This window comes from Myxocyprinus asiaticus, chromosome 2 (genome assembly GCF_019703515.2).
Source record: "Myxocyprinus asiaticus isolate MX2 ecotype Aquarium Trade chromosome 2, UBuf_Myxa_2, whole genome shotgun sequence".
Taxonomy (NCBI): domain Eukaryota; kingdom Metazoa; phylum Chordata; class Actinopteri; order Cypriniformes; family Catostomidae; genus Myxocyprinus; species Myxocyprinus asiaticus.
This window is the reverse complement of record NC_059345.1, coordinates 37,677,119-37,821,297: the sequence shown is the minus strand read 5'-3', so window position 1 is coordinate 37,821,297 and position 144,179 is coordinate 37,677,119. Positions and strand designations below refer to the sequence as shown.

The window sequence follows — 144,179 nt, the reverse complement described above, 5'->3', positions numbered from 1 at the left end:
CATCAGCCCAAACTTTTTATTAAAGAAACAAATAAATATCTTTCACTGTTGTTGATGGGTCTGATAATCTCTTTGGGACCTAAAGTAAAGGGTAGGCCTACTTTATTTGTCCACAATTATTTTGTATTTCAAGGTATTACAGTATTTAGTCTTTCAATGAGACTCTGACATTCAAATCAGCTTAGTGTCTCATCACTTACATTCGAGTATGGATGTGTTTGTAATGGGATACTACCATACTCAGTGGCGTAACTTGGCTCTTATGGGCCCCAGTGCAATCGTTTTCACCGTCACTTCAATGCCTGTGGTTACACCACTGACCATACTACTCTTACTATTTCTGCCATATGTAGATATGCCAGAAATAGTACAAGTAGTATAGTAGTATGCGGTTCCAAATTTTATTGATAACAGAGTGCCTTACCACATTAACCCTGTATGGTATGGTGTAGTCATATGGAAACTATTATTTATTTTGTTTTACTTTCTCACTTTTCAGAAAAAGCTAAAACATACAGTAATGTATTGTTGGAAATACAAGGGCATTTTCTTCTTTTCAGACAAAAAATGAACTCGGCAATGTTTTATGGAAAGGGCAAGAAGAGTGCACAGTTAGTTCTTCCGATTCTCAACAGTGTTGATAAGATACACTGTAGTGGCAGTGAAAATTGCATTGATAGACTGCAGTATTGAAGAATACATGATAATGATTCAATCAATTTTATTTTTTAGGAGTTCCAAGTGTATAAATACATACTGTAGATTAAATAATGTATTTTTAATTAAATTCAAGGAGAAATTGTTGTAAAAAAAAACGAGCTATTGTTTTGAGGGAATAACCATATATGACACACCCAATGATACCGACACACATGTATGTAGTATAATTCTAGGCAATTCTGCACAAATGCATGAATAAGGATTTATTACCAAGAATCAAATCCCAACATGCATAATTTCTTACCAAGAACATTACCAAAATAATAAAATAATATTATTAATAATAAGGTAAAATGACAGTGACAATAAAAAAAAGAGACAATTAATAAAGTTAATTTAACAGAATCATAATAAGGAAGACTCTTGAATTGCAGTCAGCATCCCATTGTCTGTTTGAAAGAGATGCATACTTAATCCGACTTTAGTTCTATAACCACATGGAGTAGTGTGTGTGTGTGTGTGTGTGTGTGTGTGTGTACATGTTTATTCTACAAGGATAGTAAAACCTGAGATCGCCTACCTTGTGGGGCCCAGCCAGCGGTCCCCACAAGGGAAATGGCTCAGTAAACATACTAAACTATGTTTTTTTGAAAATGTAAAAATGCAAAAAGGTTTCTGTGAGGGTTAGGTTTAGGGGTAGGGTTAGGAATAGGGGACAGAAATTATCGTTAGATCTGTATAAAATCCATAAAATGCATGGAAGTCTATGGAGAGTCCCCACAATGATATAAAATCAAGTTTGTGTGTGTGTACTGTACATGTTTATACTACATTGTGGGTACCAAATGTCCCCTCAAGGATAGTAAAACCTGAGATCACCTACCTTGTGGGGCTCAGTAAGCAGTTCTCACGAGGGAAATGGCTTATTACACATACTAAACAATGTTTTTTTGAAAATGTAAAAATGCAAAAAGGTTTCTGTGAGGGTTAGGTTTAGGTTTAGGGGATAGAAATTATCGTTAGATCTGTATAAAATCCATAAAATGCATGGAAGTCTATGGATAGTCCCCACAATGATATAAAAACAAGTTTGTGTGTGTGTGTGTGTGTGTGTGTGTGTGTGTGTGTGTGTGTGTGTTTGAAAGAGAAGTGGGAGAAGAAAGGGAAGGTCTGTTCTGCTATAGGTCAATATGTCCCTTCTTAGCCAGACAGAAATGTGAGATCCAAGGTTAATATAAGCTAACTTGTCTACTGTTGCCTGCTTCTGATGACTGATTTTAGTGAATTTAATACTCCAAAACAACATAAACACTTCTAGTGACAGATAACAGTACACTTCTAGTGGCAGATAACAGTAAGATGGACTTTGTTTGAATGTTTTACACAGTGTCCATGAATTGTCACTGCCAACGCTAGTAAAAAGCCACAATAGTGGAATTGTGGCTTTCATGATGAATAATAAATAAAATAAACATCAATGGTCATACCATAAAGCACACCTCTGTGGTATGAAATTTCTTTTTTACTTATTCTAATACAGATCAGATCAAAGTTAATGCATTTCAGGAGCAAGTGTAATTTATTTTGTTTCCCCCCTCTTGAGCATCTCTCTTTACTTTCCCTTTAGTCCCTTTTTAGATGGTTCCTCGTTTTCCTCTCCCAAGGCCGATGGGCTCTGTCATTGGCAGAGACATGAGAAAGCAGCTGGGTCTTTGTGTTTGGAGGAGCTTCAAGTAATCAACAATGCAACCACTTACCCATAGCTCCCTGTGAAGAGACTGCCATCAACATGGCCAGGTAATTGAATGCATTAGCTCTGAATGAAGGAATGTTGTTTATTCCTCCATCACAAACATCTCTTTCTATACCATTATCTCCCTGTGTAGCTAGCTACCTTCCAAAGGCAGCCATTTACGAAATGCACATTTGCAGAAATATACATCTTTACAGCAAGGCAGTATTTAACGGTGAAATGAGGTCTTTCTTTGTATGTCTGCCCTTATGCTGTTTACTGCTTTAATGTAAGCTAACTATCCTGCTGTAAAATTGAATTTTATTGGACAACTGAATGTAGCAGAGCGAATAATTTTAAGACTAAAAGGAAAAACTGTAGGCCTACCTTTAACCTTTCTAATAAGGAAAGAGTAATTCAAACCCCTACACAAGTACAGCCATGTGTATGGGAAAATTACAATTAAATTTCTTCCCCCTTAGAAACTGATAACATTTTTTTGTTTTTTTTACAGTTTTCATAATGATGATGCAAAAAAACACAAAATGGTTCATAGCTGGTCGACCAGCTACCATGTTAAAAATACAGCTTGACCAACTTGAGCTGGTATGACCAGCTGGTAGCTGGTCCAAGATGGTCTCCCAGCTTGGTCCAACTAAAGACTGGCTTAGACCTGTTAAAGACCCGTTTGGGCCAGCTAATGAGCAGCTTGGACCAGCTAGAAACTAGCTACCATATTCCAAAAACCAGCTTGACCAACTTGAGCTGGTATGACCAGCTGGTAGCTGGTCCAAGATGGTCTCCCAGCTTGGTCCAGCTAAAGACCGGCTTAGACCAGTTAAAGACCCGTTTGGGCCAGCTAATGAGCAGCTTGGACCAGCTAGAAACTAGCTACCATGTTCCAAAAACCAGCTTGACCAACTTAAGCTGGTATGACCAGCTGGTAGCTGGTCCAAGATGGTCTCCCAGGTTGGACCAGCTAAAGACCAGCTTGGACCAGCTAAAGACCAGCTTGGACCAGCTAATGAGCAGCTTGTACCAGCTAGAAACCAGCTACCATGTTCCAAAACACAGCTACCAGCTTAGCTGGATTTTTCAGCATGTTAATATACCTGAGCAACTAGTCATCACACACATTTCCCTACATTCGAATAAACAGAACTAAAATGTACTAACTGAAATGTATTTATATGGCTACATGTGATTTTCAGCATTATTTATACATAATTTAGTTTAATGGCCTTTGCCTTGCCATTTCCATCTGCACTCCATTTCCACACATAAAAATAACTGTGGGGTATATTCAGGGAGAAGGTCTTCTCTCAAATGTGTAAGAAAGCCCCTTTCCCCTTTATATCAACCATGTACTGTATATTATACAGCTGATGAATAATTTGTCAGGAGGGCAAAGGCGCATTGTTAGTTCAGACCTGCTAAGACAGAACATCACAGCTGTGCCTCATTCAGTTTTCCTCAGACACTCTAGTCTGGCAGTGGCAATTTATTTGATAACACTCCAAAGCTAAAAGCCAGTATACAATATTTGTGCACCAACATGATCACACGGGAAGTCTGCATATTGTTTCAGAGAGTTCCAGTGCCCTTGGATTGTCTCATTGACAAGTGTCATTTCCCATAAGACATTTTTGCATGGGCACAATTGTGTTTACCTTCCCTTGTGGCACAGAAACCAATGAAAACTGGGTTCTGATCCCATGTTGAAACCAGGAAATAATCACATTCACACAATAAGTGACGACTGCAGTTCAGAAGTTGCATTTTCACCCCAAACATAAAATTTTTACTCCACAAATGGTTAGTTTTAGAACTGGTGTTTGGGTTGGGCAGTTTCATTTTTTTCATTTGCATTACTGTTCACTGAATTACATCCTGTACAGCTGAAAACAACTCGCTTCACATCTCGCTTTTGGCACCTCTCTGTGGAAATTACACCCAGAAAATTGAGCTCAAATGTGGTCATACGCACAACAACACTTACTGCTTTGGACACTGGGGGCAGTTTTTCGAATTTCAGTAAGCACAGACTGATTTACAGTCAACATTCCGATTTCACTGTGAGATCTGGATGAACTCACATCACAATCACTTTTCATCATAATTATTTTTAAACCCAGTCAACTTGAATTTTATATTATTGCAATAATAATAATAATGCTAAGTTAAAAAGTTGTTATAGAAATATATTATTGTATAATAATTATCATTATTGCTATAATAATGTATTATTATTATTATTTAATAGTAATTTATTTATTTCATAATTTCTTAACTTACTTTGCAGTCCCGGTAAACCCTCAAACCTTTATTTTGGTGGAAGCTTTTATTTTGAAAACTGAAGGGATGGAAATTTATGTTGTTTGAAGTTGAGTTGACAACAGCCTTTTAATGCAGTGAAATGATCTCATCTGTCTTTTCTGTCAACAAAAAACAGCTCTCATGGTGTTATTTTAAATGTTTAAATTAAATTGTAGTGGCCAAACATAGAGGTATGTGAAATTAAGCAAATGAGCAATTAAAAAGTAAACCTAGGGTGCTTTAAATAATGCGCTCAGTGCACCTTAGCACACCTAACCGAACTCAGAGCACATCTGTCACTCGGCACCAGATAGATACAGTTTGTGTGTATGGAGCACAGAACCACTCTGAAACCACATGTGTAATACAATGATCCCATTTACATGTATTTAAGAAAGCACTACACACTACAGACAAAACAGCCGTGCCAGTGGGCAGCGCATTGAGACTATGTATTTATTTAGTTCAATCGCAGCCCTCGCGGTTTGAAAATTGAAAGCGATTTCAATTTTATTTTGGTTAATCGTTCAGCCATAACACTTCTTATAGCGCCATCTAGTTTTCTGCACATGCGTCAAGCACTAGGAAGTGTAATCGAGCTTGAAATCATGATCGTGCCTAGAGACTGCACCTGAGTCTGAAGTCATATGGATTACATTTATGTGGCCTTTATGTGAATTTTGGAAAGGTCTGATCCCCATTCACTTGAATTGTATGGACCTACAGAACTGAGAATTTTTCTTCTACAAATATTCATTTGTTTTCAGCAGAAGAAAAAAAGTCATACACATATGGGATGGCATGAGGGTGATTAAATTATGAGATAATTTTCATTTTTGGGTGAAATATCCCTTTAAGGTTTAAAATTATGAAATAATACGTATTCTGAACCCGGAAGTTTCTCCTTGTTTCGTCGTACACAAAAGGGCTTTTTACAGTTCTTTCATGGCTAGGTTTAGAGTCTGGGTAAAATGTTACACCTCTTTGTTAGGTTTGTTGAACAAGGAAGCAATGAAATATCAGGTTCTACAAGGACAAGTGGGAAGCGTATGTGATGGGTTGCAGTATAAGTTGTACATTTTCGTACAAAACAAAGTTGTATGAATTATTTAGATTTCTCCATCTTGTACTATTATTACAAATTCTCATGATATTGGGTTGGTCAATTTAGTCACAATAACTTGATTTACATTACAGTATTACAGTATATAGATATTTTTAAGGAACCCAACCCCATCCTTACACCTAAACCTAACCAATTCTCAACAATATAAAAGATGTACCAAGCATATACAATTCCAGTCACAATAAGTTACTTAAAAAATAAAATGACACAAAACCACTGTATTAGTATTCCAAACCATGCAATAGCTTTGTGTGAGGAAAGTGAAACTGAAGCTTTTAATAGCTGAAAATCTTCCCTCTCAGTAAAGCCAGTGACTTCCAAGGAGCTTTGAAATACTGGTCACATCTCACTTAAAAGATACATCCCAAGTTCGTGGTTGTAAGTGAAAACTTGTAATACACCCGGAACAAAACATGTCACTTCAGCAGAGCAGAATGAAAAATCATTAAACACTGCAAAATATAAAATAAAATAAAATATTGCTGATTAACATTAACCACTATGGATAAATGTTGTTGATTCCAAATCAAATGAAAATCATGCCACAACATATCATGTCACAATGACCAAATTGTACTCCATCATATAATTTCACATGATAAAATTACAATGCTCTTTGTGTTTGTGCTCTTTGCTATTGATGCCAAAGGATTCTAATTTAAAGCAATGGGGGAGAAAAAAAAAGGAAACAGTTGCTAGTGGCTACTTTTGGCATCTATAGATTGATGTGCAGGTCTCTTGCACAAGTGGAAGAATTTGAAGCCTTGAGAATGAGAAAAGGTTGAATGAATGTGAATGGTGACTTACAGTCCCTTATTTCCTAATGACAAACAACAGATGATCCACCTCTAAAAAAAATCTCTAATCCCTTAATACATCTGCCACCAAGCTTCTGTTTTTAACTTTCCTTGTTGTAAGGACAACTGAATTGAGACAGCAGATAGCATAGCAACATAGTCAGAGAAACAGAGGCAAGTCTGCCTTGAGTCACCCATGTTGAGTTTGTCCAGAGGCTACAGTACACCTTTATCTCTCTCTGCCTTGTCAGGAACCCTCAGCATCACCAGCTTATAAACAAACTCAGACTGTTTACTCAGACTGTTTACATACATGTAAACAAAGACAATGAATGACTCTAGTCCAGAGATCTTGAAATATTGGCGATGTCTAAGGCTTTTGATTCTGTTTAAAATATTATAAAATGAGTAGACCAGCTTGATTTAGTTCAATTGGAAGGATTTATACAATTTATCCAGCTACTAAACAATTACAGAGGTGGGGTTGCATAGGAACTTTAACAAGACTGTAAACAGCCAAACATGTTCCTATGATTAGCGTAAATACTTGTGCAAAAATATCCAATGGATATGATCTTATTTGACCAGAGAGGAAACTGAACAAACTGAGGTTTAAAAAAATCTAAATATGACATAATATCAACATAATATATTATGTATACACACTTTATTTTTTCAAGAACAACAACAGTCTAATTAGACTGATGTGACAAAAATTCTTCTCATTATAATATTCAATGCTGTCTACACTTGAAGCACTCAATACAGTTGATGAACACCCAGGGGCGGACTGGCCATCGGGAGAACCGGGACTTTACCCAATGGGCTGGCCGCGATAAGCTGAAATGGGCTACCGCGTTATGCAAAACGGGCCAAAAAAAGGTGCCGCGATATGCACAGTCCGCCCCTGTGAACACCCATTTCTTTTGACATGCTGCACAGCTACTCAGCCACTTTATTTGCACCATCTGTCCTAATTAACATGATATCATTTAAAAATATCATGTTTAAATTGTTTGACAAATATGACAGGGAAAACCATTCAGCCTCTGGGGGAGGGGAGAGAAACCTAAATCATTAGAATCCCATTCCCATTTGTGTCATGACATGTTGCTATAAGACAGATGTGGAGTGAGAGAGACGGGCTTCTTTTGTGTTTCATAATGGTATAGTTGGTGGTTTACTGGGCTGCACATGGCCTAAAAACACTCGGATTGAGTCGAATGTCATATGCCTCTATCCTCTCAATTTGAAAACAAGTCATCTTTGTATGAGTCTGACCTTCAGAGTTTCTCTAAAGAACCAGGAACAGGTATTTACATGAATGGCTTAGCTGCACATAATAGTAGGAGCTCAAACAGCTCTATATAAAAAAAAAATAAAAAACAAATAAAAAAAACTACCAATCCATCCCATAAAATGAAAATGAGCTCTTAAAATCCTTGGTGGAGAAGGAGTTGTCATGTTCTGACATTGTAGAGAATTTCATGATAGAAGTCTATATGACATTGTTATGGCATTTTCCATCAAAATTTTACAACACTGGAATGTTTTCTCAATCAAATCACTTTATAATCAATAAATAACCATGAGTGTATACATGGTGTAAATCGTAGTAGATGCTTCGCAACAATGCAGTGTAATTCGACATGCATATGTAGAATTCACATAATACAAAACACAGATAGGCTCAATATACAGATAAACAATACAATATACAATACGATATACAATATAATACAATATACAGTGCACGAGGACTACAGAGTGAGGTCAAGAGTGTCAATAAATACTCAATACATAATACACATATGCAATATTGATACATATGTGCATGTTGAGCAATGCAGTATGCAGTAGTGCAAATGAAATGAATTCTATAATTTGAATGTTAAATTTGTGATGACCTAATTTCATTATGAGGCAACTTTGACTTAGAACAATTATAATACAAACCAAGCAATGCATGACTCATGTCACTTTATCAAATGAGAGCAAGATAGTAATGAGTTCATTTGCCATTATTACACACTCTAATCTCTCATGAAAACACAGCCATTGCAGTAAGCTAATTTCTTGTCCTAGCTTTAAAAAACAACCTTGAGTGGTTAAAATACTCAACTCCAGGCAAAGCAGTACAGACAAAGCTACTGCCCCAACTTTCCCAGACAGCACTAAGAAATCTGTGCAGCTTGCCCTGGCCATAAAACAACAATAACCTCTTTATGATAAAATCCACCGTGCTGCCAGCGAAGACTCTGCTTTCCCTTTCAGGCAGAATAAAAGTAGGAACAAGTGAGGGTCCTAAAGCACAGAAAATGGAGACTTGGATGTGTGTGAATCAGATAAGAGATTGAGCAGGATAATTAATCTCATGCTGAGGGGGAGTGAAGGGAAAGAGCTAAGAGAGGACGAGAGAACAACCGTAGCTTTCCCCTTGTATAAACTCAGACTTTAAACATACTATCCACTACTAAGTGTAAAAGAAAGAATGAAAGTAAGAAAGAAAGAGAGACAATGGCAGGGTAAAGGAATATTCCAGGTTCAATCAAAGTTAAGATCAATTGACAGCATTTGTGGCATAACATTTATTACCACAAAAATACATTTTGACATCCCTCCTTTTCTTTAAAAAAAAAAAAAAAAAAAAAGAAGAAGAAGAAGAAGTTCCAGTGAGGCACTTGCAGTGGAAGTGAACGGGGCCAATTTCTGGAGGGTTTAAAGGCAGAAATGTGAAGCTTATAATTTTATAAGAGCACTTTATTACACATTAATTATTCTGTTAAAACTCATGTATTATTTGAGCTGTAAAGTTGTTAAAATATTAATTTTTTACAGTTGTTTTAGGGTTTGTTGACATTACATCATCATGACAATGAAGTTTTAAAATTGGCTATAACTTTACACAAAAGGTTAGTAAGCGATTTTATCACACTAAAATCATGTTAACATGCATTGTTTACATCTTGTAGCTATACTTTTGAAAAAGTTAGTATTTTAACGTTTACGGATGGGCCCCATTCACTTCCAATGTAAGTGCCTCACTGGAATACAGATTTGTACTTTTTTTAAAAATTGTATCCCCTTTTCTCCCAATTTGGAATACCCAGTTCCCACTTCTTAGTAGGTCCTCGTGGTGGCGCGGTTACTCACCTCACTCTGCATCCACGCACAACTTACCACGTGCCCCATTGAGAGCGAGAATCCCTAAAAACGACCACTAGAAGGTTACTTCATGTGACTTTACCCTCCCTAGCAACCAGGCCAATTTGCTTGCTTAGGAGACTTGGCTGGAGTCACTCAGCACACCCTGGATTTGAACTTGCGACTCCAGGTGTGGTAGTCAGCTTCAATACTCACTGAGATACCCAGGCCCCTATTTGTACTTTTTTTTAAAGAAATTGAGGGACAAAATACATTTTTGTGGTAATCAATATTATGCCACAAATGCTGTCAAATGAGCTTAACTTGTATTGAACTTGGAATATTCCTTTAAAATCTCTTTGCAAGCCTTTCGTTCTGCTAAATGTTCACAAGTCCTTCTGTTCACAATGTTTTTAGAAGAATTAGGACAGTTTGGAGAGCAAGCATTTTCACAAGGCCATACCTGAAGAGAGTAAAACACTATGAGATGTTATTAGTAGTTTAACCTGAAAACATTAAAAGTACATTTTACTGTTTAACAGAATGAGAGTATAGTACTTGTACAGCATTCAAAGTACAATATAAAATAAGTTTGTCTGGCGAATGTGCAACCATAATAATATACTGTAAGTGTTAGCATCATTTGAAGGTCTGCTTTTTTTAAATATCTCAACATGCAATGAAAAAACGTCATGGTTACTTTCGTAACCTCCATTCCCTGAATGAGGGAACGAGACGTTGTGTCAATGTAGTGACACTAGGGGTCACTCTTGGGAGCCCGAAACACCTCTGATCTTTTGAAAAAAGGCCAATGAGAATTGGTGAGTGGAATTTGCATGCTACTCCCCCGGACATACGGGTATAAAAGGAGCTGGTATGCAACCACTCATTCAGGTTTTGTGCTGAGGAGCCAAGACAAGGTCCCGGCCATTTCAGCAGATAGTCCAATAAGGAACGGAGGTTACGAAAGTAACCATGACGTTCCCTATCTGTCACTCACTCGACGTTGTGTCGATGTAGTGACACTAGGGGTCCCTATACAAAACGGCACAACTAGCTGAACTGTGTTACATGAACTGGCGGTGTGTGACGGGTAGACTGCTGTGTGCCTCGTAGCCAGCACACCAGGCCGTCACATAACCTCCCCCAACGCTCTTATGGGCGTCGAATGATCCATCAGGAACAAGTCAATTGCCCAACTATAGGGACAGGCTAGCCCAGCCGAGGCCTCTTTCCCTCTTTTTTCTCCCCAAAAACAGTTGAATTTTGTTAACGGACTGGGATCCGCGAGTGTCCACGTGGGGGGGGGGGTGTCACTCCCAAGGGGAAGACACCGTGGAGACCACACCCCACCCTGGGGGGGGGGGTGTTCTTCAAGCGGAAATACATCACATGGTCTTACCGAGTCTTGTCAGAAGTATGTCATGTGGAGAGTCGCATGGTAGGTCCTACCCAAGGGGGTAGGAGTTTATACAAGCATGGCGACCGGAGCAGAGGGCCCTCTGCTCAAGGAAGACGTAGTTTACCAAGAGGGAAACAAATTTACAGAAGATATAACACATGGGGTTACCTATGCGGAACCACCGCATGCGGAGCACCTACCTCAGTACAGGGCCTTACCAGCGCACTTACTGAGCCGGCAGCAAGTTTCTCTGCAAACTCAACTGCCACAGGGCTAAGGAGGAAGTCATCCAGGGATCACAGTCTGTGAACACTACTGGAAGTCAAGAGCACATGTCTTCCCCTCAAGGGAGGGGAAAGGCACTATGCACAAGCGGTACACCCGTCCAGCTGTCCTGGTACTTACCTGCTTGTGCCTGCCACTACACGGGACGAAACCGACTCAATCTGGAGACTGTTGAACCTCACAAAGGTGTTGGGTGTTGCCCAGCCCGCTGCTCTGCAGATGTCTGCCAAAGAGGTGCCACTGGCCAGGGCCCAGGAGGCCACCACATTCCTGGTAGAGCGGGCTTGTAACCCCGCAGGGGGTGGCACGTCCTGAGCTTGATATGCCATAGCGATGGCTTCAATGACCAGGTGGACGATCCTCTGTTTGGAGACAGTGCTTCCTTTCCGCTGTCCACCAAAGCAGACAAACAGCTGCTCAGAGCTTCTAAAGCTCTGCGTGCGATCCAAATAGATGCGTAAAGCTCGCACCGGACACAGCAACGCCAAGGCTAGGTCTACCTGCTCCTGGGGCAGCGCTTGCAGGTTCACCACCTGATCCCTAAAAGGGGTCGTGGGAACCTTGGGCACATAGCTCAGTCAGGGTCTCAGGATCACGTGAGAGTAACCCGGACCGAACTCCAGGCACGTTTCGCTGACAGAGAACGATTGCAGGTCCCCTACCCTCTTGATGGAAGTGAGAGCAGTCAGGAGGGCAGTCTTGAAAGAGAGTGCCTTAAGCTCAGCTGACTCCAAGGACTCAAAGGGAGCTCCCCGTAGACCCTGAAGGACTCAAGGCGTGGTCCAGAGGGGTTCAACCTCCTAGCACCTCTCAGGAACATGATGATCAATTCGTGCTTCCCCAAGTACTTACCATCTACTGCATCGTGATGAGCCGAAATAGTGGCTACATACTCCTTCAAGGTGGAGGGGGACAGCCGTCCCTCCAACCTCTCCTGCAGGAAGGAAAGCACCGATCCGACTGCGCATGTCTGGGGGTCTTCGCTTCGGGAAGAACACTACTTAGCGAACAGACGCCACTTCAAGGGATACAGGCGCCTCGTAGAGGGAGTCCTAGCCTCAGTGATCGTGTCTACCACCATGGGCAGTAGGGAAATTAAGTCCTTCACGTCCCGTCCAAGGGCCAGATGTGGAGATTCCAGAGGTCTGGTCACGGGTGCCAGATGGTGCCCCGTCCCTGGGAAAGAAGGTCCTACCTCAGGGGAATTCACCGGGGGGGGGGCTGTCGTGAGGAGCGTGAGATCCGAGAACCATGTCTGGGTGGGCCAGAAGGGTGCTACTAGGATGACTTGCTCCCCATCCTTCCTGACTCACTGTAGGCTCACTGGGGGAAATGCATACTTGCATAGCCCAGGGGGCCAGCTGTGTGCTAACATGTCTATACCGAGAGGTGCCTTGGTCAGGGCGTACCAAAGCGGGCAGTGGGAGGATTCCCGGGAAGCAACAGGTCTAACTGTGCTTGATCGAATAGACACCAGATCAGCTGGACAACCTGAGGGTGGAGTCCCCACTCTCCCCTGAGGGTAACCTGATGTGACAGCGCATCCGCTGCATGTTGAGGTCACCCAGGATGTGAGTGGCTCATAGCGACTTGAGGCACTGCTGACTCCAGAGGAGGAGACGGCGGGCGAGATGCAAGGGGAGCGTTGGCCGCCTTGGCGGTTGATGTAAGCTACCATCGCTGTGTTGTCCGTCCGGACCAACACGTGCTTGCCCTGGATCAACGGTCGAAACCTCCACAAGGTGAGCAGTACTGCCAACAACTAGGCAGTTGGTGTGCCAACGCAGCCACGGGCCAGTCCAAGAACCAGCGGCTGTGTGCCTGTTGCATACGGCGCCCCAGCCCGTCTTGGAGGCGTCTGTTGTAACCACGACACGTCTGGAGACCTGCTCTAGGGGAACCCCTGCCGGTAGAAATGCCAGGTCAGTCCAAGGGCTGAAGAGGCGGCGACAAATCGGTGTGATGGCCACACGATGTGTCCCGCAGCACCATGCCCATCTCGGGACTCGAGTCTGAAGCCAGTGCTGAAGCGGTCTCATATGCATCAACCCGTGCGGTGTAGCCGCCGCTGAGGATGCCATATGCCCCAGGAGCCTCTGAAAATGTTTCAGTGGAACCGCTGTCCTCTGTCTGAACACCTTCAGACAGTTCAGCACCGACTGAGCATGTTCGTTCGTGAGACGCGCTGTCATCGAGACCAAGTCCAACTCCAGACTGAGAAAAGAGATGCTCTGAACTGGGGAGAGCTTGCTCTTTTCCCAGTTGACCCGAAGCCCCAGTTGGCTGAGGTGTCAAAGCACGAGGTCCCTGTGTGCGTATAGCTACTATCGAGAGTGAGCTAATATCAGCTAGTCATCGAGATAGTTGAGAATGCAGATACCCACTTCCCTTAGCAGGGCAAGGGCTGCCTCCATGACCTTTGTGAAGATGCGAGGGGACAAGGACAGGCCGAAGGAGAGGACTTTGTACTGGTACGCCTGGCCCTCGAAGGCAAACTGCAGGAAGGGTATGTGTCGAGGTAGGACCGATACGTGGAAGTACGCGTCCTTCAGGTCTACCGCCGCGAACCAATCTAGATGTCGGACTCTCGCTAGAATGCGTTTTTGCGTCAGCATCTTGAACGGGAGTCTGTGCAAGGCCCGGATCAGTACTCGCAGTTCCAAGATTGGTCGCAACCCACCGGCATTCTTTGGTATGATGAAGTAAAGGCTGTAAAACCCTTTCATCATCTTGGCTGGAGGGACAGGCTCTATCACGCCCTTGCTTAGGAGGGTCGCAATCTCTGCACGCAAGGTAGCGGCATTCTCGCCCTTCACCGAGGTGAAGCAGATGCCACTGATTCTGGGCGGGCGCCTGGCGAACTGAATCGTGTAGCCGAGTCGGATGGTCCGGGTCAGCCATCGCGATGGGTTGGAAAGTGCGAGCCACGCGTCCAAACTCCGGGCGAGGGAGACCAAGGGGATAATCGTGTCAGACATACCGGCGGGTGGGGCCTCGCGGCAGGGCGGAGCTCGAGGTGCCACTTCAAGGGGACTCGAGCCCCAGGGCTGTGCTGAGTCGAGGGACATCGCAGCACTTATCTGGCTCCTGTCGCCCACCATGAGATTGGCCGAGGAGGGGGAAGGAGAAGTCTCGTCCCCGAGGTCAATTGGCACTAATCCCGTGTGGGGGTATTCGTGCCACAGCTGGGCGCCCAGGGGCGGGGGGTCCGCCGCTGGAGCACCAACCCTGCCAAAAAGGAACGGTGGACAGCGGTCACGACGACGGCCGTGCACACCGGACATGTGACCCAGGAAACAAGGAAACTGCTCTTTTGCTGAACCTTTGGGTACCGCAGTCTCTGGGGCATGCGGTGAAAAAAGAAACAAAAGATTCTCCTCTCGGCCCTCCACCGAGGGATGGAGTGGTCTGTGCACCAGCTCCAGAGAGATGGGTCTCCTTGCCCCGGGTCGCCCATCTCAGGGGCGCTTCGAAGCCTTCATCGGGTTCTTGGCAGCTGGCCGTGAGACGGGGGGCGTCTGCTTCCTGCGATGGGCTGCACGCCGGGGCCGGGCCATGGGGGCGGGCTGTGGCTGAGCTGGAGATGTTGCTTTAGGGGGACGCCCTTGGCGACGAGCAGACGGGCCGGGGCAGGATGTGCTTTATAGCCTCCGTCTGCTTCTTCACCGTCGAGAACTGCTAGGCAAAGTCCTCGACGGTGTCGCCAAACAGGCCAACCTGGGAGATGGGGGAGTCAAGGAACCATGCCATGTCAGCCTCTCGCATCTATAACAAGTTGAGCCAGAGGTGGCGCTCCTGGACCACGAGAGTGGGCATCGCCTGCTGTGACCTTCGTCACCCGGAGAGCGAGGTCGGTCACCGAGCACAGTTTCTGCATCAATCCCAGGTCAGAACTACCCTCGTGCAGTTCTTTTAGCGCCTTGGCTTAGTGTACTTGCAGGAGAGCCATGGCGTGCAGGGCGGAGGCAGCTTGTCCAGCGGCACCGTAGGCCTTAGCCATCAGAGACGACGTAAACCTACAGGCCTTGGACAGGAGCTTCGGGTGCCCGCGCCAGGTGGCGGCACTCTGCGGACACAAGTGCACCGTGAGTGCCTTTTTCACCTGGGGGATCACCGAATACCCCCTGGCCGCTCCACCATCGAGGGTAGCTAGAGCGGGGGGGCTGAAGGAACGGGGGCGGGGCGCGGCTGTGAGAGGCGTCCTGAGCCCAGGAACCAATCGTCGTGCCGCGAGGGTTCAGGGTAGAGTGGAGGGTTCCACTCTAGTCCGACGCTCGTGGCCGCCTGGGAAAGCATGTCCGTCATTTCCACATCGGCCTGAGACTGGACGACCGTTCCCGAAGGAGGAAGCCCAGCCAAAGCCTCAGTGTCAGACCGGACGAGCCCGCTCTTCGATGCTGCGCTTGATAACTCATCATCTTCCGGGGTGCCAAACGAGATGTCGAACCCACCCTGAGACGAGCCAGCGATCTCGTCCGAGCACGCGACTGGGGCAAGCGAGCGTGCTGGGGAATGGGAGGTCTGTGGGGGGATACCTGGAGGAGGTGGTCCCATTGAGGTCCCCAAATCGCCCCCAGTGCTAACCAGCACGACCTCATACCCGTAGGTAGAAGGACCGAGGCGGGGAGCCGCTGGGGTGGCTTGCTTTCTTGTGAATGCAAGCCGCGACCGCAACGTTGCCATGGTCATGTTCTCGCAATGAGGACATGATCCATCCACGAACGATGTCTCCACGTGGGCAGCACCCAGACATGTAAGACAGCGATCGTGGCCGTCGGAAGCGGAGAGATAACGACCGCAACCAGGAATAACACTCAAACGGAAAGGCATCTTTAAAAAGACGCATCTTTATAAAGACGTTCCGTGTGTGCCGGTCTTTCAGAAAGAAAATATACTCTTTTAGAATATACTCTTTTAAATGTTCTGCCGAAGCACCCAGGGGCGTTCTCTGCAAATCACAGATGCAGAGGGGGAGAAGCCGCTGAAATGCGCCGTAAGATCCAGCAGAGAGAGGTGAATGAACTCGGGGATGAATTCAGCTCAATGAATAGAACCGCTCGGCTCCGAAGAGAAAATCTGAATGAGTGGTTGCATACCAGCTCCTTTTATACCCGTATGTCTGGGGGAGTGGCATGCAAATTCCACTCTGCAATGCTCATTGGCCTTTTTTCAAAAGATCAGAGGTGTTTCGGGCTCCAAAGAGTGACCCCTAGTGTCACTACATCGACACAACATCGAGTGAGTGACAGATAGGGAACTTGATCCCTCTTTTTTTCTAAGAGTGAACACTCACATAGTTCCATTTTGTATTATGTTTACGTACACACACGATAAATACAAATTGAAATAAAAATGTCAATGTCAGCATGAACAAAGAGCTCCTTCTCTTGATAATACAGGGTATCAGACCAATGACAAAAAGTCTCTCATATGTTTATATATCTTAATAAACATTCCTTAAACTTAAACACCCTTTGAGAGGAAGTTAACCAAAGCACCAAGTGCAGACATCAGAGATAAAGAAGGTATGGTTTAACTAATTGGTATGTAAATTGGCACTGGGGGAAATAATTGGATGATCTGAGGCTGTTGTCTGATGGCAGGAGAGGAGAGAGAGCTATCTGAAAGGACAGCTTTTTGCAGCTGTGGGGAATTATCTATAAAGCGTTTATATTTATTCTCCTTTTCTTTCTCTGAGCACAGATAAACAGAGTTTTCTGTGAATCGTGTGTCAAGGCTGTGAAAGAGAGCCATGATTAATGTTGTCTGCTCCTTTTTCAGGCACTATTATACCTCCCCTCCCCATCGCCCTAACACAAACACACACACACACACACACACACACACACACACACACACACACACACACACACACACACACACACACATACACACATGTTGGTGCAGCAATCCTTATGAGGACTCTCCATAGACATAATGATTTTTATACTGTAAGAACTATAAATTCTATCCCCTAACCCTACCCCTAAACCTAACCCACACAAAACACTTTCTGCATTTTTACATTTTCAAAAAAACATAATTTAGTATGTTGTTATAAGCAATTTGAATTATGAGGACACTAGAAATGTCCTCATAAACCACATTTATAGCATAATACCCTTGTAATTACCAGTTTGTAACCTAAAAAATGTCCTCGTAAACCACCCAAACCCACCCACACATGCACACACACACTGACACACACACACACACACATATCCTCAAAATCCTTTCTTTACAGCCCACGTAGAGAACACTGATTCTGTTTAGCATGCTATATTTCTTTTTGCTTAATATAGGCACAATATTAGATGTCTGTAGCTCACTGTGGTATAGGTAAAATTGTGAATGTAGAAATTACCAGCAAGCAATAATGCCTGGAATGTGCAGAATACAGTTAGCTTTATTATTGGAAAGAGTTCACTAGAACTGGTGTGGCAATGTTACAATAAAATGATGGTCTGGTTTCAAATACATATAAGACTGTACTATAAACAAAGATAGTGAACTATTTCCAAAGAGTGGACTGGATCAATACCTACTGTTGAAGTGAGAATTTGAATTTATTTCTCTTATTTCTAATTTTGCTTATTTGAAACAATAGCAAAATGAAAGAAGTAAACTGTTATCAATGCAAATATAAAAATAATAGCTAATGCTCCAGTCTTTAAAATCAGTTGTGTCATCCAGTTGTACAACAGGCTTTAAAGGGCTAGGCAGTTCTTTTCTGTGAATAAAAGATTCAGTAATTGAGTCTTTATCAAACACATGCCACAAAAACATTGACCTTACATTCAAACTACCTCTATTTCATGCCACATTGCACCTTATCAGTTCAGTTCTGATATAAGAAAGATCTTATCAGCTGAATAACACCTGTTCTGAGCTGCTATCTAGGACTTACCAACAGCACGTCTGATTAAATCATTATTTGAATGCTACCCTTCTGCTGCAGTTAGTATAAAACTACATTTGCACACAGTTACCAGGAAGTTCCTTTTTTTATTAATTTTTTTGCCTCATAACATTATATAAGTGGTGCCATATCAAATATAGTACACAAAGATATCAAGCTTAAGTTTAGGAGAAAAAAAAGAAAAAAGATTTTGAATGAGAAACAGACCCAAGACAGAAAATCTATAATAAAAGTGTTTCATATTGTTCTCGCCTGCAGCAACATTAAAGGTATGGAGGTACTGTAGAGCAGTTTCGTTTGCTGCTATGCACAGGATTTTATTGTTGTGCAAGACCTAAATCATGTTGTGCCAACACTTCATGTTGTTGCATAGCAACAGCAGGATGAAATAACCCTAACACTGTGCAAACGGGGCAGTGTTTCACAGTGCATTTCTCTCCTCTGGATAAAACGGCCCTGACGTCCCCCAAGAGGGAAAAAAAAGGTAAAATCATGAGTAATGATCTAACGGCAAACAAAGACGGCTTTACAGCTAGAGCCAGATGGAAAATTCAATTTGGAGCAGATAAATAAATAACAGAATGCAATAATGTAAAATAAATAAATAAAGCATGTGCACCTGGCACTGAGGAGAGCAGTCATTTGGGTAAAATCAATTGTAGTTGATATAAAAATATTAGTTTTGTGCTGCTCACTACATAATATTCAACGTGCTCAGTATTTGTTTGCATTAGAATTAAAGTCAGAGGATAGACAGACATAATCGCTTACTGAACATTCCTTTTCAATTTGAAATTCTGGCACTTAAATGAATATTAATATAAGCACAACAAAACCATAATATGTGATTCTATATTAATCTTGTGAAATGGACAACAGAATCATAAATTAAACTGTCAAATACAGCAAAATTTTAATAAAAGACTACAAAGAAACATTTTAGCGAAGTATTCTAACCAAAGGTAGCCAAGGATATGACTTGTAAAACAAATAAAATCACACCATGTTGCTTGAAGTACATGATTGGATTAAACAATCTTATCACAATCCCCTATCAATAGATGTCCAGTTAGTGAACTGATAGAAGAGTCAGTTTGAAAGCGCACACAGATGAAATTGCGGCTGGAAAAATGTAAAGGAAGCATATATTTACATTTAATGAGGATCTTTAAAAAAGTTAAAAAAAATAATTAAAAAAAAGGAGTCACAGACAGATCCTAGTAAAGTAAGGTGAGAGATTTGTGGAGCTTGCTTTTCCATCGCCCATGAAGGCCACACTGTCATGTATTTTATTTACACAAAAAAGTGGAGGCTGCTAAATGTAAGTGTCAGCCATTTTTTGTTAAGCAAAGTTACGAATCTGACAAGGTGCACACATGTGAATGACTTTTTGCTTATCATTCTGTTATACATGGCCGTAGTTTTCAGTCGGCTGACTGCTCTGCGAAATTGATCAAGAAATTGTATTATCCGAAATTTTCTTCTGCCTGCACCAAATCTGAAGCTGTCATGTGCAACATACTCGCTTTTGTGCAGCTGGACAATCAGAAATTACTGCGGCATGGCAACACACATTTCCTCTCTCTTGGTCCAGCTTCTGAAAGAATACTACACATTTTCAATGGTTTGTGTACATACTGTCTTTCTCAAGAAAAATGTCCAAAGTTTCTAAGAGACATTTTCAGTATCCTTGCACTAAACTTTGGATTGGCTTCGCACTCAAGCAAACATCCACTTTTAACCGTGCACTGGAGATGGTAGAGCAAGACCACATATAAGCCACAGAAGTGGTTTTGCACATTCATGACCTGAGAAAAGACTTGCAGGCCAGACTGGAGGAATCATTCATACCCTCTGGCATTAAAAAGCAGTTTGATGCCCTGGTTGAAGCTGGTGACATGTGAGTGGATGATTGTTTTTTGTGCAGTGAGAAAATTGTATTCAGCATCGGTGGATTACCTCCAAAATTGGAGCCGCTCATTGGAGAACACAGAAAAACTTGAATGAGCCATACTGAGAGACCTCCCAGAGTGGAAAGATATTCATAGCAGCCTAGAACACTTCTACTCCAGAATCCCCGCTCTCAGTTTGATTGAAGAAACTACACTCTTTGATGAGTGGGCTTGCACAAAAAAACATTGTCACTTGTCACATCACTGAGTGGAACATGAACAAGATGTCCATGTCTGAGAGATGGACAGACGTTTTTCATGAGCTGGAGTGCAAGACCATCAACTTCGGAGTCTTAGCCAAGGTCATGGAGTTTGTTTTATGCCTGCCTGGGACATCTGCATCTGTGGAGCATGTGTTCTCATTAATGAACGCAGCATGGACACCGGATGAATCTTGACTCAGTGTAACAGTCATGAAGGCAACGCTTTTCGTTCGTCTTAATTTTTGGACTGGACTGCTCTGCATTTTATGATAAACTCTTGAAAGACAAGTGCACACTGATAAAAAATTGCTGCCAGCGAAAAGTACAAGGTGACAACAGTTACAAATGTGGATGCACCCTCTACTTTGATTGATCGGAGCCTAGATAAGGATACGTCAATTTCATTTTTGCTGGGAGGGGGCTGTCCCATTTTCCACAAGCAGGAATCTGGTCACCCTACCTAAATACCTCATTGTAGACAATACTTGATGCAGGATTGCATGTATCCTTCCTGAATACAGCAATCCTTCAAAGCATTCCAATGAGCACATTGTTTTCATCCAGTATATGATGAATGGAGATAAGGGAGATGATGTCTAGATTTATGTAAGTATGTATATACATGTTGAAAAGTGAAGTTAGGAAGTGTTTCCATCTAGTAAAGAAGTATTATTTCGCCCACTACTCATGTCTGAAACTTTTTAGAGTATCGAGTTCTTAGTTTAGGTAGCTACATGCTAATGTGAAAATTAGCTTGAGAAAAAAATCACTTTCTAGCAAGTGACTGTCCACTCGGCAGCCATCTTTGGAACGCTCTCAGATGGGCTGGGCAGCTATTTTTCTATGTAAACAACCTGCAAACAAGTCCAGCTCCTATATACTTGAATGGGGAAAGACTGAAGTCTGCAAAAACGGTGGGTCAAGATTATGATCAAAGAACATATTTCAAATCAGCAGTAACATCTGACAACACTGGAATCATAAATTGTGCTTCTTTACCTCAGATTACATTAAAAACAAAAATTTTCTGGCTTATATAGCTAATGTGTGTTTGTATTCTCTAGTTGATTGACAGGTGATGTCTGTCTCTAAAAGCTGACTGGCTCTTTTACCTGTAAGGCGGGACTTCTTTTCTACATCCGTTGACTATTGGCCACTCCAATTTCTCCACTTCATTTAAATAGAAGTGTCCCATCTCTGCTAAATAGACTCTGGCTGAGCTGAGGTTTTGTGGAGTGAAGTTGCTATTAGTTTATTGTTTTAGCCTTATTTGTCTCCGACTTTGCTTCCAATTATTGTAAAAAAAAAAAAAAAGAAATTAAAAAAAATGTCTACACTGTCTTATTTATGTCAGAGACAGTTTATCTGGCCACTTGTAATAAAATGAATAGGAAAAAAACCCACGAAACATCTTTGTCATGCCATTCTTAGCTCAGTTCAGATGATTCTGTCACAGGCTCGGCAATCTTCGGATTTATTGCGCATGTTTAATAAGTTTAGTTACATTATACAATCATATTCATATTTTAGATCTGCTAACCCAACCCCATCATGAAACTTAACCACTAATATAACAAGAATATAACCAACCAACGAAAAATACAGTATAAAAGACCAAGCAGATACAAGTGCACTCACAATAACTTACCAAAAGACTCATGCTGCATTTAAAGTCTTCTGAAACCATATGATAGCTCTGTGTGAGGAACAGATTGAATCTGAAGGTTTTAATCACTGAAAATTTTCCTCTCAGTGAAAATAAATCCAAACAGATTGTCACAATCTGTCACATGACAAGATCGGTCACATAAAAGCAAGAGAGTGTGTAGTGAATGCGCATTAACTGGACCAGCCTGAAAAATATAATTTTTTGCAAGATCTGAGCTAAAGAAGCACAATTTGTGATACCATCGTTGTCAGACTTCACTGTTAATTTGAAACATATTATTTGATCTTAATCTTGACCAACCATTTTGGAGATTTCAGTCTTTCCCCATTCAAGTAGATATATAGAAGCTGTACCTGTAAATCACTTGTATCCATAGAAAATAACTGCCTGGGAGCATTCCCAAGATTTTTAATTTTCTGAAGAAAATGTGAGTGGTAGTGCAAAACACGTTGCCACAAAGTTAGGATTAAAATGAGACGTTGTTATGCAGTTGTTTCCTATCTGTCACTCACTCGACGTTGTGTTGATGTAGTGACACTAGGGGTCGCTCTTGGGAGCCCCAAACGCCTCTGATCTTTGAGAAAAGGCCAATGGGAATCGGCGAGTGGAATTTGCATGCCACTCCCCCGGACATACGGTTATAAAAGGAGCTGGCTCACAACCACCCATTCAGATTTTTTCTTCAAAGCCGAGCGGTGTTCATTCATTGAATTCATTCATTGAATTCCACTGCTGTTCCATTCACCTCTGCATATGCTGTTGGATATATGGCACATTTCAGTGGTTTCTCCCCCTTGTGCACGAATATGTGCAGAGAACGCCCCTGGGCGCTTCGACAGCTAAGAGAGAGTATATATTCTAATAATAATAGAGTATATTTTCCTCTAAAAGAGCGGTACTGACGGAGAGCGTCTTTTTAAAGGAATTTCCATCTGTGTATATTTCCTGGTTGCTGTCATTACCTCTCCGCCTCTGACGGCCACGATCGCTGCCTCACGTGTCTGGGCTACAGCCACGCTGAGACAGCGTTCACAGATGGCTCATGCTCTCACTGCGAGAGCGTGACCATGGCAATGTTGTGGTCACGGCTTTCCTTCTTAAAGGGGAAAGCCACTACAGCCGCTCCCCGCCCCAGTCCTTCTACCTATGAGTACAAGGCTGCGTATGTTAGCGCTGGGGGCGATTTGGGGACCCCAATGGGAGTGGTTCTGCCGGGTAATCCCCCACGGACCTCCCATTCCCCAGTACGCTTGTTTGCCCCATTCGAGTTCTGGGATGAGACAGGCGGCTCGCCCCAGGGCGAGTTTTGATGTCTCATTCAGGGCTCGAGAGCAGGATGAGCTCTCGATCACAGCATCGGTGATCCAGTCGGACACGGAGGACTCGACTAGGCTCCCACCTTCGGGTGTGGTCGCCCAGTCTGAGGCCGATGTGGAGCTGGCGGCCATGCTTGCCCGGGCTTCCGCGAGCGTCGGCCTTGAGTGGAACCCTCCACCCTGCCCTGAGCCCTTGCGGCTTGATGATTGGTTCCTGGGCTCAGAGCGCCGCGCCCCGCCCTGGTTCTGTTCTTCCCGGATGAGCACGAGGAGCTCACGAAGTCGTGGCAGGCACCTTTTACCTCCTGGACCCAACCTCTGAGCCTCTCCACTCTCACTACCCTCGACGGTGGGGCAGCCAGGGGGTACACGGTGATTACCCAGGTGGACAAGGCAGTTGCGGTGCACCTGTGCCCGCAAAGCGCCACCACCTGCCGGAATTGCCCGAGACTCCCGTCCAAGGCCTGTAAGTCCACATCATTCTTGGCGACCAAGGCTTGCAGTGCTGCTGGACAGGCCACCTCCGCCCTGCATGCCATGGCCCTCCTGCAAGTGCACCAGGCCAAGGCACTGAAAGAGCTGCATGAGGGTTGTCCCGACTCGGGAGTGATGGAGGAGCTGCGCTCAGCGATTGATTTCACCCTCCGGGCAACGAAGGTCATGGCGCAGGCTCTCGGGCAGGCGATGTCCACCTTGGTGGACCAGGAGCACCACCTGTGGCTTAACTTGGTCGAGATGAAGGATGCCGACAAAGTACACTTCCTTGATGCCCCCATCTCCCAGGCTGGCCTGTTCGGCGACACCGTCGAGGACTTTGCCCAGCAGTTCTCAGCGGTCAAGAAGCAGATGGAGGCTATCCAACATATCCTGCCCCGGCATGGCTCAAGGTCCCGCACCCCGTCTGCTCATTGCCAAGGACGTCCCCCTGCAGTGACGACACCGGCTCCGCCGCAGCTCTGGCTGACTGCCCGGCCCCGGCGTAGAGCCCCCCGCAGGAAGCTGACGCCCCCGTCTCACAGCCCGGCGCTAAGAGCCCCAGGAAGGCCTCCAAGTGCCCCTGAGACGGACGACCCAGGGAGGAAGAGGCCCGCTGGAATCCCGGAGCTGGTATACACACCACTCCGTCTCCTGGTGGAGGACCGGGAGGAGGATATTTTGTTTCCTTTGAATTTAATTTTGCCGCATGCCCGAGGGGCTGCGGCACCCACATTTTCAAAGAAAGAACAGTTTCCTCATTTCCTGGGTCACACAGCCAGTGTTTATGGCCGTCCTTGTTACGATCGCCGGACACTGCACATTCACCGAGATGAAGAAAGGGTTCTACAGCCCCTACTTCATCGGGCCAAAGAAAGGCGGTGGGTGGTGGCCAATCTTGGACCTGCGAGTACTGAACGGCGGTCCCACTGAAACAATTTCAGAGGCTCCTGGGACATATGGCATCAAAAAAAGGAGATGGTGGGGGATATACATCATGCCGGGGGTTCCCCGGCCTGAGGCAAAGGAGGGAGGAGTGTGACGAGGAGGAGGGCGGGGCCGGGCCTTGACTATGCACGCCCGGCCCCTAATGCCGGATGTGGAAGTTCCGGAGAGAGAGAGCCACAAACAGCTGCCGTGTGTGCGTTTGTGTTTTGTGTCTTTTTGTTTAAGTTTACATTAAATATTACTGTGACTATTCAGCCGGTTCCTGCCTCCTCCTTTCCCATTTTAAACCCTGTTACACTGAGGTTCTAACCACGCCGCTGTCATAGAAATATGCCTGACATTCACGAAGGACGCAGTTAATGCACAAAAGAACGTAATTTTCAATTCTTCTAATTTATTGCATGCAGTCCATTTACACTACCAACTTCTTATGAATGTGCTGTCTTATTTTAAATTGTTGGTGCTTGAGGAAATAGACTATATTATAGGATGCAGATGCTGGAATAACCAGAGAAGAACCTCAGAATTAAATTGCGCTTGGTTCAACCTTTTTGCGCATTGCACGTGCGATTTCGCCAAACCCAGCTGCGCCTAGACTTAGCCAATCAGATTGATTTATTTGTTCTTGGGGGGTGTGGTCTTTAGAATATGTCCCAGTCCAGGCCTTCTAGCTGGCCTTGAGTGACGCAATCACACTTTAAGTGATGTACGTAATTTGAAAGCGAAGAGCGCGAGATCTTGCTGACGAGTCGGCTGTCATCACTGCCACTATCGACATTGAGGAAGAGATCCTTATGGATTTAAAAAACTGAGATGTTCTCAGTTATAGGAGGACTGATTTTCACTTCAAGCAAATTGGTAAGTGCTTTTTGCATTGTTATAGCAACATCAGGAGTTTTCTAAGTGTAAATTAGGCTGCTTGAGCATTCAGTGTCATATCAAGTTTTGAAAAGTAACCGTGTATCCTGATGAAACAAAATTTATTGCAAGCAAAATTTAAATTGCAAATATTATTAGAGAGATTTTTCTTGGTGTTAGACCTCCTTGGTTCTGGCTTTCCTGCATGAATGTGTTTTTAAAATGTCAATTGGTATTATTAGTTGACTGCCACATAATGTATGATAGGCATACGGTGTCTTATTCATTGTGAAACTGTGTTTTCTTAATGACATGAATCGTACTGAAGGTCTAGACTTAAAAATTCACAGGCCATGGCAAAATGTATATATATATATATATATATATATATATATATATATATATATATATATATATATATATATATATATATATATATATACTTATCTGTCTCTTTCGTCTGCGCTAGTACCTATACCACTCCAGCCACCTTGAGAGTTTGGCAGAACAACACTGTAGATGTTGTTGAACTTTGTATGACAAATTGCTTGCTATGTTCCTCATTTGTAAGTCACTTTGGATAAAATCGCCTGCTAAATGACTAAATGTAAATGTAAATGCTGCACCTCAGCCTGTTTTTTCACTAGCACTAATTAAAAGCCTCAAGGGCAAGCAAACTTGTTGCAAGTTTATATCAAACAAAAATGATCACAGCAGGTACACCACTCTCTCTAAGCAATGCTACAGAGGAAACTGAACCAGTGGCAATAAACAAGTTGCTGTTTTTTATTTTGCATCAGCTGAGTGACAGATGTAAAGTGGTAGCAGGGGAGAGGTGCTGTGGGTTTCTCAGTGTAAGCACGCCAGCTCTCTCATCAGATAAATGCTTTGAACTCAGCGGGCAATGAAAATGACACTAATGAATGTGATTCCCCAACAATGGCTGCCAACAGCAGGAATAGATCTAATAAAGCATGTTCCGTTCAAAGGTAGACAGCTCAATATGGACGGAATGATCGAGAGACTTGGCTCACTGTAGTCTGGACTGTACATGAATGAGTAAAAATGAAACTTATGTGGATGGTAGCCCAGCAAGGACTCTGGGGTGAGCACATTTACTCATAATTGACTGTATACAGTATCCCTCCTCTAGTTTCACTCATGTCCAATGAATGTTTCCTGCTAGAAAATAAAGCAGACCTTTTTAAAATCTTGCAATTTTCTGGCATATAATTCCAGAACAATTCCTCAAATAAAATTGTTTGAAAGTACTTTATACACCAGGGCAGTACAGGGGCAAAGAGGCCCTCTCTTATTGACCAGTTCTTGCATCAGCCATTGTGCATCTGCAAGCTATTGAAACATTTCTGTATGACTCAAGACCTGTGCCACCACAGCAAATATACACCTGGAGTGCATATTTATAGGGATCTGAGGTCAGACAGTTTGTAAATGGAATAAATGTTGTGTTAGAGAGGTAATTGGGCCACCCCTTTTACTTCAAACCTACAATAAAGATAAATTATAGAAACGACAATGTTAGTTTGCATCCTTCAACAGGAAGCAAAGTCAAAATAGTAATTTATGCACTCATTGGAGTCAGTGGACTATGAAAATCTATAAATGTCATATCTGTGGGCAAATACACAACCAGTTCTACTAAATGTTTTTGTTCAATGTTTTTTTTTTTTTTTTTAAACCAGAGAGGTACATAACATATGGAGGCACACAAAAGACATGCTAGCATTCATAAACAGAGAGATCTCACACTCAAATAAATGCTTGATTATTATGTGCAAAATGTTGCTGATCAGTCAGCTGAAAAACTAATTTCATTTTCTCATTAGGAGCCTGAGCCTGAGGCACATTCTCATGTCAATGTTTATTACTCTGAAAACAGAAAATTAAAATCATCAGCTTGTTTAGCTCTAGAGCAGTGAATCACCACATTTACAAGAGCATGAGGGGGAAAAAGCAGAGGGGGAGAGAGGGAGAGAATAAAGGTACTGCAGAATGGAGATGATAATAGGAAACCGCCTCATTCTAACCGAAGCAATGAATTTATAGCCACTATGACCTTTTCTTTCCCTGGAGATTTGTTGCCATGCCAACTTAGATCACATTTTTTGACATGGTATGAAGTACAGACTGTGTATTTTGTCAATGCAATTTCTTTTTTATGGTATGAAGAAGAATGGGCTGTATGTCTGGGAACACAGTCGACCCTCATAGGTTTTGTTTTAAATCTGACGACTAGTCGGCACTTGAAACACAAAATTCCTCTTAATATTTACTGTTCACTTCCATAGAGGTCTAGAAGTCCAAGGCTAGATATATTATTTATTACACTGAAAAATTCTTCAAACCATCTGGAAATGCCAGGGAACTTTATTAAATGTGACAGCAACACAAATGGTTATCTTACTTTATGGCTGATTTATGCTGTCAGGATAGCATTATTTCTGCAACAATCTCCCAGCTTCTCTCTGGCTCTGAAGCAAAAATTTGACTCATCTCACTCACCCAACAGAGCAAAAAGTATTCAACAAAGTATCTCATAAACCATGAATGGTGACTGAATTAAAGGTGCACACATTTTTTTAATATGTAATCTTGATCTAACACTGACACCTAGCAGCGTGGATGTAGCACAGGGATGTGCCGTCCATATAAGCAAGGTAAGCAGTGCTTACCTAACAGAAGGATGAAAAGAAAAATTACACTATGAAATATTTAAATATAATTGTTAATATAAACTACTGTTTTCGTTCAAATGCGTCATCTTTCATCTCAGTTGAGAAGGACAGACAGTTATTCATTTATTCGCTTTGGCACCACCCTCAGGCAGTGTTGTATAAAGTATCCATTTGTCATACTTGTGTAAAAGTAAAGTTACCTTCATGGAAACTGACTCAAGTAAAAGTTAAAGTAGCTCATGAGAAAACAACTTAAGTAAAAGTATTAAAGTAACTGATATTAAATTTACTTAAGTATCAAAAGTGAAGGTAAATTGCATAAATTATGGAACAGTTCATTAAACCCATGGCAACTTATTTGATTGTTGGTGCTCATCATTTACTCACCCTCATGCCATCCCAGATGTGTATGACTTTCTTTCATCTGCAGAAAGCAAACAAAGATTTTAGAAGAATATTTCAGTTCTATAGGTCAATTCAATGCAAGTGAATGTTGGCCAGACATTTCAAGCTAAAAAAGCACATTAAGGGAGCATAAAGATATCCATACTACTGCAGTGGTTAAATCCATGTCTTCTGAAGCAATTCAGTTGGTTTTTGGTGAAAACAAACCAAACTGTAACTCATTTTCACTGTATATTTTGCCATTGCAATCTCTAGGCACGATTATGATTTCAAGCTTGATTTCACTTTCTAGTGCTTGATGCATGCGCAGAGCCCTAGGTGGCGCTATAGGAAGTGTAATTGAACTTGAAATCCTGATCGCCAAGAAGACTGCTAATGTCAAAATGTATAGTCGAAAAAGGAGTTATATTTTCATCTGTCCTCACCAAAAAACAGTTTGATCCATTCAGAAGACATTGATGAAACCACTGGAGTCTTATGGATTACTCTTTTGCTGCATTTATGTGCTTTTTGGAGCTTTAAAGGTCTGGCCACTATTCACTTACATTGAACTGACCAACATAGCAGCAATATTCTTCTGAAAATCTTTGTGTGTGTGTGTGTGTGTGTGTGTGTGTGTGTGTGTTCTGCAGAACAAATAAAATAAAATAAAGTCATACACATCTTGGATCGAATGAGGGTGAGAAAATTATGAGAGAATTTTCATGTTTAAACGAAGCATAACATAAATATATATAAATAAATAAAAATGTCCAACTTTCTTTTGAATGTCCATGTACTAAAATAAAATATTTGATGCCATGAGTGTACCTTCATTTACTATTATTTTGAAGGCCATGGAAAATGAAGCAATGTGATAACAATTGTATCTGGTCGCAAAAAGTAGTCCGTTAATTTACCTGATGAACTTTCACCTTTTGCTGAACCTGTATGCTTCGCAGAGCTAATGTGTGCTTCTAAATCACTTGCACCTTTATTAGCAACTGACACATAAGTGCCAGCTTTACATGTCATACATTCTGCTTCCCACGGATCTCGACCTGGACGAAAGCATAGGAATTTTTTGTGCAAATCTTCTGTAAATTTGCACTTTCGTTTAGGCATCGTTTCCACTCAGCTGTTATTTGCCAGATGTCAGATGCCGAACACAGCAGCGCTTCGCTCGTTCGCAGAGAGATTGACAGGCAGGAATTTGGCCAATAGTTGCTGCAAGTTTCTTATAATTGACCAATTGGTGTGCGAGAAGGCGGGACTTACAAAGAGGGGTTAAATCAATGCAAATATGCGCGCGCACACAATGAAGCATTAGACCAGATGCACATCATAATGCAACTAAAGCCAAATCCCGGACATTTTCGCAAATGTAGAAATCCCGGCCGGACTCTTTTTTAAGGTCCGAAAAGAGGACATGTCCGGGAAAAAGAGGACGTATGGTCACCCTAGCAGCCACCAGAAAACTATATTTGCTTCGGCAAAGACCATTCACATCTTCATAAAATATAAAAATAAATATTGTTGGATATTTTCATGAGTGCTTGTAATTATTCATACACATCATATCTTGTTTAAATGTAAAATGTAAACGCATGTGATTGACTTTTATATGAACAGGTCTCCTGGAAAGGCAGGAGACTGATCGTACATAACTTCATTATTTCACAGCTTTAATAATGTTTAAGCCTAAACGTATAAATTTAATTAGTCTAAAAAAATGTTTTAATCACATGAGCAGTTTCGTGTCTTCCCCAATGGAGACAGACGACGGAACACGTAATCTGGCGCGCGCTTCGTTTGTGATTTTGATTCAGATTCGTGATTCTTAAAACGAATCATTCAGACCACTTTTTGAATCTTTTTGCTCAGTTCAAAGGAATCAAATTTAAAAGATTCGACTCAAATGATTCTTTCAACGAATCACACATCACTATCGCCAATCTGCATGCATTTTTGCACATACTGCTGTTATCATCATTTATTTTTTTAGGTGTTCAGTCGCAAAAGTAACGAAAGGGTCTGGAGAAATTTATCGGAGTAAAAGTATAAATTTTCTCTTCAAAATGTAGAAAAGTGAAAGTAAAAGTCCAAAGAAATATTTATACTCAATAAAGTTCAAATATTAAAAAAACTGTACTTAAGTACAGTAACGAAGTATTTGTACTTCGTTACTATACACCTCTGCCCTCAGGTATAAGCACTTTATATTATGCTTTCTCTGATTCAAAGCATAGTTTACCACCTTTTCATTCAACAATGTACGTTCATTCAAATTGAATCACGCTCGCTACTACAAATGGCCAAGGTAAGCATGCTTATCAAAATGAGTAAGCCAATCAGAAGCTCCTTCCTTGAGTCACGCTATCTAAAAGGCTAGATTTTAGTTTTGTGCCAACACGTTCAAGTTCATGTAACTAATGCGTTATTAAGCACTAAAGTGGATATCTGCAGTGTAAGCATCGATGACCTACATGGATCTGGCAAAGTTAATTTCAATTAAAACTCAAGAAAGAGAGGCTATCCAAACTTCAACAAGTGGGCATCTTTTACAACAAAGTGACTGAGATGTTCATTTGCAATTAAGTAAGTTAATGTATTTATTAAAAATCTGTGTTATTGATACTAGGTCATAGGTACTAGGTCATTGTTTCTGGTCAGTCTGAGGCTATGACGTGGTGATCTGGCAATCATGTCCTTCTTGTGTTATGTTTGTTTTAGAGTTCTAACGTTAGGTCACAGTGTCTGTTTAAATATATATATATATATATATATATATATATATATATATATATATATATATATATATATATATATATTAAGGAATGTAGACTGATGTAGCATCATTCAAATGCAATAGAATTTATATGATTTTGCCATTGAAGAAATTCACTATTCACAGTCAGCCATGATTAATTTCATTAATGAGTTAAAGTGTCCAATAACAGGGTGGTTACTAAGATTAAGAGAGTTGTATTCGGCTGGTCACGTGATTCTAACGTGGCAGCCTCCATGAGGGGACCCTCTCCATGTAGAATAAAACAGCTTTTATAAGGTTACTGATATGATATTGTGTCTTCATGGTTTCATACATATGTTTCAAAATGACTGCACTAAGTGTAAATAACAACAAAATAATCTTCTTTGCACTGAGTTGAAATAATTTAGATGCTATTTGCACTCCTAATTAAATATTAACATACAGTATAGGGGCATCACTGCAGTGGGTTTATTGTGTTTATTAGTCTCACAGACACCCTAAACCATCCCTTACCCTTAAACCTAACCCTAACCCTAACCTTACCTTACAAAAATGTACCATGGTTTTACTACAGAACACTATGGTTAATTGCATTAAAACTATGGCCAAAAAGCATGGATATTACGATATTACAATAGTAAAAGCATGGTTAATTTTGCCACGCATCAAACCTTTATCTCAACTCCCCACCATGTCCAAAAGAGAAAAAAAAAATAAAAAATCAACCTTTATATTATTTTTAGTTATTATTTTAAGTATTATTAAAGGAAATATTAAGAGAGGAGACAGGATGGGGGAAAAGTAAGTAAACGGGGAATCAAACCCAGGACATCCGCTTGATAAAGACAGTCTTTACAAACTACACTATTGCAACAAAACTTGAAGGTGCAGTTTGACTTTAATTGCTGTGTTTCCACCAGACTACTGGAGTGCAAATAGTCCCGATGTGTGGCAGGTGCTATTTACACCTAGTGCACATAGTCATTCCGATAAATATTCCGTGAAGTTTGATGGATTTTCACTGCAGTTTTACATCATTTTAAAGACTTGAATGGTATTTAATGTATGCAGTTCCACTGATTTAAAATATTTCAGAGAATTGTTGAATTGAGAAATATTAAAATCTGTTAAAATCTGATGAAAATTAACTTTGACACACTGACATGCAGAAGGTGCTCAATCTTCAGAGATGTGCAGTCTTTTTTCTTTTTTTTTAAGATATTAAAGAATATTAAGGTCTCAGCTAAACAGATGCTGTTTATCAACACAAATCAGTGTACACAATCATCATCTTGCACTCTCAGCATTACATAATCAACATGGATGTAAGGTTGATTCAGTGCAGTCCCAGTTGTGTTTGTGCACTCTGATGTGTCTAATGAATTACAAGATATGACAACAGCACTGCCCACACAAAAGCCAACCGAACATCACTTCCAGTGAAGCCTAATGATTTGAGTTTGCCAATCCAATGAGGGGGGGAAAAGATGGCAGAACCAGAGAACAATAGGGAAAAGTTCATCAGGGCTTGGTCACTTCATTTGGCAGGCTGAGAAAGGGGCAGCTGTTGAAGAGTCTATTGTATTATGTCTGTGGTCCTCAATAGACCTTCATCCCCCTAAAACCAGGCCACTGACCCAGAAACACACAACACAAGCCCAACATCAAACATGTTTCTCAGAGCTCTCAGTAAGGCACAGAGAGAGGAGAGAGGCAGCTCAGACTGTGTAACTGTGAATTGTAATGTGATCCAGGCATGAGCTATTTACAGTAAGCTTTTATTTCAAGGACAAATGGGTAATTGAGAAATGATGGATGGATGGATATTTACAAATTAGAGATTATACTTTTCAGAGTCATCTTTGTGTGTAAATGTACAGTATATCTCAGCTACTAGTAGTGTAAGGGGCCTTTCACACATAACATATTCAGGCGTTTAAAAAAGCTAGAGTTTTTAACTTGAAACAGTGTATTGAATACGTGACATTCATTTTGTGAAATGCTGAAAAAACACTGAAACACATCACAGCTCAGCTACTTTTAAATTGAAAAATACTATTTTGTTAAGGGATAGTTCAATCAAAAATTAAATTTCTCTCATTATTTACTCGCCCTCATGCCAACCCAGATGTGCATGACTTTCTTTCTTCTGCTGAACACAAGCAAAGATTTTTAGAAGAATATTTCAGCTCTGTAGGCCCATACAATGAATGTGAATGGTGGCCAGGATTATCAGAATAGATACTGTAGGATTCATCATAGGTGGAAGAACACAAACATTTGAGAGCTATTAACAGAACCAATTGTCCTGAAAAAAAAAAAAAAAAATTCTGATTCCAGTGTTTAAAAATAAATAAAATAAATAACAGAACAATGTCTTAAAAAGAACCGCCAATTTTCTATTCACAACCCTACACTGCCACACATGTTAACCTGCAATTGTTACCTCAAGGAGCTATTTCTGCTTGATCTTAATTAGTTTTGTTGGTGTAACCTAATGTATTCATGTTGATTCAGTTCTGTTAAATATAATTTTACTAGGATAAAATAAGCTAATTTAGTTACCACAAAAAGCTAAGGTTTAGGGTTAACATTTTATTCGGTGTAGTCAGAAGGATGGATGTGAATTCAGGCCTAGTCACACTCATCCGCAACCACTTGGGGCAGGTAAGCACATTGCAAGGGGTCTAGCAACAAGCCAAAGTAGGGGTCTCAAATATGCCAAAGACTGACCTCTCTAGGGTATTTGAGTGGTTAGTGCTATGGACTACACTCTGAAAAGACCAGCATTGTTAGTCACCAGCTTATGTTGTGTTTTTGGTGCTGGTCCCCCAGCATGGGATACTGGTGTGCTGGTGTCCCCACCAGGCTTTTAAACTAGCTTAACCTAGCTTCATCAGAAAGACCATGCTGATCAACAAGCTTCACCGACAAGGTTTATCTGGTGAAAAGCATGGCTATGCTGGTCAACCAGCTAGATCAGCACCAAATCAGCACTAACCAGCATAAACCAGCCTAGAGCAGCATGGGAATTGCATGATAGTTAAGCTGGTCTTTTCAGCAGGGCTGTATGTTATCAGGACCAGACATTATGTTTTCCTGAACACAGGGACACTCTCCAGTCAGAGAGTAAGTGTTCGAGAGAAAAGTGAAAACCAAGAAAAGAATGATGGTTTCTCTGCCAGCGGTTACACTTTTCCTGTCCTATACACAGATGAGGCCAACACACGCAGACAGCCGGATCAAAATCCTTCTTAACAAATTCAACCACTGATGGATTCACTAGTAAAGTTGTAAATCAGCAAGACTATGTTTTGCTTCATGAGACTTGGCTTAGTTAAGAGTGTAACCTGAATTCTGGCTGAAGCCACAGACAGCAAGTCGGCTTTTTATAATGTTATTCTAATCCTCTGTTTCATACCAGCAAGGATCTGTATTTATGTAAGTTAGATGCTACTGAACCTGCCATGAAATATCATCTGGAATTTTACATTTTGCAAAAATGAGGAAAATAGGCCTTAAAGGTGTGTCTTAAGTTGTGTGAGCCATCATTTCTGTATCTTCAGGAATGTCATGCATTTTTGAGGGAGAACAAGTTGCAGTCCTGGCCCACTTTGTACCCAAGGAGAGATAAGACATGACATGTTAGATATACAGTATATACATGTTAGATACATTTTTCATTCATCAAGCTTGGAGACCCCCTTTCAAATCGCTATATAATTCTTTTAATAAACTAAGCACAATTGCAACTGAACTTTTGTTTTCATGCAAGTTTCGAGCAATATTAAGGTGGTTAAATTATGACATAAATTGCAGTTTAAAGCAAATCTAAGCAAGGTGTGATTAGATTTGAATAGTCTAATTTAGACCCACACAAAGGGGTATTTTCTCCCACAGTCATTTTAGACTAACACTGTTTTTTACCTACATTAATCTTGCAACTTAATTATCCATGACATATATATATATATATATATATATATATATATATATATATATATATATATATATATATATATATATATATACAATGTTGGGGAGTAATGAAATACATGTAACTGGATTACATATTTAAAACACAAAATATAAGTAACTGTATTCCACTACAGTTACAATTTAAATCATTGGTAATTAGAATACAGTTACATTCAAAAAGTATTTTGATTACTGAAGAGATTGCTTTGCATTTTACTGTCATTTGTTTCATTTAATATTTTGTCCTTTCAGATGGAAAACATTTATACATATAAATTATGTGATCCAAAGTGCATTTGAACAGCAGTGAAACACTTTCTTATGATGTGTTACATTCATACGAGCAGACAGAGAAGTAAGTTTGAAGTAAGTTTGGAGCAGAAGAAATAGAAATAAACCTTGTGTAAATTGTCAGCTTTACGCTAAGCTAAAATGCTGTTTCTAACCATTTTACAAGCACATGTTACCAGGCACGATCATATTTTTTTATCAAGAAAATTCATGTTGGATCATAATTTCTTCTTTTCTAGTAAGACCTTTGATATTAGGGCAAAAATCGTATTCTTGATAATAATTTTTGTATTGTTTTCCTGTAAAAAATATCTAAAAATCCTTAAAACAAGATCAGTTTGATTTATCTTGTTTTAGAAACAACACTGCATAATATATTTAAGTTTTTCAGAGAATGTATTTTTAACATGTGTATTTTGTCTTACTGTACTGGCAGAGTTTTTATAGTCAAAACAAGTGAAAAAATCTACCAGTGTTGAAGAAGTAATCCAAAGTATTTAGAATATGTTACTTACCTTGAGTAATCTAACAGAATATTTTAAAAACTGCATTTTACAGCATGTATTCTGTAATCTGTAGTGGAATACATTTCAAAAGTAACCCTCCCAACCCTGTATATATATATATATATATATATATATATCAGTGGCGAATTCCCAGGGCCAGCAGAGCCTTCTCTGCTGGCCTAACATGCAAATAAATAAATATTTTTCATCCTTTCATTCTCAATCAGCTTTTTGCCTATGCATTTTTAATCGCTTTCCACTCTTAATTAATCTACAAACAAATAGAGAAAAACGAAAAGTTTATCCAGTCTGAATGTATTCCTTGATGCTTACAAGCAAAGTGTGACAACTGTTTCACAAATCGCATGCCCGAAGCAGCGCGTGAGTTTGAGCTCCACCCCGTCAGGCCTTCAGAATTTCATCAGAATCCCTCAACAGTGCAAATTAATGGGCAACTAAAGTCAGATTGTCAGATTCATCAGCCAATCAGATTGATTTATTTGTTCTTGGTGGGTGTGATCTTTAGGATATATCCAAGTGGAGGCCTTTTAGCTGGCCTTGAGTAACGCAATCACGATTTAAGTCATGTACATAATTCAAGAGCGAAAAGCGTAAGATCAAGCTGTCTGAGACGGCAGTCATCACTTCTGGTATTGCCATTGAGAAAGAGATCATTATGGATTTAAAAACATGAGATGTTCTGCTTGACCATGTGATTGCTTAATTTATTAAACAGGAAAGGACTGATTTTCACTTCAAGTAAATTGGTAAGTGCTTTTTGCATTGTTATAGCAACATGAGGAGTTTTCTAAGTGTAAATTAGGCTGCTTGAGCATTCAGTGTCGGATCAAGTTTTGAAAAGTACTGCATTCCATTCAACTCGGAAAGTCGGATTTTCCAACTTCCTACTAGGAAAAGTGCAATGGAATGCATCTTTAAGTCAGAATTACAACTTGTAGGCTCGTGCAGAAATTCTCAACTCCGATTTCATCGAGATGCAGGTGTATGATGTCACACAAACATGTCGACACTCAGGGAGATATACAAAGTGATAAACATTCACTTTATTAAGTAATATCGATAAATGAGTTAATTTCCACATTACGTGATATTAAAGCTTGTTTAACAAATGCCTGCAGAAACAGGTGTATAAAACATGGTAAATTTAATCTCTTTTGGTAATCGTACACCTGAAGAACAAATGCTAGCGCTGCAGCATTGATTATCAGTTGGGTTGCTAGGAGACATTTCTAATGAGAGACAAACCCCTGCTAAGCTAACGGGAGCATTGCAGTTTTGTTTCCTTAAACGTCATCTTCCGAATATCGGGGAAGGGAATGCTTTTATGGTCGGAGATATCAAGTAGGAATATCCCTCATCCAACTTGAAATTGTCAAAAAACTGAAGATTTCATACAAAGGTGTACACTACAGTCTTCAAAGACAAAGGACAACTGGCTCTAACAAGGACAGAAAGAGATATGGAAGGCCAGATGTACAACTAAACAAGAGGATAAGTACATCAGAGTCTCTAGTTTGAGAAATAGACGCCTCACATGTTCTCAGCTGACAGCTTCATTGAATTCTACCCACTCAACACCAGTTTCATGTACAACAGTAAAGGTGCAGGCCTTATGGGAAGAATTGCAAAGAAAAAGCCACTTTTGAAATAGAAAAACAAAAAGAAAAGTTAGAGTGGGCAAAGAAACACAGACATTGGACAACAGATAATTGGAAAAGAGTGTTAAGGATCTGAACCCCATTGAGCTTTTGTGGGATCAGCTAGACTGTAAGGTGTGTGAGAAGTGCCCGACAAGACAGCCACATCTATGGCAAGTGCTACAGGAAGCGTGGGGTGAAATGTCACCTGAGTATCTGGACAAACTGACAGCTAGAATGCAAAGCTCTCATTGCTGCACGTGGAGGATTTTTTTATGAGAACTCTTCAGAAGTTCTGAAATGTTTTTTTCAAATTGTAATAGTAACTTTTCACGTTATTAATGTCCTGACTATACATTGTGATCAGTTGAATGCCACTTTGGTGAATAAAAGTACCAATTTCTTTCCATAAGAGCAAAATCTGTACATTATTCCAAAAATTTGGCTGCCAGTGTGTGTGTATGTATGTATGTATGTATATATATATATATATTATGATGATGATGATGATTATTGTCATATTCATGTAATAGACCAGACCAAGATAAGACCCCTCTCTATATTAAATGAGTTCTAAATAAAAGGGGTTCTACAATGCTTCGACCACCCCAGTGATGTGATTGTGTAAGTGTGTGAATATGTGTTTATGTAGCTTGCCCCAGCTCTGAGACTCAGAGCTCTTTTTTATTATGTTCATGGTTTCATTCAATTTGTCATGTGTTTGAATGTGTGTTGAAGCTGTGGAAGTGCTCAGGCTATTTATCACACAGCTCCTAATGCACTAATTATGTGTTCATGATCTTCAGAGGGTTCATCCATCAACATCAGCTTGACAGAACCCTTCCCCCACCCTGTGTCTGTAACCCCGCCTCCCCAAAAACCATCTGTAAACATGTGGCCTCATTTCTTCAGCAGTGTCCTAAATTTCACACAATCGCTCCATCTTCTGAATCCAAACAAGCTGGATAGGATGTTTGATAAATGGCACAATAGCATGTACCAGACTATACAGACTAAATGCCTTTAGTGATTAAATAAATACGTTTTTAAATTATTGATGACCATGTTAGCACTGAAAACATAACACATGCACACTAGCCAAACAAAGCCAAGAAACACATAACCAGTCAGATTATCCTGTAAAAGCTGTTACCCATTTTGTTGTACAATAAATTTCATAAATTGGCCAACTGTAAGCATTGACATATTAACCTTATTAGGTTTATGTTTGGGGTAAGGGATTAAACTTCAGAAAAATCATAATAGCATTGTTCGTTGGTTCATTTATTTTTCTCTATGGGAGTGAAAGTCATAAATATTTGTATGAGGCAACTTGTATGATTTCTTATGATTTCACCATCTTGTACCATTATTACGACTTGTCATGAGAGTGGATTGAATATTGTCATCATCCAAGAACACCAGTTACATCTATATCTACAATCCTTACAAGCATTAATCTGTACACAGGCATCCTATGTAAATATTTTATAATGTTTCTATAGTGTACTAACAGGAATTCTCATTCTCACACCTATTGCTGCATATTACAGTTTATTACAGCTCTTGCTGTCATTAGTCTGACTCATCAGTAACTTTAAAAGACTAAGCATGAATACTGTTTCCTTATTCTCTATTTGACAGACAATGGAGTCCACCAAGTTCATACAGACAAGAGGAAAGGTTTACCATCTCATATGTAACTGTTTCTACTGCAGCCTTTGAAAAGAGCATTCCTCCTCATAATCTGCAAAAGATTTGTTTCTAACTCCCCTTTCGTTTAAGCAATGTGTTATTCCCCCCTCCCGTCTCTCGATCACCCTCTTTCTCTCTTTTTCAAACTTGTGTGTAACCTTTCTCTGCCCCCATTGTTTGGCTTTTGTTTGGCAACAGCTGTTGAGGTGGTTTTTCTGGTCAGCTGTGAGAGCTCCAGGCATAACAGGAGCAGATGGCGTTTGCCCTGCATGAATGGAGAAATGGAGGAGAGGAGCTGAATAGAGTCTCCCTGAATGGTGTCTGTACAGCACCTGCCCCTTGTAGCTCCTCACAGGCTTCATAGAAACATGGCCTGATCTGCTATGGCTTCCTTACTGTTGTACAGAATTAGACATATAGGAGAGAGAGAGAGAGAGAGAGAGAGAGAGAGAGAGAGAGAGAGAGAGAGAGAGAGAGAGATGGAGCATGGCTTGTTGGGTTGTGTCTACATTTATTGATTTCTCTTAGACTGCTGGAATAATGTGTTGTATAGTAAGTTTGAGTTATTGGATATGACACAGCATGCACATGTAATCTATCACTTTGGTCCCCCAGTCCACTTTATCAGCTTTGTTGCTATAGTAACATGTGAGCTTAGTAATAGCTTACATTAACAACCTAAGTAAGTCACAATAAAAAGCAATTTCAGAGAGTCAGGCTTCTCTGAAGAACACAAAGTCCATAGAATACTGAAGAGGAATTGGAAAGAGGCAACTCAGGGGGAAACAAGATATGGTTATATATTCTGCTTACTGAAGGAGACAGAATGAAGTGAAACAACTCTCTCTCCCTCTCTCCCACAGACATCTGTTGGCTACAGAGTTTAGTTCTCTATCACAACAAAGAAAATGTTCCTCAATCAACAACAGCTTGCGATGCAATTTCTAAAATGAATCTCTGACTGAACAATAAATAAATGTAACTGTAAAATTAGCACAGAAAAAATGGCTGCTATGTGCAAACAGTTTCTGAATACCAGAGTCAACCAAATTAAATTGGTTGTATTAGCCTCAAAAACACTGACTGTAAAACAAACTATGTTTGGAGATTTCCTGTTGAGACTATAAACCACTGTTTAGAAAACTGCTGGCCTTTAACTGCCTCTGGGGTGAAATGGAGTCCTAATTCTGGTCCTGTCCACCCCAGTGATCTTGAACCAGGATTGTTTGTTGACCTTTATAAATTTATGTTTGACTCTGAGTGAGTGGGAGAAAGTTGAGAGAGGTGGTTGTTTGTGCACCTCACAGCATTTTTTGAATATGTTTTTCTTCTTTCAGGAATGAATGAATAATTACTATGAAATTCAGCCTTTATACCTATCCTTTATGTCAGTCCATGTGACACAAATGAGTTGAACAAAACAAAACAAACAAAACAAAACCAAAACAGATTCTAGAGTTGTGGAGTGAGTCAGAACTGTTGTACACATCAACTACCATTACTACCAAAACCTCATTAAACTCTAAAACCTTATTACACTTATTACAAGATAGTACATGTAACAGTCTATGGATGGGCAATGAGGAGGCGGGAACCGGCTGAACAATAAACATAAACTTTAATGATATAAATGAACTTAAAATAACATAAAACATAGGGACACAGACACACATGCAACGCAGCCGTGTGTGTCTCTCTCTCTCGAACCAGCATCTCCGGCTGCCCCTTATCTCTCTCTCCTGCTGATCAGCTGATTCAGTGCCGGCCATGCTCCATCATAGTACATTAAAAAAAATATATATATATATTTTTTTAATCTGTGGAGAACAATGAATATATCTTAAAATTAGACTGGCCTCAATCCAGATAGTTCATAATAATATTTTTGAGCCAAGTAAAGTTGAAATATTATGGGCTTCATTGCGTTCATGATTGCAGTGGGTGCGTGAAATTTAGCTTCACAAAATAATCTCACTTGACATTAAGTGCGCATAAGTATCCCGTGTTAGCCAAAACCATTTTCTGTGAATTTAAACTTCAATTTAGTCTAGTTCTGCTCTAACTGCCAGAGCTGAGTGGGCTGCTGGGAACAGCTAGAAGTCCATTTGATCTGCACTTGGGAGGAACTGGGCTCTGCATTGCTGAAGCATTGCCTTGATAAAGTACAAGAAGTGGAAAATTAAAGGCTAGGGGTAACTGCACTGCACTGAGTAGAGATAATGCTTACCTTCCTTTCAACGCTATCTACAGTGCGATCTATCGAAACAATTAATTGTGGATTTTAAAAAAAAAACATTTATTGAAAAGAATACTGTAACAAAAGTATCACAAATAATAAATTATATTCATTACATTTTCCCCACATTAACTCAAATATCTAATATTAGTGTACACAGTCTAATCACTATACTATTAGATATTGATGATTAGAAACAATTTTACATCTGACCATGAAATATGGCAATGGAGATTAGTTAAACCCTTAAACTGATGCATTTTTGGACTGCTGCCTGCAATTTTTCAGACTCAAATTTAAAAGCTCACCATTCACACATACTGTGGGCTAATTGCAAAAAATTGGTCTCATTTTTCAGAAAAAAAGAGACTCCAATTATTTATAAATAATATAGTATATGTTTAAAATCTTATGATAAAAATAACGTTTTTAATATATATATATATATATATATATATATATATAACTTTAGCTAACTTTGTAAGCATGTAATTCTGGTTCTGGTTGCTCTATCTCCAAGCAAAAAGTCTTAGTTTATTCCACTAGATGGCAGCAAGTATAAGAAAATGTATTTATTTATTTATTTATTTGTCTATCACCTTCCATCACAATATGCAGATCCGAAATGTAGGTGGCACTCTAACGCATGTCAGCCCTCACAGATGTGCTCGTCCATATATATTTAGTCTAATTTTCAGTTCATGCACCACCCCAATTTTTTCATAGAATATCTCAGCCTCTGAGTGGACTAGACGCTCAGTAGGTGTCATCAGAAAGCCTAGATCCTCCCCTTTGTGATGATATATAACATTTTATCGCCAATTGTCGATAACATATTTTTCCGATGATTTGTTTAGCATGCTTGTCCTGCTGGACTGCATATTTTGTTCTGGACATCTGAGATATAACATCGGATTATTCACCCAAGTAAGCTCAAAGACAAGTAAATAATGGCTAATTTTTTTTAGAAAACTGCCTAAGGTAAGAGCAGATACAAGGTTTGTGGCAACTTGGGGCTTACAGCAGCAGTGATTGGTGCATTAAAAGAGACATTTGTATTTGATATCTTACAGAAATCATATTTCACTTTGTGATTCTTTTGAAAATCGTACAAACTGTGGAATTAGGGCAACAAAATAGTTTAAGGGGTTTTAACTGAACTAATATTGGTAATTGTCATTTTGCATATTCACTGCTATGATTCAAACAAAGTATTATTGTAGCAGAGCACTACCTGTGCATAGTTAATGCAATAAAAATGAGTATTTCATTTACAATTTTGAATGAAATTATGTATAATCAAAATATTCAATACTTAGCCCTTTGTAGTCTATGATTCTACCTGCAGTAAAAACATAATTGTAAAACACAAGAAAATAGCAAATCATCACAATACATTCATTAAACAACCAGTATGCACACATCATACTGTTCTGAGATTATGCCTTAAAGTTTTGTGTATAAATAACTAAATAAATACAACACAACCAGTGATGTAGTAGTGCCTGAAGAGGTGGGCATACTGTGAAAAAAATTTAATAAAATAAAACATGCATCCGGTCTCTAAAATTCATACATTTACATGTATATACAGTACAAAAGTAAAAAAGGCACCACTGACAGCAGTAAAAGGCAAAAATACAAAAACAAACAACAAAAAAAACATTTTCTATGATGAAGTGACACAGTTGTCCAGCATCTGCGAAGAGCATAAAATCTAGCACTTGTGCAAAATCATGCAGTATTTTCAATTTCAAGTTTAATTGTATAAATTCAATTAAAATATATACATTTACATTTAGCAGGGAAATAAATTTACAGTGCAAATTATGGTTACTCAAGGGTTGTGTATCAGCATTAGATGCTGGAAATGTCCCGCCCCTTACCAAAACTGAAAATACAGGTGCATCTCAATAAATTAGAATGTCATGGAAAAGTTCATTTATTTCAGTAATTCAACTCAAATTGTGAAACTCGTGTATTAAATAAATTCAATGCACACAGACTGAAGTAGTTTAAGTCTTTGGTTCTTTTAATTGTGATGATTTTGGCTCACATTTAACAAAAACCCACCAATTCAGATGCACCTGTATGTTTGGTTAGCAAATATCCAAATAAATTTGAAAAGAACGTTCTGATTGGTGGATCAGCTTTGTTGGACTGCCTTACCAGTGCCATCAGTTGCGCTCTCACCTCCTGCTGCTCCATGCGTTTAAAGAGAAGCTCTGAACACTTTTTAAAATAAAATAAAAAATACTATTCACTCACCAGTGCTGCGGCATCGTGTTAGTAGATTGAATAAGTTCCGGGTCAAAAGACTAATCATTGTTCTGGCGGCTATATGTATTATCACTTATTTTAGGTGGGCATATGCTAAATCCTAAGAAAGTTAGGTGGGCATACAGCATATGCCTGTGTATGCCCTAGACTACACTACTGAAGACAACGTAATGGTCCTCATTCAGTCTTGAAAGTCAAGTTCTTTGCTCAGACTCAGAGCCAGCTGTTTGCCTTTATCATTCAGTCAGAGGAGTCTTTCACACAACTGTTCACTGCAGCACCAGCAGGTCAACAGCACCTAAACAAAGTTGTGTCTCTGACTGAGAGGTCAAAATTGTGCAAACAAAGGCTGCCATCCTTCCAAGGGTTCAACAGGATCTTGCCCAAAGGTAGTCAGTGAACCACTCCACACTCTACAAGGCCAGGTGTCTCAAGTAACTTCAAAGGTCACATGTGTTCTTTGGGAGCTGGGAGGGAAGGGGTTAGTTTTGTTAATGGAGGGCAGACGGCATGGCTGATTGGACAGGTTACAGATGTTCCCTTTGCTCTACTCAAGCTCTACCCTATTAGGTTATTGTTGCACAAAGTTACACATACAGTGTCTGAAATTTTCCATCTGTCATGTAGCTGTTTGATCAGTGAATACTTGATCAGTACTCAGAGAATATCTTATAACTTAAAGAGAACTTAAAAAAGAAAATTCTGTCATAATTTACTCACCCTCATGTTGTTCCAAACCCCTTTGACTTTTTTTTTGATGTTTAGATGTTAGATGTTTTAATGAATATCTAAGTACTTTATATCATTTTGATACAATGGCAGTGGATAACGCGTCACTTTAAAGCTTAAAAAAGGAACCAAAAGTATCGTAAAAGTAGCCCATGTAATTTGTGCATCATATTCCAAGTCTTCTGAAGACATATGATATGTTTCGGTGAGAAATAACCTGAAATTTAGATAAATTTCAGTGACAATCTTGACACTATAAAAGAAGCTCGTTCACAGCGGCACACTTGTCCACGCAAAAACTTGTGTTGTGTTTAGCGCTTAACATTGCAGGTTCTCTCATGAACATGCAAACCACTGTGAACAAGCTTCTCTCATAGCACTCATGATTACACAACATTCAGCTATTCCATAAACCAAGAAACTGTATCAGTGGTAACTAGGGACTAAAAATGAAATGTTTTTCTTTTTGGTTTGTTCTGAGCAGAAATTGTACTTATTCATTCCGGTTCCAGTATCCCGCTGCCTCCTTTCCAATTAGTAACTGTTATAAAGAAATTATAGAATGGTTAATTGTGTTCTTTTTTTATTTAAATGACAGTACTCTGCACTAAGAGTGGGCGATGTACCAGTTGCAGTGTTACCAGATATCTCAAGAAAAAAAGGGACCTTGTCTTATGTATCTAACGTCTTTTCAATAAATGTATTCTTATTATTAAATATATCCCCAAACATATTTAAAATATTTCATACATCTGGCCATCTAAAATCAATTAATAGCAAAAATCTCTCTCTCGCTGCTTGGGCATGTTTGGACCAAACATCATCTTATGCAGGACAATTTATTGTATTTTTTAAACGTGTAATAATTATTTAATTATTTTGTTTTATTTATTTGTTTTAATTACAGATCTGCTTCTCATACAGAACCCTTATATCTAACAATAATTCAATGAAGACTTGGAAACAATTGACAAATGTACTTTTTACCTCAGTATTTTTCCTTGAATCTGGAATACCTGTGCATGTATTATATATAGTTGTCTCAAAGGTCCTCAGCATGTCACAGAAGGCTACATCCACAACGTTTATTAAGGAAGCACAATGAAATGTGTGATGAAGCAGTTTCTTTCAGAATCAAAGCACATGCTTGTCATGTTCAACTAAAAAGAGAGAAGCCTAATTTTTTGGGAAACAGAAAGTAGTGTATTTCCGAAAATTTACTGTAATAAAAAATCATTTTTGTTTAAAAAAAAATCAAATTAAAAATAAAATATCGGAACGAAATTAAATGTTTATTAACTGGTTACCAAAAATTGAAAAAAATAATGCTGTTACTCCAGAACAATTAAAAAGGACTTCGTTCCAATTTTCGGTTACGTTCTGTGCAAAAATTTTGTTAGTTTTCAGTTTTTGTTCCTTGGAACATTTTCAGTCCCTGACGGTAACCTTAAATAACTGATCACAAAACTCACTAAATTTATATTTGCATTAAGCAGTAATAAGATTCAATGAGGTGGCTAAGGTTTGAAAGCCAACTATGGAAATAAATCCTTTTCACAACACGATAAATTGATTAATCTAAATGAATCTGATATAATTGTGTTTGTGTAAAATAGTGAGCTTTAAATTATGCACGTGTATCTAATCATTTATCTTCACGCACTAATGAAACTGGCCACAGAGACCACAGGCTACTGAGGTCACAGTCTCAGCCTCAGGCCACAGACCTTTTGTCACACAATTCACATTGTATCTGCGTAGACAGCAGGGTAATGAAAGATACCAATCAATCATTGATTGATGTTACAAAAATGGGGCATTCACATTGCAAATGATCTTTTCTCTGTCTTGAACATAGCCTATATGAAGATGCATGTGTTTGCACACACGCACACACACACACAGAGTGATGAATTACAGTTGACTCGCATAGAAAATGAGGCTATATGCAATAAACTGTTTTGTCAGATCAGTTGACTGCAGTTGGAACTAGATTCTGTAATATGATCGCTCTAATGGAGGGTTATTCAAGCATGATGTTGAGGTGGAATTAATGTTTTGGTGAATTTATTATGCTGTTTTTAAAAATGTGTGGAGGTGAGGGCGTGGTCAAGCGCACGTCTGGGGAGAGAGAAAGTGGTAAAGACATCCACCTGAGATGAACTGTGACTAATTATCATTTGCATATTCACAGTGAGAGTCGTGGGAGATTAAGACGGCCCAGTCCACCGAAAGACAGAGAGCTGCACGGAGCAGAGTGTTCCCGAGTGCATTTTGTATTGTGCTGAAAAGCATTCATTTGAGTGTGACCACTGAAAAGTGGAATATATATATAGACTGTGAAGCTGTGGGAAATAAAGCCCTTTTAAGTTGAATCTCGCCGTGTCCCACTTCCTCCTTTTGATCCAAATACGAACATCTGTTACACTGGTGCCAAAACCCAGGATAAGGAGGAAGGTATGCTGCTATGGAGTCGTCTTCACTACTAGAGGAAGTGTTCCGGTCCCTCGCCAGCATCCACCAAGCTCATGCCGCGACCCTGGCAGAAGATGGGGGCGCAAGATGAGCCGGAGGCCTTTCTGGAACTCTTCGAGCGCACAGCCCAAGCTCTGGAATGGCCACGGGCGCAATAGGCAGTCCACCTCCTACCGCTGCTGACCAGGGAGGCCCAACTCGTGGCCCAACAACTCCTGGTCGACAACCTTCTGAAGTACCGAGCTGAAGAAAGCCATCCTGCAGTGGATCAGCCACAGTCCGGAAGAGTATCGCCAGCGGTTCCGAACCCTGCCACTGAGCGAAGTCAGCTGCCCGTTTGCCTTCGCTCAACAGCTCCGCGATGCCTGCCGGTGGTGGGTGCTGGCCGAGGAGCCCAGTGACATCGGGGAAGCCATTGATCTTGTGGTACTGGAACAATTTATCTCCAAACTACTGAAAGGAACTGCAGAGTGGGTCCAGTGCCACCGACCGGCATCGCAGGATGAAGCAGTGCAGTTGGTGGAGGACCATTTAGCACCCGGGGGCCGGTGAGCACCCCTCTCTCTCTCTCTGTGGTCCCTCCCCCTTCTTTCCTTCTTTCCGACCTATCCCGTTTCCCCGAAAACATTGGAACAATCTACTACCACTCCTGTCTCTCTCTCCCCCGGCTCTACCCATTCTTCCTCTCAGGTGGGGGAAGCTGCCACCACTGGTGTGGGCATGAGGTTTGGGCCGGTCTGTTGGAGTTGTGGGAAGCCGGGACATGTCTGCGAACAGTGCCCAGTGATGGAGGTGGGGACGTTGATCTGGGTCCCTAACACTCCACAGGTCACCCCTGATCAAGCCGGGACATACCAAATACCCGAGAGTATTAGGGGGGTACATACCAAGCCTTGGTGGATTCAGGTTGTAACCAAACCTCCATTCATCAGTGCTTGGTTCAAAATGGGGCATTGGATACAAATAATCGGGTGAAGGTGAGGTAAGTGCACAGGGAAATTTACAGTTATCCTGCAGTGATCGTCACGATTCTATTTCAGGGTCAAAAGCATGACATTGAGGCTGTGGTTAGTTCCCGCCTCACCCATCCACTAATTTTGGGTACTAATTGGCCAGCTTTTCCCGAATTGTTAAAGGGGTTGTGTGTGAATGGATCCTGTAATACAGTGGTATGGTCTGGAGTGTGCAGTGCGCTGATGGGGAGGTGGAGCCAGGGCCGTCTACTTCAGCTCCGCGTCAGGATGCCTCAGCTTCCCCAGCCCTTAGGGGAATTCCTGCTGGAGCAGATGCCAGACATGACACTTAAGCACATGTTTGACCAAGTGAAAGTAATTGATGGTCAACCCCTTCAGCCATGCATTGCACTCACATATCTGTATTTCTCAATTATAAACGATCAGTTGTATCGAGTGATGCAGGACGCTGAGACAAAAGAAGATACACCCATTTGTTAGTACCAAGGAGCCGTCGGGAAATGTTGTTACAGGCAGCTCATCATAGTCCAATGGCAGATCACTTGGGACAGGGGAAAACACTAAGCTGTCTCATGGCCCATTTCTATTGGCCGGGCATTCGTGGGGATGTTAGCCAGTGGTGTGCGACATGCCGTGAATGTCAGCTGGTGAATCCACCGGCCACTCCAAAAGCGCCATTGCGCCCTCTTCCACTGATCGAGGTTCCCTTTGACAGAGTTGGCATGGACCTCTTCAGGCCATAAGAATGGTCAGGATGCAGGCATTGCTTTGTGTTGGTTGTGGTGAACTACGTAACGCGATACCCGAAAGAAGTGCCTCTTTGCAACATCTCAGCATGTAGTTTTGCACAGGCACTCTTCAGAATAATCTCCCGAGTGGGGATTCCAAAAGAAATCCTCACTGGCCAGGGCAATACTTTCATGTCACATACACTACGCGATCTGTATGAATTATTGGGTATTAAATCTATTCATACAAGCGTGTACCATCCACAAATGGAAGGCTTGGTCAAATGATTTAATAAGACCTTAAAAAGTATGATTCATAAGTTCGTGCACAAAGATTCTCAAAATTGGGATAAGTGGCTCAGTCTGGTTCTGTGTGGATTATAGAAGGGTCAACGCCGTGTCTAAATTTTATGCTAATCCAATGTCGATCGGTTGGGCTCGGCTCTCTTTTATTCGACACTGGATTTGACAAAGGGATATTGGCTACTTTCAGCGTCTTATGGACCAAGTCCTCAGACCGCACGCTGCGTATGCCGCTGCTTATTTGGATGATATCATTATTTACAGTAATGATTGGCAACGGCATATGCAGCATCTGAGGGTGGGTCTGACGTCGCTGCGACGAGCGGGGCATACAGCAAACCCGAAGAAGTGTGCAATTGGGTAGGTGGAGCTACGGTATCTGGGGGTCCACCGCATGAAGGATGCCAATGCCCGGATCACCCGTTGACAGTTTCCATGTTCACAGTGAGAGTCGGGGGAGATAAAAGACAGCTCAGTCCACCGAAAGAGAGAGCTGCACGGAGCAGAGTGTTCCTGAGTGTGATTTGTATTGTGCTGAAAAGCACTAATTTGAGTGTGACCACTGAAAAGTGGAATATATATATAGACTGTGAAGCTGTGGGAAATAAAGCCCTTTTGAGTTGGATCTCGCCACGTCCCGCTTCCTCCTTTTGATCCAAATACGAACATCTGTTACAAAATGCTAGTGCACACATTTACTGAAATAAGCCTTTTGGGTAGACTATTTGGAGAAACAGTTAACAGTTCCTGGTACATTTCAAAACATTCACATTTTTCACCTCATTATGATGCAATGATTGAATTTAAATTAGATCCAATGGATGTTCAGTTTTCATTCTCTCCCTGAAACAGCACACAACGATTCAATTCATAATCGTTTATGTGCTAACATCATCAGCACTGTGAGGACATGCAATCAGTTATGAAAATACCTTTTTTATTTATCACTGGGGTGTTTCAACCCTTGTTGTGAGATATTTATCCTTACTGAGACCGTGTGGATAACAAGGTTTACCAAATAACAATGCACTGCATGCATTATTGATGGTGCCCTCCATAAGACTGTTCGGAATAATAACCGCTATTTCCCAGTCCCTCATTACTGGCTGTTTTTAAAGATGTGTTTGGTCGCCATGGACACCACTCTTACATTCTATGCTTTGCAATCTTCACCCTCTCCCTCCTTCTCTCTCCCCACTTCTTGCTATTGAAATTCAGGGCATGTAGGGTAGTCGCTGTTTTTAATTTTCATTTCATCATAGGCGCTTTAAGACTGTTGCCAGCACTTATTTGCAGTTTTCCTGCAGACCTCTCCACTACACCCTCTGACAGAACAGATGCTGCAATTAATCACGGAGCGTGGGCTTCTCTGTGACACAAAACCAGACTCGAGAGCCAATCACTGCAGCCTCTCTCTGACAAACTGCACAAGCATTCTTGAAATTAACTAATTGGGGACAAAATACAGTTTGAGAATTATATTAATGTGGAACAAAAAGGCACAAATTCCTAGTGTGTAAAATACCCCAGATAAAGACACATCACTGTCCTCACATGCTTATTGTGTTTATGATAATTAGCCTTTTCGATCCTACCTTCCCCCACCAATATTGTAGGATGGGGGCTCAGAGGTCATATTTAAAATGTAGTGACAGAGTGAGACACTGGAGAGGCGTGAACACTAATCTTAATGACACTGCTTTCAAATGCATACAACATAATACAAATTAAAAATACACTTAAACATATTTTCTAATATATCTGATGGAATAATAAATAAAATCCCTGTTCCTATTGAAATGTATGTATGAGTTGAGTGCACACAAATACAATTATATTCCCAAATAAACTGAATACTTTAAGTACTGATGTCTTTATTTTAAATCTTTCATAACTAACAAGGACACATTGAGGAAATATTTTATACAAAAGTATGGCTAATATAATCTTTGAAATGAATCAGTTCCTTGAAATAAATATTTTTGATTGTTATTTTAAATGCAAACAGTGAGACAGAGAAATATAATACAAAAGTATAGCTAGTATTATATTGATGACCTAATGCCCCTTTTTAATGTGCTTTTTGGATGGCGACAAAACTTGTAACTTAATAAATGACATGTAAAAGTTTAAAACAGATGGAGTTTCCAACCGATATGAACTGTATTTATTTTACCGTCATGTTTTAAAAGCAATTAATTTTGAATAGTATGAAAAATATAAAAAAATGAATTGCTGCTACTGTAACTCATAAAAAGTAGAAAAGAGCACTATGAGATAAAGCATGACACAGGTCAGCTTGCCAACTTCTGCTTTTGAAGCCTCACATATTAAAACTTTACAACAAGAGGTATGAAATATGTACAACTTAATTTTCTTTTATATTTACCACTGATTCATGTACAGCTGGCACAAAATACTTCCATGTCCTTTCCATGGTAGTAAAAAAAAAAAAAAAAAACTGATAAGATTCCTGTCTAACTGTCCCCATTGTGAATGTGTGGGGTATCATGGAATAAAAATGGCTCAATCAGTAAACCATTGGACTAAATTCAGTAATTTAGTCTTTTTCATGAAATATGTCTTCATTAAGAAAAAAAAAAAGAAAATGAACAAAAACATTTTTATTCAATAAAACTTCTGAGGTAAAGACAATTTATAGTGGAGTGCCGTTACTACAAGCTGGAGTGAATGAGCTTTTGAGGTTTTGTCCAGAGGAGAAGGACCTCCAAGAAATTCTTCAGCTCTTTCCTCAGAATACATACAGCAGGTCACATAGTGTTTGGAGACATGATGACTGAAATGATCTATGGAAGTGTGTCAGATAGTCCATTGTTCTATCCAGCAAAACCCAGAGTGTTATACATATTTTTATTAAATGTCACTCATGATTTCCTGTTTGATAACACGACAAAAAGAAGTATGCTTTGACTGAGGGTTTTCCCAAAAGTGACTGTTAAACAGTTCCATCTGGGAGAATAACAAGCAGGATGAGGAAAAAGGGAAGGAAACATGGTAGACTTCTGGTTGGAGAGTGCAAGAGCCATTAAAGCATGTCTCTGATGACCAGTTTAGTACTTCTGTATTGTTCAGTTTAGTTTTTTCCCTTTTGTTGAAAAGTGCCTTCTTTCTGAATTCACCATTCACAGAAATCCGCTCTTTTCATTTTATCCGGTGTTCGGATAAAACACCGATCTCATAAATAAAGCTGTTAAATAAAACCATCAGGTGTCCCTGTGATCGTGCCAAAGTGTTTTGCCCATGTAATCATGCTCCGACAGATATTAAACTCCAAAACAGAGAGAACAAAAATCAAATGAACTAAATGTACAAACAAATGACTACTGGGCACTCAAGTCTATGAACAGACCTCCCTGTAGCTCAGCCTATCTTATAGACAAAAACTCCATCCAAGACGCTTTGTTCTTTTAACACATATCATATATCCATCTAAAACAAAGGACAGTTCTTTGTAAAACATTCATATTTCTTACACACTTCTTAAGTGCAACTTAAAAAAGCAACCTTGTAATGATGCTTTTCAATAACAACTTCCTTCTGCTGATCACATGGAGTTGGGACTTTGGGTTTTGGTTCAGTAGATGCTCACTTGTGACAGGACCTGGGCGTGGGCCTGTACCTGGGAGGGGTGTGGCTGGGGAGGAGGAGGGGGTGGTGGGCTGCCGAGAGAGGTGGAGTGAGGCGTGCTAGGCGAGTGCTGCACAGGCGAACACTGAGATTGCTGCTGCGACTGCTGGAGATGCTGCTGCATTTGATGCTGCTGCATCTGCTGCATCTGCTGCATGTGCTGCATTTGCTGCTGTTGCATTTGCTGATGCTGCTGCTGCATGTGATGTTGCTGAAGCTGCTGCTGCAGGTGATGCTGGAAATGCTGCTGCTGCATTTGCTGCTGAATCTGCTGGTGGTGCATTTGCTGCTGCTGCATTTGATGGTGTTGCAAGTGCTGTTGCATTTGCTGCTGCTGTTGCATCTGCTGCATGGCGGCGTGCCGCGGCTGCATTGGTGGACTCATTTGCGATGACACGCCCATCTGCCCCAGCAGCTGTGACTGAACACTACCAGGTGTCATGTTCTGGTGAGCTACCGTGACGGAGGTGACGATCTGGTTGTTGCCAACACGCATTTGCAGAGGTTTGGGAGCGATGGCTCGAGGCAGGGCCTGCTGGAGCGCCTGTGCAGCAGCAGACATTGAAGGGTGCTGAGACAGAGGGGAAGGCATCACAAGTGCTGGGGAGAGGCTGGTGGAGGCGAGGGTCTGCTGCACCGAACGAATAGTCTGGGCCTCAGCTGACTCTGCGGCAGCCTGAGACAGAAATAGAGAGCAGTTACATGAATGTCTACACTGCTCAAATGAGCAGGCAGATGACTTCTAGTACTCAACAGATTCTTTCTTTTGTAGTGTTCTCTCTTTTATTAGTGCTGATCTGGTGACTGACTCAACAGAAAAGAGTGGCTCAGAGAAAATTGCTGCTGTTGCTACTTGCCATGGGAGGAATTTATTTTATTTAGTAGCCTAGGAAAATATCTGACATATGACTTTAAATCTTGCATATTGAAAATAATAAACTTCAAGGTTTTATGATTCAGAAAAAAGGTTAAATTTGTTTACTTATCAGCTGAACTGGGACCAATGTGAAGATGATATAAAAATTACATAAATGTAGCATGAATTACATTCTCCAGTAGCTTAGAATTTAACATTCATTAATAACAGTAGTGCTAAACAGTGTGTAAGACGATCTGCTGCTAAAATATCAGCATATAATTTAGCACAAAGTAACAAATATGCAAATGCTCCTGGCTGCCTGGCTGATACAGGGAGTTAATGAGGCATGATGGATCATATGAATCTCATATCTCATTCTAATTCATTAGCTGTATTTACTGCTATTTTTACACCTGTGCTGTGAGGGAAGAAACACATTCACTGTCACACTTTTAAGTATATAGGAGAATTCTGTTATTGAAAGACCTAATGTATTTAAACCCAAAGTCTTTCCAACTGGTTTTTAAAAATTCAATTTGAGGATATCAGTATATGTTAACCAATGCACACAGACAAATTAAGTTACAGGGAGATAAAACTGCTCTTCAATCCCTTTTCAGCTCTACATTTGTTGCTTTAATTGTAAACTTTACTTTGCAGAAGGTCTTATCTTTTAAAAATGGTAAAAATATGGCAAACAGAAATATAATAGAAAACAGGATGAAGGGAGAGAAGAAGAAAATAGAGAGGTAGACTGAAAGGAGGAAAGAATGAGAGAGGAAGGTGCTAGAAACAGAGAGATGGAGAGATATAGAAAGAAAAATTCACCTTTGACACAAGACTTGCACGGTATGCTGCAAGAGCTTTCAGGTACTCCTTCTTTGCTGCTTCTGTTTTGCTTTTGTAAACCTGCAGAGAACAGAATACTTGATGTGTGATAAACAGGTAATTAGCGGAATGTTGACTGCCAAGCATGCTTCTCACAACAGGGAGACTAAAGGCTTCATCTTAGCCGGTAATAACAAAACGAAAGAAGAGTGAAAATATCAAGCAGTCTGTCACAACATCTGACATGAAACATTTGGAGCAAATTTGAAAGTAGAAATTAAGAACACTTGTTATACTAGCTCAAGCAAGAAGACTATTGATGCTCCATAACAGACAACTCTAAACCAGAAATTCTGGACACACTGGGCCGAAAATCTAAAATTATCATTTTAATTTAGACTTTTTTAAGAATAATTGAACAAATTTTAAATGTTATTATTATAGGTGAAACCACTTTTTCTATGACAACACATTTTTATAATTAAATAGACAGAGAAGAAAAATGTGTAGACTATTAAGAAAACCTTTGTTAATTACTCTACTGGATAATGCAGCAGGAAAGTTAACAGTAATTCCAGTGACAATCTTCAGTGAACATGAAGCCAGTTCCCTATCTGTCACTCACTCGACGTTGTGTCGATGTAGTGACACAAGAGGTCACTCTTGGGAGTCCGAGACACCTCTGGTCTTTGATAAATGCCAATGAAAATTGGCCAGTGGTATTTGCATGCCACTCCCCCGGACATACGGGTATACAAGGAGCTGGTTTGCAACCACTCATTCAGATTTTCTCTTCGGAGCTGAACGGTCATGCTTATTGAGCTGAATTCTACTGTTCATTCACCTCTGCTGGATCTGACGGCGCATTTCAGCGGCTTCTCCCTCCTCTGCACTGGTGCACTGCAGAGAACGCCCATGGGCGCTTCGGCAGAAAACAAAGAGAGTATATTTTCTGAAAGAGCTTTTTCCTCTAAAAGAATATATTTCTCTAAAAGAGCGGCACACACGGAAGGTCTTTTTAAAGATGCGTCTTTTTAAAGATGCCTTTCTGGTTGTGTGTTATTCCTGGTTGCGGTCGTTATCTCTCAACTTCGGATGGTCATGATCGCTGTCTTTCATGTCTGGGCGCGACCCACACGGAGGCAGAGTTTGTGGATGGTTCATGTTCTCATTGCGAGAACATGACCATGGCAACTTTGCGGTCGCGGCTTGTTTTCATAAGAAAGCAAGCCACCCCAGTGGCTCCCCGCCTCGGTCCTTCTACCTATGGGTATGGGCTATACGGCGATTTCCCCAGTGGATAAGGCGCTCGCGGTGCACCTATGCCCGCAGAGCGCCGCCACCTGGCGCGGAAGTCCTAGGCTCCTGTCAAAGCCCTGTAGGCTCACGTCACACCTGACGGCTACAGCCTACAGTGCTGCTGGACAAGCCGCCTCTGCCCTGCATGCCATGTCTCTCCTGCAGGTCCACCAAGCCAAGGCGTTGAAAGAACTGCACGAGGGTAGTTCCGCCCCAGATTTGATGCAGGAACTGCGCTCGGCAATCGACCTCGCTCTCCGAGCGACGAAGGTCACGGCGCGGTCTCTCGGGCAGACGATGGCCACATTAGTGGTCCAGGAGCACCACCTTTGGCTCAACCTGGTCGAGATGGGTGAGGCCGACAAGACACACGGTTTCTTGCTGCCCCCATTTCCCAGGCTGGCCTATTCGGCGACACCATCGAGGACTTTGCCCAGCAGTTCTCGGCGGTGAAGCAGCAGACGGAGGCTATCTGGAACATCCTGCCCCTGTGCGGCTCAAGATCCCAAACCATGTCTGCTCGTCGCCAAGGGTGTCCCCCTGAGGTGACTGCACCGGCTCCAACGCAGCCTGCCCCTTCGGCCCGGCCCCGGCGTGGAGCCCACCGCAGGAAGCAGATGCCACCCATCTCACAGTCGGCGCCTAAGAACCCACAGAGGTTGTCAAAGTGCCCCTGAGACGGGCGACCCAAGGAAGAAGGAACCCACTCACCTGGAGCTGGTAAGAAGACCACTCCATCCCCCGGTGGAGGGCTGGGTGGAAAATCTTTTGTTGCCTTTTTGTTTGATTTTGCCGCATGCCCAAGTGGCTGCAGTACCCAACAGTTCAGCAAAAGAGAGGTTTCCTTCCTCCCTGGGTCACATACCCGGTGTGCACGGTCGTCATCACGACCACCGTCCACAGGTTTTTCCTTGCAGGATTGACGCTCCAGTGGTGGTCTTTCCGCCCCTGAGCGCCCAGCTGTGGCACATAGCCGCCCCCGATGTGGCAGTCTCCATGGGTTACGAGGACAGGCCTCTTCCTCCCCGTCCCAGGCTGTTCCGGGGGTGGTCACAAGGAGCCAGGTAAGTGCTTCGATGTCACTAGACTCAGCAAGGCCACGACGTGGTGTGGCACCTCAAGCTCCGTCCCGCCGCGAGGCCCCACCTGCCGGTACGTCCGACAACGTTGTCCCCTTGGTCCCCCTTGTGCGGAACTTGGATGCGTGGCTTGCGCCAAGATGAAGAAGGGGTTTTACAGCCCCTACTTCATCGTACTGAAAAAAGGCGGTGGGTTGCAGCCAATCTTGGACCTGCGACTACTGAACCGGGCCTTACACAGACTCCCGTTCAAGATGCTGATCCAAAAATGCATTCTGGCGAGCATCCGGCATCAAGATTGGTTCACACCTGAAGGACGCGTACTTCCACGTCTCGATCATTCCTCGACAAAGACCCTTCCTGCGGTTTGCATTCGAGGGTCAGGCGTATTAGTACAAAAGTCCTCCCTTTCGGCCTGTCCCTGTCTCCTCACATCTTCACGGAAGTCGCAGAGGCTGCCCTTGCCCCGTTAAGGGAGGTGGGCATTCGCATTCTCAACTATCTCGATGACTGGCTAATCCTAGCTCACTCTCGAGACATATTGTGCGCACACAGGGACTTGGTGCTCTCACACCACAGCGACTAGGGCTTCGGGTCAACTGGGAAAAGAGCAAGCTCCTCCCGGTTCAGAGCATCTCTTTTCTTGGTTTGGAGCTGGACTCAGTCTCTTTGACGGCACACCTTATGAACGAGCGTGCCCAGTCGGTGCTGGCCTGTTTGAAGGCGTTCAAACAGAAAACAGCGGTTCCACTGAAACTTTTTCAGAGGCTCCTGGGGCATATGGTATCCTCGGTGGTAGCCACCCCGCTCGGGTTGATGCATATGAGACCGCTTCAGCACTGGCTTCAGACTCGAGTCCCGAGATGGGCATGGTGCCACGGGACATATCTCGTGGTCATCACGCCGGTCTGTCACCGTCTTTTCAGCCGTTGGACCGACCTCTCGTTTCAACGGACAGGTGTTCCTCTAGAACTGGTCTCCAGGCACGTCGTGGTCACGACAGACAACTCCAAAATGGGCTGGGGTGCTGTTTGCAACGGGCGCGCAGCCGCCGGCCTATGGATGGGCCCGCGACTGCATTGCCACATCAACTGCCTCGAGTTGTTGGCAATTCTGCTCGCCCTATGGAGGTTTCGGCCGTTTATCCAGGGCAAGCACGTGTTAGTTCGGACAGACAACACGGCAACGGTAGCATATGTCAACCACCAAGGCGGTCTGCGCTCTCGTTGTATGTCACAACTCGCCCGCCGTCTCCTCCTCTGGAGTCAGCAGCACTTCAAGTTGCTGCGAGCCACTCACATCCCAGGTAACCTCAACACTACAGCGGATGCGCTGTCACGGCAGGTTACGCTCAGGGGAGAGTGGAGACTCCACCCTCAGGTGGTCCAGCTGATTTGGAGTCGATTCGGAAGGGCAAGGTGGACCTAGAATCCTCCCACTGCCCGCTCTGGTACACCCTCACCGAGGCTCCCGTCGGCATAGACGCGCTGGCACACAGCTGGCCCCCTGGCCTGCACAAATATGTGTTTCCCCCAGTGAGCCTACTTGCACAGACCCTGAGCAAGGTCAGGGAGGACGAGGGGCAGGTCGTCCTGGTAGCACCCTACCTGCGGTGGTAGACACGATCACTCAGGCTAGGGCCCCCTCTACAAGGCACCTGTATGCCTTTAAGTGGCGTCTGTTTGCTAAGTGGTGTTCTTCCCAATGGGAAGACCCCCAGAGATGCGCAGTCAGATCAGTGCTTTCCTTCCTGCAGGAGAGGTCGCCATAGCAGCACACCACGACGCAGTCGACGGTAAGTCCTTAGGGAAGCACAACCTGATCATCAGGTTCCCTCGTTCCCTCATGGGACCTCTCTGTAGTTCTTCAGGGTCTACAGAGAGCCCCATTTGAGCCTTTGGAGTCAGCCGAGCTTAAGGCACTCTCCTTGAAGACTGCCCTCCTGACTGCGCTCACTTCCATCAAGAGGGTAGGAGACCTGCAAGCATTCTCTGTCAGCAAAACGTGCCTGGAGTTCGGTCTGGGCTACTCTCACGTGATCCTGAGACCCTGACCGGGCTATGTGCCCAAGGTTCCCACGACCCCTTTTAGGGACCAGGTGGTGAACCTGCAAGTGCTGCCCCAGCCCTGTCATTGCTGTGTCCGGTGTGCGCTTTACGCATCTATTTGGATCGCACGCAGAGCTTTAGGATCTCTGAGCAGCTCTTTGTCTGCTTTGGTGAACAGTGGAAAGGAAGCGCTGTCTCCAAAGAGGGGTGCCTCTCTAACAGACATTTGCAGAGCAGCAGGCTGGGCAACACCCAACACCTTTGCAAGGTTCTACAACCTCCGGGTGAAACCGGTTTCGTCCCAGGTAGTGGCACGTAATACAAGCGGATAAGCCCGGGATAGCCGGCCGGGTGTATCGCTTGCACATAGCGCCTTCTACCTCCTTTTGAGCTGAAGACGTGCACCATTAATTCCCAGTAGTGTTCACAAACTTTGTTCCCTGGTTGACTTCCTCCGAGCCCTGTGGCAGTCGAGTTTTCGGAGAGACTCGCTGCTGGCCCAGTACACGTGCTAACTAAGAGTCCTGTTCTGGGGTAGGTGCTCCGCATGTGGTGGTTCCCTGTAAGGCTAACCCCATGCGATATATATCTTCCGCTAATTCGTTTCCCTGTTGGCAAACTGCGTCTTCCTTGGGCAGAGCCCCTCTGCCCCAGTCTCCATGTTTGTAGTAACTCCTCCCCCGTTGGAGACTCTCCACATGGTCGGAAAGACCATGTGACAAATTTTTCCACTTAAATACCCCCCCTCTCTTTGGGCGAGGTGTGGTCTCCGCGGTGTCTTCCCCTTGGGAGGGACACCCCCCGACTAGACCTGGCGGCCCAGTCGGATAAACCCCCTTCTTTTTTAGGGAGTGGAAAAAGAGAAGGGGAAAAGAGGCCACGACTGGGTTAAGCCTGTCTCTATCTCTTGAGTAGACGACTTGTCCCCAAAGGGCCGTTCGACACTCATAACTATGTTGGGGAGGTTACGTGTCGACCTGGTGTGCTGGCTATGAGGCACACAGTAGTCTGCCCACCACACACCGCCAGTTCACGTAACACAGTTCAGCCAATTGTGGCGTTTCGTATAGGGACCCCTAGTGTCACTACATCGACACAACGTCGAGTGAGTGACAGATAGGGAATGTCATGGTTACTTGTGTAACCTCCATTCCCTGATGGAGGGAACAAGACGTTGTGTCCCTCCTGCCACAACGCTGAACTACCCGCTGAAATGGCCGGACCTTATATCGGCTCCTCAGCATAAAACCTGAATGAGTGGTTGCATACCAGCTCCTTTTACCACTCGCCAATTTTCATTGGCCTTTTATCAAAGACCAGAGGTGTCTCGGGCTCCCACATCGACACAACGTCTCATTCCCTCCATCAGGGAACGGAGGTTACACAAGTAACCATGATGTTCTATTGGCATATTTTGTTTTTTTCACATTGTATATGGACCTGGAATGTAGAATGGATTCTTTAGTGTATCTCTTTTGTGTTCACTTTAGTTGTGATTGGATATCACATTACTCAGTCAATTTAAAGATGATTTTAATTTGTAATATATTATTTTTGTTATAATAATAATAATAATAATAATATGTGTTTCAGTCATAATTTTTTAACATTAAAACACACTTGCTTTTATTTTGACAGAACACTCCAGGAAGCCCTGCGCGTGCTATGTTTGTTTCAACAACAGAGCAATACTCATTCACTGAAGCACGCTGTGTATGCAGAGGATATACATATTTATTTAAAACTATTGTATGGCTTCAAGAGACTTTGAATATAATGAACGAGTCATATGGACTACTTTAAGGGTCACTTTATGCATCTTAATGTCATATTGGAGCTTCACAGTAATGGCTATGACACACAATAACACACATGATCAGAGCACTGGAAAATGCTCTTTATTAAAGAGCACCTATTATGGTTTTTAAACGTGCCTAATTTTGTTTTAAAGGTCTCATACAATAGATTTATGTGCATCCAAGGTCAAAAAACACTTAAATTTGCTCATAATTTAAATTGCAGCATTACCTTTTTTTCCCAGAGTCAAAAACGACTCGTTCAATGATCCGTTCTAAAGGATTCATTCTAAACTCCTCCTTTCAGAGAGCCTACTCTGCTCTGATTGGTCAGATGTCCCAGTCTGTTGTGATTGGTCTACTGCTTAGTGTAGTGTTTGAGGGCGGGTCAAAGCTGTTCGCGAGCAGCCAATGAAGACCAGAGGCAGGTTTTTTGTTACCAAATTACGTAGGTTAGTACACAAAGTAAGTCTGGAATTATTAACGACTCATTTCAGGTGTTCAGAATCGGTTCTTTCTTTTGGGAGTCAATGGCTGTGTCTCGTTTGGAAGGCTGCATGTTAGGTAGGACGCGTCCTTTGAAGGCTGCAATATACCGAGTGTCCTCCTTTAAACAAATCTAGTTAATAACGAGACGGCCTTGATAGGACGAACGGAAACGGAACGTAACATGGTTGCTATGACAACACACCACTCTTTAACAAGCATGAGCGCTTTGAGTGAGAAGGGAATAAAGTCCCTCTGGAAGGGAATGCATGAGGTACAGTTTAGGAGAGTTATAATGATGTAAAGAGAAAAGAAAATCGATTTTACAGGTGTACTTTTAGTCTAATACTTTATTTTAATTGTTTATTAATATAATAATACATATTATATACTCTGCACCCATCTACTGAGGTACTTCAACTTGGGAATTAACATTCCTTGCATTTGAACATCATATTTATGGGCAAATTGGCATCATTTTTTTTTAGACATTTCCACTGAAGCAAAGATTGTGGGTTGTGAGTGCCCATGAAGTATACACCTCATGCATCCTCCGAATTCCCGTGAAAGAAGGTCGCATTCGAAGGCTGCATTTGAAGTGTCCTACTCACTTTTCTGAAACGAGACAGCCTCGATGACGTATGCGGCCGACAAATGCGACCTCCGGAGGAGGTATCCTTCCAAATGAGACATAGCCAATAAGACATGACGTGCACTTTGATTTTTGACTTTTTTTCATTCACAAACAGCTATATAACACACTATTTGAAAGGTAATATTTGAAATACCATAATAGGTGCTCTTTAAATGTGCTAATATCCAAGAGAGCACTTTAGCGTGCAAAAACGCTTTTTCTTCATGTTAGTGTTTCTGTACCGGATTTTAAAATGACGGTTTCTATTCAATTTTTCAGAAATAGCATTTTTGTCTACTTATCGGTGCATCCCTACTCTATTTACAGAACACTCACTGCATTCAAACAAAAACTCGTGGTTGGAAGGTCCTATTATTAAACAGAACAGCAGTATGTTACCTGTTTCTGCTCCTCTCCCAGTCCATCCCACATAGAAGCTACAATCTTGGACACCTCTCCAAATGTGGCATTAGGGTTCTGGCCTTTAATGGCTGCCTGGGTGTCTCTAAAGAACAAGGCATATGCAGACACTGGCTTCTGGGGCTCATTGGGATCCTTTTTCTTCTTTTTCTTGGGTGTCTTTGGCTTCTTACCTGCGTCGGGGGCGGGGCGCTTTTCACCAATCACCTGGCCGGAAGAAAGTAGCTTATTATTAAAACTACTGTACAATTATACTTGTGTCTAATATCACTCACAAATGGGATGTTCATTTGATTTTCATTCAAAAATTATGATGAAATGCAAACTTTGAACAAAACACTTTAGTAAATTATAATGCCACTCACCCTGTTTCCTTCCTCTTGATCATCGTCATTAATAGAGCTGGAGGGAGAGGGCGTGGCCGATTTGCTGGCAGGTGGAGACGGGGATGTGTGAGCTATGTTTGATCCAGTCATATTCAGCCCCAACTGTGTGTTGATCTGTGATTTGTTGATGGTGTTAAGCTGGTTTTGAGACATTATGCCATTGGGGTTGTGCATACTAATGATGGAGCGCATCACCATGGTGGGGTTTGGAGGGTACTGACGCAGGTGGTTCTGACCAACACCCTGCAGAACAAACAGATACATACTTATTAGTCAATCATAACTCTTACATTTTTTAATTTACTGTATATTATAGTACTAGATTCAGAAACAGTTGTCATTCATACAAACTGCCTTTTTTGAGGTACATGGTTATTGTCATGACAACGATTAAAACGTTTGGTGAGTTCCATTTGTGAATATTTCGGTAATCCTCTAATTTGAGAAAAGATTTGAGGTTGACCGATATTGGATTTTGCCAATAACTACGATGTTGGAAGTACGCTGATAACCAATTAAAATCAGTAATATACTCCAATGCAAAATACACAAAGAACCCTCCAATGCTGCCTATTAAAAAAAAACAAAAACAACAAAAAAAAAACACTATTGCCAAACTATCGTCGTTGATTATTGCAGATAACCGATAATTCCAAAAGCAACTATCGGTGCTGATTAATCGGCAAAAACGGTAACTCTGTCGACCTCTAGTAAAAATGCTGAAACTTATCAGAAACTGCAGTGAGACTGACCCTTTTAAACCAAAATACTGAAGAGGCAAGATGCAGAAGCCACAAAAATCACATGCACATTTCACAATAATGTTCCATTAAGTCCACATTTCCATGGTGACCAAATAAAAATCCCATTAATTTCAGTACTCACTCTTAGGGTTGTAGCAGCCTGCACTAAACTTGTGATGTAGGCACAAACTGATACTGCTCATGTTTGGTGAAGGAAATCTATCAGAGATGACAAGCTTCATATGTCACTTCCAAATAGCAAAGAGAGTGAATATATATGAATCACTGATACAGGGTGAGATTTGAATCCTGTTAAGCTCTTTTTCACTATCGACTTCTGAATATTAGATCATGCCATCTTTATATGGGTTTGCATACCTTGCATGATGTTTAGACATGATGATGTGTTTTTTTTTTTTTGTTTTTTTTTTATCGCCTTTGTTCATTTTTCAGTTAAGTTCATACTATATACTAACTTTCTCTCTCCATCTGGTATTCAGAGACTCACACTCAATATCTGTATGTGTCAACACATCATAAAGCTGTGCACCTGGGCTTATTGGCCAGCCATGCTGAACCCTCTCTCTTAGTGCAATATTCTAACACCTTCCCTCAAAAAAAGATTACATCATCTCTTTTTTAATTCCCTGGGTGCATACAGCTTTATATTGAATCCATGCCTTATCAAAAACACAATCTGCAAAACAATAGCTGTTTTCAACATCTGTTAGGGTGAATATATTTTTTTAAGAAACATAACACTGCATAAACATAAACTAGAAACAAAAAAACAAAAAAGAGATTGAAAAAATCAAACAAATGAACAAGTTAATGACTGACAACATAAATATATTTGCATTTGTGCTAAGTTAATTCTACTTTTAGTTCCATCATTAGAACACGAGGGCACTAAAAGAGATGTACAGTAGTCTTTGTATTAGACCTGTCTGCGGTGTTCATTAGCCAAGACCATCTGTGTTTATCTCTTCAACACAGTCCCTGCAGGACTACTCAACTAACAGCTACCAATGCCTCACTAAAATCACTACAACATTTTCAATCCATCCCTAATGTAAAGAGCGGAGAACCACAGAGATGTAACACTGCCTTTTAGAGCTCATATTTATCATAAAAGTCTTTGGCAGTCTCTGTGTTCCGGGTCTTTCCCATGCGAATACATTGACATGATCAATGATTTGAACATGCTACATTCGTCAGCCGACCATATGCCCACTTACTCTTTTGATTTTTTTTTTTTTTTTTTTGTCTGCCAAAATATGTCTTCTCGAACCGACTGCTTTGGAGAATGAGGTCCTGCAAGTGGACAGAAATGGTCTTTAGTTTCAGCACTTTGATCCCTATGCACAAAGCAGAACAGATGTAGAAATAATTCCCAGACTAAGATTATGAAAAAGAGGCTGCGATTTATCTTGAAGCATGATTTGACCACATTATCTTCCCAATTCCAGACATGAAAACGAGCAATCAAACACCACAAAATGAAAACATGATGATGATTGTATATAAAATAGATATGTATGCTTAGCGCAAAAATCAGAGCATTGAAAAGAAAGAGAAGTGAATGGAACATTCAGTCTAAACCAGCACAAATGGCAAGCAGCTTTTGCTAATAGCAGCCTTTGTAGGCAATGAAAGAAATTTGATTTGTGCTGTCAAGAGTAGTTTAGCTGGTAGACTGTGTGAGTCAGTATCCGATCTGTTTATTTACGTCCCTGCTGCACACCCCTCCATTTGCATTTTGATTGGAACATTGTCTGCTGACACACAGCTCACATCTACACAGATGCTTTTGATAGTCTTCATAAATCTGTAAATAACTTCTTCTCTGAAGAGCAAAGAGGCCAGATGTGCCCTATCCTCTCCTCTGTGTGTCTGAATGTGCTTGAGCAAATGTTGCAATTATTCATACAATCAGTCTATCTCCATCTATCTCTCTGTATTCCTGCAAAAAATAATATTTTTCCCTCATATCTTTATTTCCCAACAGGCTTTAAAAGGTTTAGATTCTAGACTTTACTTTGGGCACAAAAAGCCTCCAACATTCAAGGCACCTAAAGGACATTCTGACCAAAAAAGCTCCTTGTCCAACACACTGAAACGTTTGATGACAGATGACAGTTTAGTTCTGCCTCAAATAGTATAGTCAATTCTTTCATCAAAAGCAGGAATCACAACTAAACAGTCAACAAAATATCCTTGAAAAACCTACCAGGATGTGTTCATAACCATAACATACCCAATAATGCTTTCAGATGATCAGTGATAAGAATCTGAAGATGCTGTATCAATGGCTGAGAGTCTCGGTCTGCTCTTTAAGATACCAGCCTCGGGATTTGGTGGGGGGTGGAATTGTAATTGGCGAGTTTATTAAAAGCAGATTGGTATTAGCTGTTCCAAGCTGAAAAGAATGTTAACAAGTTCAATTTCCATTCAGTCTTTCCCTAGAGCTCTTGGAAATGTTCCATAACAGAAAAAGGAGTAAAATCATCTATATGGTAATTATGAGGATGAATCTTACAACTTTGGCCAGTGTGAAAAGGTCAGCTCTATTATGGATAGTTTATCAGCCCCCCCGCACATATTCACAGCTGCACTGGAACCCTGACCAATATATTGCTTTATTTTTCAACCATTTATGGGTACCTGCATAACTTGTTCCTCATGAAAAAAAAAATAAATAAATAAATAATAATAATAATAATAATAATAATAATATATATATATATATATATATATATGAAAAATTGAATTTTGAATGCTTGCAGAGACCATGGTAGCGTGAAGATAAATTGTTTTCTACTTCTATTTCACCTCCACCTACTCACTCTCCTCTATCTATCTTTATTTATAAAACACACACACATTTTCCTGTTTCATGCAGCTCATATACTGTTCATGCTTAGTGCATCCCAAACTATTTGCACCCTTTGAAAAAATGTCCAATACATCCATCCAATGTCTTAAAAGGATAAGAATTATGTCATCATTTACTCACCTTCATGTTGTTCCAAACCCATAGTCACTAGTGACTTTCATTGCACTTTTCCCCTATACAATAAAAGTGAATGGCAACTGAGGCTAAAACATCTCCTTTTGTGTTCTATGGAAGAAAGAAAGTCATATGGGTTTGGAACATCATGAGGGTGAGTAAATTATGTTCCTTTAAAAAAGATAAGTCTACAGCCTTCCCCTCTTCTTTTCTCTGCTCCAGTTCGTTCTCATCTCATCTCTTCTCCTTTCCTCTTCCCTCTCTCCGAACTCTCCCGTTGCACTATGGGTATTTAAAACTTGTTCAACATGATTTCATTTCATTTCAAGTACTGGCTGAGAAAACCAAATTGCAGAATCAATCACGCAGAAGGTCAGGCTGAGACTTCATTACAAGTATTGCATGCCTGCATGAATATCTTTCATTTCTTACTGGCCCAATATGTCACAATGGCTGTCTGGCAGAAAAAAGCAGACGAAGAAAGAAACATGAAGGTGGAGGGGGGTGGGAGGGGGATCCACTTTCAGAGATTGATGTACAACTGATGTCACAACTACTCAGCTTGGAGATAAGATAACAGAAAGGTGTAAAGAGAAAGCATGGGGGAAAGTATGTGTGTATATATGTGTGTGTGTGTGTGTGTGTGTGTGTGTGTGTGTGTGTGTGAGTGTGTGTTTGGTTTTGGGAGGAAGAAAAATATAGTTTCTGCAACACTGATCATATTTTCCATTTTATTCACAGACACAGCAGTCAGAGTTTGTCGGTTTGTGAGGGATCACATTTAAAAGACAAGCTGAACCATTGCAGTGTGCTCTGCAATCCCACCAACATCTTCTCTGTACAAATAGGAAATCTTTGTAAAGAGACAGAGGCTAGTAGCCATTCAATGAGCCACAATTCTATTTTTTTTAAACTACCTGATAAAATTATCTGTCAACTCCATTTATCTATTTATTTGTTCAATCTTTCATTCATTCCTAACTTAAAAAAATTATAATAATGCATCACATGCATGCATAACAAAGAAATGTCAGCAGAAAAATTAACAGTCTTTGGATTGTTGTTGTGACTTTTCCATCCATGCCCACGGTCTCAAGAAAGATCCTATAATAAAAAATGGGAAGGGTCAGAGGTCAACTTGGCCCCAAAAGGTCTGGAATGTTGTTAAGGCACCTTCGATTAAAATAAAGAAAGAGCATGTACATACTGTGTATGTTAGACAGATGTATTTTGCTGTTGCATTGCATCTTGTTGTTGTTCCAGTATCTTGCATATTCATTATTATTGGCTGTTATAACATACTGTTACAAAAAGTACAACAGATGGCATAGTCAAAATATAATGCCTCATATTTTGTAATTATGTGAAGACTCGCTGGCCAACTCGAAAGAATGCTCAGAAAGCGCATCTCTATGGCCTTCCTTCAGGTTACTGTAATTATCTTAATAAGTGCCCACTACTGTTTTCATCATTGCTGGCTGAACCGTGTTTTCTCAAACAGCAGTTGGCTTGACCAGAGATGCCATATCCGTCGTGTTTTTAATACATCGTGTTAAGTTGAAAATAGTTCTGAAGACCCTGCGCTCCATCTAGCTGTTTGAAAGGAAGAACTCGCCTGGTATGTGTGCGATTCTCCAGAGTGTTGAGCACGGTCTCTTCTCTGGACAGAAAGTCACAGTGCAATGTGTTGGAGTTTGTTGCTGTGATGATTCAGACCACAAACTACCACTGAAAATCATGACATAATCTCAAAATTAAAAACAAGGCTCCTCTTTGACACTTTTGGGTATAGTTGTCACTAAATTTCGAATTTAGTGAAAAGTAACATCACGCACAATCATTATCAATCATCGTTTTCATGATCGAGCATTGCTGTCACTTCCGAGTACTCGAATATTCGTGCCCATCCCTAGTCAGTTGCTGACCCTGGTTGAAGCAACATAATCGAGAAGGCACTGTTTTCTTGAGCAGCACGAGACAGCATACAGACATGCATTTCACTTCTCTACCGCCCCGCCTCTGTGTTCCGTTCGCTGTTACATAGAAATCGCAAGATTTATTAAAAAGTTATATAAATATGTTTGAATCCGGGACCACTAGCATCAAAACCAAAGATCATACCGGACTGACACTGAAAAGGTTTATTTGTTATTTGGGTAAAACTTTACACTAAGATTCCATTCATTAACGTTAGTTAATACATTAGGTATCATAAAGTAACAATGAACAATATACTGTACTCTGTACAGCATTTATTAGGCCTAATCTTTGTTAATGTTAGTTAATAAAAATACAATTGTTAATTGTTAGTTCAGGTTAGTTCATAGTGCATTAACTAATGTTAACATATACAACTTCTAATTTTAAAAATCATTTAAAAAATACACTAACAATGAACAATACTTTTACAGCATTTACAAATCTTGTTTAATGTTAGTTTCAACATATAGTAATAGATTTTTAAAATCAAAAGTTCTTTTAATTTACATTATTTAATGCACTATGAACTAACATGAACTAACAATGAACAGTTGTATTTTTATTCACTAACATGAACTAAGATTAATAAATGCTGCAAAAAATACTTGTAACACATAAAATACGGTCAAGGAGGAGGTGGGAACCGGCTGAACAGTAAACATAAAATTTAATGGTAAACTTAAAACCAACATAAACAAATGTGCAGCGCGGCCGCGTGCATCTCTCTCTCTCGAACCGGCGCCTCCGGCCACCCCTATATCTCGCTCTCCCGCTGATCAGCTGATTCAGTGCCGGCCATGCTCCATCACGGCCTGGCCACGCCCTCCTCCTCATCACACTCCTCTCCTGCCTGATTCAGGCCGGGGTGCCACCAGTCTGACTAACTCCCCCCCATCTCAGGGGAGACGCTGCCCTTCCGGCCATTCTGTCAGCCAGTGGCCCACCCCGCCTCCTGTGAACCTGGGGGAAGAGACGAGGGGAGGCATGGGGAGAGGGAAAGGGTGAGCGGAGACTCACAGAGAGAGAGAGGAGAGAGAGAGAAGAACTTGCTCGCCGGCTCCCAGACGCGCTGTCGCCCGGTCCTCAACCACTCCTCCATCCTCTGGCGGATGCCAGCTCATGCCTCCCCCGGTGGACCGCAGTGAGTCCTCCCTCCACGACAGCGCATCCCTCCTCCCTCCCAGATTTCAGCACCACTGTAACAGTCTGAGGATGGGAAAGGAGGAGGCGGGAACTGGCTGAACAGTAAACATAAAATTTCATGGTATACATAAAACCAACATAAACAAACGTGCAGCGCAGCCGTGGGCGTCTCTCTCTCTCTCTCGAACTGGCGCCTCCGGCCGCCCCTTTATCTCGCTCTCTTGCTGATCAGCTGATTCAGCGCTGGCTGTGCTTCATCACGGCCCGGCAACTCCCTCCTCCTCGTCACAATACTGTATATTGTTCATTGTTTGTTCATGATACCAAATGCATTAAATAATTTTAATGAACGGAACCTTATTGTAAAGTGTTACCATTATTTGTATAGTAATCTTTGTGTATGACTGGGGCGGGGGTTCGCCAAATCTTTGGTTCCTCATCAGCTCCTCGTCAGTTCTGAGAGCCAGTAAGAACTAGACTCCAACGAGAAAGAGGCACAGGAGCTTGTTAAGAGAACAGATTAAATAAATAATGACTTCACATTCAAGATCCTGCCAGACTTCTTCACAGCTGAAAAATTGATTTTACCAAGTTGGCTTTGGCCAGCAGCATCTGCGGCTAATTATGCCTTACATGCATGCAGCATTAGAGAGAAGAAATTAGAGCAATAGCTGGCAAAAATGTAGAAACATGAAGGGCAGTTGAAACTAGCACAGGTACGCTGTTCTGTTTTATCTCTAACAGGAGGCTCATAGAATGATCTGATTTAGTTCCTCAACCACAGCACATAATGCTGTTGCTTCTATCATTTTTTGAGGAGACATAAATATTTGGTTTATGCCCTTGCCGGCCATCTATCTGAAATATTACATCAATTTGATCCTGTATTGTCCTTCTTGGTCTGTCAGACTGCATTAGATATAAAAATACATCACTGAAGGACAATGTTAGGGGTTACAGTGCCAACTTCTGCTAGCCCTTACCAAGTCCTTCATAAATGTGAAGCATTGACTCAAATGCACAGCACTGTCTGTACCAATCCCAGAGAGCAGGTCAAACTGAGATCAATTCTATTAAGAGAATAGAGACAAAGAGTCCTTCAGGAGGACCATGAGTGATAAGTGATAGTGAAGAATCAGAGTCACAATGCCACCAGAAACAGAGCAGGGTGCCCTCATTCTCCCCAAACCCTGCTAATACAGTCTCCACACAATCAGAAGCGCTGTCCACAGAAATAGCCGCTAAAGAGGAATAATGTTGGAGAATCAAATCTAATCCCTTCACAGTGCAGTGAGAACCATATGTGTTGTAATTGTGTCAAGGTTCCGTTTTTCTTCCAGATGCATACGAGCTTAACTGACCATGAAATGAAAATTCTTTAGGCAAAAAGCCTTCCGGCGGTCACTTATGCAGCACAGATATTTTAAAAGCTGCAATTATTTTACTTGCTAGCAACATGGATGGCCAGGAAAGGAGAAGTAAAATTTGATGGTGCATGTTCATATTGGAATGTAAATAAAGATATATAATTCTATATATACGTATATTGCTGTACATGTTGGGAAAAAGGAACTATTTTGTATTAAAATAAAAGACTGCTGCAATGAAATGTTGCAATGTCAAACTCTGCAATATTCATGAAAACTCCTGGAGGGAACAAAAGAACATTAAATCCCTGCTGCACATCATCTGCTGGCTAATGTCACTTTGTATCCTTTTATGTATTCAAATTTCTTTGACAGCGATTTCATTTCTATAATAGCAGTTTTTAATATAGTCTGGCCATGGCATTTTCAATACTTTCTCTTCAGTGAATCCATGTCGGTGGCATTTAAGAGCCATTTCTCTATCTGAATTAACAGCGATAAAAGCTTGATCGTAAATCATGATTGTTATGGAGTGAATGATTGCCTAGACCTTTATTTTATCTTATATATTAGTCATCACAGTGAAACAAGTTTAAAGAATAAATACATTCAGCTAAATCTGAGTGTATTTTACTGGCCACATTGTCTGTTAGCAAGACTGTTGTCTCTTAAGTCTCTGTTCTCAGTCAGTACGTTTACATGCACAGTTATAATCAAGCTACAGTGGGGTTTTTTCGGTTTTTGCGTAGCCCAGCAACAGTCTTCCTTTGACTGTCCAAGTAAACATGATGCAGTGCATAATCAAACATTTGAAGGACGGACATCAGCTGAGGAACTGTTAAATTCACGTTGTGTACCAGCCTTTGACAAGGCCAATTGTGGTCTGATTAACATGTCTACTAATGGAGGAAGCTGAGTTACAATCGCATTATCTAGGTCTGTTAGTCTGACTTTTCAAAAATCAGACTGGTACAATTACAAGACATTTAAAAAAGTCTGACTGAAACCAAACTTCTATGGTGCATGTAAATGTACTAAGTGTCTACAAGTACTAATCCAGGTTTATAACAGCAAATGTAACACCAAGGTTTAACCACATTCTTGATTTGTTTTGCAAAAACACCTTTGGCAAACTTATTTGCATTTAGAGGAGGAAAATAACTGAATTTAAAACTATCCTTAAATTCAGATGGTGCTGTAAGCTAAACGTATTGTAAACTGCAGAAACCATTTTTTCCTTCGCATAACAACTCCCTTCAACATTTGCAAACAATAAAATCTTCAAAATGTCTCATGCAAATATAAAAATAACCTGATATTTACCCTGGGGTGTCCATTGTTAATTCCTTCCTGCTCCATCATATTTCTGGAGATGGTGATTGAGGGGAGCTCCAGGCTCTGAGGTGGGAACTGTGGGGTGAACAACCCCCGCTGAGAGTTGGGGTGGTCAGGTAGCCCGGGGTAAGGCGAGTTCACCTCCTGGAGGCCCATACCAGGCTCTATCTCAGGAGGAGGCGTGATGGGGGGAATTTCAAACTCCTCATCACCAAAACTTGGAGTATGGAATGTCTAAGAAAAAAGGGGAGAAGATGAAAATCTGAAATGCAAGGACTGATTTTTGCCAAAAATTTTGACGCAGGTTCATCAACAAGGCCATGAAGTTGATGATTAAATGGACGGAGAATTCTACAACATGTGCACTACAGCCTGTGATTGAGACAAATTCCTACCACCCACACTAATTATCACTGTGTATGTTCTTAATAATATGTTACAAGGACAATAGCTGCAAAAACTAATCACAGCCTACTGATTTCTTATAAACTAGAAACACATTTAATCTGAGCTGTGTTGAGAAAACTTATTTAACTCTAGTAAAAGAAAATGTTTATCCTAACTCAAAACATTACAATCTCCATGAAACAGGGTGAGTAAAACAAGACATGTCACTCTGAAATGAAATATTGTGCTGCCATAACACTAGCAGGAGGACATGATAAAAGCTACTTAATCTGAGCTGGATGATGTTGGTTGGAGGAGAAAAGGGAGTGCTGGGTGTGATGGGTTTACAGAACATTCACACAGATTCTTTTGGCTGTCAAGAAGTGTCGCACTTTGTTCTTCTCAGTTGCACCTCCAAATCTGCTCATCATATGACCAAATCCCTCTGCTGGTGAATTACAGCCCATCGTCACACTTAATTTACTTATGTTTGACTTCTTGGAGATGCGATTGCACACCTGCTCTGGGCTCCTCCTCCTGACCAAGGAATTCTCTGTCCTCCTCTTCTCTATATCTTATCTTTCATGTTCCCACTTCAGTTGCTCACCACTTCTTCATTCGCAACCTCTTTTTTTTCTTTTTTTCCCTTTTAAATGCAGTATGTGCACAGGGAATATGCCAACACAATCTTTGATTAGAACATATTAATGTTCCTCTTACTTTAGTGCAAACACACACACATACACAAACACACACACACACACACACACACACACACACGTATACACTTGAAATTTATTCATTGCATGCATGAAAACATCCAGCCGAAGGGAAAGGCTAATAATTAGCTCTTATTCCTCACCTCTCCCTATTTCTCACATTCTCTCTCTTATTTTACTTTTGTTATGGCTCCATTCGAGCATTTAACTTTCAACCCTTTTTCCACAGCTGTGAGGCGCAGATCTTGTAAAGGCAGTGGTGTGTTTATCATAGTGAGAGCCAGAGGCTTGCAGTGCCTAACAAATGTTCACATTACCTCCAACTAAAGCCATTAGTGGCCAGCTCAGCTCTGTCTCCCAGTTCTCCATTAACACACAGCTACAAACTCATGTTCCCTCCCTGTGGCATTACAGCAGTTAATAGTGTGTTAATCAAAACATCAGCGCTGATGCATTAATAATAAAAATTGTGTCACGAAAGAGGAACGCTCCAGATATCATAAACATGGAAGTAATCATGGGATAATACCATATTGGAATTACTCTTAAAGGGATAGTTCACCCCAAAATTAAAAATCTGTCAGTAGAATTTCAAAAAAGAAATAAAGAAAACGGAAAAGACAGAGAGAGAGAGAAAGAGAGAGAGAGAGAGAGAGAGAGAGAGGAGAGGTGCTCTTTTCATTTACTTTACTTCATGACCTTTCTCTATGAATCAGACCTGCAGTGCCAGCATGTTTTCACAGTACAATACACAGAGAGAAAGAGTGAGAGAGAGTGTGTGTGAGAAAGAGAGAGACAGAGCAATACACCGACCTTAATGTCTCAACAACGACATTCAAAGATCAAATATAAGGTACATATAGTCTCTTTTTTCATCTTTTTCACATCAGAGAATAACTAAAATGACACTGACCTTTACAAATAACAAAACAAAACACTGAACACCTGACTGAACAAAATCAGAGAAGAGAGACGGCAGAGATTAAGTAACATCTTCTCTGGGAGACATTGAGTATGTTGGTATGTGTTTGTGTGTAATTGAGAATTGAGATGTGGTTGTGGCTTGTCTGGTATACAGAAGCTGACAGTTGTCAGTGTAAAGCTGGTTGTAAGGAGGTTCAAGGAATGAGGAAGCGGGAGACGGTGATTCCAACTCAGGAATGTCACTTTTATTGACAACAAAAACACGTTCGCATAAATGTGCAACGGTATAGCTTCACATAAAACTCAAGTTGCAAAACGGCAGCAACCAACACACACGCAGCTTCACAGCTGGGCTCTCTCTTGACTGCCACCGTCTCCTCTCCTTAAAAGCCCCAATCACACCTCACTGAAACACAAGACAGGTGTTAAGCACAGGTGGCAATCATTCAGCATTCATCTCCCCTGCTTCACTCTCCACAGCACGGCGCTCGGCCACGCCTCCACCTCCACACTGGTGTTGTGGGATGGCATGGGAAAATTAACTGTATGGTAACATAAAGGTAGCTGATATGGGAGAATGTGTGTGTATGTCGTCGATAGATGGTAAAGTACATGTATATGTAAAGTTGACTGAATCCTGGTCAGATTCAGATCCGGTGGAGGAAAGCATATTTCCCTTTCGATTTTGGCCACTTACATCGCGTCGCTGACACTTATGGGAAAAACTCCTTTTCTCAGATTTCTGAACTCCTATTGGATCACGGCAATTCAGATGCAACTGAATTGAGCCAATGGCGTTCGCGTCCACTCAGCCAATGACATTGAGCATGCAGCGCTCAGCTTTCTACCCACACTGTGAGGCAATGTGCCTTAAAACGCTCCACACTCGGATAGCGCTATATAAGCGCAATGACCCGACCACTCTTATTCCGTTGCCTCCCCTGTCCCTCAAGGACCTGGGAAATGACGATGCTCAATGCGAGGATATGGAGCAAACGGATTGTGAGGCTGTACTGCCGGCTCAGGTCCCACATGCACCTACACCCCCACACTCTTCTTCCCCCGTCCTGTTCACTAAAAGTGTTCGCCCGCCCGACGGTGCTTCCGCCGTCATGCAGTTCGGCAGCAGTGAACACGGAGAGGAGGACAATGACGACGCCGTTTCTCTCACAGCTTCAGACACTGTCACCTCGTCCGCGTCATTAGAGGACGCTGCTTCTCACTAAGGCTATAGACAAGCTGGAGCTCGAATGGTCACCTCCGTTAGAGCCAACTCGGTCTTGGCTGGATGAGTAGTTTTTGCTGGGCCGCCAAACTAAGACCACCCCGCACAGACCTGGCCCATTTTTCCTCGAGGTCCATGCTCTCCAAATTGTGGAGTTCATACTTGGCGAGTCTGCACCTCTCCAATACAGCAGCTTTCACATCCGTCGACCGCGGAGACCAAATGGGATATGGCTTGCTTCCCCCCATTGAACAGGCGGTAGCAGACCACTTATGTCCCTCGACTCAAGCTGGCTTGAGATCCTGCCCACCATGCCGGCTTAATTTGACACTAGCGGGATGCACCTATAATACAGCTGGGCAAGCTGGTGCCGCCTTGCTCACGATGGCAGTGCTCCAAGTCTACCAGGCCAAAATTCTTTAAAAAAATTGATGAATCTGGTCCCGACCAGACCATGTTCAAAGAACTTCGCGTCGCGACCAATTTGGAACTAAGAGCAACAAAGTCCACCGCCAGAGCGATTGGGCGCTCCATGGGAAATCTGGTCATCCTAGACCGTCACCTTTGGCTGACACTGACCAACATGCACGATGGGGACAATCGGCCCTCCTTGATGCACCGGTATCCCCCGCTGGTCTCTTTGGCAACGCAGTGGAAGCCCTATCGGAGCACTTCCAGACAGCCCAAAAACAGCAGCAGGCTATGAAGCATTTCATGCCTAAACAAGGCAGTATCGCTGCTCAACCCAGCCGTTCACGCTCTGCTTCAATGCAGTGCCCCCCGAAACAGCAGCACTCTACTCCCCAGGCCCCTCAGGGTCCATCTGAGCCGGCCGTTCACACAAAAAAGCCTTGGCTGAAGCGCTGCTATCCACAGCCACAGCCACCGTGCCAAGGGCCCCGCCCATCAGTGTTCCTGACAGAGTCCGTGTTGTTCACCGTGGGGAAGCCACGCCCCCAATAAAGCCTGCTTCTGCTAGCTATTTGGTGACTTTTTAAAAAAGTTTGCTGTTCCTTCATTTTCATCCATATTTAAGAATGTTCATCTGTGTTGCTTATCACCTCTGTTTTTGGGAGTACATGCTGGACAAAGCCGAGCTAAAATTGCATTATCTATGTCTGTTTGCATTATTTATGTCTACGTATGTCTGCTTTTATTATTGTTTTAGGCCCACTGAAATCGAACTTTTAAAGTGCATGTAAACGTACTGAGTGTGAAAGCAAAGCAGACTATCCGTTTTGAGTCCATTTTCTAGGTCAGTGACAGTGTAAACGCAAAAGAACTGGGTTCTTTTTTACTCTGTTCACTTTTTGGTAAGGGATCAAAGTTAGATTTTTTCTCAAGTGTGAAAATACTCTATAGTAGTTTGCATACTGGGCACATTTGCTGCGGTTCAAATCTGAGTGTGATTTAATCCGGCGGCCCCCGCAAAGTTGGTCTGTTTCAGACTTTCAGATTCTTTTGAAACACGGTGCTTTTCTGTCATCACAAATGTGCTTATGATGGAGAATACAACACGGGTGATCAAAATCAAAATCACTTTTATTGTCACACAACCATATACACAAGTGCAATAGTGGGTGAAAGTCTTGGGTGCAGTTCCGAGCAACATAGCAGTCATGACAGTGATGAGACATATACCAATTTACAATAAACATCAGGTTTACACAACACAATCTACTATTCTAATATACACATAATTACACAACACAATATGCAAATAATTATATACAATGTACAGTATACAATACACACAATATAGAATACACATACACACAATATATAATACACATTATACAATAAAAATAGTATATATAGTATATATAAAATATTCAGAAGGTTGTATTGTACTGTATTGACATTCAGGCTGTCGGTTGATAGTCAGTTGCCAATGTGTTGTTAAGAGAGAATATAATTTATGACAGTCCAGTGTGAGATAATAAGATTAATAAAGTGAAGTGCTGATGTATATTGATTGTGAGAGATCAAGAGTTCAAAAGTCTGATTGCTTGGGGGAAGAAGCTGCCATGAAGTCGGTTGGTGCGGGTCCTGATGCTGCGATACTGCCTGCCTGATGGTAGCAGTGAGAGCAGCCCATGGCTCGGGCTGGAGTCTCTGATGATCCTCCGAGCTTTTTTCACACAACGCCTGGAATATATGTCCTGGAGGGAGGGAAGCTCACATCCGATGATGTGTCTGGCAGATCGCACCACCCTTTGCAGGGCTTTGCGGTTGTGGGCGGTGCTATTGCCGTACCAGGCAGTGATGCAGCTTGGTTCAGGTTCATTCCAAACTTCCTCAGGAAGAAGAGGTGCTGATGAGCCTTCTTCACAATGGCCTCAGTGTGGACGGACCATGTGAGTTCCTCAGTGATGTGGACACCAAGGAACTTGAAGCTGCTGACTCTCTCCACCGGTGCTCCATTGATGGTGATGGGACTGTGTTCTCTGTCTTTTCTCCTGAAGTCCACCACAAGCTCCTTTATCTTGCTGATGTTGAGGGAGAGATTGTGCTCCTGACACCAGCGTGTCAGAGTGTGCACCTCCTCTCTGTAGGCCATTTCATCATTGTCAGTGATCAGACCTACCACCATCGTATCATCAGCAAACTTAATGATGGCATTGGAGCTGTGTGTTGCCACACAGTCATGTGTGTACAGCGAATACAGGAGTGGGCTGAGAACACAGCCCTGTGGGGCTCCAGTGTTGAGGGTCAGTGATGAGGAGATGTTGCTGCCCATTCTAACCACCTGGCGTCTGCTTGACAGGAAGTCCAGGATCCAGCTGCACAGCGAGCTGTTTAAGCCTAGTGCCCGGAGTTTCACATCAAGCTTGGAGGGCGCTACGGTGTTGAATGCTGAGCTGTAGTCTACAAACAGCATTCTCACATAAGTGTTCCTTTTTTCCAGGTGGGAGAGAGCAGTGTGTAGTGTAGATGCAATAGCATCATCAGTGGAGCGGTTGTTGCAGTAAGCAAACTGCAATGGGTCCAGTGTGGGAGGCAGCACAGAGTAGATGTAATCTCTGATTAGTCTCTCAAAGCATTTGCTGATGATGGGGGTCAGAGCAACAGGACGCCAATCATTTAAGCAAGCGATTTTGGATTGCTTTGGTACAGGCACAAAGGTGGACATTTTAAAGCATGTGGGGACCACAGACAAGGAGAGGGAAAGGTTGAAAATGTCCATAAAAACACCAGCCAGTTGGTTCGTGCATGCTCTGATGACGCAGCCCGGAATGCCATCTGGACCCGTGGCTTTACAGATATTCACCCGTCGGAAGGATCGGGTTACATCCGCTAACCTCTGTAGCTTCGGCCGCGAGAGCTCTCTTAGCGAGGGTGGTATTATTTCCCTTGAAATGAGCATAAAAAGTATTTAAAAAGAGAGAGGCAGTGGTGTGCATGGCGGAGTTTTTATTTCCTTTAAAGTCCGTGATGATGTTAATTCCCTCCCACATGCTTCTAGAGTTGGTGGTGTTAAACTGTCCTTCAATCTTGTCCCTGTACTGGCGTTTGGCTGCTCTGATAGTTTTGCAGAGTGCATAACTGGCTTGTTTATGCTCCTCCGCGTTCCCGGAATTAAAAGCGGAGGTCCGCGCATCAAGTGCCGCGTGAACATCGCTATTTATCCATGGCTTCTGGTTGGGGTAGATCCGTATTGTTTTGGTCGGAACAACATCCTCTACACACTTTCTGATGAAACACGTTAGGCTATCAGCGTAAACCTCGATGTCATCATCAGAGTACTATTTTAGATGATATATGTGGCAAGGAGGAGGGCGGGGCTGGGCCATGCTGAAAACGCTTACGTCCCTGTACTGCGCATGAGTAAAACGTAAGACGCTTCGACATGCGTCATTTCCGTCAGGCGTTTATTTACTTTCCGCCTCTTTGAAACGTTGCGGCAATGTTGAGGAAAAGCACCGAGTTTTTTTAAATGGACGGACATACATACTCGGGACCCAGGTGTAATGTAATAGCTCTGCATACTTCTCTGATTATTTTACACACAGTTTGTCGGGCTAATCCTAACGCATTCGCCGTTTTTCGGAGTCTACCTTTGTTGCTTAAGTAGTATAGAGTACATGCAACCTTTGTAACAACATCCACCGGTGATCTCAGTCATGTTGTCTGGCCTTGAATATGAGCTTGTAGAAGTTCACTCAGATGATATAGAGAGTCCCTAGACATCCTAAATTTCTCACGCCACTCCTCGGACACGATAATTTCGTGTACAAAATTATCCCACCACGCACGGGTGCGTCCAGGTCTCTCCCAAAATCTCCACTCCATGTACGGTCTGAAAAAGCAACTGTCCTCGCGTTTCGCCACTGAACAACAACTGCGAGTAAACATCCCATCTCCTTTGAAAAAATGTAAGCTGAAGTATGTACAAACTGACATTAATCTTTAACAACACAATCAAACTGGAGAGTAGCCAAACACAACTGTGATACAACGTCGTCCACCATCTTGTTTTGGACTGAATGGGTCACATGACTGCGTCACATGACTAAAAGTGCGTCATCATTTTCAAAAGCCTCCGTTTTCACAGTCCACACTACAATGTGAAAACGGCATTTTCAAATTTATCCACTTTGGAGTGCGTTTTCAAAAAGCTCAGTTTTCGCTGACAAAAACGCCATCTCAGTGTGGACCAAAGGCCAAAACGGAGAGAAAAAGATGCGTTTTCAAACGAAAACGTATTAGTGTGGACAAGGCCTCAGATAACCATGGTAAACCAATAGCACAGATTATGAAGCAATAACCCCTTTCACATTTAGTAAACTGATTCAGCATTGTCATCAGTAGCACTTGTTAAAAGGCAGTTCATCACAATTACCAAGCATGATGGTTAAAGGAATCGATAGTGCAGAGCTCCTAATATCAGCCGAGCAGAAAGACAACCACTACTCAGATGACAGTGGCTTAGACTCTATGAGCCAACCCTCTCGGAATACCAGCCATTCCAAATCCATTTCTACATATACAGTAGTGATTACATGTGTGTAATAAGATTGTGTGTGATAAGGGATATTGCTGAGGGGAACTGAATATGATGGTATCAGTTACAGTTCTACAGCAGGAAGGGAGAGGTCACCTCATCAAACAATATACTGTTTCCATATGAATCATGTTTCATTGCGGTGGTCAAGATAATGTGGTATATATACATTGCTGGCCAAAAGTTTGGAATAATGTACAGATTTCGCATTTATGGAAAGAAATTGGTACTATTATTCACCAAAGCAGCATTCAATTGATCACAATGTATAGTCAGGACATTAATAATGTGAAAAATTACTATTACAATTTGAAAAAAAAAAAAAAAAAAATGAAAAATGTTCAGAACTTAAACTACTTCAAAGAGTTCTCATAACAAATCATCCACATGCAGCAATGAAAGCTTTGCAGATTATTGGCATTCTAGCTGTCAGTTTGTCCAGATACTCAGGTGACATTTCACCCCACGCTTCCTGTAGCATTTGCAATAGATGTGGCTGTCTTGTCGGGCACTTCACACACACGTTACAATCTAGCTGATCCCACAAAAGCTCAATGGGGTTAAGATCCATAACACTCTTATCGGTTGCTTATCTGTTGTCCAATGTCTGTGTTTCTTTGCCCATTCTAACCTTTTCTTTTTGTTTTTATGTTTCAAAAGTGGCTTTTTCTTTGTAATTCTTCCCATTAGGTCTGCACCCCTGAGTCTTCTCTTTACTGTTGTACATGAAACTGGTGTTAAGCGGGTAGAATTCAATGAAGCTGTCAGCTGAGGACATGTGAGGCGTCTATTTCTCAATCTAGAGACTCTGATGTAATTGTCCTCTTGTTTAGTTGTACATCTGGCCTTCCACATCTCTTTCTGTCCTTGTTAGAGCCAGTTGTCCTTTGTCTTTGAAGACTGTAGTGTACACCTTTGCATAAAATCTTCAGTTTTTGGCAATTTCAAGCATTGTATAGCCTTCATTCCTCAAAACAATTATTAACTGACGAGTTTCCAGAGAAAGCTGTTTCTTTTTTGCCATTTTTGACCTAATATTGACCTTAAGATATGCGAGTCTATTGCATACTCTGGCAACTCAAAAACAAAGACAATGTTAAGATTAATTTAACGAACCAAATAGCTTTCAACTGTGCTTGATATAATGGCAGGTGATTTTCTAGTACCAAATTAGCAATTAAGAATGATTACTCAAGGATAAGGTGTTAGAGTGATGGCTGCTGGAAATGGGGCCTGTCTAGATTTGATCAAAAATGACTTTTTTTCAAATAGTGATGGTGTTGTTTTTTACATCAGTAATGTCCTGACTATACTTTGTGATCAGTTGAATGCCACTTTGGTGAATTAAAGTACCAATTTCCTTCCAAAACAGCTAAATCTGTACATTATTCCAAACTTTTGGCTGCCAGTGTATATGTATATTATAATATGTGAAATCTATTCATCTCTCTTGATCAGTGTTTTAACATGTATGAATTTAGGATTCGCGAAACTGTAAGGATAATATGTGTATGGAGGCCTGGTTTACAGTTAAATAAAGTATGTTATATACTGTATATTCAGGTCTATACACAAAGTGCAGAATGTCAGACTCAGAGTTGCTTAGCTTCCCTCACCTACTCTATCTTTCTCTCCCTTAGCCTAAAGATGACACATTAAGCAGATTTATGAAAGAGCTAAAGCTCATGGAAAAGCCATCACACTGTGAAATTACAGCACTCACTAGGGTAAAGTCCCTTTAATTTCTCTTCAGCTTGATTTACAAGAAACAATATTCCACCACCCACCCACACAGACACTTCAGGTGTGGTTATTAAAAAAAAAAATTCAATGTTAATGCTTTTTATTTCATTGTGTCATGTATAATAATACCATCTGCAGTATGGAGGAAGAAACATTCTTCATTACTTTGGAACAAATTCGAATGAGGGAAACACTCAACAGCTCAGTTCACTATGGCTATATACAGCTTCTGTCCGAACAGAGCCGAGCCGAATTCGGCTCCGCAAGCAGCGGGTCACGCCCCGCGTCACAACTCGTTTGTGAATTATTCCGCAAAGGTGTCTCACCTCCTCGCAGCACAGCTCCGATAACTATGAAGCAAGTGTGTCTACAAACTTCTATTCATCTCTAGACAATAACATGACTTTCTTTCCTCCCGCCCAGGACAAACATTTCACGCAGGTGAAATCAATCCATCATTTTAATTTTACAGACAAGTATTCTCTAATTTTGCCCGAATCATTGGATTACAAATTCTTGACCACAGAACATAATTGCTGCATGACTTTAAAGTGTTTCAACAATCTGTTATAATCTTGCCTCCACTCAAGCTTAAAGTAATGGGTTGAAATCAGCGCCGGATAATTCGGCTTTGCATTTTGCTTCATCCTCACAATATTTCAGTCTTTCTGTAGAATTTATTAAAGGTTATTAATATAAATAAGTTGTATTTATTCATCACACTACTGCAAAAGGCGCCCATATAGTATCTATTAAATCCAATTCTCAGGCACAAACTCCAAATGATTTTGTACGTCCTTGTCAAAATGAGACGAGTCACCCTGTGCCAATAATACAGAATTCATTGAATTGCATTATGTTGGAGAACAATCTACAAAGCTTCAAACCATACACTTAAGTTAACTAAATATCAGACTACGGTTTTCATCTTGGTACTTAGTTTCAGGTGCCTTCTAATTTAATGACAAATCACAACTTTAAATGACATTGTACGTATGCACATGCAAGCATGTCTCCAGACATTGCTTCTCAAATGTTCCAGATATTTAATCTAGCAAACAATTAAGTTTAAGGTGTCCACAGACGCTACGTTTTATTATGTCTCCAACAAGCATTTGGACAAGTGTGTTCGCAGGTATCTTGCAACACCTAATCGAGAAAAAACAAACCAAAAAAAAAAAAAACTTAAAGTTCGAAATATCTTCCTAGAAATGCTTTTACAGGGGATCCCTTTTACAATCCTGACTATTCGTCTGTTACCCCAAACGCCAGCGCCATTTAATGCAAGGCATTTCTGCAAATGCATGTTTAACATATTACTGTTTATATTATCCATAAATTTTATATTATCCATAAACCTGTCCCTCTAGGAAGCAGCAAGTAGTGATAGCCCTGCTTCCAATGTTTCCAACAATGTACACCCACTATCAGAGTGCTGGGCCAGGCCGTTATCTCAGCAGAACGCAGAACCTTGAACCCCAGCTAGCTGCAACGTTAGCTGCGGACCAATGCAATCTATGTCCGACCGCTTCATACTCCTTCGGCCACACATATTGGCTCTAATACCAACCCACTACAGCCTCAGCATTTTACCATGCTTCCGCCGTAACAATCCCCGACTTTGCAACTGCAAGTCCCTTTCTTCTCTAACTCATACTTACCACCCCAGTATCTCACCGCAAATCCTCTCCTCGTGCAGTGCGATCAACCATGACATGTTTTTTCTGCTTAATCATCCCATATTATGCCACTCATACCAAACGAACCATTACCCACCTAGTGATTGACAACAATCAGGCTGTTTTAGATCTTCCCTAAACAGTTCACCATAAGCCTGCATCTCTGCATCAATCAATTTAATTCAATTATATCCTATTATATGCCCTCCCGTTGCTTGACGACTCAGCCCATTCATATCGCAGAGTGAGTTATCGTTTATATGCAGCGTAAAATTTTCACACGAAAATACTGGTTCTTCCTGTTAAACTCTGTGTGGTCCTGTGTTCGAGGATTCAGCCAGTTTGTTTCACATAGAGAGTTCTTTTAAAATGCACCATACCACGGTTTTTGGTCACGTGATGCCATGCGAGGAGCGGACATGTGAGTGGCGAGCTCTGCGCACTTTGCTAATTTTATTACTATTTGTGTCATAAAAAGGTGAGATTCAATACACCCTGATACATAACTGTTCTAGGAAGACAATATGTCAAAACATTCAAAATCCTCGAGCTCTGGAGATATTAAAGGACACTTACGTGCTCGGGCTGATTCCCCGGAGCAACAGACCGAAAGCCCCGGACTCAATTCGGACGGTGAACTGAAAGAAATCCGGCGTGAATTGATGAATGTGTCGGCAATGCTGACGAAAGTCATCGCAGATTTGGAAGATCTTGCTGCAATATGTCGATCGATTACTTCCATGGAGATTAAATTCTCTGAGTTGGTTACAAGATTGTCGGATGTCGAGAGACGGATCGATTATCTGGAGTCATCGGAGAGGGAATTAGCTGCTAATCCGCTAGCGGCCAAGGTGGATTTGGAACACATTTGGGAAAAACGTCCAACGACAAAACAACGTCCGAATTGTTGGAATTCCTGAGCATGAGGAAGGTTGAGATATGGTGAAATTCCTAGACGAGCTCTTCCCGAGTCTGCTCAACATAACAGGCCATAAGCTGGAAATCGATCGAGCTCACAGAGTCCCGGTTCAGAGATCCACTGAGGGAGACAGGCCCCAATCAATTCTGGCCAAATTTCTGAGATCATCTGATAAAGATCTTGTGTTACGCAAGGCGAGAATTAAAGGAAGGCTTTCTTGGAAGAACCACATCATTTTCTTGTTCCCAGACCTTGCAAATTCAAAAAGAGAGAAACATGATCGATTCAAGGAATGCAAGAATCTCTTACATCAACAGAAGATCGCTTTTGAATGGGTTGGGGCACCCCATAAAAAGAAGGAAGGTTTATTTCTTTTCTTAAACGTAAGAAATATGATATAGTGTTTCTTCAAGAAACGCATCTTTCCCCACAAGAAGCTGAAATATTTGGGAAGATATGGGGTGGACATGTTTTCTTTAGTGCAGGCTCAATTAAGAGCAGGGGAGTCATTACATTGATAAGTAAACATCTACAATTCAAATGTCTCAAACAGATTAATGATAAATTAGGAAGAGTCATTATTGTTTTAGCAGGAATTCAGGGGCAAAGGTTGATTTTGGCTAATATTTATGCACCTAACGCTGATGATCAGGGCTTTTTTATAGATCTTGAAGGGATGTTGCAAGCCACTGGCACCTCTAATGATATAATATTGGGAGGAGACTTTAATCTTTTGATGCATTCAAAAAGTGTATAAGCCCTCTAGAGCATCATTGACGCTTCACAGGACATGTAAAAATCTTGGTCTTATAGATATTTGGAGACTTTTGAACCCATCTGGTAGGGACTATACATTGTTTTCATCAGTACATAAGATTTATTCTAGAACAGATTTTTTTATTGTTTTATATATAAGTCCCTCATTTCATCTGTTGTTGATTGTTCAATTGGAAACATCTTAGTCTCAGATCACGCCCTGGTGAGTTTAGAGGTGTTGCCATATACAGAGAAAAAGAAATCATATAGTTGCCACCTTAATGTATCCCTTTTGCAAAATCCTGATTTTCAACAAATGTTAAAGGCTGAAATCATTGTTTATTTGGAGACCAACTGATCCTCAGTTTCCTCTATGGGCGTAGCTTGGGAGGCACTTAAGGCAGTTCTTAGGGGTCGGATCATACAGTGTGCCTCATTCATCAATAAATCCAAAGCACGAGAACTTGTGGAGTCGGAAGGGAATATTAAAAGTGTCGAGGCAGAGCTGAAGTGGCGAATGTCGTCTGATGGCCTCAGAGAATTGACCTGATTGAAATATAGATATAATACTATCTTGTCACGGAAGGTGGAGTTTTGGCTATTCAGGGCAAGACAGTCATACTTTGAGTCAGGGGACAAAGCAGGGAAGCTTCTGGCTAGATACATAAAGCAGAGAGAGTCTTTCTACCATTCCCTCAGTGAAATCTGCTGGTGGTGAAATATTTACCTCGGCCATTGATATTAATAATGCTTTTAAAGAATTCTATCTTGATCTCTATAGTTCCACATCTTCTACTGATGAAGATATTAGAAACTTTGTGGAACCATTAGAACTACCTAAACTGACGACTGAGCAAAAAAATGCTCTTGATTCTGAGATAACCTCGGAGGAGCTTGGCGAGGTAATTAAGGCCTTGCCTACACGCAAGGCTCCAGGGCCAGATGGTTTTGCCGCTGAATTTTTTAGATCTTATGCTACAGAATTGGCTCCACTTTTGTTAGAAGTTTATACAGAATCATTAAAGAATGGAAAGATTCCGCCAACCATGACATAAGCCCGGATCAGTTTGATTCTTAAAAAGCACAAACTTCAACCGAGTGTAAGAGTTACCGTCCAATTTCCCTGAACCAGCTAGACATAAAAATATTGTCAAAAATTTTGGCAAACCGATTAAGTAAAGTTATGACATCTCTTATACAAACATATCAGGTGGGGTTTATTTGGGGCCACAACTCTTCTGATAACCTTAGGCGTTTCATCAATATTATGTGGTCAGTGGCGAATGATCAGATTCCGGTCGCTGCCATCTCACTTGATGCCGAAAATGCATTTGATATGGTAAAATGGGATTATCTTTTTAAGATTTTGGAAATATACGGGTTCGGGAATACTTTTATTAGATGGATCAAGTTACTTTATAGACACCCGGTAGCGGCAGTACAAACAAATTGATTAATTTCAGATTATTTTACTCTGGATAGGGGCACCCGGCAGGGTTGGCCTCTTTCCCCAATATTGTTCTGTCTTGCCCTGGAACCATTAGCAGCCGCGATAAGACAGGAGGATGATTTTCCAGGGGTGGTGGCGGGAGGTGTGGTGCATAAGCTTTTGCTTTACACAGATGATATTTTATTATTCGTCTCCAATCCTTCTAGATCTATGCCTTGCCTCCACAGAATTATTAATTCCTTTTCTTGGGAAAGGAAAAGGATAAAGTTATTGGGATACAGAGTCAATTGGTCTAAATCCGAAGCTTTGGCTCTGACAGCATACTGCCCAGTAACGGCTTTCCAGCCGGGCGCCTTCCAGTGGCCCAAACAGGGCATTAAGTATTTGGGCATTTTATTCCCAGCAAATTTGTCTGATTTAGTTAGAGTTAATTTTGACCCCTTAATTAAAAGGTTTATGAGCTAGGTGGGCTTCATTACATTTATCTATGATTGGGTTAATGTTATTAAAATTAATTGTATTCCAAAATGTAACTTCCTATTACAATCTCTCCCTATAGATGTCCCCCTCTCTTACTTCAAGCAATTTGAAAGCATAGCGAAGTCCTTCATTTGGACTGGTAAGCGTCCTAGATTAAATTTGTATAAGTTACATAGACCGACTGACAACGGTGGGCTAGGCCTACCCAAGATTTTGTTTTATTATTATGTATTCGGTCTCAGACATTTGGCTCACTGGTCGCTTCCACCTGAGAGAGCCCCTCCTTGGTTTTGTATTAAATAGGAAGTTCTTGCCCCTATTTTGCCATTGCAAAGCCTGTCTATCAAACTAGTTGGAAAAGTTAAATTACAAACCGTTATCTCGCATTTGCACTCGGTATGGACAAAAGTGTCCAGAGTGTTTAATTCGGACATTTATTTAAATGTTGCCTCGAGCATATGGCTGAACCCACAATTACGCATTAATAAATCCCATTTCTGCTGGTCAGACTGGATTGTGAGGGGGGTTATTACACTCGGTGACCTATATGAGAGTGGAGTGTTGAGGTCTTTTGAAAATTTGGTTCAACATTTTGGGATTCCCAGATCTCAGTTCTATAGGTATTTACAGCTGCGCCACCTGCTCTGTATTGTTTTTGGGAGTGGCACACACCCCCCTAAAGCGGCAGATACTCTGGGAGAGGTGATTACGGCTTTTGGAAAAGGTCATGAGGCATCAGTTTATTACTCCCTGCTAATTCAGAGTCTGGGAGATGGAGCTTTAACTTCTCTCAAGAGATTATGGGAGAAAGATTTAAACTTGGTATTGGAGGAGGGAGTGTGGGCTAGGATTCTAAAAAAATGCCAAGTCTGCATCTAGAGATGCAAGGGTGCACCTTATGCAATTTAAGATTTTACATAGATTATATTGGACCCTCTCTAGATTGTATAGGCTATAACTGGTCTTAAAGACACACCTACTTGCTGGCAATGCCAATCAGAAGATGGAGACACAACCCATGCTTTTTGGGGGTGTGTTAAAATCCAGGAATTTTGGTTGAAAGTTCAGAGTTTTTTGTGTGACGTTTTAGGCACTCGAATTTCACTCTGCCCCAGGCGATGGGGTGGTCATAAATTTTGGAGATAAACACATAAAAAACTGTGTTCTGACCAGCATTATGGTGGGCAGGCAAATTATTTTAAGGGGATGGAAGTCGGATAGGGCGCCCTCATTTCCAGAGTGGTGTACGGAGATGGGGAGAGTGGCTGCTTTTGACGGGATGGCAAGCAGAAGGCCGGTGGTTCAGAACTTGTTCGACGGGAAGTGGGGTAATTACTTAGTGTTTTTGGGGGACTCTCGGGGAGGGGCTGGGGAGAGAGTTGTTTTGTTTTAATTATATATTATTATTATGTTTGTTTGTTTGTGTGTGTATCTATTTGTGACCACAGGGGTGTTTGTTGGGGGTTAGGGTGGGTTTGGTGATTGGGGAGGGGTATTGGGGGGGGTTAAATGTTAAATGTTGATTCAGTGTATATATGTTGTGTTTTTTTGTTATATATTTATGAATCAATAAAATGTTAATAAAAAAAAAAAAAGCACCATATCACTTTTACAAGAATCAAGTGTTCTACCGTCGAATGCTGTGCGGGCCTACACCAGCAGGTTCAGCCACTTGCAGCACTGACCGAGCTCAGTAAAATACAGCATAAACCATTCTCACATGAATCGTATGTTCTCCCATTGAACGCAGTGCGGTCCCGCGCTCGAGGATCCAGCCTTTTCATATCGCAAAAAGGGGGAGGGCTCTCATTTTACAGCAAATTTAATCACTTCATTTCAATGCAGCTTGGACTCTCCCGTTCGAATGCAGCGAGAGTCACCACGTCCAGGCTGTGGGCTCTCCCGTTCAAATCGCAGTACGGCTCTCTCATTCAAAGCAGCACAGGCTCTCCCATTCGAATCGCAGTATGACTCTCTCATTCAAATGCAGTACGACTCTCCCTTTCAAATGAAGTATGGCTCTCCCATTCAAACGCAGCACAGGCTCTCCCGTTTGTATACAGGAAGAGCTCTCCCATTTGAATGCAGTGAGAGTCACCACGTGCAGGCCGTGGGCTCACCCATTCGAATCGCAGTATGGCTCTCCCGTTCAAACGCAGTATAGCTCTCCAGTTCAAATGCAGTACAGCTCTCCCGTTCAAACACAGTACGGCTCTCCCATTTAAACGCAGTACGGCTCTCCCATTCAAACGCAGCATGGGCTCTCCCATTCGAATTGCAGTAAGGGTCCTCCCGTTTGAATGCAGCGAGAGTCACCATGTCCAGGCCGTGGGCTCTCCTGTTCGAATGTCACTGGGTGGTGTCTCCCCACCATCCACATTGCCCCAAATGCTGTCGATTGACCTTAACCTTTATTCAACCCGGAACTATCCCTTTAACTCTAAATCAGAACATGAAACTGTTGCAAGCCATCCCACGTAAACCCATCATCACAAACATACACAATACAAACATGTGCAATAAAGGCACTTCACGTGCACAAACTCACACACAAACTGTCTTTGCTTAGCCAGCATGAGTCTATCAATTCCGTTGAAATGTTGAGATTTGCATTGGAAATGTGATGGAAATCAGGCAGTGGCAACAGTGAGTGTAACAGTGAGTGAGAACATGCACTGTATAAGACAAGCAGAATATATATATTGTCAGACTCAGTGACGGAGGATAATGATAGACAGAAAGAGAGAGAGAGTGAGTGACTTTTGTGAGGGGTGACATTTTTTTTTTTCTTTTACTCACTTGATCGTATCTTTAAATGAGTATGGGGACAGGTGTTTACATGCACACTACTTCAGCCGTCATCCGAGCCTGGCAGACACTTTCACCTAGAGCACATCATCAGAATTCTATTGCACCTGTGGTATATTCCCCCACAAAATCAACACTAATCCCACCTCGACGCTGGGCCCTGTGCTACACAACCTCTGGTCAGTACTGAGCCTCTCTGACCCAGGTGTTAGCACTGGTAAATAATGATACATAAACATAGTAGCTCCACTGGAGGAATCATTATGTCAGATTATAACATTGGGAGTGCATAACAAGCTTTAAGCTTTAAGGTTGTGGGCTGTGGAAAATCCCACTGCAGTTCAGGCAGGCGTGTAGGAAACAAATAATGTTTTATGTAAATGTAGCAGCTGCACACCTGCCACTGAAATTAATCATTTCATTTCAACTTATGGAGGCATGCAAGCACAATTAATTGACTTTGTTTTAAACAATAAATAGTTATGCATGGAAATGACTGCTTAGCAATCATAGTGCATGGCTTTAGCTCACAATGGTTTACCATCCATGGAAATGTAAAAGTTATTAGTAGGGATATACTCACATCTGCCCCTGCTAACAGAGCTCCATTGGCATCAGCCATGTTCATGTAGTTGTTGTTATTCCCAAACTGCAAAAGAAACAAGAAAACATTAGTTATTATTTCATGTACAATTTTCTAATCTACTGATTCACCATACAGGAATGAAATTTGCTTTATTCACCAAATAATTCACCAAGACATAACTACGTCTGTACAAAAATTATATCTAAAATGTTTCTAGTCACACTTTACAATACATTTGTGTTTGTAACAGTACAAAATGCAATAGGTATCATGGACTAACAATGAACACAATATTTTAACAGTATCTTAGTTTATGCTAATTTATACATTTACAATTGTTCATTGTTAGTTCATAATGCACTAACTAATGTTTATATTTAATGTAAAAAATTAAAAATAACATTAACCAATATTAATAAATGCTGTAAAAGCATTGTTCATTGTTAGTTCATGTTAACTAATGTTAACTAATACAACCTTATTGTCACATATTCCCTGTTGTTTGTTTTGACTTTTATGTTGAAATTCTGGTTTAGTTCCCTGTTCCTGTTTCCTGTTAGTTAGTAGTCCTTTGTAGTTTCTTTTCATGATTGGTTTTCCCCTGATTGTTTCCCTAGGTGTTCCTCGTTCCCTTGTTTTCCCCTGTTTTTTTTTTTGTCAGTCTTCATCTGTATTATGCAGTGCTTTGCTCCCTGTGTTTTTTTTTTTTTTTCATTATGTTTTGAGTTACCTGGTTTACTTTTGTTTTATTAAAAAAGGTTGCATTTAGATCCTCATTTCTCTCCTGTCTTGTCACACTTATTGTTAAGTATTACCATATTACTAAGTACCAGAACTTAAAATGCATTCATTCATCAGTTCACCCCTAATGTACATAGGTAAAACTAACACTACAAAGTAACCCAATTGCTAATTCACCTGACATCTTAATATAATGCATCAGAGAGACACACAGGTGCGTGCTTATGATGGACATGCTAACTTTGCATTACAAAAGTGGGGAAGAGACACACAGACATATTACTAATGGTAAATGACCATGCAGGCTGATGAAGTATCACTGTGTTCATTAAGTGAACACAGAGCAGATTGTAGGTGGGTAGGGTGGGTTGACTTTCTCCAATGAAAAAAAAATAAAGGGGAGGGGGTTGAATAAAACCATAAATTCAGATGTTACCACATGAAGTACATTTTACGTAAAAAAAAATAAATAAATAAAAAATTCAGAGTAGCATTTCTAAGCTTTCTTACAAAATGGAGCTTTTCTTTTTTCAAATTCTTTATTCTATCTGTATCCCTCTGAATCAAATGTGATGGAGAATTGTTGAAATGGCAACCATCCTATCTTTTCTTCTGAGACACAAACACACTGATAGGTAGGAACAATGGAACAGCAAAATGAGGAATTATGGGTTAGCAGCTGGAGGGCCAGCACAGAGGGCCCTCTATAACCAGACAAATCACACACACACACACACACACACACACACACATCCATGCAAGAACACAAGCACAGACACAAACATCAACCAGAACAGCCATAAAAAGCCTCAAGGCCTGATTCAATGCCTTATCCAACAGCAAGCTTTTGTCTGTTTATAACAAAGTGATTCCTTCAGATGCTACACACAACCAAAAGAGTCGAAATAAGAGGGAAAAACCACTTTCTTATCTTATTGTGGAGGGCAAACAATAGCAGAAACAAATTAAGATCAGAGCAAAATGAGAAGAGCATTAATTTATTTTCCCCTCGCTTTGTTTTCTCTCTCTCCTCCTCATCTTTTTGTCTGAGTGGTTAGTATGCGAATGTAATTACCGAAGGAACTGTAGCTAATCAACTGCGAATGGTATCCATTAATTAGTCTATGCCCTGGAGAGAGAGTGAGCAAGAAAAAGAATGGGGGAGATGGAAAAAGAATGAGCTGATATGTTAAAAGTCTAACCAGCACACATACACATCGACCCATGCGCAACACAAACACACACATGCAGGGCTCATGGCAGCTGCAGGACTTGAAGAGCAGGTGTTTTGGGCTGAAGAGGCCTTTCGGAGCTCTCACCTGGTGCTATCTACACTAAAGAGGAACACACACTTCTTCATACAATACAGCACCATAATGTCAGTGGCAGAATGACTCTCTGAAAATAGAAACAATGAAAAATGACCGACTCTCCACGCAGTTTGTTTCACTGTTGTCTCTCTCACTTTAATACACGGTTTGCTACTAAGCATTCTGATCATATCATTTAAAGAGTCTTCTGTACACTGAAAAAGTGGTAACCTGCAAGAATCTATTTCTACTTGATCTATAGAAATAGATTTGTCATGTAAATTTGGTCAGATTAAATAACATTTTTGAATTGAATAAAACCAGGTAGGTTAGATGTTACCACATGAAGCATATTGTTTACATTAGGTTACCTCAAAAATCTTTTCTTAAAAAGTTTTTAAAAAGTTTTAAAAAATCAGTGAGCCACTTACTGTACAATGGAAGTAAATTGGAGGGTTTAAAGGCATGTGAAAATGTGAAGCTTATAATTTTATAAAAGCACTAACACTAATTTGTCTGTTAAAACTCATGTATTATTTGAGCCGTAAAGTTGTTTAAATCGTTATTTTTACAGTCATTTTAGGGTTTTTAGGCAGTGGTGTAGTAATGTCTGAAGAGGTGGGCATACTGTGAATTTATGAAAGACCCTGCTTTTCTGTGTTGATTTGAAATGATTTGATACCATGAGAAAAAGGCACCACAGACAGCAGTAAAAAGGCAAATAAAATAAAAAAAAAAAACACAAAAAAAAAGAGCATCAAAAACTTGCAGGGGTGCAATAACATGCAGTATTTTCACAAAGTTTAATTGCATAAGTTACATTTAAATGTGTATATATGAAAATATTTACATTTAGCAGGGAAATAAATTTACAATGCAAATGATGGTTACTCTAGAGATGCTTGTGCATCAGATGCTGGAAATGTCCCACCCCTTACTGAAACGGAAAATATTATTGGTTAGCAAATATCCAATCACATCTGAAATTAACATTCTGATTGGTGTATCAGCTTAGTCTATCTGTCTTGCCTGTGCCATCAGTTGCGCTCCCGCAGTTCTGTGTGCATTTAGAAAGAATCTCTGTACACTTATATATACACACAATTCACTCAACGGTGCTGTGACATCGCGTTCCGGGTCAAAAGACTACTCGTTGTTCTGGCGGCCATAAGTATCAATCATCAAAAGTATCAAAAGTATCAATTATTTCAGGTGGGCATATGCAAAATCCTAAGAAAGAAAGGTGGGCATACGGCGTATGCCTGCGTATGCCCTAGACTACACTACTGGTTTTAGGGTTTGTTAACAGCACATCGTCATGGCAACAATGTTGTAAAATTGGCTATAACTTTACACAGAAAAGGTTAATAAGCGATTTTATCACACTAAAATCATGTTAACACATACTGTTTACGTCTTGTGGCTATACTTTTGAAACAGTGAGTATTTTAACATTTACGGATTGGTCCCATTCACTTCCACTGTAAGTGCCTCACTGAAACCCAGATTTGTGCTTTTTTTTTAAAGAAAAGGAGCGACGAGTCAAAATTAATTCTGTGGTAATCAATATTATGCTACAGTTGCTGTTTATTGAGCTTAAATTGAACTAAACTCAGAATATTCCTTTAAGTGTTTGTCTCTGTGTATGAAAGTGAGTTTTTGGAGCAACATAGACAGATGGGGAGAGAGACAGAACAATTTATGAAAAATTTCTGGAAAAAAATCAAGTCTATTTTTTTAGGGTTCTATATGGACCACATTCACCTCATTAAAGAAAAAATTACCCTACCCACCCTCCAAAAGTGGAGAATAATTTTAAAAGGAAAGCAATTACAAAACTAAAATATAATAAATTGGATGGACCGAACAGTGCAGCACTGTTCAACAGTGAACTTGCAAAGAAAGTCCATCTCTTGAAAAAGTAAAAGATGAAGACAGAGAGAGAGAGAGCAACAAATGATAACTAAAGAGAGAGAGAGAGAGAGAGAGAGAGAGAGAGGTCACAAGGTGGATTCTCAGAAAATGGAAAAAGTTCATGCCTCATTTCATCACTAATATTGGTCTACATAATACAAAACCGCAAGGAAAGAGAGACGTGTGTGTAAGTGTGTGTGGACTAGCACTGCTCCAGGATTTAAGTTATTCATTCACACCAACAGCATTCACCCTGTTTTAAATCCCATTACCTGCCTCTCTGCCTCACGTTACTGACACATGCAGATCCACAACTCATGAATATTAATTGAACAAACACTGCTCTCAAACGAATAACATACAGGACAAGAACTGCCGGGTTAAATCACTTTGCTCTTGTCAGCTGTACATTTATTAACAGACACCGGTAAACAGAAATATAATATACAAGAGAGCTTTTAGGAAATAGAAGTAGCATAAATGTGAATGGGTTGTTCTTGGCTCTGTTCAGTGAGAAAGCAGACCCTCTCATGTTCATGGCAGGACAGGATTGAGCCAGATGCCAGATGAGATTAGTCGTGATGGGAGGATGAGACAAACTGAAAGAATGAAAGTGGGAATGCTGTAAAATAGGTCAGATCAGACAATGGAGCCTCTGTAATTAAGTTGAGAGAAGCAATACAAATGTTAACTCTGCCTCATTAGTGGACGATAACGTGCTCAAGACGCACCCCTAAACTCACTAATAAATGCTCCAATCAGTCAGTCTTACATGGATGTTATTGTACTTGTGGGCATAACACAAATATGTGACGCTTATATATTATACTTCAGGATGCAAGCTCCTGACTGGTTTGGGACACAAGCATCCATACTGAGCCGGGTTTCATAACCTTAGTGTTTGTATATGCATATGCAAGTGTTTCCAGAGGGAAATAAGCTATTATTACAACAGAGTGATCACCCTGGGGAAAAAAAACGATATTACAGAACTGAGACCTGACACAACCCATACACTAAATCTCTACACCAAGAAAGTGACCATGACTAACAGCCTGTTTGAAGGTGATATAATCATTAATATCTAGAGCTGTCAGAATTAATGCATTAACATATGCGATTAAATAAAAAAGTTTAGCACGTATATTTTTCTTAATCGCGATTAACGCATTGACCGTTAATACAGCATAAACACATAAGGGCGAAACCTTTGCAACGTTTCCGCCCGGAGTCATTACACTTATGCACGCGTCACAGCATCAGAGCCCTTCTACCAAGAAAGCTTCCAAGCTTAGCAGAAAACAGCATAACGCGGCGGTCCCATAGACATTCAACATGCTAGTTGACCATTACGCTCTCTCCTATAATAGAGCCGTGGAGGTTGTTATCTCAATAAATAAAAGAATACTGAAGCTTCCTTGTCAGTGATAAAATGATGGAGAAAGGAGCTCTTAGCACTATTTGATTTAGGCTACAAAACAAGCCCAGATGGGACTTGTAATAGAAATCAAGTATTTTTCAGCCTTGGTAAGTGCGTTTGACGCTGGCGTTGCCGCCCTGATGCAAATCATGAACGCAGCTTCACGATTGCTGTAACAAAGCGGATAGCCACAGTCCACTGGTAGATTAACATTGTGGAGTTTGAGAGTTTAAGGGATTTAATGCCCACTGCAATGAAAATGCAACCTATGTGGGGTTCTTTCAGTTAGTCAAATCAAACTGGGAAACGTTTAATGTTACTTGAATTGGTGCTATATTAGTGCATTACTTTTTATATTGTGGAAGGTTTTGCTTGGAAAATTTTAATAAAGCATTATATTGCTACATATTGTTTTGTTTTCTTTCAGAAAAACTTTGACAAGAAACGAAGTATATCAAGTTTCAAATTTAAGCACTTTTAAAATCTGCGATTAATTGTGATTATAATTTTAATGGACTGACAGCACTATTAATTTCATTTTTTCCCAAATTCCGTGTTTTCCATTTATTTTCTCTGCATTCTGGGTTTAAAGTTTCATTACATTTTATCATTTAAAAAAAGGTCTAATCAAATGAATTCAGAATTTTAATAAAATGAAAACAGAACAATTACTTTTCAACATACCATTGAATTATTTTTTATTAAATGAAGAGCGTCTATACTGATACAGTTTTTGGTAAAATACAGTACTGAACAGTAGAGCATCACAGTTATAAAAGCAGTGATGAAACTCCTGCTTGAGATATTGCTTAAATATAAATGTAATTATTGATATAATATTATTATCATTATTATTACTACTACTACTACAGTTAATATTACATTTACTATAAAGAAGTAATATATTTCTGTCTAATTTTTTCAATTTCATGCATCTAGTTATATGGAGCTTTTATTTTGCCGTTTTGGCGGAAAAACTGATGTTTTTGACGGCTTAATTTCTCACCTCTGGAAAAGCAGTTTTCTATATGGGCTAATGTGCTTATTAAACTGCAAAATGCTATGACTTAATTATATAAATATACTATATAGTCTGCATGTGCTACATGCTTCACATTGAATAAAGTGATCTGCAATTTGTCATTAATACACACCCAGGGCACACATGATGTTAATGATGCAGTTAGTGTATATGCAGTGGCTTCTCACATCCACAAACTGTTGAAACACGTAGTTCATGTAGGCTATTTGTATAATAAAATCTCAGCCTTTTGTTGTTTAATCATCACACTATGACATATCACAATTTTAATTTGATTAATTGTGTCACAGTCTGGCCTGGCTGTGCCTCCCCTGACTGTCTGTGTGTCATGTCTGTGTGTGCCAAGTCTGTGTGTGTCATTGTTTTCCCTCTCGTTTCTCACAGGTGCTGCCCAGCAGCAATCAGCGTTGCTATAGCAGTGCAGCAGTGCTTCTGACCATCAGGAAGAGGAGGAGGAGAAGAAGGGTTCCTTCTCCCCAGTCGCTGTCAGCGCTCACGGCCACGGAGGCCGTTCCCCTGCCACTGCCAGCGCTCACGGCCACGGAGGCCGTTCCCTTGCCGCTGACAATGTCCACGGCCACGGAGGCTGTTCCCCTGTCCCTGTCAGCATCCACGGAGGCCATTACCCTGCTGCTGCCAGCATTCACGGCCACGGAGGCCGTTCCACTGCCGCTGTCAGGGTCCACGGCCACAGAGGCCGTTCACCTGCCGCTGCCAGCGTTCCCGGCCACAGATGCTGTTTCCCAGTCGCTGCCAGCGCTCCTGGCCTCGGAGGCCGTCCCCAGTCACTACCAGCACTCCTGACCACGGCAGTCACCACACAGCCTGTCCAGTTTCCTGTGGTCATCAAGTCTGTCCAGTTCCCTGAAGCCGTTATCGGGCCTGTTCTGTTCCCTGTGGCCATCAATGAGCCTGTCCAGTTCTCTGTGGTTATCAAGTCTGTCTAGTTCCCTTATGCCATTGACGAGCCTGTCTAATTCCCTATAGTCATCAAGTCTGTCCAGTTCCCCGAGGCTGGTAACGAGCCTGTCCTATTCCCTGTGGTCATCGGCGAGTTCGTCCAGTTCCCTGAGGCCGTCAACGAGCCAGTCCAGTTCCCTATGGCCATTGACAAGTCTGTCCAGTTCCCTGTGCTCATCAAGTCTGTCCAGTTCCCCATGGCTGCCGTCCAGTCTGTTCAGTCTCAAGTGGCCACAGCCCAGTCACCTTAATCCTGTCCAGTCTGCTGTCCTTCCTGTCCTTGCCACCCTCCTCTCCTCCCTCGTTCCCTACCTAAAACCTCCTCCCAGGCTGCCGGACCACGGCCCTTTCCTGAGGCCCTCTCCCTGGCCGCCGGACTCCACTCCCTTCCTCAAACCTCCTCCCTAGTCCCTCCCACCGGTTCCTTCTTGGACTGCTCTGCCAGTTCCTCCCTGGTTTCCCTCCCTTCCCTCCCCTTCTTTTGTCCTTTCTGTTCTGTGTTAGTTCCTGTTCTGTTTGTCTTGTCTGTTGTGTGATGTTCCCCTTTTTGGGATGCCAGGAGGCATCCCTTAGAGAGGGGGTAGAGTCAGGATCCTGTCACTTTGTCAGTCTGGGTTTTTGTGGTGACAGGATCCTGGCACTCTTGTTCTGTCTGTGTTGTGTTTCGTTTTTTTGTCTCTGTGTGAGTGCACGGCTTTGGGTTGTGGTTTGCCTGCCGTGCGCTCTTCGGGTGGTTTGGTGTGTCATGTTTGGAGCGTGGTGTCTGGATCCTGACTCTCCAGTCTAGTTTGGTTTCGGTTCTGGTGTTGGGATCTGGACACTCATGCTCCATGTCTTGTCTTTCTCCCCACCCTCCGTGGTTGGTCCCTCTTGAGTTGGTGTGCCTGTTGTTGACACCAGGAGGCATCCATCAGGGGAAGGTTACTGTCACAGTCTGGCCTGACTGTGCCTCCCCTGACTGCCTGTGTGTCATGTCTGTGTGTGTCTGTGTTTTCCCTCTCATTTCTCACAGGTGCTGCACAGCAGCAATCAGCATTGCTATTGAAATGCTGGTTGCACAGCTATGCTGGTTGCATAGCTCGTTTAACAGATCTGCAACACCTGTGTCCCTTTATTTTCTCCTTTATTTAAACTCTCCTCTGCCTCGTGTTCCCTGCTCATTTGTTTTGTGAGTTTGTGTGTCGGCTCTCCAGCCTGTCGATTCGAATTTCATAGCCCTCGGTCTGTACTGTTTACAAGTCAGTTATTGACTTGGTTTTGCTTTTCATTTTGTCTCCATTGTGAGAGTTTTGGTTTGTATTTAGTTTTTCTGTTAATAAAAGTTTATTTTGCCTCCATCCCTGCGATTGGGTCCTTAGTCTCATCTCTGCAATTGTGCAAATTGTGCATTTATACATTAATTTCATCCCAAATATGTCAAATTCTGTGACATTCCACGTTTTATGGTTTGAAACTATATACCGCATTTTAAACTACATAAGTACACACATCTTCACACAGTTCAGGGGTGGAAATTTGTAAAGCAACTTCTTTGCCCAATAGGCCCACACAAAGAGCCTAAAGCATAGCTGTTTGATCCGCAGGAGCAATCGATCACTAAAAGTCAGTTTAAAGTTAAAATCATTACATGAAAGCACTGCACACAGAGAGAATACAATCACACTAACAGAATCACCCCTTCCTCTCATCTCGCTCTTTCTTTCACTACTCTCCTATACTTTTTTATTCTTTTGTTATATTCAGCTAAACCCCACTTAAAAATAAACATACAAATAAACAAACAAACAGTGGTAGAGATGTGTCTACAAGACACGTGAAAAAATAAAACAATTGCATTACTTGATATCTATTGCTGTAAATTCTGGCTTGACACCAACTTTAACAAACATATCGAGGAACAGAGATACAGAGAACATTTAAACCAGTGACTGCACTATTGCCAAAATGAAGTTACAAGTGTCCACAATGAAATCTGAGAGCTACTTGAGATTTTTTTCCACCAGGAGAGTGATATAAACTGATCCATAAAAACATCCTTGATCCTCCATCCACTGAGCTTGTTGCATGTCTGGCATTATATAACTATAATGCCTGAAGAGTGACGATTGAATGCAAATGAAAAGAGTAAATGTGATATTGACAAATGCAGGGTGAATTTTGTGTTGGTTAAGTATATAAACCTTGTAATAATAATAAATTCATCACCATCATCGTCATCATTATCATCATCATCATCATCAATACTTTTTTATTATTAATATTATTACATAATAATTATATAATTAATAATTCTATAATTCTATATTCTAATAATTATTATAATGCTCATTTATATTATATATTACTATTACTATATATAATTAATAATAAAAATAAACAATCATTTATAAAAAAAAAAAATAAAAAAAAAATATATATATATATATATATATATATATATATATATATATATATATATATATATATATATATATTTTTTTTTTTTTTTTATAAATGATTGTTTATTTTTATTATTAATTATATATAGTAATAGTAATATATACAAAAAGCAATAATGCAAAAAGTGTCCATCTATTTGTTTGCACGTCTTTAAGGGAAACATATCATACAAGATAAGATGTCACACAAGAGTAGACTGCCCCCAGCATCTGTTTCTGCTGTGTAGTAGAGTTGGACCTACCAGCAGGACCGTTTAGTCTTGTCTAAATACCTCCGATTAATGAACACCCCCATAACTTCATATGCTGGAGTCACAGGCCAGCTCTTCTATTTCAGTGCTTACAGAAAACCTTTAAAGAAACCACTGACTAGCTGAAGCTTCATCTTAGATCTCATCACGTACTATTGGCTCTCTGCCACAAAAAAAGCAAACACCATGGGTATAGCTTCAAAGATTCCCACAATAGAACAGAACATCCAGTTACCTACACACAAACACATATGGAAGTGAAGACATAGCTTGTATTGACTTAAGCTGGGCAATAAGCAAGAAATATTTTCACAATATTTTATTTTTTTAAATATCATTATACCCGATCGTCAACCACCCTGAACCTACTAGAGGGATCAGCCAATATTTTTGCAAACACTTTACTTCCACCAGTCGATTTTGCTTTACATTTTTTTATTCATTTATTGAAACAAGAAAAACTTAAACCAAAGATATTTCTACATTTAAAATGCATTTCAAACGAAAGGAAAAAGCTATTAAAATAACAAAATGAGTTTATAACCACCTCCCCAAATCCAAGCATTTACCGTCTCCAACTTTCTTCACCGGACCCATTTGCCATCACGCAAGTATCCGTCTACGACAACAGGTGGAAAATCACCAATACAAATTAAGATCTAAGGACAATTACAAATGCAAACATAATAATGATAATAATAACTGAAATATAAATAAGCCATTACCTCTAGAAATTTCAACACAACCCACTTAATTTCTACTTTCATAAAACAGCTACAACGGTTTGTTTACTTCACTTAGTCTGTGCTTAAACTAATAGAAAACACCTTTTTTTTTCTTTTTTTTTATTAGGTTTAAAGTATATATTTCCTTTTAATATATATAAATTCCTTTGTTGGTCACAAATAATGCTGCCTAATAATTTCCACAGTGTTCTAACTTCTTATCAAATTCAAGTTTGTATTGTGTTTGTTAATGCATTTATTGCTGCCTAAAGAAAATGAAATCAAAATCAGTTTTAGGTAAATATGTTTTTGTATTAATTTGTGATTTAATCACTTCCATCTTTGTTTCTTAACTGCGCTTTCCCTAAGCAAATCATAAGGTTGTTTAAATGGGGCCTTTGCACACCATAATTTAATCTCAAAATCAAACTTTAGTTTAATTCCATGACCTGCAAATTAAAAACTTTTCTTTATGAAGTGGATGATGAGTAGAATTTGATGTCACAAAGCGATGTGTTTTGAATAACTTTTGAATAAAAATTCCATAAAGATCACAAGGTTTCATCACTTTCATAATTTTCGCTTTAATGACATTTCATAATAATGTCTTTTCCGACAGGCTGCATTTCCTTAACAATTAAATTACTAATATATCTGCTGTTTTTATCTATTTGCTAAGCCATAGCATATTTGTTACAGTTCATGTTTGAGTCTAGAGAATAGGTTATAACTGAAAAATGTTTCATGCTATTCAGAGAACATGCAAGCAGTGAAAATGGACACAACCGGCCTCTTTAATCCATAGTGTTTTTAATGTTTTATTTATTTTTTTATTTATTATTTAAAAAAGTAAGTGCATGATAACTATTGGGCTACTGTTTAATATATTTAGTGACTTCCCAGCTCCATTGTTTTGTTATTTCCCGATATTATAATCTGTTAATGACTGTAGCAATCGGCATCAAAATATTTTGAGATATCATCAATATCCAATTACATCGTCCTATCGCCCAGCAATAGTATGGACACTTACTTACAGCTAATATTATTTTAGATGTCTGGAAAGTAGCAAACAATCCATCTGTAATAAAAATTGTATATTATATTGCCAAGTTCCACTCTCAACAAAACAGTATTTATTATTGTATTCATAATTTCTATTACTTATTTCTCCAAGATAAAACCAAAGACTAGTTGTGTGTATTCAGTCCTTAAATACTGTACATTTTCTTTATTGCTGTTTGGATACATCTGCAGTAGATACACTGGTTAGTCTGTGAAACACAAACTGTTAGGAGTCAGCTCATACATCAGCTCATTATTCTACCAAATACTCCACCATATTAAACAAATGGATCGGCCTACAGCTGCAGAGAGGAGCCTGCGTGAGGGGCCAGAGGTTCTTGTCTAATTTAAATCTTGGCAGTTTTCCCAGGCCAGTGCCACATTCCAATTTGTGGCTGTGTAGCTTGGCGCCACTGACAGGAGTGCTTCTGAAAACACAGTTATGGCCGCCCTCCAGAAATGTGTCAAGAAACGGAGCAATCAACAGGTTGGGGAAGATTAACAGTGTGGTCTGCATAAATTAGCCCAAATAATGAAAATGTGAAAATATTGATGACTGCTTTATAGGTTTATAGTTTGTGCCACACAGACTGCTTAGACATATTGTGCACACAGCTGTATGGAATTTGAGGTCTTGCTCGTACATGACAAACAAACCATGTTCCAGGCTTCATGCTAAAGAACAGCTAGAGCCATTTAACTTTTAAAAGAATCAATAGACACTGACAATTAAATTCCAATTTCCATATGTATCCCACAATGTTTATACCTGAACTGTCATCTGGAACATTTTGCATTTCAAAGTAGGGCTAATATTACAATGGCAGTGCCACAGAAATTACAATACCTAATCTTCCCTATTCACTTCTGGTCATTATGGTGACACTTTGAGAGCCCAGGAACAAAAGAGTACTAAGGATTTGCACAGATATGCCCTAAAATTATTCCACTCTTGAAGACATGGTGACAGCAGAGAGAGATGAAAGAGAAAGTGAAATAAAACATGGAATTACTGGAACTGTGTCACATCTTTTAAAGCGTTTCCATTGTGGTGAGGATGGAGAGAACTTATTTTCAACAACAAAGAAGTTATTGAGAGAAAAAAGTGACAATGGAAATCATCTTTTGTGTGATGCTGACACTACAGTAACAAACCAGAAAGTATAAAGTAACCGTATGTCAATGTATGTCAATCACTTATTTCCTACAAAGATATCATGTGCACACATCTGACCGCAAAGAACTATACAGTTTTACTTTACATCAACATGCATCATAGTAAGATAATATGATAAAAATGTGTGTAAACGATCACACTGCTTTAAAAATAGTTAGCCTCCGTGTGGCTAACAAAAAGTCTGTATATTAATATTATGCATACTATTCTGGCATCTTAAAGGGATAGTTCACCCAAAAATGAAAACTGTGTAATCATTAACTCACCCTCATGTTATTCAAAACCATTATGACTTTCTTTCTTCTGTGGAACACAAAAGGAGATGTTAGGTAGAATGACAGCCTCAGGGGCTGTTTACACGACAAAGTTTTCAACTAAAAACGGAAACCTTTTTTTGCGTTTTGGCTGTTCGTTTGCACGAAAACAGCGTTTTTGGGCCTGAAAACGCAAACTTTTGAAAACGGGTTTCAAAGTGCAAGTCTTTGAAAACGATGCGGTTATTGTCTACGTGTAAACATACAAAAACGCGAATTTGTGAAAACGATGACGTCATGCGCAAGCGTATTACGTGTTCAGTCTATAGGTATGCGCGCGAGTACTTCAAAACAACGTGCGAGACATTCAAAACTACAATGGCGGACTACAGGACTGTGTTTGTGCTGCGCATTTTGAGTTTATTGATGCTTCTCCAGCAAAGCATAGATTTACTGCATCACTACAACGACCAGCGATCGCCATCTTCATTGTTTGTATTCACTGCTCTGTGGAAGAATGCTTATGTGCGCAGGCGCGTAGTGTTTCTTTACAAAGTGACATCGCCAACTACTGCATAATACAGCATTTTTAGCCGTTTTCGCGGATCCGTGTGTAAGGGGATCGTTTTGACAACGTTGTCGTCTGTACGTGAAACTTTTCAAAAACGCAAAGGAAAAAGTTTTCTGTTTTTAGTACATCATTGTCATGTAAACGTACCCTCAGTCGCCATTCACATTTTTTTCACCCATACAATCAAAATGAATTACGATTTATGAGGAAATGTGAGGATAACCTTCTGCATAACATCTTCTTTTGTGCTCCACAGAAAAACGTAAGCGTTTGGAACAGCATGTGTGTGTGTAAACAATTACAGAACTTTAATTTTTGGGGTTAACTATCCCTTTAAGCGATCACTATGTTCCAGAAAATGTTTTATTTATTTATTTTTTAAATACAATCTTTCAGTGCAAGCACAGTGTGCAATTTTACCCCATTTTACAGTGAAAAGTCTGAAAAGTGGGTCAATAACACATTCTAAATTTGAGTCTTGACCTCTGTTACAGGCCAAATGGGAAAAGTGCTGTACAAAAAAAACAAAGTGTGCAAAGTACACGAAACATTCCACAGGCCAACCATCATCCACAGCACATCTGTAGATACTGTCCACCTCCATCTGTCCTCATTAGGTCAGTGTGTGACCTATTTCTCGGCATCTGAAGAGGTGTTCAGGGACCTCCTGTGAACTCCAAACACTGTTAGTTTGGATATTTTGAAAGTTATGACCTCACAACAGCATAGCTAGCCAATTTACCGCAACAGCAAGCCGGGTAGATATGGCAAGTGGTTAATCCGAGTCCTAAGAGAAAAACAGAAAAAGGCAAGAACCCACAACACAGCACTTTAACAATGGATGACTGTAGTGTAAACTCATCACATAATTAATTACTTACATAGTTGTATCCGGATAACGAAAATGCAAATGCATTTACACCATTGAATGTGGTCAGAATACGTCCCTGACAACCTCCAAATGTTGTTTCAGTGATCCGATCATAATGTGTCTTGGGTGCATTTACACCTGGCATCTAATGTGGTCAAGTGCTATCTGACAGCGATCCCCGAAAACGCATGTTAACGTAACATGTAATTGGGGCCAAAGTGAGGGTATTCAGTCATTTATTTACACAACAGACATCAAGCCCTGCTTTCTGACTGGACCCAGACCCTGAAGTCTGGCTTTCTGGACAGTGATCATGCCTAGTCATTAAATATAAAGCAGTTTAAATCAATGCTATGCTTAATAATGCAAAACTAATGTTTATCCAGAAATATTGAGCTAAAGAAGAGTGATTTTCAACAGTTTATTAAAGGATAATGGCACATGGTTTATTTATCTTTTTCTTTGCAAAGTACAGATTTAAATTTCAAGCAGTATATTTGGTGAAGCACCTTTCTTCCCCAAAGTCTCTCATCACTCTCAAAATGTCCAAACTGACCGCAACACAGATGAAGATGGTTGTATATTCATTTACATCTCCCACTCATCCTGTGACTTTCCAATTAAAATCAGAGTGACTGATTGAGTATAATCGTAGCAAGAGACATGACGTTCAAACACTGGCAGACACAATGTCAGTGTGGACATGTCATGTACAACAAAGCATGTTTAAAACATAATTGAGGCCAGATGGCTGAATCTGGTGCCAAGACAAACAGGCAGTCCATATGGATGTCCACAAAGTATCAGTATGAATGTAATCAAGAATCGCACAAGTGTCTGTCAGACAAGTCCTTTCGCTCAGTGTAGTAGCCTATTTCTTTGAATCCCCAGACAATTTTCACAAGGCTTTCTGCTGTATCTCAGAAGCAGAAGCCTTCAGTTGGTGCAAAGTGGCAATAGGAAGTCTTTCAATTCACCAGCATGCTCTCAAACTCCAAATTATTTAAGCAACTACGGATGTTGCATGCCTACATGAGAGCACTCAAATGCATTCAGTGGCTAAAGGATGAAAGTCTTCTGCTTGTGAAGTGCTCTACAATGGACTGATGACTCTACAGTCCCATGATGCAGACTTATCTCATGGGCAAATCTGTGACAGGTGGTTGAATTTTTTGTCTACTAAAATCGGTCAAGGCTTTCCAAATTTGTTTTAAACTGCCCCCAGTGATGTGCATGTGCACCAGTACTGAGACCAAAACTGAGTTCTTTCACTTACTTCTCTGAATGGATGTGACATGAAAAGGCACAAATAATTTGTATCAAATACAATTGAGTAGTAATAACATTCAAATACTCCTAACCCTAACCCTAACAGTACTGAGATGAAAAAATAAAATGTAGCAAATGTAGTTTGTCTCACAAGCCGTAGATCAAAAGGGATGTCAAAAGCCAAAAGCAAGCATTTTTTTTTTTTTTTTTTTCTGAATTTAGGTGGAAAAACATTTGGAAATAACTTTTCTGTGTGATCAATTTGCCACTTTTGTCAATTTGCCAGTTATCTTTGCCAATTTTCATGTTGCATGCAAAAAACAAAAAACAAAGTACAGTAAAAAAAAAAAAAGAAAAAAAGAAAAATAACTGAGAAATGAATGATCAAGTTACACAGTAATTTCTCATCAATGGTCAAAAACTAACACTATTGGCTGACCACAAATATGTTGGTTGACTTTTCTGCCAAAGCCTTGAATTATGATTGACACTAAAGCACAACATTAAACATCCCTTCAGATTACTCTGTGACAAGAAAAATATCATAAACGCCCTCGTAAAATCCGAATAGTCCACGTAATCCCATCTGGGTAATTCTGAAGTGAACACTCTGGCATATTTTCAGTAAACTTTTCTGCCAGTAAAACAATCCTTGCATTAATCTTTCTCATCAAATCGACAGGACTGGCAAAACGTCTGGCAGAGTTCCTCTGCCATCACACTTTCTGAATTATATAGATATAGGATATAACATTGCACGTGTTCCAAAACATACATGCTCTGGGGCCTAATTTATCATTGTTATTCAAGTGCTCGCTCACCTTGCACTTAAAACAAAATCCTTCTAGATTCTAATTAAGCTCTAAGGTACCTCCCAACGGTTCTGCTTTGGCAAAGAAAAGCACTTTGATTTATGTAGCACTTTGTCATTAGGGCTTCAGGCCTGCCTGTTGAGAACACACTAGTGATAAATATGAGCATAGAGCAATTACTCATATTTGTTAATTAACTCCTGCTAACAATGTTTTCCTCCACAATGTAATGAAAACACAGTAGATTGAACACAAATATGCCCCATTATTTCATGTCTCCACCTACATGCAATTAAGATGAAAATAATTTTCTACCATGGAGCCTTCGCTGTGAGGGGCAACTTCCACAGCATACCAAATAAAGGCCGTTTAGCCAGCACAAGCAGCAATCACATGGAACTGATAGGCTTTAAATGCTGTAATTAGCTCTCAACCTTGTGGCTGTCCGACTGCATCCCACTAATGTTTGAACACATGCACTTGTGAATTACTTTAAATATCACAGCTCTCCTCTGCAGCCCTTTAGCCCCAGTTAGATGTGGGCCAGACATTCTCTCTCTCTCTCTCTCTCTCTCTCTCTCTCTCTCTCTCTCTCTCTCTCTCTCTCTCGTATAATGAGAAGATAGCTTAGGAATCATTTTGAGGAACTGTTTATAAATAGATAGTATCCTACAGGACTTCAGCAGTAGTACTGGATTGAGAACAAAGATGTTAAACATAGAGGTCTCACTGGCCAAGGCAGAGAGCTCCAGTGAAAACCTATACAGCTAAATCAGATCCTTATGTGAGCACAGTCTGTCGTTTTCATAGACTGAGCAGCACGGAATGTTACTATACTGAAGGGACATTGTTTATATGCTCATCCCACAAAGATTACACTGATTACAATTCTCTCTCTCTCTCTCTCACCACTAAGAGAATGTGTGCCACAGAACAAAATGTCTGTAAAGTTAATTTACAGACACTGGATGTCAAACAGTATCAGTGTTTCAGCGCGGACTCCACCCTGCTGCCTATAACTAGTAGCGATCATAACCTTCTTTTACACACTCAGTGAGGCTGAGAAGTGGATTATGCCCCTCTGTAAACAGAGCTGTAGAGATTTAGGCCTATAGAGCATTGACATTTGGCTTAGGAGAGCATGGGGAGATGAATGCTCTCATACAAGGTTTATCATGGTGAGTAAGAGGGCTAATGATCCTAAAACATTATACCATTGAAGAAAAGGGGCTAAACAGAGTGTAATATTTTAAAGTGTACTGTCCAGCAGGCCAAATGAACAGATGCTAACGTAACCGGTCCTGCTCAACCCACTGAGCAGGATTCGAACCGGCGTCTCTGGCATGGGAGGTGGGCGCGCTAACAAGGAGGCTTAAGTCTACAGCCTCTAGTGTTAGTCGCTGGTGCACCTCTTGAGGCCAGGGGAGTGAGGTTTACACACTGCACAGCTACCTACCAGCTAACTACTGTTACCCTAACACTGCAGCAACATCTGGTGACCCCTGCAGCAGTGCACAAGTTGATAGGCTGTATATTCACATGAAAAGTGGGCAGACTGTCACACATACTGTATAAAATGCACTGAACAGCAGAATGAGCATTTGCTAAAGGTGAAGTGTCTAATATCAGTGCAACTAGTGGCAAAAATAATGACAGTTTTCAAACTGGTGTCGCAAACGCTGCACTTGTCAGACATGCCCCAAACACATCATTAACCTAGATTCCATCCACTTTCGTGCTGTTTTGTTATCGACAAAGTGAAAATGCGTAAAAAAATGTTTGCGAAATTTGCCGTATTCTGCTTGTTTCCATTCAAATGGCCTTTTATCGATAAAAATGGTGTGCGTGATGATGTCATGCTTAAAAAAAACAATGTCGCATAAGTTTTGGTTTATCGCAAAAAAAACCTGCCTTAAGCCGTTTCCATACAGAAATGTGTGTATATCACTAATTGTGTTCCTTTCACCTCCCAGATGTCCCTTTGTAAAATAGGGAGAGTATTAAGACATTCATTGAAATTAGCCAGCTTACTGTCATTTTAATTTAAAAAATAAATGCAATCAGAGGAGGAGGAATTGCAATCGAGAGGGAACAGTTGCCCTTCTGACAGGACTGCAAGTTTGGTCCTGATGTTGCGCCAATTGCAGGATGCCACCGGTTCCGACCCGAAAGCGAGTCGTCATGGCCCTGTTCAAGCTGGCAACCTGCACCAAGTAGTGGGGGAAACTTTGGGTCTTAGTATTAGGACCATCCATCGATGTGTATATGCTGTGTGCACAGCTATTAAAGAATAACTGATGTGGTGTAATATCAGGGTTTATATATATAATATATTACTGATATTTAATAGGCTATTTTGAGCAATCATCTCATCTCATTGTGTCCCGCATATTTGTCCAGCAACTTTTAATGACAAACTGAATTAAACTTAATTTTAGCGTCATAATGCAATTTACATTTTCTGAAAAAGCTCAGCAAATGTGTAAAGAGGGTTAGATTTAAAATATTTAAAAGTTTTAAAATGTTCAAAAGCGAACTCAGAATTGGACAAATAGTTCTGATAGTTTATAGTCTTAAAAAAAGTGTAGAACATTCTGAGAATGTCATTCAGCCGACTTTTTTCATCTACAAAACAGGGTAAGACTAACTTGAGTTTGTGTAAATAAAACACATAACAGGACTAACAATATTATTTTTTCATTTGGTAATTTATTTTTTTAATGTAATACTATTTCTGTTAGGTAATTTATTTAATTTAATACAGGGATTTTTGCCGGCATTTTTTCAAAAGTAAGCTAAACAATAATTTTATAGAATTGGGCTGTTAGTGTTCCATAAAAGCACACTGAAGCTTTTCTACTAGTACTGTGTATTTATTTTTAATTAAAAATATCTTTGTGCATAGAAATGATATGTTTTCTGTATTGTGGGCTAATTCCATGAACGTCTATTATTTTGAATGGTGTGGAAAAGCAACTTTAATAAATAAATGATGGCTACCAAGATTAAATTAATCACAAAGAGTGGCCATTCATTTGTTTTCTGTGCACTTGTCCATGACAGGTGCATGACACGAGATATTTGTTTTGGCACTCCTGGAAGTGTCATGACGCAGATGTGTTTGCAGCATCGGATCTGTGCACTGTTAAGACCAATCCATAACAGTATGAGTAATGCTTCACATACAAAAAATTGGACTTCAAGGATGTATACCTAGTCGTCATGATTAATGTCCGGGTTACTTTCGTAACTTCCGTTCCCTGATGGAGGGACGTTGTGTCAATGTAGTGACACTAGGGGTCACACTTGGGAGCCCCAAACACCTCTGCTTTTTGAAAAAAGGCCAGTGGGAATTGGCCAGTGGAATTTGCATGCCACTCCCCCGGACATACGGGTATAAAAGGAGCTGGTATGCAACCACTCATTCAGGTTTTGTGCTGAGGAGCCAAGACATGGTCCCGGCCATTTCAGCAGGTAGTTCAGTGTTGTGGCAAGAGGGACACAATGTCTCGTTCCCTCCATCAGGGAACGGAGGTTACAAAAGTAACCAGGACATTCCCTGTCTGTCACTCACTCGACATTGTGTCGATGTAGTGACACTAGGGATCCCTATACAAAACGCCACAACTAGCTGAACTGTGTTACGTGGACTGGCGGTGCGAGATGGGAAGATTGCTGTGTGCCTCATAGCCAGCGCACCAGGCCGTCACGTAACCTCCCCCAACACCGTTATGAGCGTCGAACGGTCCTTCGGGAACAAGTCAGACAGGCTAGCCAAGCCGTGGCCTCTTTTCCTCTTTTTTTCTCCCCAAAAAAGAGTGGAACTTGTTAACCGACTGGGGCCATAAATGTCTACGTCGGGGGGTGTCACTCCCAAGGGGAAGACACTGCGGAGACCACACCCCGCCCAGAGAGGGGGGGAGGGGGGTATTTTGAGTGGAAATATGTCACATGGTCTTACCAAGTCTTGTCGGAAGTATGTCATGTGGAGAAGTCCCATGGTAGGTCCTACACGAGGGGAGGAGTTTCAACAAACATGGTGACCGGGGGCAGAGGGGCCTCTGCCCAAGGAAGATTTAGCGTAAAATATCACATGGGGTCACCTATGGGTAACCACCACATGTGGAGCACCTACCTAAGTACAGAGCCTAATTAGCACACGTACTGGGCCTGCAGTGAGTTTCTCCGCAAACTCGTCTGCCACAGGGATAAGGAGGAAAGCCATCCAGGGATCACAACTTGTGAACATGACTGGGAATCAAAAGCGCATGTCTTCACCTCATGGGAGGGGAAAGGCGCTATGAGCAAGCGGTACACCTGGCCAGCTGTCCCGGAATTTACCTGTTCGGACCTGACAACACACGGGACGAAACCGGCTCAATCTGGAGATTATATAAGTTGCCCAGCCCGCTGCTCTGCATATGTCTGCCAAAGAGGCGCCACTGGTCAGGGCCCAGGAGGCCGCTACACTCCTAGTAGAGTGGGCTTGTAACCCCACAGGGGGTGGCACGTCCTGGGCGTGATATGCCATTATGATGACGTCACCGACCCAGTGGGCAATCCTCTGTTTGGAGACAGTGCTTCCTTTCCACTGTCCACCAAAGCAGACAAAGAGCTGCTCGGAGCTTCTAAAGATCTGCGTGCAATCCAAATAGATGCGTAAAGCATGCACCGGACACAGCGACGGCAAAGCTGGGTCTGCCTCCTCCTGAGGCAGCGTTTGCAGGTTCACCACCTGATCCCTAAACAGGGTCCTGGGAACCTTGGGCACATAGCCCAGTCGGGGTCTCAGGATCACATGAAAGTATCCCGGACCGAACTCCAGGCACGATTCGCTGACAGAGAATGCCTGCAGGTCCCCTAACCTCTTGATGGAAGTGAGCGCAGTCAGGAGGGCAGTCTTCAAAGAGAGTGCCTTAAGCTCAACTGACTCCAGGGGCTCAAAGGGAGCACCCTGTAGACCCCGAAGGACTACAGAGTGGTCCCACAAGGGGATGAGGCGCGGTCTGGAGGGATTCAACCTCCTAGTGCCTCGTGATGTGCCAAAATGGTGGCTACATACACCTTCAAGGTGGAAGGAAAGAACCGATCCGATTGCTCATCTCTGGGGGGTCTTCACTTCGGGAAGAACACCACTTAGCGAACAGACGCCACTTCAAGGCATACAGATGCCTCGTAGAGGGGGCCCTAGCCTGAGTGATCGTGTCTACCACCACGGGTGGATGGCCACTTAGGTCTTCCATGTCCCGTCTAAGGGCCAGACGTGGAGATTCCAGAGGTCTAGTCGCGGGTGCCAGAAGGTCCTTCCTCAGGGGAATTCGCCGGGGTGGGGGGCTGTCGCGAGGAGCGTGAGGTCCAAGAACCATGTCTGGGTGGGCCAGTAGGGTGCTACTAGGACGGTCTGCTCCTCGTCCTCCCTGACCTTGCTCAGGGTCTGTGCAAGTAGGCTCATTGGGGGAAACGCATATTTGCGCAGTCCAGGGGGCCGGCTGTGTGCCAGAAGTCTATACCGAGGGGTGTCTCAGTCAGGGCGTACCAAAGCGGACAGTGAGAGGATTCCTGGGAAGCAAACAGGTCTACCTGTGCTCGACCGAATCGACTCCAAATCAGCTGGACCACTTGGGGGTGGAGTCTCCATTCTCCCCTGAGCGTAACCTGTTGTGACAGCGCATCCACTGCGGTGTTGAGGTCGCCCAGGATGTGAGTGGCTCGTAGCGACTTGAGGCGCGGCTGACTCCAGAGGAGGAGATGGCGGGAGAGTTGTGACATGCAACAGGAGCGTAGACCGCCTTGATGGTTGATGTACGCTACCGTCGCTGTGTTGTATGTCTGGACCAACACGTGCTTGCCCTGAATCAACAGCCGGAACCTCTGCAGGGCGAGCAGTACTGCCAACAACTCGAGGCAGTTGATGTGCCAACGCAGCCGCAGGCCAGTCCAGGAGCTTGCGGCTGTGTGCCCATTGCATACGGCGCCCCAGCCTGTCTTGGAGGTGTCCGTTGTAACCACGACGTGCCTGGAGACCTGCTCTAGGGGAACCCCTGCCCATAGAAATGCAAGGTCGGTCCAAGGGCTGAAGAGGCGGCGACAGATCGGCGTGATGACCACGCAATGTGTTCCGTGGCACCATGCCCATCTCGGGACTCGAGTCTGAAGCCAGTGCTGAAGTGGTCTCATATGCATCAACCCAAGCGAAGTGGCAACCGCTGAGGATGCCATATGCCCCAGGAGCCTCTGAAAAAGTTTCAGTGGAACGACTGTCTTCTGTCTGAATGCCAACAGACAGTTCAGCACCGACTGTGCACACTCGTTCGTGAGGTGAGCCATCATCGAGACCGAGTCCAACTCCAAGCCGAGAAAAGAGATGCTCTGAACTGGGGAGAGCTTGCTCTTTTCCCAGTTGACCCGAAGTCCCAGTCAGCTGAGGTGCATGAGCACCAGGTCCCTGTGCGCACACAACACATCACGAGAGTGAGCTAGGATTAGCCAGTCGTCGAGATAATTGAGGATGCGGATGTCCACTTCCCTTAGCGGGGCAAGGGCTGCCTCTGCAACCTTCGTGAAGACGTGAGGGGACAAGGACAAGCTGAAGGAGAGGACCTTGTACTGGTACGCCCGGCCCTCGAAAGCAAACCGCAGGAAGGGTCTGTGTCGATGTAAGACCGAAACGTGGAGGTACGCATCCTTCAGGTCTACTGCCGTGAACCAATCTTGATGCCGGACGCTCGCTGAAATGCGTTTTTGCATCAGCATCTTGAACGGGAGTCTGTGCAAGGCCTGGTTCAGTACTCACAGGTCCATCTCAGCTGGAGGGACAGGCTCTGCCGCACCCTTCCGAGGAAGGGTAGTGATCTCCGCACGCAAGGTAGCAGCGTTCTCACCCTTCACCGAGGTGAAGCGGACGTCGCTGAACCTGGGTGGGCGCCTGGCGAACTGAATCACGTAGCCAAGTCGGACGGTCCAGGTCAGCCATTGCGACAGGTTGGAAAGCACGAGCCACATGTTCAAACTCCGGACGAGGGGGACCAAGGGGATAATCACGTCAGACGTACCGGCGGGTGGGGCCTCGCAACGGGGCGGAGCCTGAGGTGCCACGTTGAGGGGGCTCGAACCCCGTGGCCATGCTGAGTCCAGAGACATCGCAGCACTTACCTGGCTCCTGACGCCGACCATAAGATTGGTCGAGGAGGGGGGAGGAGAAAAAATCATCCCCTCACTCCATCGGAACCAACCCGATTGTTTGGGCATGTTTGTGCCACAGCTGGGCGCGCAGGGGTGGGGGGTCCGCTGCTGGAGCGCCAAACCTGCCAAAATTGGACGGTGGCCGTGCGTACCTGACATGTGACCCACAGAACAAGGAAACCACTCTTTTGTTGAAGTTTTGGGTACCGCAGCCTCTTGGGCATGCGGCGAAAGAGGAAACAAAATATTCTCCTCCCGGCCCTCCACCAAGGGACGGAGTGGTCTGTTTACCAGCTCTGTAGAAGCGGGTCTCCTCATCCCTGGGTCGCCTGTCTCAGGGGCACTTCGAAGCCTTCCTAGGGTTCTTGGCAGCCGGCCGTGTGACGGGTGGCGTCTGCTTATTGCGGTGGGCTCCACGCCGGGGCCGGGCTGCGGGGGCGGGCTGCAGCGGAGCCGGTGCTGTTGCTGCAGGAGGACACCCTTGGCGACGAGCAGACGGGGTGTGGGGTCTTGAGCCATGCTGGGGCAGGATGTGTTGAATGGCCTCCGTCTGCTGCTTCACCGCCAAGAACTGCTGGGCAAAGTCCTTGACGATGTCGCCGAACAGGCCAACCTGGGAGATGGGGGCATCAAGGAACCGTGCCTTGTCAGCCTCTCTCATGTCAACCAGGTTGAGCCAAAGGTGGCATTCCTGGACCACCAGGGTGGATATCCCCTGCCTGAGACTCCTTTGCCGTGACCTTCATCGCCCGGAGAGCAAGGTCGCTCGCCGAGCGCAGTTCCTGCATCAATCCCAGGTCAGAACTAGCCTTGTGCAGCTCTTTTAGTGCCTTGGCTTGGTGTACCTGCATGAGAGCCATGGCGTGCAGGGCGGAGGCGGCTTGTCCAGTGGCACCATAGGCCTTAGCCGTCAGAGACGATGTAAACCTACAGGCCCTGGAGTGAAGCGCCTTATCCACCTGGGGGACCACCGAATACCCCTTGGCCGCCCCACCATCGAGGGTAGTGAGAGCAGTGGAGCTGAAAGATTAGGGACTGGGTAGTAAAAGTTGCCCCCCCACGATCTTGTCAGCTCCTCATGCACTTCCGGAAAGAAAGGAACCGGGGCGGGGCACAGCCGTGAGCGGCGCTCTGGGCCCAGGAACCAATCATCGAGCCACGAGGGTTCAGGGGAGAGTGGAGGGTTCCACTCTAGCCCAACGCTCGCGGCTGCCCGGGAAAGCATGTCTGTCGTCTCCGCATCGACCCGAGACTGGGCGACCACGCCCAAAGGGGGAAGCCCAGCTGAAGCTTCTGCATCAGAGTGGATGAGCCCGCTCTCCGATGCTGCGCTCGATAGCTCATCGTCTTCCCGGGCCCCGAATAAGAGGTCAAACTCGCCCTGAGATGAGCCGGCGGTCTCATCCGAGAGCCCGACTGGTGCAAGCGTGCATGCTGTGGAATGGGAGGTCCATGGGGGGTTACCCGGCGGAGGTGGTCCCATTGGATTCCCCAAATCGGAACGAGGCCGGGAGCCGCTGGAGTGGCTTGCTTTCTTACGAAGGCAAGCCGCGACCGCAATGTTGCCATGTTCTCGCAGTGAGGACAAGACCCATCCACGAACGAAGTCTCTGCATGGGCAGCGTCCAGACACATAAGACAGCGATCATGGCCGTCAGAAGCGGAGAGATAACGACCGCAACCAGGAATAACACACAAAAGGAAAGTCACCTTTAAAAAGACGTTCCGTATGTGCCGCTCTTTTAGAATTTGAAAATATACTCAAAAATATTTTTTTTAGAATATACTCTTTGATGTTCTGACGAAGCGCCCAGGGGCGTTCTCTGCACTCCACAGGTGCAGAGGGGGAGAAGCCGCTGAAATGTGCCGTAGAATCCAGCAGATGAGGTGAATGAACTTGGCGGATGAATTCAGCTCAATGAATAGAACCGCTCGGCTCCGAAGAGAAAATCTGAATGAGTGGTTGCTTACCAGCTCCTTTTATACCCATATGTCCAGGGGAGTGGCATGCAAATTCCACTGGCCAATTCTCATTGGCCTTTTTTCAAAAAGCAGAGGTGTTTGGGGCTCCCAAGAGTGACCCCTAGAGTCACTACATCGACACAACGTCGAGTGAGTGACAGATAGGGAACAGGCTAACGACTGGGGTAAATTCTATCATGTGACACTATATTTTGCATTAATGCCAATTTTCTTGACAAAAAGTGTTTCCAAACCAGTTTTTCACAACATTTGAAGTATCGACATAGAGTTTATGCGCTAGAGTTAAACGTAAAAATATTATGTCGATACTTGTGAAAGTTTAGCGATAATTTGCGTTTCCATCAGCTATATCGGTAAACTTTTTGATGTGTTACACCCTTTGTCGCAAAAACACCCTTGGATGGAAACATAGTAATTGTTTCTCTTTCAGGCCACTCAAACAGTCAATTTTGAAAGTGGCACAGAGCTACAGTGGTTACACTTTTTCAAGGAAATCAATCAGTGATGGGATTCGAAACACTTGTATTTTTGCTATGAAAAATTGTCTATTCAATATCATAAAAAAATTACACATATAACCTTTAAGTGCAATTCATGTTGTCCTCATGCTATGTCATTTTTATGTGTGGCAGTTTAGTGGGGATGTGAAATTAAAGTGAAGAGCTTCAAAAGTCACAACAAAACTGCAAACCATCAAGCTGAAAATACTTCCAAATCAAACAGCCGAACTACATAGGGATCCTTTATAAGACAAGTCTTCTCGTTCTGAAGGACATATCGTTTTTTCCAATCACGGAGCATAGTACTATTCATTTGACTATTTTTACACTTCATTAGTGGTTCATTTTAAATAATTCTGGTCTAACCATTTGGCTCACATAACAACTTATTATAATACAGTATTAAACTTCTCCCTTTCAGCAACTAATGGAGAAGTGGGTTTGGAGAGAAGGGTTTCTATTTACCTCAGGTACAGAAGAAAGAATGAAAAGGTAAGAGTAAAACTTGTATAACAGTAGATTAGCTGTAATAAAATAATCAAAGTGCTCATCAGTAATGAGTTACATACTGAATAGTCACGTTAAAACTCTACTCTTCACTCCAGCTGTATTTAAAGTTTTTTAGGTGAAGGTGTTTCCAAGTACTTGGATGTGAGAAAAACAACTGTGCAACGGAAAGCACAACTGTTTCTGTTTGCTGGACAACAGAAATGATTTTCATGACTGAATCCCATGCTGGAAAAAAAACACATAAATCTGATTTATCAGTTTTCCCCATCAACATTTTTAAACATTCAAAATTATCTCTCGTGGATCTTTCTTTGTGTTGAAAAAGACAGTTGTAAATTAGTTTAAACCAAACACCATGTCTAAAATATTATGAAGGTCCTCCTGTAGCTAACCAGCTTCTATGGACCTACTTTTCTAACAACAATCTCTTGCACATACCCTAACTCATTAACCATAACATTCCTCTGGTTCTATTTCTTTTAACAAAAAGTCAGGAGGTAGTCAATTAAAAAAAAAATAGCAGCCACACACATGCACACACACATTAATACTCTCTCCACAAACTCCAGATGGGAGCCAGCTGCTGAAGTCTCCAATAGAACTTTATTAGAGGCTAAATGCAACATTCAATCACACTTTAGCAGTGAGTGCAGACTGGTGTTTCTCTCAAGGATTCCTCAGAGGCTTATAAAAGACCCATCAGCAATGGAGCAATCACGGTACAATTTTTGGAAACCGTCTACAAAGCATCCACTCTCCAGTTTTAATATGCATATGAAATAAATATCAGCAGCTGGCTCAGCAGTGAGGAAAACCATGTGGTTGGTAGCTATGAAAAAACAAATGCAGCATCACACTTTTTTCTCCATATTCTCTCTATTCTTTTCTTCTTTATTCTTCATTCTTCTCTCTGGCAGAGGTTTGTCTTCATCTAGCATCAAACAGAGAACATATGTCTTTACAATACAATACAAGCAGCATGAATGAATGTCCATTGCCCCGTCTTAATGAGAACAAAAGCTCCCTGGTACAGAGCAGATTTGTGTCATTTTTATTGCAAGAGAAAATACGCTGTCATGGGCATGATAACAATTTCACGGTTGGTGAATCAGAGAGGAAGTGCAAATGTGTGAGAGGTCTTCTTCTCTCTGCTCTGTCTGTGACACAGCATCATTCCATATACTAGAAAAATGATTAATTGCCTTGGGTTGTTCTGTTTAATTCAACGAGTCGGCATGCCAGCACAAGCTGCCAGCCTTTGGAAATCAGTACCGTTGGAGCAAAGTGCCGCCCCTAATGAACAAATCTACGTTCCTGTGCCACCTCAGGCAGGAGAGACAACAGTGGGTCCCCTACATAGACAAAGTAACTGGGAATTAAAAAGTCCAAATGAAAATCACAAAATCAACCTGTTAGAAATCTGATTTTGTAACAGGTTTGCGTAATCACTGTGGTGGCTGAAGTAAACATAAGATGATGGAAATCCACTCAAAAAGAAGAGATGGCTGAGATAAAAAAATAAAATAAAAAAAGATAAAAAGAAAGATAGAGCAGGAATGCAGATCAAGAGAGAATACTCCTGTACTGCAGAGCCAAAGTGTACGAAGAGGTCTAACATTTTATTTAACATAAATTACAGAGGGTTACATTCTCATGCAAAACAAAGGGTCTTTTTTCTTATCAGTCTAATGTACCTCTATAAAAGAATCCAATTAAAATCCAGAGAGAAAGAAAGAACGTGAGAGAAATGGTATCTTTTCAATTTGAGTTCCTTATTCTTAAGAAGAACTTAAGTATAAATATGAAAGTTACCCAGCTACCCTGTGTGAGTGTGGGGGAGGGAGTTATCCGTTGTATCAGTAACCGATGACCTTTTTAAGCTACTGGCAAACATACATTGTTCCCTAATTTCCATACCACTGTCTCCAGCTGCAAACTATCACCCTCCTGGTTTGAAAATCCAACGGAATATCAAGATGAGGAATGAAGGAAGGACAGAAAGCAAGAAAGCAAGCAAGAAAAAAAGAAAGCAAGAAAGAAATAAAGTTCAAAAATGTATCATTGCTTTGTAAATAGCCTTGACTTCACTCACTCTTATGTATGTTGTTATTCCTACTAGTCATTTCAATATGTGTTCTGTTTGCTCATTCAAATGAGTCTTTTGTTTACCCCCACTATCTGAACTCTTTGCTCAGTAAGCCTTACTAGTATTTGCACACCTGCTGTCTTTGTCAGTTCATACAGGACAACCTGGAGCCACAAAGCATTGTGGGTATGTGTGGCGCAACACCCAGCAATCTGACAAAGGACTTCCAGAAGTATTGCAGTATGATTTCACAGTTTCAGAAATCTCATTCTTCAGTTAATGAGATCCACCCTCTTTCTTTTAGGGATGGGCACGAGTACTCGATTACCCAAGTACTCGGAAGTGACAGCAATGATCAATCATGAAAACGATGATCGAAAATTAAAATGCTTGATGTGACTTTCCACTGAATTTGAAATTCACTACACTACGCATCAAAGAGGGGCCTTATTTTTAGATTTAAGATTGATTACGTTGTCAATTTCAGTGGTACCTTGATTGTCAAAAGAGATGTCTCATAGCAACCAAACTGATAAACTATGCTGCAGTGCTAATGTTTGTTCAACAGGTTTGCGATAATCAAAAGAAAGTTTAATCCGCCACGTTTTGAACATCTGTCTCTGCACACGTTTGCTAAACAGGTTTTATTGTCATATCATGTAGAAACTTAGACTCATTAATGTATATTATTTAATAAACGTGAAGGTTTATCAATGACTGTAAATCTCACTTGGTGCCGACATGTTTGTGTGAAACACCTGCATCTCAGCGAAATCAGAGTTGAAGATTTCCACACGAGTTGTAAGTCCAACATAAAGTGGTGTTCCATTACAGTTTTCCTAGAATGAAGTTTAAAATTCCAAAATAAATGGGAGGAAGCATGAATGATCACAGCAACAATCTCCAACAGAATGCAGCGTGACTTTCTGTCCGGGGCAGCGACTGCGCTCTACACTCTGGAGAAGCGCGCGCTCACACACACACACAAGGCTAAATCTTTCTTTCAAACATCTAGATGGAGTACAGCTGAATGTAACAGAATGCAGAGTCTTCAAACTATTTTAACTTAACACTGTGTTTTAAAAACTTGATGATTATGGCATCACGGAAACCATTGTTTGCAGATACACGGTTCAGAAACAGTGATGCGCACTTACTAAGCTTATTACGGTAACCTGAAGGAAGAACAGAGGCACAGGTTCTGAGCATTGTTTCACTGAATTGACCAGTGAGTCTTCACATAATGACAAAATATTATGCATTATATTTTGATTATGCCCTCTCTTGTACTTATTGTAATGAATAGATGTTGGAACGAGTCACAATGCAGCAGCCAAAGAGGTTTGACCTACAGTATATGCACATACTGTATTTGTACATGTCTATGTGTCCCACCCCTCCCCCCCAAGTAATTACTTCGAGTACTCGAGTACACAAAATGACCAAAATGCCCTTCCCTACTTGCTTTGCCCTTTCACTGCCACTTTTAACATCTGTAAAAGAGTACTGCATCAAAACAGGGACCCTTTTACAGATGTTTAGACAGAATAGTCAGATATAGAGACATGAGTAACTGACCTGTACACTGATTCTGTTCACTCTTTAAAAGAAGAGTCAAAGAGAGAGGGAGAGAGACCCTTATTATCACTTTAAATATATTGAATATGTGAAGTCTCATGTTACCATTCAGTAAGAAGCAACAACAGCCAAAAGTATTTTAGCCAAATAAGAGCTCTAGCGTTTTAGTTAATACTGAGCCCCAAGAATTAGTTTTTGACATTTTTAGTATAATAGATACAGTAGTAGTCTCAGCGCAACTTTTAAAAAATAAGTTTTTAAATATTTTAACCATAAAGCAAGAAAATGTGCATTGTGCTGCACACTTATTGAGTCACATATAGGAGTGCCATCTTTGAAAACAGCACGATTCAGAGCAAAAGCTGTTTTTAAAAAAAAAAAATTTAGGACACTGAAAGTATCCCTGCAATAAGCCTGAGAGGTCGATAACTTGAGAGAAACAGGACAAAGCTTGTGAGAGCTTTGAGGGACCAAAATACGCTGTGTAGGGCCATGAAGATACACTTTCCAGACTGTTCTTTAAATATTCTGTTTCTTCAACTTCCTTTTTAGCTTTAATGATGTATAAAAGTTCAAAGGAAATGAGAGCAACCATTAGTCCAATTATAATCTCAGAAAAACTGCACTTGACGAGCTATAGACAGTACAAAATAAATTCAGACACATGTTCTCTTATGCTGAACAATGAATCAAAATAAAATCGAAATCACAATATGATGTAGTGTGATTATCAAACCGCAAGGGCTGTGATTTAGTTAAATAAATAAATAGTCTGCACCTGCTGCTCGCTACGCTTACTGTATGTGCGCAGCTCTGTTCTCTGTACACATGAGGCTAAAGAGCTGCGCGCATTATATTTACAGCGCTCTAGATTCACTGACTGCACATTTGCGTTGTTCCAAATATGCATGGCAGCTAAGATTTACTATCCAATTCTAAAGTAACCTCATAACACTGTGTTTTTGGGGACAGAAGAGTGGATGAGAGCATTTCTCTGCTTTAAAAGGCCATTGTTAACTCAACCACAAACAAATGCCTTCATTCAGTGTTCCGCCAGAATAAAAGCTTCCGCCAAAATAAAGGCTTCAGGGTTTAACCGGACCACAAAGCAATGCCACATGCAAGTTAAGAAATTATTACATAGAGGGCCTGGTTAGCTCAGCGAGTATTGTCGCTGACTACCACCACTGGAGTCGCGAGTTCGAATCCAGGGTGTGCTGAATGACTCCAGCCAGGTCTCCTAAGCAACAAAATTGGCCTGGTTGCTAGGGAGGATAGAGTCACAAGGGGTAACCTCCTCGTGGTCGCGATTAGTGGTTTTTGCTCTCAATGGGGCACATGTTAAGTTGTGCGTGGATCACAAAGAGTAGCATGAGCCTCCACATGCGAAGTCTCCGTGGTGTCATGCACAACGAGCCACGTGATAAGATGCGCGGATTGACTGTCTCAGAAGCAGAGGCAACTGAGACTTGTCCTCCGCCACCCGGATTGAGGTGAGTAACCACGCCACCACGAGGACCTACTAAGTAGTGAGAATTGGGCATTCCAAATTAGGAGAAAAGGGGATAAAAAATAATAACAAATAATTAAGAAATTATTACATAAATATGGTACTGCTTTATAAAAATAATTATTATTATTGTTATTGTTGTTATAATACAAAAAATACATTTCCGTAATAATCTCTTAACCTAATAAAATGTATTATTGGGTTCCAAAAAATAAAGTGAAATATATTTCACTGTACTGTTTTATTTTGTCTGGTTCTTTTTAAGCGGACACCAGTGTGAACACCATTTTTTGAACAGTATTTCTATTGGCAGTAGAGCATGTTTTCCCATGACTTATTTTAGGTTTAAAATAAAACACTTGCTAGGTTTTTATTTTTATTTTATTAACCACATGGCAGTTTAAATAGCAATTTTTCCAAATAATTGCAATACAATTTTTGTACAAATTGTACATTTTACAACAATATTATTACAGGATATGTGAAGTAAATATTCTATGTAATTAAACTCCAGTTTAAAAGTTCTATGAAAGTAGAAAGAGGCTACAAATTTGCTCAACATGAAAAAGACGTTTAATAACCGCACAATGACAGACAGCTGGGAACTTATCAAACTAAAACAATGTATGGAAAAGTCTATCAGAAACTATTGCCATAACTGGAATATCTTTCTACTGATCAGTATTCCAGATTGGCACCCTTTGTTGTAACAATGTGATTTCAGGAGTGTTTTGGAACAGGATGAGAATCAGAATTTCAGCTCAACTCCAAACAAAAGGAGGACATGTTAAACCCTCTCCACATAGTGGACTGGCACAATGTGTTGTCAGAGGCACTGTGCCCTTAGCATGGGGCACATTCCTGTCTTGAAGAGGAACCCTTAAACCTTTGTTCAGCACAATCTCAGGGGAAGATTTGGTGACAGTTTTCAGCAGCTTGGGATCAATGATGACTTTCTTTTTCTTACCTTCTCTCTTTCCCAATCAAAATACACGCAAACACAAAGAGATGTGGCTCTGCTACATGATCTGCATGGGATTACATCACCCCAAATTGTATTTATTATTTTACTGTATTTCATAAAATATTCACATATGTCTCTAGTGAGAAAACAAACACATAAAAACAGATATTTATTTCATCAAGATCACTTAAATAAGAAATCAACATATAGGATCCAGATGAGGCATGCAGGTAATATAGGAGGAAATGAGATGAAGAGCATTTACAGGAAGCAGCATGTAGAGAATTAAAGATGTGATTTATAGAGCATGATCTGGCCTGGCTAATGGTGTATGTCAGCTACAAATTTACATATTTTCCCAGCCACACAGCATCATATCAGCCAGCTACTAAATCAATCATAGCGACTATTAAAGAGTGCTGCTGATAGGGGTTCGTGAAAATTAGCTCTAGAGCCTCAAGCTTGTACTGGCATGGTTACCTTTCTTCCATCAATCACTGATGCATCTGAGATGGGCATTGGTCATGGTTAGCTGTGGAGGACTCATGTGCATTAGGGGCCATTCACATAGGAGGTGTGATTGTGTCCCTCTGCACTGTATTTGTTACACTGGAATAGTTTGGAATTGGATGTAGGGGTGGGCAGTATACTGGCTAAATCAATATACCAGTAGAAATGTGTCAACAGGTAGAAATTGTCGAGTATTCTCTCAACCGTGGTTATGCAAATATGCCGCATCATGGTAGGGAATGGATGTGCCAATCAGAGGTTGCGGTACAAATAATCATTATATTATCTTTATCCACAATAAGTTACTTTTGTCATTTTGAAGCACACATGAGAGAGGTCAGTACTTCTGCAACAACACAAATGAAGGGAGCACAATGTGAATGGTGCGTCATTTTGTTGAGTGTGTCAGTACAAGACCTGAACGTTCAGTAGCAGATTACATGTACCCTGTCATGTACACCACAAGTCCAAATAACAACTTTGCATCTGTCTGCCATTTTAGGACATAATAGTGGTGATATCATATCCTGATGAAAGCTTTCCACTTTCAATAAATACATCAGGATTCCTGGCAGTGATTGACAGTGGAACTGAAAAGCATTTCAGTGAACACTTACATGTGCTCCTGCACAAAATGATGTGTTGTGTGAATATAAAATAGGCATATGAAACTGTATCATCAGTGTTCACATATCAGCTAACCGTTGTTATTTTCTTCAGCTATCAATACTACCTTTCCATCAAATATTGTGATTGGGGACGTGATGGGAATTTTATCTTTTAACAGCCTTTCTTCTCTTATTTCTGATGCTCATCAAGATTTGACAAATATTTTCCACAGTCAAATAGAATCCATTTACAAAGAATCTGACACAAGTATCCCTACAAATACACATCTTCACTTCTCCTACAAAGAGGGACTGGGTTACAACAATTAAAACTCATGAATAAGGGAGTATCCTGCTTCCAGTATATGTGTATAATGACATCTGCTGTGTACACTGTACACAGATCTGAATGTAAGAACGTGTTTGGGGCGTAATTTAACCCTTGCTTAATGGATCAACACTAGGTCTCAACTGAAAAGCTATATACAGAGGGGAGGAGATTCTACTGTATGTATGGGTGCTTACAAGTGAATGCATGCATCTGAATGCAGTCTCCACTCTAATTTGATATCTCCAGTTAGTGTCACCTCATTTCCTCGTGATTTTGTCTCCAGTGTAGGACCATAACACAGCTGCTCCAACAGGATCTTCATTCAGACCATTGTCTCAGCAGAACATCCTTTAGATGAACTCCATACAATCCAGTATCTGAGGTTGCATCTCCTTCATTCACATATAGAATATACAGTATAGCCCATGCTGGAAAATCAGATCAGAGTCAGCCCCCTCAAAGTATTTGCGTAAAAGTGATTTCCTTTCATATGGGAAGAGATTCTGTCTCTATAAAAGAGTATTAATCAAATCATAACACAAGAAACGTTGTTTAAGTAAAAGTAATTAAAGCAATATTTCACTCAAAATGAACTTTCCCCCAACGAGTTGGCCCACAGTCAGTACTTCCTTGTCATAACAGCCTCAAACCCTGCAAAAAAAGGTAAGTGCATGGCACTAGACTTCTTCCCTCTTGAACCATACACACTTTGCTTTCCCTTTCATTCTGATAGATAGATAGATAGATAGATAGATAGACAGACAGATAGATAGACAGATAGATAGACAGATAGATAGATCGATATATACTGGGTTGGGGAGTAACGAAATACATGTAATGGAATTACGTATTTAAAATACAAAATATAAGTAACTGTATTCCACTACAGTTACAATTTAAATCATTGGCATTTAGAATAGTTACATTCAAAAACTACATTCATACTTTGCATTTTATTGTCATTTGTTTCATTTAAAGATCACCTATTATGGTTTTTAAACATGCCTAATTTTGTTTTAAAGGTCTCATACAATAGATTTACATGCATCCAAGGTCAAAAAACACATTAATTTGCTCATAATTTAAATTGCAGCATTACCTTTTTTTTCCCAGTGTCAAAATCGACTCCTTCATGATCCGTTCTAAAGGATTCATTCTAAACTCCTCCTTTCAGAGAGCCTACTCTGCTCTGATTGGTCAGATGTACCAGTCTGTTGTGATTGGTCTAACGCTTAGGGTAGTGTTTGAGGGCGGGTCAAAGCTGTTCGCGAGCAGCCAATGAAGACCAGAGGTGGGTTTTTTGTTACCAAATTACGTAGGTTAGTACAGGAAGTAAGTCTGGAATTACTAACGACTCATTTCAGGTGTTCAGAATCGGTTCTTTCTTTTGGGATTCAATAACTCCATTTGTCGTGCACTTTGATTTTTGAAACTTTGCAGACTTTTTTACATTCACAAACAGCTATATAACACACTACATGAAAGGTAATATTTGAAAAACCATAATAGGTGCTCTTTAATATTTTGTCCTTTCAGATGGAAAACATTTATACATATAAATGATGCAATCCAAAGTGCATTTGAACAGCAGTGAAACACTTTCTTATGAAGTGTTACATTCATACGAGCAGACAAAGTAAGTTTGGAGCAGAAGAAATAGAAATAAACTTTGTGTAAAATGTCAGCTTTACGCTAAGCTAAAATGCTATTTCTAGCCATTTTACAATCACGTTACCAGGCACGGTCATATTTTTTTATCAAGAAAATACACGTTGGATCATAATTTCTTTTTTCTAGTAAGACCTTTGATATTAGAGCGAAAATCATATTCTTGATAATACATTTTGTATTGTTTTCCTGTAAAAATATCTAAAAATCCTTAAAACAAGATCAATTTGATTTATCTTGTTTTAGAAACAACACTGCACAAGATATTTAGGTTTTTCAGAGAATGTATTTTTAACGTGTATTTTTTCTTACTGTACTGGCAGAGTTTTTATAGTCAAAACAAGTGAAAAAATCTACCAGTACTGAAGAAGTAATCCAAAGTATTTAGAATATGTTACTGACCTTGAATAATCTAATAGAATACGTTACATATTACATTTTACAGCATGTATTCTGTAATCTGTAGTGGAATACATTTCAAAAGTAACCCTCCCAACCCTGTATATATTATTATTGACTGGTGTCATTACGTAGTTTGTCCAGCAGAGCGCGCTCCGACCCCATTGTTTACAGAGCTGACTCTGAGCTGACGGTGGCTCTGCAGACAGGGCGGAGTTAAGTGGTGCGGAGTTGAGCGGTGTCTTCCCGGTAAGTTGCTAACTAGTTTGTGAAATACATACTGGAACGTTAATAAACAATGATCCCATCATTTTCCCTTTTCAATATAACTAATATATTGAACGTCCCTGACAACCATGTCATTCATGTCTGTTTGCTGTTAGCCAGATATAGTTTGTCAGTGCAGTAAGTAATGTAGCAGTTTGAAAGGTAAACATCAGAGCATCTTTTTGCAGCTCATCAGACAACGGTGCGGTGGTGGATTGTGTCTGTTGAGTGTTGATTTCACGCTACGCTGTTACCTAATTGGTGAGATGCAATGCTGGTCCATCTTTTACTCTCCGTGACAACGAGCTTATAGCTAACTAGCTAACCACGTAGCTACTTTCATTGCTTGTCAGCTGAGTAGAATCTAATATGTAAACATGTATTCACCAAACTGTTCTGTTAAGGATTCACAGTTTGGTAACCCCTTCAACCGAACAATTCCAGTCGTTGAATTTATAAAATGTAATATTTAGAAGTCTGGTTTTCCACCGTTGAAAGTTTCCCCTGAACTTGTATAGCAGAATATGGTGTAACACCACGGCTGCTGTTTATCTCTTGTCTTGGCAGTTGTAAATGCTTCTTGTTTTACAACCTGCCAATAATTGACTGGCAGTATTAAAATAGTCAGCATTTGACTGATACTAAACAGTGCTACTGATGTTTATTTAGCAATTTATTTTATTTTTATTTATTCTTTATTTAAATGGTCAGCAACTGACTGATACTGAACATACAGTACTGATGTTTATTTAGCTATTTATTTTATTTTTATTTATTCTTGATTTAAATGGTCAGCAACTGACTGATACTGAACATACAGTACTGATGTTTATTTAGCTATTTATTTTAATGGTCAGCATTTGACTGATACTACACATTCTGTACTGATGTTTATTTAGCTATTTATTGTATTTATTCTTTATTTTAATGATCAGCATTTGACTGACACTAAACATACTGCACTGATGTTTATTTAGCTATTTATTTTATTTGTATTTGTTCTTTATTTTAATGGTCAGCATTTGATACTGAACATACAGTAGTGATTTTTATTTAGCTATTTATTGTATTTTTATTTATTCTTTATTTAAATGGTCAGCAACTGACTGATACTGAACATACAGTACTGATGTTTATTTAGCTATTTATTTTATTTTTATTTATTCTTTATTGTAATGGTCAGCATTTGACTGATACTAATCATACTGTACTGATGTATATTTAGCTATTTATTTTATTTTATTTATTCTTTATTTTAATGGTCAGCATTTGACTGATACTAAACATTCTGTACTGATGTTTATTTAGCTATTTATTTTATTTTTATTTATTCTTTATTTTAATGATCAGCATTTGACTGACACTAAACATTCTGTACTGATGTTTATTTAGCTATTTATTTTATTTTTATTTATTCTTTATTTTAATGGTCAGCATTTGATACTGAACATACAGTAGTGATTTTTATTTAGCTATTGTATTTTTATTTATTCTTTATTTAAATGGTCAGCAACTGACTGATACTGAACATACAGTACTGATGTTTTTTAAGCTATTTATTGTATTGTATTTTTTTTTATTCTTTATTTTCTCAGTGTTCATTTCTAGAATTTGTTGACAATGTATAATAATAATGTCAAATATTCTTTGATATAAATATTTGTTTAAGAAAGCAGCCTTCTGAGTACCTTTATATAGTCATATTGGTGCAAAATCGGTGAACAATCCACATAGAAAAGGTCTGTTTTCATTCCAGCTCAAAAATTAACTATATCGCCACCATATCGGTAATTGGTGAATTTTCCCCCTCTAAAATCGGTATCAGTCTCAAAAATCCCATATCGGTTGGGCTCTAGTATAATGATATCTTCAATCTTTCTTTTTTGACATGGAATAAAATGCACACAATTCTGATCAATACTCATGATGAAATAAAATACTGACATTATTTTTTTTTAAATAATGAATTTTTATTTGAGCCAGATATCAGTATTTACTGCTCATTATTTTTATAACAATCATTGCTGTTCTTTGTTTGTGTTATTTGTACAACATTCATAGTGCCTTTTACACCTAAATAATAAAAGACCTAGTGTGTGTGAAAGTTCCAGCCATTCAAAAGTGATGTGTTTATGTAAACTTCAAAAAGCCCACAAACAGTTATGGGACAACAGGACAAAGAGATTCATCCATCTCATCGCATAAGTGAATGATGCTTTTCATCAGAGAGAACAGAGAAAGAGAGTGAGAGAGAGAGTGAAAGAGAGAGAGAGAGAGAAAATAGGATTAGGAATGCTGACGACCACCAAACGAAAGTCGGACTCGAGATAAACATCCCCAGCCAAAATGTGCAGTCTCATTATCCATATAATCATTATACTACTATCTCCTTTGCAACAGCCTCAAATGTTTTCAGTCAAATTTACCACCTTTGCATAATAAAAAGGCTCCTTTTATTACACATCTGCAAAGGATTGGAGTAAAAAACAACAATTCACATAGGATGCAAATTAGTCCTACCTGACATTATGTAAAAACTACCACAAACTAAGTACTTAAAAATCAAGCACAGAGAGTTTAGTTAGGTGTGACAGATCTGTCTTTGATATTTGAGTGCTGGTCAATGCAGACCAAAATTTGACCAAACATAGAACAGAAACAGTTTTAACAAACAGCTCACATTTAAATGTGCCATTCGAAATGCCACAAAATAGAAAACATAGAAAAGTAAAGTCACATTGTTTTCGACAAAAATGTCGGCATTGGGTTATTTAAACCATCAGGAACACTTTTCTAGCAGATTTCACTGACCACTACCACATGTGTTGTCTTCATAAACCCAATGCTCCAGCACAAACCACACTCATTACTTAGAATCCACCACATACACTGAGGCTGCAGACACAAATCAAGATAGCTGCCTCAAGGGTACAGCCCTTTAACTTGCTATCCCAACATTCAGTTCAAGAACTTATAGCCCCAAGCATGGATTGTCTGTATTTCGTTACTGCTCTAGAAGTGATTGGTTTTAAATTCCTTGATTTTGGCTGTCTGCAAATCACTTTCTCACCAAAGCAAATGGTTAATTTCCAACATTTTGGAACTGTTCTGCATCTCACTCTTCTTTTCCTTTCTCTCTTCTGCCACTTTCTTCTTATCTTATTGTTTTTGCAGTTTCTGGCTTTGTGTATTTGTGTACATTACCTAATTAAGTTTGTGTCAGTCAGTTTGCTTCTGCTGTAGAAAAAAAAAAAAAAAGCATTTGATGGCTGAAAGCAATGCCGTTGTGATGTGAACTTGAAAACTGGAATGGCTCCACTACCAGGACATTTGCAGAAGCAACACAAGAACAAAAGTTAAGTGTGGGATGACTGTCTGGAGGCACCATGAGCTTCTTGAAACAAAACAATAAAAACAAAACATTACTTTGTGTCAACAAAAAAGCAGTATATCTTTTGATCTTTTGACCATCATAAATAATATTCTTGTTCACTACATTTCCAATATTCTGAAATGCTTTTTATAATAGGTTGGATCAAACAAGCTTTTACTGTAAGTATTCCCACACCCTGTTTGTTTCATGCCTCATCGAAAAGAAAACATGCCCCTTCCGCAGGAAAACACCAGGTGTTTTTTTTTAAGTCAACCAAACTGTAACTTCCACTCCACCATCAAAGATTTTCGGTGGATTTTGCTCTGTCTCAAACCCGATCTGAGCTCATTTGCCAGTCTTCAAAAACAGCATGCTGCCAGTTATGGCTAATGCTGTAGTAAATAAATGACTTATGGTTCTAGTGCCTTGCAGTATGAGTACATTATAAGTTCTGTGTCAGGGTTGCAGAGTGACATTATTATTCCTGTACTTTCCTGTATTATTCCTGAAAGTAGTGTACAGGCTGGAGTTGGTGGGTAAAAACTTTTCATACAGATTACTTAGGTTGATCGATGGTGAAACAATTGTGTATGCAGCTGATATAGATACCATGTAGTAGGGCTGGGCAATAAAACAATATCTATATTGATCAAGAAAAAATTCCTTGATACTGTATAGATAAACTTTTGTGAAATTTCCTATATTTAGCCTATGTTCTACATAGACAATCAGATCAAGCGTATGTCTTGAGTTATACACACAAATAACTAACTGAATCACAGTCATTAAACAAGCTGGTTAGGAAGTTTTAGCTGGCTATCCGGCTAATATGATATCATTGTGTACCGAACAAGAAAGCACTGACAATGCAATACAGCTATTGACTGAACACGACAGCAACTCCGACATAAACACCATTGCTGTTTATTTATGTACTATTTAGTTCAACTTGTTTTCATGATCCATAGCACTGTCATGTCCGCTAATTTTTTGGACACAGTGTTCAGAAGAAAGTGTTTCTTCTTCTAGAGATGTTTATTGGTGATTGGCAATTCAGCTTATGGTGCATGACTGCCACCTACTAAGCTGGAGTGTGGAGCATCACAAGAAAGTCTTTCAGTGGAGTCAAACATCCATTAAAGATGATGAAACTGGCGAAATTTAATCTAAAAGAGGCCAAACACCTCATGTAGGATTATATCCTAAACCGAGTATATTTCTTGAACTACAAATTAAAAGGTAGCTTTACCCTGTGGAGTTTAAATCTACAAGTTATGTTTACATTTATTCTTGTGGTCTAACAAACATGTGGAATGCATTTCCTTTCCCATTAATGGTATGAAATGTATACTGTGATAAATATAGTTATTGAATGATCTGAAAATAAATATTGTGATAATATTGTTGGCCACATCACCCAGCCCTACCCTTTAAGAACAGTCACCAACAGCAAAGCTGTAGCCTGTAGTCTAGTTTGAAAACTAAGTTATCTATCCAAAGTTACAAAATAATGCTTTTTTCCCCACAGTACATGCAATACATCATAACAGTGTAATAATATATAATACAATGTGAATGTCTGTTAAATTTAATAGAGAAAGACTGAAGAAAATACTTTTACAATAAGGCAGATTTGCAAAGATTTGCACTATTGCTGTGTCACCTGACACTATTAGCAAAATAGTTCAGTATAGAGCTGTGTAAACAAAGATTTCATAACGTCATGCTCCTTTAATACAGCAAAGGCTTGCCAGTTTAAGACGTTCTGACATAAGATTTTATAGTTTTGTGAATTGGTGAACAACAGCATTTACAGAAAGGGCTAAAACCCTGAAATCACACAACTGTTCCCTCAGGAGCACATAAAATCATTCCTGTCATATCAAGCAGAATCTGTAAGGCAGCACAATTCACTCATTGTCCTGTAACACTGAAAGCCCTTTGTCTAAAAGTCTGTTTAACAGCTGATTTGAAAGCATGTATCCCTCTGCATGATTTGAGTCAGACTTAAATCTATAAGTCTGACCTACTATATTTGGAGCTTTGGTAGAAACTACTGCACTTTAACTATTAACAGAAGGGCATACACTAGAAAAAGTGATAACTCTTTACAATAAGGTTCTTTTTATACCATTAGTTAATGCTTAAGGTATCATAAATAAACAATGAATATATACATTTTTACAGCATTTATTAATCTTGGTTAGTGTAATATATATATATATATATATATATATATATATATATATATATATATATATATAATACATTTGTTCACTGTTAGTTCATAATGCATTAATTAAGGTTAACGCATACGACTTTTAATTTTTAAAATGTATTAGTATAGGAAAAATGTTTTGCATTAACCAAGATTAAAAATGCTGAGCTAGTATTGTTCATTGTTGGTTCTTTAACTAATGTACTTAACTAATGTTAACATACGACTTGAATGTAAAGGGGTACCGAGAAGTTCAAGTGATAGAAGAAAGAGTGTGCTCGAATCTTGAATTTGAACTCTCTATAATAATGTTTTCCACTGACTGCTTTAGGAGAAATAACAGAAGACTTAGAAACTGATGAGTCGGGAGGCAGCCGCTCTTCCACCTGCTCTGGATGATGTTGGTGCTTTAAAAAGTAAAAGCACTGGAAACATCATTAGCAATTCATTAAGCTTCTCCAAAGTTTCCATTTGTTAAGTAAACACGATGAAAACAAGTGTGTGGCCGCAGGAAAAACTACACTACTCGACATTTATGGTGTTCTCGAAAACAAAACAGCAAATCAACTTTGCGCCCGTAGTTTGGAGGCACCAGCTGAGGTGTTCAAACAGCGTATCTCACCTTGTTGTAGTTGTAGTATCCCAGGCAGTGGGGAAAATCCAGGTTCTGTGGATCCCCGGAAAGAGAATTCCCTCCGGCTGACGGATAAAATACATCCATGTTTCCTCTTGCGCTGCTCTATGAAAAGGGCGCAATTTTCGCTTTAAACACGGGGTTTAATGCAGCTCAGTGGTGACAGAGAACGGGGTAAAAATGGTGATGCAGGGAGTTTTAGTAATCCTCTTCTATAAACTGTGATCGCTGGCCATAGTGTGGGGATGTTGAGGAAGGTTTGGCGATGTTCACACTGCTCGTGCGCCGCTAGGTTCAAGCATGCTTGGAAAAGAGTAGCACAAAGAAAGACACGCGAGACACCGGCAAACAGCAACTCCGCTCAAAGGAGAAGAATACACACTTTAAGAAACACAAAGTCGCTGAATTTAAACAAAATGTTGGTTCCGCGCTCAGTGTTTTGAAGACGCCTCCATCAATCCATACTTTTGCGTTTCAAATGAAGCAATGCAGGTCAGTTGGAGATCACCTTTGCCTTTCAAAGCTTGGCTAATTGAATCAAATTAACCTCTCCACACACATGGATAATACTCTCCTATGGCACCGTTAGTCCGTGACAGAAACTTGGGAAGCGGTGTTTACATATTCATCACAACGCAGGTTTGAGGGACTCTGGACAGCCAATGGTCTTCTGTTTACTTCAGCCAACATGAAGCAGTGATGGCAGGAGTGTGGAAGAAGAGGGGGTGAGGGGCTCATTGCGACCACTCCCCGAGCACCCATCGCCACTCCCCTATCACACTCCGATAGAAAATTCCTGCAGAGTTATGTGCATAACAGATTTCAGAATGTATGGAGGACATATATAGTCACATCTCATAACATCACTTTGCCAGAGAAAACATATAGCCCAGTTCAGTAGATTGCAAAGGGACTCAGAGGGTGTTTGGACAGAATATCCAGGGCAAAGTATTTGCATGTGAATAGGCCATTTCCTCCTCAGCTCTTCCTATGATATTTTCATGGGTTAGCTATGTGTTATGGAAAAAGGTAAGTATTAGCACGTGCATGGAGTATGTGGGACAGTTGCAAAGAAAGAAACACAACTGTAGTTGTTGTAGGCAGATCAAACGTGGCTAGCCTTCCCTGATATGCCCACCAGGGGCTGGCAACTAAAGACACCTTGAAAGCATTTTGCAAAGGTTTAGTATTTAGTAAAGCAATCTAAATGGTTTAAAAAGTTTGAAGCCATATCATTACTTGCACTATGAAATTACAACATCCATACACTGAATTTTATGCAAGCAACCGCTTGCAAAAAGTTCAGTGTATGCATGTATAATCAGTTTTGTGTAAGTTGCTCAAAAATATCAATGTACTACAAATTTGTAATTACTGATTACTTCATTAAAAAAGTAATCACATTACTCATAACTTTTAAATGACTTTTTAAAACAATTTTAACAAATTTTTTGTTGTTTTTTTTACAGATTTTTTTTTCCGCTCAAATTTAAAACGAAATATTTTCTTGTTCATTTTTCGTTGTTCTAACTGTTGTCATGGAAACACAATAAGAAGTATATACAGTATGGACATAACCCATGTTTTAAACGTATTCTACATAAATAATATTATTTTAGAAATATGTGTAACCCAAGGAAGGAACTGAAAAATAATGTAATTTTTTTGAAAGTAACTGTTATCTGATAACAATAATTTAAATTGTAATGAATTACACTACTTTTGACAAAAAAAAAAAAAGTGATAAGATTACAGTAACTAGTTATTTTGTAATCAGATTGCACCCAACACTGGTTATAATGAAGAAGATTTGGATCATATTTAGTCAGTATGTTTACATGTGCTTAAAAAGTTTGATTTCAGTCAGACTAAAACAATCATTCATTTGATTACCATAAAACAATGTAAGAAATTTACAGAAATGTAAAGTTTCCATGTTGTGCTGGATGTGTGAGTCTCACTGTTGAGAAGCATTAGCTGACTACTTTTTTTCTTGTGTCATGATAATATCAGTGATGGGCAGTAGCTTCACTACAAATAGCGAAGCTATTAGCTTAACTACATTTCTCAATAGCAAGGTAGTAGCGTCGCTAGTTTTTAAGTGGCTTTTCAGAAGCAAAGCTATTTTATTAATTTGGTAGCGGAGTAGCATTGACAAAAGCTACACCACTACATCATGCTGTGTACCCAGTGTTTACTGACGCCAGTTTTGAATCAGAACTAAAGATGTCTTACTCACAAATGAATCACTCTTTTGAGTTGACTCTTTACAATGAATTGGTAAACTGTGATAGCAAAGCATTCTGAATTGTTTCGCAATTCAATCTGAATGACTTAGAATGCTCACAAATGTACTGCTGAACCATTTGGAGCGGTTTCACACTCGCCAACACACTAACGGAATAATTTAAAATACATAAAGCAAAGATAATGCAGGTTGCAGTGGATATTTATCTACAACAATGGAAACCAAACCTGCAAATGCATCCTGTCGTTTGCTATTGATGAAATAGATCTTTATTAAAGGTGCTGTAAGCAATTTTTTTTAAAGGAATGGAATGCAGAAAATGCTCCTTCTCCCTGAAAGATATCACTGAAATTAGTGTCCTGAGATATCTCACCGGTCTCTGTGACAGCACTAGACTGTGTAAACAGCAAACAAAAATGTGACCACAGGATCAGTAGGTGTGTAGGTGCCATCAGTAGGTGGCGACAATGAGGAGAATTGTGTCAAAATTAAGAGGAGAAGACGCTAGCATATGCTAAGCTAACAGGCTAACCAGTTAGCTTGTGAGCGAACTGGAGAAAACAGAACAGAGAAATGTTTAATGTCACCATTTATATCTTCAGTTTATGAATATGATATGTGACATACAATTTTAAAGTTATTCATTATTATATTTACAGTTAAGACAACATGAATCATACAGTGATTTTATACAATTTTAAAAGTTATTTTAGCCAACAGAATCGCTTTATGATCTAAGTGGGGCGTTACTTGGACTGGGCGTGTCATGTAGTGGGTTTTTCTTGTTGTCTTGCAGGATGCTGACAGGATACACTTTGATCATTCAGGTTTAATGTCATATTCAGATTCATAACAGTTGTCAGCTTTGTGGGCCGTTTTGCTACTGTTGTGTTTGACAGCTGTGAAGGACGCAGTCAGTCTCAATGCTATTTGGAGGGTAGTGTTTTGGAATGAGGGTGTGTGTCTAATATAACGGCACGATCTCATGGATGTTCCAGAATGGCTAAAATCACTTACTGCTCCTTTAAGTGTGCAGCTTGTGAACAACTACTGCAGGTAAAGAGATTTTCCAACCAAAACACTTCAAACTATCAAAACACTTAGTATAGCCTACACGAAAACACATACAAAAAAGAACCATGGCATTACAATGTTCTTTTGTACCACCTTGAAGCACCATGTTAACACTATGGTATTCTTTGAATTAGGCTACCTTGAAGCACCATGTACATACATTATATGAATATGGTAACCATATATCAAAGTTCCATGGTAGAACCATGGTGTAACATGGTTAAGGTTGGGAAAGGAGGAGGCGGGAACCAGCTGAATAGTCAAAATTATATTTAATAAGAACTTAAACAAAAAGACACAGAACACAAATGGCAGCTGCTCTCTCTCTCTCCCGAACTGCCGCATTCACTGCACTTATCCCTCTCCTCCGCTGATTAGCTCGATTTGGGGCCGGGCGTATGTAGTTACGGCCCGGCCCCTCCCTCCTCCTTGTCACACATGGTAATCTTTTAAGTATTTTAAATCACCATGTAAATACAATGGTATGTGAATATGGTAATCATTTATCGAAGATAAATTTATCACATAATTATTTGAATTAGCCTTCCTTAAGGCCCCATGTTAATACAATAGTATTTAAATATGGTAACCATATATCAAAGTACTTTGAAGCACCATGTAAATAATAATTGTAAATAAAAATGGTAGTTGCACATAAATGTACCATGGTATTACCATCTGATACCTTCAGATATTAGAAGGTATGCCTAGAAATGTGCCCTTTGAACAGAAGCTTCCAGTACATTCAGAAATACTAGACACAGAATTACAGGATAAGATTAATTGTACAGTATGTATGTGGAGTTGTTATACAAGAATGTGCAAAGGAAAATATATTCAAATGGGTATGGGTGTGTATAGGTAGTAGTACAAATATTATTTTTTTTTTGTTTTTTTGTTTTTTTTTGTTGCATATTGTACACATGGATTTGTAGCATGTATACTTATAAATATACATGTTTTTTTTTTGTTGTTGTAGTTTTTTACATGCACATACATTTTATATTGCATCATACTGCATACTTGTAGACTGTATTGCACTATACTGTAATTTACTGTACCATGGCTTTGATATACGTCATGTGAATAAGTCTTTTAGATGATTTTTCTATGACAGTATGCCCTGTGTATTTGTTTAAAAAACAAAAATGAAGTAGCTTAAATGTAGCAAGCTACCTTTAATGTTTAGCTCATGGCCGCCTCCGCCAGTATTGCCAGTATTGCTTGGCAATACTACTTTTCTCCGTTATTTCGGCTTCATCAACCTAAATTTTTAGCTCTGGTAGTTCAAAGTAGAATCCACATATGTGATCCAGTCCTGAATTTACCTTTCACGTTGTGATTGGAATCGTTTTGATTGGTCAAAACCAATTGGTTGCCCTGCTGCTGAACTGAATGTGCAGAGCAGCCATGTTTCCCGCCGGAGAAGATGAGAAGCATGAGCAATGAATGTGGGAGGATATAATAGTAATACATATTGATTATTTGTTTATAGTTTATTATTATATTGTTTTAATGTTGTATTATTCTAAAAGACATTTAACTGTACATTTGTATAGCATGGCTGAGTGTAAGTGACTTGAGGTGGGCAATATACCGATTACATCGATATACAGACAAGAATTTTTCAAAATTTTCACGGTGAAACAAAGTGCTACCGTTTGGTAGGGAATGTGCATTTGTAGCCATCAAGTTGGTTGTGCATTATTTTTCGTTTAAATGTGCACTGTTCTCGGCATACAGCACGGAGAGAGAAGACACCTAAAGATGCTTAAGATGAAAAATCACCTTTCAAAAATTTAAAAATGAAAGCAGACTTTGATAGTATTTTATTCAGCAATATTTAAATTTGTTCTGTAAATACTGAAACAAAGAGCTTGCTAACTAATAATTTATATATATATATATATATATAAGTCCTTTCAATGGACATAGTGGATATGGAACTTCTACCATTACTCTGGACATTGTTTTAAATAAAAAAAGGAATTTGATTCTTTCAGAAGTTTAATCACTTTCCATAAATGTGTATATATGGTTAACCAAAAGTGTTAAGAATTTCACAGTACAATATTTGCTTATATTGCCCACCCCTAAAAGTGACAATTACAAACATCAAACTTGAGTGTAGTAAGATGTCAGGTCCAAATAAGTAATTGGTGTTTTTGCAAACAGACAGAAGCAACAAGTAGAGACAGCTGGTACCTCAACACCCAGCAGAGAGTGTTTGAACAGGTTAGTAAATAGTTTAGTAAGTTAGATGAAGTAAATGTTCAAAACAAGTAAGTTAAGTGATGATTTGAATCATTAAACCAAAAAAAACCTTAAAACAAAATGCAGCAGACAGTGAAAAAAATGTCACTTTTATGATCCCCTCAAAAAAAAAAAAAGAAAAAAGAGTCATGAAAAAAAAAGTTTACAATTTTGGCAATACAACTTTGTGGCATGTGATGGCACCCCTGGTGTAGCTTGTAGTGTAACTTGCTACTTTCTCTGAAGTGTAGCTTTAAGCTTATTTTAAAGGAATAGTTCACCCAAAAATTAAAATTTGCTGATAATTTACTCACCCTCAGGCCACCTGCGCTCATGAGAGGGATGACGTAAGCTCATTGGTAAGGTCACGCGTCACGTGGAGGAGGAGACAGGAAGTACATCATTGTTTTCAAGAGAAACTTGTGCTGTTCACAAACCAAAACAATTTCAAAACAATATAAAATAAAATAAAATAAATAATTTCCAAATAATAATAATAATAAAAAAACAATGTAAACAATGACGCGCTTCCTAACTCCTTCTCCACGTGATGCGTGACCTTACCAATGAGCTTACGTCATCCCTCTCATGAGCACGCGTCACAGAGATGTACAGAAGTGAACATTTGTACTTAAAAAGTATATAAATATTGTTTTGTTTCTAAAAATAATCAATCGTTTGCATTCAGAAGAACTTAATTTGTCGACTGGAGTCATGTGGATTATTTTGATGCACCCTAAATATGCACTTTGGACCGTCAAAAAATGGAGTACATTCACTTGCATTGTTTAGAGGAGGAGGCCTGAAATGAAATCCTAAAAGTCTTAAATTATGTTTTGATGACAAAAGAAACTCAGATACATCTTGGATGGCCTGAGGGTGAGTAAATTATCAGCAAATTAAAATTTTTGGGTGAACTATTCCTTTAACTCATTTTTGTGAGTAGTTGGTAGCTTAGCTAGCTTGCCCAACACTGTAGAATATGACGTAAAAGTTCTACGTTGATTCCATTCTGCACTGTCATGTATACCTTGCTGTTTGTACATACTATTTAGACAATCTGAAAGACTTTCGAGAAGTGTGTGTTTCTTCAGCTTATGTATCACAACTTTTTTATTTGCAGTGTCAAATTCGCAAGACAATATGCTTATTTATATACAATATGGGCTTATTTTCTCGAGAATGCAAGTACAGTACATTATGGTTTGTGATGAGTTTTGTAATCCCATGGGTCTGAATCACAGAGAGAGATGAAAGTAACTCCACCAGCAAAACAGAGGCTCAGATGGAAGGTAAGTGGCAATCATGATTTCATTTGAATTCACAGCCGTCCCTTTGAAAATGTTTGCTCTTGTGCTATGCATAATGTTACACAATAACAGGCACTCGTTCACTCGTTAAAGGTAAAAATTTAGGCCTAATGATTTTACAAAAGAGAAGAAATGCATGCATTGTATACCAAGGACTAAATATATATATTATTTTATTTTCTTTTTTTCTTTTTTTTTTCATTTCAGTTCGTTCTGAGCAGAAAAGATTTGTTACAGTTCCTGCATTCCACTGCCTCCTTTCCAGTTGTTAACTGGTTAGAGCAAAAGTAAAGAACGGTTAATCATTCTTTTTATTATTATTTTTTTTTATAAATGACAGTATTCTGTGCTAAGGGTTGGGCAGTTTACCAGCTGCAGTGTTACCAGATCCCTCAAGAAAAAAAGGGAACTGGTCTGGAAAAATGAGCTCAAAATAAGGGACTTGCCTCAATCAAAATAAGTGATAGTAAGCAAATCAATCTTTTTTTTTTTTTTTTTTTTTTCTATGTGGGGGAATTATCAGTATAGATATCAAAAGGAGAAACTAGCATGCAGCCATCTTGAAAATTTTGTTTGGAACTTCCGGTCTAGCGGTTGGTATATAGATATTTATGATGTTAAAGTGTGTTATTAGTTAGCAAAGTGGATTTACAGGTTATAGAGTTGTCAAAAGCTATCATGAGTATTTTAAAGTGTTCAGAGGATGTCATAACAACTGGAAACAGAGTGGGGAGATTTTAAAACAAGAGTACTTCATTCATAAATACACAAGATCTTACCTTTGCGCTGTGGACATACTGATATACATCTGGGGTCCATTCTTCGTACCTCGCTTATTACATCCGAGATCAAATGACACATCCAAGATGACATCATCGTGCTAATCATGATCTGGCTAATTAGTTTCTTCGAATACACCTGTTGTTTATGATTAGTATCGCTGGATTGAGTTGTCTGGGATAATTGCGCGATCATGTGTTGGTTTAAAAGGGGATATGTATCGATAGTAGAAACCTTGATCAGCAACGCTGCTATTGGCTGCTCACCATGGCCAAAGAGCAAGCCCAGTTTTTCTCCACAACAGAGCAAGAGCTATTGCTCGAAGGTTATGCGGAATTTGAAGGTTTAATTAAAATGCCAGGGAACACCTCAAAGTCTGCAAAAGCCAGGAGAGAGGGCTGGCAAAAAGTAGCAGACAAATTAAATGCGTAAGTGGTGACCATGTTAGATGTTTTTATCACTTATTACAGTATATATTTTTGTATTTTAATAATTTAATAATTACTTTGTTTATCATCTTTAATGTCAGAGCCACCACAGGACCCACTAGAACATGGGAACAAGTAAAAGTGAAATACAAGAATATTCTACAAAATGGTAATCTTTACTACTTTTCTTAGTCTCTTTTAAAAAGACACTGTTAAATTATGTGTTTGACTGTTTATAACAGCAACCGAGAAAAAGGCTGTAAAAACAAAACAAAAAAAAACAGGTGGTGGTCCTGCACCCCCACATTATACCCCGGCAGAAGAGCTGGCCCTTGGGTTGAATGTGAACCGACCCATTGTGGAGGGCATCCCTGGGGGCAGCTCTTCCTTAGACCCATATCCAGGGACCAGTAGCAGCAACACCTTCATTACTGGTAAATAAGATTTCAATTCTCTTAGTACACTGTAAAATAATTTGTTGCTGCATTAAATTAAGTATAATCCAAATGGCTGTTACAGTCATTTTAACTATGTTAAATCTTGATTAGTGATGAATTGCTTTAACTTAAAGTGAACTATTAACTCTAACTTATTTAGAGTTAATGTAAAAATATGTTTCCATGAGTTATTGATCACATTTTTTACAGTGGTTCATTGTAATGACATTGTGTTTTCCCCTTTTGTGCAGTTTTACATAATACACCAACAATTTTACCTGTTCCCAAGCAAGTGCTGGCTGAAGCATGTGCAGTAAGTGGACTTTTTCTAACTTTTTACATCAAAAGGGAAGAAAGCGCAACACTTTGTAATGCCCATTTGTTTCCATTGCACAGGACAGTGAAGAAACCCTCTCAGATGACTGTCCTTTGGAGGAAGTACCTGTAAGTGCAAAAATAACTTGACTTCTATATACTCATGTACCTATTATTTCTGACTGCAATATGAGTTACGGGAGTCCACATCCACAGAAAGGCCCACAGAAGAGTCTACACAGAGAAGTGATACAGAGGTGGGAGGTGTTGTACTTTCCTTTTTATTTTTGTTGCATGAGGCATGTATTGTTCATTGTTTTGTTCACAAATGGCACAGGGTGACATCCGTTCCCTATATAAACGGAGTCTTCAACACAAAATAGAGTATTTTTCCCTGAAAAAAACAAAAATTAAGGGGAGAAATAGAACTTGACCACTTAAAGAAGAAGAAACTGGCACTAGAGATAGAGCTGCTTCAAAAGGAACTTCAGAGTAAGTGCCAATACACCATTTCACACAGAGTACTATTGTTGACCTTACATAACAATATCTCTTATTACAGGCAAAAGATGACTGATTACTGATTACTTTTCTTTACAAAGAATAATTGAAATAAAACTCTCAAGGGACTAAGCATATTTGTCTTGTCTTTTATTAAACATATCAAAAATGGTGTTCCACAATTCTGTCTCATGCAGCTCTGCCACTAGGTTGGTCCAAGTGCACTGGCTGGAGGTGATCATCAGGCTGCACCACCACAGGGGTCCTCTCCTTTCTGATGGTGGCAATATTCTGTAATATGGCACATGCAACAATAATGTCACAGGCCCTGTCAGGTGCAACCCTCAGACTTTTCAGACACTGAAATCTTCCCTTTAGTTGCCCAAAGGTCATTTCAATGCATGCCCTTGTCCTGGCTAGAGCTGCATTGCAACGGGTTTGTG

General features: G+C 40.7%; 1 protein-coding gene across 1 annotated transcript; it reads right to left on the bottom strand.

The window, feature by feature from the left end:
* Positions 1-51,378: 51,378 nt before the first annotated feature.
* Positions 51,379-135,115, bottom strand: LOC127450086 (TOX high mobility group box family member 3-like). The gene is made up of 7 exons (XM_051713830.1): positions 134,379-135,115; positions 91,247-91,312; positions 72,557-72,802; positions 62,970-63,233; positions 62,584-62,811; positions 54,843-54,923; positions 51,379-53,831 (listed from the first exon to the last, which is right to left on the bottom strand). The coding sequence occupies exons 1-7, from the start codon at positions 134,475-134,477 to the stop codon at positions 53,103-53,105; spliced, it is 1,713 nt and encodes a 570-aa protein (XP_051569790.1). The 5' UTR covers positions 134,478-135,115; the 3' UTR covers positions 51,379-53,102.
* Between the last annotated feature and the right edge of the window lie 9,064 nt (positions 135,116-144,179).

Bases quoted from the DNA above. Each gene is read 5' to 3' on its own strand.
- LOC127450086 (XM_051713830.1), bottom strand. From the start codon at position 134,477: ATGGATGTATTTTATCCGTCAGCCGGAGGGAATTCTCTTTCCGGGGAT. The intron at 62,812-62,969 runs GTGAGTGGCATT...TCTTCCGGCCAG, and splicing joins ATCAAGAGGAAGGAAACAGG to GTGATTGGTGAAAAGCGCCC. The intron at 54,924-62,583 runs GTAACATACTGC...TGTTCTCTGCAG, and splicing joins TGGGAGAGGAGCAGAAACAG to GTTTACAAAAGCAAAACAGA.